At 31.6% G+C, this 120,700-nt stretch overlaps 2 protein-coding genes across 9 annotated transcripts; one reads left to right on the forward strand and one right to left on the reverse strand.

Annotated features, from left to right (window-relative positions):
- Positions 1-1,336: 1,336 nt before the first annotated feature.
- Positions 1,337-67,598, reverse strand: LOC143225759 (catenin beta-like). Of its 6 annotated transcripts, none has more exons than XM_076455714.1 (17): positions 67,374-67,597; positions 57,617-57,710; positions 55,111-55,186; positions 54,600-54,672; positions 49,139-49,326; positions 47,977-48,281; positions 40,433-40,634; positions 36,739-36,883; positions 36,361-36,464; positions 31,644-31,850; positions 26,152-26,283; positions 24,558-24,680; positions 23,593-23,751; positions 14,641-14,791; positions 9,812-9,933; positions 9,518-9,638; positions 1,337-7,224 (listed from the first exon to the last, which is right to left on the reverse strand). In XM_076455714.1, exons 3-17 carry the CDS (start codon positions 55,120-55,122, stop codon positions 7,085-7,087), a joined length of 2,184 nt encoding a protein of 727 aa, XP_076311829.1. In that variant the 5' UTR covers positions 55,123-55,186; positions 57,617-57,710; positions 67,374-67,597; the 3' UTR covers positions 1,337-7,084. The 6 variants fall into 6 exon arrangements, with proteins under 6 accessions (XP_076311829.1, XP_076311828.1, XP_076311830.1 ...); XM_076455718.1 differs by lacking the exon at positions 57,617-57,710 and adding an exon at positions 8,912-8,941 and having other exon boundaries at positions 7,086-7,224; positions 67,374-67,598; XM_076455713.1 differs by lacking the exon at positions 57,617-57,710.
- A 6,480-nt stretch (positions 67,599-74,078) lies between these two features.
- LOC143225760 (uncharacterized) lies at positions 74,079-100,464 on the forward strand. 3 transcript variants are annotated; one of them, XR_013014059.1, is made up of 6 exons: positions 74,079-74,758; positions 75,001-75,037; positions 82,666-82,917; positions 86,536-86,730; positions 88,960-96,433; positions 97,973-100,464. XR_013014059.1 is itself a non-coding variant. In XM_076455720.1 (5 exons), the coding sequence occupies exons 1-5, from the start codon at positions 74,741-74,743 to the stop codon at positions 89,013-89,015; spliced, it is 558 nt and encodes a 185-aa protein (XP_076311835.1). In that variant the 5' UTR covers positions 74,079-74,740; the 3' UTR covers positions 89,016-96,502. The 3 variants fall into 3 exon arrangements, 1 of the variants encoding a protein (XP_076311835.1); XR_013014060.1 differs by lacking the exon at positions 97,973-100,464 and having other exon boundaries at positions 88,960-94,862; positions 96,151-96,502; XM_076455720.1 differs by lacking the exon at positions 97,973-100,464 and having other exon boundaries at positions 88,960-96,502.
- The last annotated feature ends 20,236 nt before the right edge of the window (positions 100,465-120,700 follow it).

Here is a 120,700-nt window from a genome sequence, read left to right on the forward strand (position 1 = left end):
TAGGTATCTGCTGTGTCCACCGAGAGAAATCGAAGCCCTGATTTTAGCAATGTAAATCCGAAGGCTTACCGCTGTCATACCGGAGAAAGGACAAGCACAGAAAAATTATGGTTGGTGTTACGAAATGAGAGATTGTGAGTTTACTTTATACAGAATCATTAAGGTAAATCAGGATCGTGTTCTTTGAAACTTTTATTAATGTGTATCATACACTATAAATTTCCATTCAACTAGAAATTACCAACATCTTTCCACAATAACCGATATTGACAAAAACATAAAATATGAGATAAGCATAATAAACATTATTATGAAATCGTAGCAAACAATCGGTAGTGTTTAAAAAAAAATGTTCAAATTTTGGTTGCTGTTACCAATATTCTCTCAATGCGGTTATGCATAAAAGAATCTGTAGTACGCAGCCGCAAAAAAGTATTTTCTATCATTTAATGTGAAAGTTAACGTTCATCATACAGTCTGGCATCCTGCTAACACTAGTCATTCAATGGGACCATGTTATTCTTTAACTCAATACTGTGTCATTATTTATATCACATGGAAGCAGTTGCAGCATGGTGCTTGTGTACTGCCTCGGAAAATTTGTAGCGCATACTGAGGGATTTACAAATTTTAATAATAAAGATAAACGACTTTTACACTTCAAGCAAATATAATTTAACTGACCTTTCACCTTGGTAGCTCCTTTAGTTTGTTTGTTTTTGAATTTCGCACAAAGCAACTCGAGGGCAGCTCCTTTAGAGCTAGTGCATAAAACTGATAATATTTGTCGAAAGCAAAATGTAAGTTAAAGTTCCCTTATACAAATTATCTCAATTGTAAAGGTTTTTATATTGTTCTAACTTTATTACCAATCCGTACAGCCTTAGTTGTAACGGGGTTTCAATACTTAACATTTTACACCATTTAAATGTGCAATGCCCTTTTTATCAATATTTTAACCCTCCACCTCAAATAAAGATTTGAGTAATAAATAACACTTGCTATGGTTAGATTTCAATCTCGTATACCAAAAAAGTATATATTCATTAAAATAGATTTTTGCTTGTAGTAGTTGTTCTGGAAGAGAAGTTTTGGCAATTTTTGGTTTAAAAGTACTTCCTTTGTTATTTACATCTTTGCTATTAAAATTTTTGGTTTATAATAAAGTATATTTATAAGATATCTGAAGAACATGTCCTTATATAACCTCAATGACATTATCATTACAATTCATTCACTACTGCTAACAATCATCTTCGTTACTCTGCTCGTCTCTGAATTATACATGTCTGTCAATAGTGTTTATTGATGTTTTAATAATTTTCACAAAACAGTCCTATTAATGAATGAGCTTTATTTCTCCTTTTAACACACATCTACAGCTGTACAAAAATACACACACATTAACAATAAATAATTTGAGATCAGTTAAGATTTAAATTATAATACCAGTTTAACTTCTAAAACATCACTATATACCATAAGTTCCAAGTCTTAACACGTTTCTAACAAATCCATAAACTATTGGGTTGAGGAATAATTCGTGAGCGTTTTTTCAAGTTAAAAAAATATATTCATAAATGAAACGCTTTCGCAAAATATTTCATGTCATTTGGTAGATATTTTTTTGCTCTAATAGATGGTGTGTTTGATTTTCATATGTCTTTAATTTTTGATTTCATTTTCAGCTCATTAAATGGAATGTCAAGTGGACAAAATCGAGCATTTTCGACACCATCTGCTTTTCGCATTTAATTTCTTGCAATTTCGTTTAAAACAATGCATACTATATACCTAGGTATTTCATGAAATAAAGTATCATAATAAATGTTTTGGGTGTAATGTGTTCATGCATTGAAGTATTGTATAGTCTTGCATGTAATGCTTGAATGAAATTATTTAAAAACGCTCACGAATTATTCATCAACCTAATACAATCTTGACAACAGCGATATACTTTCCACTTCGTACCAAATCTATTTTAGTTACTTTGTACAGTCTGGTTGTCTTTGGTTTAACTTTGATTGTGGTTTATGGAAGTATATGCTACAGTAAATGAAAATAGTCAATTACTCATTTAATCATTCGTTATCTTTCTTTCAAAAACGTAATCTAACGCTATTCTACTGCATTATCATGAAATTTAGCTATTCAATATTGTGTTAACAACATTCTCTTATAGAACTGCTTTAACTATTACATATCCTCAAAAGCAACAATGTTCACTGCCACACAGAACTTATCAAGTGTTACAGACTCACACCACCACTCAAGAAAATATTACAATTAACTATATATTCCAAACTAGCAACTTTAGGCTAGGATAACATATTAAATCATTCAAATTTTCCTTACATTCAGAGTTAGACATATGCTCTTTCACACATAAACTTTGTAGTGTTAAAAGCTCACTAAAATGTCAGAAAAAATCTAACTTTCAAAAGTTAGTGTTCCAAGATCACCAAGAAGGTGAAACTTGTTAAAAGTTAGAAGTTCACCAACTGATGCATATATCTTACTTTAGCCTCTTACAATCCAAGCTCAAAATCTCAAAAGTTAGTGTTTGCACCCTCACTAAATGTTCTAAGTTATGTTGTTATACTCCAACATTCAGAAGTTTCTAAGTGTTACAGCATCACCACAAGTTCTTAAAGTAGTAACATATCAGTGTTCTGTCAGAACCTGTCTAGCTTTTTTTTTAATAAAGCAACTACATGAATATTACACAGCTGTCAACTTCAATGAGTAGAAAAACCTGTAACTAACAATCTTACAAAACAATTATGCTATTTCTCTTTCTATGTCAAACAACATGGAATAATATAATTCACTTTATATATAATGCAGAGAGCATATACATTTACGGTTAAAGCTCTCAGAGCTTCAACTGTAAAAAAACAACAACAACAAAAACACCACATAAAAGAAATTATTTAAGAATCTAAAAAATGCTGCATTAAAAATAGCAAATAATGTTATACCATATTATGTAGAGAGGAAAAACTTAAAATTATATGAATTTTATATAGATTAATATAGTTTTAACTTTACAAAATTCTGGCTGAGCATGTAGCCTGAAAACAAGTTCTCAAGTGTTTCACCTACTGTTAGTTATCAGAATCATAACATCTTAAAGTATTTAGTGGAATATAAGGTGTGAAACTGGTGTGCAGAGATACTGCAGCTAAAATACATAGACTGAAAGAACCATTTTTAGTGAAATAAAAAACCCACCACACAACCTACTTGAATGCTACTTTCTTCAGATTCAACCTTTTAAATGCTACTAAACAAAATTAAGTAAAGTTACCAAAATAAACATTTCCACAACTACAAAACTGCTACTCTTGAAGTATTTCCACACACAAAACTAAAAATAAAATTTAAAAAGTCATATTTTGTATATTTAGTATTGATTACATATAAAATATTACTCAGCTACCTGTAAAAAAAGTGTTGACTGATGATTGTTCTGGACGTTCACAAAGGTCCAAGTAATAGTTAGCCCTCACTAGTTTTGAACCAATTGACTAGAAGAAAGGCACCTAGCCAACAGCATCCACTGCTAATTCTTGGACTAATTTAATTGAATAGTAAGATCTGATAACCATTGTTCACTATTATATCTCACCCACAGCCTCAACAGAGGATTGTTGTTTTCAGTAACAGAAGGTAAAATATGGATTTTCAGACCCACACTTAAAAACTGTAACTATTAAGACATGCCCAGCTTAGTATTAGAACAAAATAAAAAATACAGTAAATACTGTTTAAAAGCTTGATAAGTTAGGAATGCCTTATCAGTCTCTAAAATAATGCTTCTATCAAGAAGTACAACTGAATATACAAAGCTGTACTTTTACTTTGTTACAAACAAAATATTATCCTAAAGACAAATGACTTGCATGTCAATAAAATTAATTTTCCTCATTTACATTACTAATGCCTGAATGATCTCAAAGAACATGAAGTACAGATTTCCTTGGAATGTAAATACTTATCATCCAAAGAACATGAAGTACAGATTTCCTTGGAATGTAAATACTTATCATCCAAAGAACATGAAGTACAGATTTCCTTGGAATGTAAATACTTATCATCCAAAGAACATGAAGTACAGATTTCCTTGGAATGTAAATACTTATCATCCAAAGAACATGAAGTACAGATTTCCTTGGAATGTAAATACTTATCATCAATCATTCTTCCAAAGTAACTCATCCTTTTTATGCTTATTGTCAAATATTAAAGATACAAACTTAGTCCTTGTCTAAAACCCAAAGGAACATTTAAGAAACTAAAACTCACATTTAGTGTTATGGTTTGTATTTAAATTAATACCATATACAAACATTTGATCTAATGTGTTTTACAATATTCTTCACCATTAATGATAAGGTTGTACTTGTAACCTAATAAAACATCCACAAGTTTAAGGTTTGAACTTTTTTTACCGTGTGGTTCTGTATACAGAAAATAATTAACATAAGCAAATGATAAAGTCCTTGTCAGTAGTTAACATTCTGATTACTGGGAAAAAAAAGCAAATTACTAGTTTACATTTCTTTGGTCACAAGCTACATATGTAAACATATATTCTTAGGCCTAGCTGATTTTGTACATTTCACAACCATTCTCGAGCCCAGTTAACTTAAATATACAGCTTATAAACTGTCATGTTCACATAAAGTTAACTTAAACATATTTTCACAAACCAACATCCTTCAGCCCAGTCAAATATTAACTACCTTTATCTGTAGTCCTACATAATGTAACATATACCAAATTACACCCCAAAGCATGTAAACCTGGATTTCAAGAAACATTTTATTACAAAAATAGGAGCTTGTAAGTAAACTAATTGGAACTTAAGTGGTTTTCAATTTCAAAGATAATCTCTGAGGTTCTATCCCAGGGTTTTGAAACAAAATAAATTTAAAAGTATTCACAGTTCCTAAACAACAACATATATACAAACATGATACTGGATACCAATACTGTAATTATATTGGAATCAGGTTCACAAATTGTTCAACATCTATCTTAAATATAACAGCTGTTTTTTCATTTTTGTTTCATTACGTAGCACATTTTATTGGATAATGTTAAATATATTAAAACTAAGGAAATGTTACATTTTGTATTACTAGTGAAGCAGTATCAATTGCTACATCAAATTTTTAATGCTTAACAAACATTAAACTTGAAAAAGTTTACAACTTTCTGGATATATAATTCATGTGTTCTCCTGCAAGATTCACTCAACATAATGTTCACAATATCAAATTAAACATAACTGGTCCCAAAGGGGAAGAAACACACTGGAATATTTTACAACTTTAAAACAAATACAAGTACAAAAACAGAATAAAATATATTTACTTTTAACAATACATTAACAAAAGCTCTTGAGAAATGTTTTTGTTTGGTAGGGAAAACTAATAAATGGCAAATTTCTTTAAAATAATTCAATATAAGGAGCATTTATATAATTAATACTTGTATACAATAACTTCTTAAAGCTGAATTAATGTATATCTACTTAAGTAAGAGATCTAAAATACTCTACACTGAAAAAGCACATTAAAAATGCTTATCACTGATGAACAACAAGTAATCTGAAGAATGTTAGACCACCACAACTCAATCCAATTTACATAAAACATGTATTACACAAAGTTACATACCATTATACGATTTCACAAGACAACACGCAACACTTTGGTCTATTTTCACAATAACAACATCTACAATAAACTAAGCAAGATATTACAGGCAATTAGTTTGGTCTATTTAAAAGCTTAATACCAATATAGAAATTCATAAATACTTCTTTAAATTCATGCTGTAAATTACAAATTCAAAGAGTAGATACCTACAAGAAACTTGATGATTAAAATACTGACCAATGCATTTCACAGCTTTCATTATGATACAAATAGTTTATATTTAAAAAGCTAAAAACTAACAGTACAATAAGTACCAACAAGAAGTAAACTACTGCATAATTCTATTGTCTACTACATAATACAGCAAAAACTATCAGCCTTATTGATATAATCCAATTTCATATGCAGCTATATTAATAGCTATGTTAAAACATACAAACAAAACTTTGGAAACATTTATCCACTGGTGTTATTATGCTTTCTTTAAAGTTTGTAAGTAATGAAAAAGAATTTGTCATAAGCAAGTTAAAAATTGGATTTGCAGATTTCAGCACAACCATATTTCTCTAAACATTTAATAACTTGTATCCTAAACTAGTAGCCCTTTTACTGAAAATAAACTCTTGACCTCAAAAAATTTAAGAATGCCAAAATAACACCTTTTAACAGTTGTCTTTGATTAACAATTTGTGTACATCAGAAAACCATTATACTGGCAGTAGTTTTAGAAACTTATGATGCTTTCAATTAACAACACATTGCAAAAATACATTTTTTTATGTTTTAACACTTACCTGCTGTAACAAATGCATAAGTAAGCTACAATCTGTATCTTCCATTACATTTACAATGCCTTTAAAAGCACATACTTTGAAAATATTGTTATAATCAATATAAGAATACAGCAGTTTTTATTAATATACTGTAACTAATATTAACAATATTTGGCATGTCTGATAATTAAACCCAACAGTTTGAAACTTCTTAGGCTATCTTTGAATATTAATTTGTACTTCATTCCTACTCCTGTTAATTACTAACACATAAAAAAGAAAAATAAACATCCTTTATCAAGTTCATTTGTCACACTTTTGGAGTCCATTAATTAAAAAAAAATTAATATCTCTTATATGAAATAATCATATTGCTACTTAATCTTGACTTTGACTTATATATAAAACTCTCAATTTCAACTTTACTCTTCCATAACAAAACATTAAAAAAAGTTATACTATTCTACTTTAAAACACCAGCAGTAATCTTAATTTTCAAGGTGACATTGTGTGTGCATATTCTATATATATATATATTTTTTTTTCCAGTAAAAGGGCTCATGTTAATAAAATATCTAATGATTATTCATAAAACTTAGTAACTGTGGTAATGTTAAGAAGGAAGACTAAAGTCCTGGTCAATTATAGATCAGTGTCATACCAAGCTGCCACTTGATCAGGACTTTCATCTGAATTTGCTGATGAAACCATTGGTGTCAATTCCAATATCACTGTTGAATCTACTGCTCCATAGTCATTACATCCTCGTTCATGTCTCGATCCTGTCACGAGAAACCAATGAGAAGTCACAATAAAATGTCAACATTATGACCTAAGTTAAACTTTAGTTCTTGATCTAAGTTGCCTACAATTTCTCACATGGAAATCTAATGTTAACATTATAATACACTAGCTTTCATGGAGTCTGCACCTTACAGTTACACTTTTAACATCTAAATTGTCTTAGAAACTGCAGTGGAGAAAACCTTTTTTTTTTTTATTACTTTGCTCTCTTACAATACATGCATATAGAAATGTGAATCAGCAACTACACCACAGGTCTTAACACATACAAGATGCATAACAGTTTAAGAACTAATTTACAGAAAGTACATTTTCCATTTTGTAAAGAATATATTCAGGCAGTTTCTAACAAGATTTTGCATTAATCTTGTGTCTTCCATCACATTCTAAACAATATCCAACATACTGGTTTCTGCTTTTATCTAGTTGGTAATATTTTTATACAATAAAATATGAACACAATAATGCTACAAAATGACAAGCACTTCAATAATCAAACGTCTGTAGCAATTACATCTTCACATAAGTGAACTTAGTTATAGAATAGAAAAATACTTATGAATTAAGAAATAACTCTTCTAAGTTAATTAGAACATTATCTCAAATAACTATAACTTCACAAAGGTGAACTGTAGGTTATAATATAAAACAAGAATAATTAGTAAGAAATGTCCTTTATTAACTCATTAAGATAATGGCATCATTCACAAATCACAACTTAGTAACTGATAAAGATATGACTAATTATTAGCTCCTGTGTTTATAAGAAAACAAAGTATTAAAATAGTTATCAATTTTGAATCCACTTCTTACATTCAGTTTAGAAGGGCCATCTGTAGTTTATCATGGACGAACTTAAAATGAGTTATCAATTTTGAATCCATTCCTCACACTTCAATGTTCATACAGGTGAGCTGCAGATTATAAGCAGACCCAGAAAGAATACATAATCCCAAATTTTTTTATGAAAAAGTGCAGAATACATTTATTGTCCCAGAATATGCAAAAAGTAGAATTCTCATGGAATTCAAATGATTCATCAGCCCTGTCCTCAATACTATACATTAAAGTGTGATATGTGTTGATTATAAAAAAAGTATTAAACTCTTACATTTTACTAGGTATACAATTAACTTAAAATTTCAACCTCATGGATAAATTTTCATTTTACGTCACAAGGTTTAATTAAAAAAAAAGTACATTCCAGTAAGTTTCATATTACTTTATTCATTAAAAAATGCAGTCTATAAAATAAAATGACATATGTTCTGCAAAATTTACATAAAACATTCTAGAGAATGTCAAAACAAATTCTCAAAACATTTCACCTGGGCCTGTTTATAAAAATCAATTATCCATTTCAAAACCACTCCTCACCAATTTATCTTAATCAGGATGAGATATGTATCATGAAAAATATACTTCTTATATTAATTATTATATTTAAATCAATTAAAATTGGAAGAATTTTTAATCCACTTTTACCTATTTAACCTTAGTGTTAAAGGATGGTCTGTAGATCATTAAGGATAATTACAAATTATTTATTCAATAAAGATAAATCTTAATGAGCCCATAAAGAACTACTAGTACACAGCTGACAATTACAACTTTAAAAAGGTTAATTATTGGTAATAGATAAACAAATTATCAAAAACTGCATACCAGAGATTAAGCATCCTCAGAGATATAGAGCTCAAAAAAGAAGGAAAAAAGGTACTTGTTAGTACATACACATCTTAAGACAAGAAACAGACACAATGCATGTTAATTTCTAGTGGGTTTAATCAGAATACTTTTACAAAAGAATTAGCACAAACATGAAAAGCATTAAGAAAGGGCAACTTCAAAAGAAAGTTAAGTACAAATACAAGCTAATGAGAAGTCAGTAACTGAGGTTCAACCTCACAGTAACATTATTTGTTAAGTTAAAGTTCTGATTAATTAGTAATTGCCAAGCAAAATATTTTATTGTAGTTTACACAAAACCATTACTGTGATAATTTTACAAAATTAAATTACGAATAAACTCCAATGCCAAAAATAAGAAACATTACATTTGAACACTGTAATGTGTGAAACATTACACACATAATATGAAAACTTCAAATGTTAATAATTAGTTGCTTGTAAACTTTCTTCAAATATTTAGTTGATCATGTCTACAAGTATGCTGACAGATGTCTCTGTGTTATTACAGTATACTATCACACAACCATTATACAAAACCAAGTGAATTAGCAATAGAGATCATTTTATTTAGCATCTTACTTTGTTTAGGATAACTGCCATCAGCCCTGTCATCACCATACCTATCTCCCTGGTTTTCCAAATACATTTTGTTCCGATACATTTCATCTGGATTTCGAGGATTTCCTTCTCTTCCATGGTTCTGAAAACAAAATTTTAAAAATGGTATCCTCAGTACAAAATTTTGAGATCAAAATGATTGACCTTTGGCAACATAATTAATTCACAATCTTTCAAAATTAACTTACACAGTTTAAGGTTTTGTTAATGAAGCAGAAAGAGTTCATAAAGCAAATAGAAATATCATCAACTTACTGTTGGCCCCCAAGGTGCAGATTCTCTAAAGAGAGAGTTCGTCAGTTCAGCTGAAAGTCTCTTCTGATACTCTGGTGGCTTGCCTTGGGACATTCTATACAACACAGCAGCTGCATATACAGCTGAAAAAAATAAAAAAAATTGAACAATGTGGAATTGTACACCCGTTCCATGATAACCAATAAAGAATGAATGAAGTTTTCCAGTAAGTTATTTAAACAGATGTTTTCCAGTAAGTTATTGTTATACAGTAACAAATGTTTCTCAATTTCCATAAAATGCTGGGAACATACAAAGACACAGTTGATCCACCTAACTAATAACTTTCAGAATTAACAACAGATGAGCTTTCCATCACTATTTCTGTAAAGCATAGCTGTTGACTAAATGCACTGTTGAAATACACATTGATGATTGTGATATCTATTGCTTTTCTTGACACATTAAAAAAGTACTTATCAATGTTAGCTAAATACACCAAGTTTAATACCTTATCAAATTTTTTCATTATCCTACACTGAAAAAGTATTTTTGATAGATACTTACCCTTACTCACAAAAGGTTTTCATGATAAATGGTTGCCCTCTATATTTTCAAACTTTTTGTTTGCCACTAGCCTCAATATTCCCACCTACCCCTACATGTTTAATGTGATACAGCTGTGCTATAGCATACAAAAGCATGAGACAACCCTCCACCAACAGGAGAGCAACATACTATACTGGCACAACTGTGTCCATTGGATTACAAAGTCTAACTTCATTCCAAGCTTAGGCATCAAGAAAAAAAAAACAACCACCAAAAATGGTAAGGAAGGGTTGAAAGTGTGAGAGGAAGAACATGTCTGTTGGAAATACATTTTCTGCATAAGAAAATTATAATTTCCAATACAATACCTTACCTCTTCTTACATAACTAGAATCACACATTGACAGAGCTGTTACTGTCTAGGGTATGTCAGGACACAATTGGTAGATCATCTAAAACCTGAAGGCATCATCTGACCCACATAAGAAAGGAGGTTCTCTACCATTTACCTTAAAAACTCAGGAACCAGAAAGGAAGGAACACATTCACCCCAAGAACCCAAACTACCATATGTGTATATCCAACATGATCAACACCTTTCCTCCTGGGAACAACATTCAGATGACAGTAGAAAAGTGGAATGCAATAGAGATTAACACAAAACACAAAAACATATGACACTGGGAATGTATCATCCAGTTCATAAAAGGAAGAGGGTCCCAACCCACACATATATAAGGTTTTATGTCAAATGATCCAGTCCAACCCCATACCATCCAAGAATCAATACCCAGGCAGTGGTAGAATAAGGGTGAAATAAACTATGGTGGATCATCTCTAGTCCATGACTAAATGGTTTAAGATATTCCACTTTTGGTCTGCAATGTTAGGAGGATGATGCACCATCAACACTGGCATAACACCATCACTCTACTCTCAAGTGAGTAATATTATGCACATTCATAATGAAGCCTCCATGGTCCACTATCTCAGTGACTAAAAGCTGGTAAGTGGTAAGGACTCCCATATTCCACTGAAAGAAAGATGGGAATGCATTAGACAGTCTGAAAATAAACAGCACCAGAAAAAGTACAATGAGTGACCACGAAACCCTATTTTTAAATGCAGGCTATTCCTGATTCATTCAACCAAAGGAGCAACAAGGAGAGGCAGCAATCCCCTTTTGCTTCATTCATGCTAATCCATGAACATATGGTTTAGGTGGACATGTTTATGATGTAAAACACAAGAAAAAGCCTACAACTTATCTTGAAGAATGCCTCATCTCAACAGTAAGCATTAAGGACTTTATTGGCCATGCAATGCAGATTTAAGAATACACCTGGACAGCCATCACTTGCAACTGAAGGGAAGCCAACCATAAGTATAAAGGACCCTGTAATAAAAATACTGGTGAGTAAAGTAACATTACCAACCTCTAGTTGCACTCTACCATGTAAGACTGTAACAGGAGGCAGACAAAATCCAGTTGATGAGAAGACAGCCAAATGATGTAAATAATGCAAGAAAAAACAAAACAGCTTGTATGATACACTCAAATGGATGACAAAAATCAGGAGGCAGGGACGTGGTGACATGACAGACCTGAAAAATGCAAAGTTCCGAAAAGAATAAGGGGAAATAAGCCAAATGAGTAAGTTGATAAATCTAGCTGACAAAAGTAACTGAAGAAAGGCTCTAGATATAATAGGATACCAGTGGATAAAGAGTTAGAAACCATGGAAGGAAGCTGTACATAACCCATAGCATTATAAAGATCAGACTGGACACAGGAATCAAACAGGATGAGAATAGTAATACAAATAAGAAATAGAGGGTATGAAAATAGGAGTGAATGCAAAATTACCCTCACAAGCTACTGAAGTATTGGAAAGAAAAATCATAACGGTGGAGGATGATATAGGTGCAGTGGTGGAGGATGCCAGATAACCACATGCCAAAAAGATGAGGAAATAGGTTTTCAAGGAAAGGTAGTATAGGGAACAAACCATCATAGGTTCGAATAGGGGAAAGGTCAGGGCTTGTATAACTATATTCAGAAGAATCCAGTGCTGTAAAAGAGAGGATTGGGGAGTGCAAAGGATGTGAAAGGAGCTAAATAAAATGGAAATGACAGGAAAGGAAAAATATAATGGAACTTTGAAAAATTAAAGGTAGAGGACAAGATCATTCGATAGCCTGCAATAGTCAACACAGAAAAAACACTGGCAAACAATCATCTGAAGAAGTTGGAAAGGTTGGGAATAGTGGGGAAAGTAGAAATAAGGCCACAACAGAGCAAACAATGGCACAAAAAAAACCCTGCCATCTGTGCTGATACTTGGATAATGAGAAAGGATGGACCATATGAGAAATAAAGGATGCCACCTATGTGGAAAGACTAGTCATTCCTGCAAGGGACTGGACAAAAGACACACACGAAGCCAGAGTATGAGAAAGTATGGATGAAACGGGGATCCATGGCAAGGTCCCATTGATCATGTACAGCCCACTGAAGAATCCTTATGTGGGCCTGACCCAAGGAAGTAAGGTCTTCCAAGTCTCTAAAAGTGATAGAATCTCCCATGTAGTTAAAGCAGGAAAGAATTGTGCTTTCTGTATTGTCCAGATCCACAGACCACAGTTGAACCAGAGAAGCCTGGGTACAACTGAAGTAGAAATTGAAAAGAACCTTTAGATAAACAAGATATTGTGTTGGTCACATGATAGACTTCTCTGAGTTTATCAACCAACCTACTTGTACACTTCTCTGAGAACAAAATGACGTCAGGGAAAAAGAAACTGCTAATTAGGAATCTAGAAGAAGCCAGTCGTCAATGTAATATAGAAAACAAAATTCTTGTGAGTGAAGTCATTTAGCAAACACCTTGACCACACAAAAAAAATATAAGGGACCAAGGCCACCTTGAATGGAAAAATTCAGAATTGGCAGACCCAATTCTCATGGACAAACTGATGGAACCAACAAGATGCTGTGTGTGTGGGAATGCTGAGACATGCAATGGACTCATAGATCTTCATCATTCGCAAACCTGGAGTAAACACCCATCAAAAGAGATAGAAACAACTTCATGGTGAATCAGGGATGAACTACGTAGCAATTCAGACAGGAATGGTTGATAATCAGCTTCCAGTCCTCTGCCTTTCTGAGTACAACAAACAATTCAGAATAGAACACTTGAAGGAACTGAGCCATAGGTTCTATAACCCCTTTGGAAAGAATGTCCAAAATTGGAAAATGGATATGGGATTCTGAGGAGGAGAGAAAGGAAGTAGGAAAGGAAATAAAGGGAGGAGATGCATAAAAAAGAAGGAAAAGTCCTGATAAGACTTATACCCAAGTTTGTAGTAAATTCTTTCCATTTGTGGAAATAATTTTACAACCTGACAACTAAGTGCCCTGTGTCAACCTAACAGTCACTAATATTATTGGTGAAAAATACTACAACAATTTGCTTCCGAAAAAGGAGCAGAATAGTAGGGATGAAATACAGGTATAGAAGCAGGTTAAGACTGTGACAGGCAAGTGGGCAGAGAGGATAGGGAATAATGAGGATGGATTAATTCTACAAAAGACCCAATGGACTCGGGAATAACTCTAAGAATGGACCAACGAGAAAGGGTACCATGCATAATTCTCTTACTGAAATAAGTCATAAATGCACCTGTTTCAAAAGGGCATCTCTTCCCACAAAATCCCAACAACACAGGAGTCAAACGTGAAGGGAGAGGGCCAAGGAAGACAAATGCACCAACATGCACAACAACAGGAAACAACCATCTTCCAAAAACTCCTCAGAGGAATGATGGACAGCCTTGGACAAAAAATGAAGGATGGAAGTTAAGGTCAAAGAAAGGCAGAAGAACAGTGCCTGGGAGAAATGGACTGAGGTATCAGGATCAAACCCCAAATGAGGACTAAAGAATCCTAAAATGAATTTAAAGTACAATGGTAGGCCAAAGAATGAGCCTCAGAAGAGCAAGGGAGATGCAGTATGCTAATGCCCAAACTGGTTGGCAAAGTACTCAGCATGGATCTTGACATTGGGAGAGGGATGGAAAACAAACAATTACACAGAATAAGTGGAAGTATTAAAGCTAATGGCAAACAAAAAATAGAGCATCAAGAGAACAGCATTACTTGAGAAAAGCTAATATGTTAGAGGAGGAGGTAGGGTTTTGTTTGGTAAAAATATTCTGTTGATTTTAACAAATCTTTCAGTGGACAAATACTTAAGTTATTTTGTGTTTTATCAGAGAAACACAAGTAGTGACCATACCTACAGCTTCATTGCTAGAGTACAACAAGTCACTTAGTGGAGCAGTAGCACCTTCTGCTTCAACTTGTTCTGCTCCTTCCTTGTCAGCAGAAATTTCACAAAGCACACCTGCAGCCACACGTTGAACATTTTCTATATCACTATATAAAAGCTGAAAAAAAATAAAGCTCTGTCACATGCTTCAGCAAACTGTTTCATTTTAAAAAAAACAAATATTCCTACATACCACACACAAAACAAAAGTTTAAAGTTCATTGTAACATTTACTAACTACAGTCATTGTGCCCTCTAAGAAACTATTCATATCAAAGAAGTTAACAAAAGGTCCACCAAGCATTTTGTTTAGGTGGCAAAGAGTAGTTATTAATGCAGACAAAATTGTTTTTAAACTTTCTAGAAGCAAAAAACACAGTTATGCACAGCTAAATCCCAAGAAAGTAATAAACACACTTACCTGTAAAAAAAGAAATTAAAAGAAAGTAGCATTCTCTTTGAACTACTAAGTTTATTTAGTAAACAAATATGTTGAATTAAAATATTTGTTATACAGCATAGATTCAGAAGGAAAAAACAAAAATGGGAAAAACTGTGCTCACCACAATTGTTTAGCTCAAGCTTCACAAACCAAAGTGCAAATAAAATTTAAAAAGGCCTATTTATAATGTCTCCTAAGGTTTTAGATTAGAAAGGCTTCAGCTTGGCAAATTATAAATATTGTGGAGAATTATTAAAATTTATAAAAACTTGTTACAATCTTATCGTATAAATAAATGTACATCTGCCAATACACATACAGAAAGGAATTAAGGTTTTTCAATACTGAAAACGTATAACCATAGTTCTTACACATTAGATTTTCCTAGTTTTGTGCTGTTCTCTATATGATAATTGTTTTTGCTTGCCATTAGCCTTGTGGTTTCCACCTAAACTCACATGTTCTCAAGTGCTACTGCTATGCTGTAACAATGTAACAACAACAGAAATGTAACATACCCTCCTAATGCAGCTAGATCTCTCTATATTGATTGTTCAATCATAACTTTGAGATCAGCTTAAAAAGATGCACTGATGGGTGGGAATTGTGAGAAGAAGTATCTAAGATGGGGGGAAGGGAGATGTATTGGTAAGTTCATCTCTAGCCCAAAACTAGGTAGCACTGAAAATTTGGGAGTGGAATTTGTCATGCTCAGGATTCAGAATCCTCCATGATCTATCATCTTAGTAACTAGAAATTCTACTAGAAGAAAGAGTGAAAGTGCAAAAGAGAGCCAGGAGGAATGCAACACCTCAAAAAAGTGCAATTCAACTAAAATCAGAGGGATTAGCAGCTATCCTGACACTTCTTTACTTATGATGGACCACAAGTAGGTACGAGATCTGTTCAAAAAATACGCGAGACTGTTTGAATTGCATGGCTCCAGTTGGTTCCAGGGAATCCGCTTGGTATCACTAGGTTCGCACAGATTAGCTGATTACGACGCCATTTCCCGATTGCAGATATCTTCATTTGTGTATTAGCTACGCGGTTTTAAATGAAGTGCAATTTTTTCATTTGGCAGATTTCAGAATGAATGACCTGAAGGAGCAACCACTTGCTGTAAAATTTTGTGTTAAACTTGGAAAATCTGCGACTGAAACTTTTGCTATGCTTAACACGGCTTACGATGATGTTACTATGAAGTGTACGGCATGTTTCAAGTGGCATGAACGTTTTAAGGATGGTTGACAGTCCATTGAAGATGATGAGCGTCCTGGACGTCCTTCCACATCAACTGACGACCCACACGTAAACAAAATCAACACCCTGGTGCGAGCAAATCGACGTCTGACTGTCAGGGAGCTTGCTGAAGAGTGTGGGATATCAGTTGGATCTTGTTACGAGTTTTGACCGAAAAATGCACCTTGTTGCTGCGGAATTTGTGCCACGCCTGATGACGGACGAACAAAAAGCCCATCGCGTCCAGGTTTGTCAGGAACTGCTTGATCTTTCAGAAGAAGATGAAAACTTCTTGTCAAGGATCATAACAGGTGATGAATCATGGGTTTATGGTTATGACATTGAAACGAAGGTCCAATTGTCCCAGTGGATGGGTGAAACATCCCCCAGACCCAAAAAAGCTTGCCAAGTTCGATCCAAGGTCAAGGTGATGCTGACAGTTTTCTTCGACGCTAAGGGTGTTGTTCACTACGAGTACCTCCCCAAAGGCTCCACAGTAAACCAGACTTACTACATTGAAGTTCTGAAACGTCTGAGGGATGCCATCCATCGCAAAAGGCCAGAAACGTGGAGGAGTGGCGACTGGTTTTTCCATCACGACAACGCTCCAGCCCATTCAGCCCTCAGAACTCGTGAGTTTTTGGCCAAACACTCGATCACTGTTCTTCCCCAACCCCCCTACTCACCTGACCTTGCTCCTTGCGATTTTTTCTTGTTCCCTAAACTCAAAAGACCCTTGAAAGGAAGAAGATTTGAGACGATTCCCGAGATTAAGGCAAATGCGACGAAGGAGCTGGAGGATATTACAAAAGAAGCGTACCAGGACTGTTTCAACAAGTGGAAACACCGTTGGGATAAGTGTGTTGGGGAGGAGAGTACTTTGAAGGGTCCCAGACCCGTAACTTCTAAATAAAGTACATTTTGTTTTATGACGTCAGTCCGCGTATTTTTTTAACAGACCTCGTACAGTTTGGATCAAACTTTGTTTATTTAGTAAAGAATATACCACAAGGAAACCTATAGTGGTCTTGTGGAACACCTCATCTCAACATTTAGCATTACACACCCAAACAGCAACAAGTATACACTGGCAGGCACCATATACCTTCTCAGCAGGATGTTGTGAAGGTAAAAAAAGAAAGGAAAAGAACTTTCCCAATTCAAAGCCAATAGAGTGTTTGTAAAGTAATAACTGAAGAAAGTTGAAATCCCTAGGTAAAAGAGACAGAAAATATTGTGATAAAGTAATTGAGGCAGTCCCCTTGAACAAACAATGGAATGAGCAACCAGAAAGAAAGATGTTAGAGTTGGTGAAAGTAAAACTGAAAGAATCAACATGAATCTATATCCAAAGAAACAAAGCTAGATAGATGAGCTGCTGTAGCCATCCTGTCACATACAAAACACTCTTTATTGTAGGTGTATTTAATTAATTTATTTTGTGAGTTAATATTTCATGATTGTTTAGTGTGTTTTTTTTTATAACAAGAGAATTAAAGATGATGATTGTTGGAAGTTGTGTTTTCAAGTTATTATTTTGAGGCTATTTAGCATCACATGCAATCCATTGTGTCAGGGATATAGAGATTTGTAGAAGACCTAAGTGATAAGATGTATAAATAATAGCCAGAAGACAGACAGAGAGTTGGAAGAGAGCCAAAAGCAAAAGCAAGTTAAAGAGTTTCAGTAAGAGAAAAGTTATAAAACAAAGTTAACTGTCATGGAAGTCATTAATCTAATGGTTGCTATGTTAAAGTGAGATTAAGTTATTTGACATTTTAGAAGAATAATTTGTCTCATCAAAGGGTGTTCTAAAGCAATTAGACAGGCCTGTGCAAACTCTGACAAAAAGCTAATGATTATTTGGAAGTAGATTTATATGTAAAAAGCACATATTTATTAAAAGCAGGCCTACATACGAAAAAGCAGATGAGTATCAGAAGTTCAAGATACAACTGCTGTAATTCAACAAACACATAAATGAATTATACAAAGGTACTAATTTAATGAAAACAGAAAGAAAAAAAATTCAGCTTATGAACTGAGTTCTAAAGCAATTGAATTAACCTTAATGGGCTTTTGACAAGAAGAGAACTGTATAGTATTTAAGATAAATTTAGCTTGTTTTGAAAAATTATTTTAAAACATGCAAAGTGCATGCTGTTCATTTGTCAGCAAATTTATCACCAAGAAGTCACAGACACTTGCTGTAGATGAATCCTTAGCCCAACACATCCATTTATTTAACTATATATACTATAAAAAAGTAAGTTTCCTGACACATCCCATGAGGGATGGGAGAAATACCTTGAGGAGATAAGGGATTCCAAAAGAATAAATACATGGGAGCATGAAGAGTGAAAAGGGATACTGTAGGTCAAGTAGCAATGAACTACATAAATCAAACTACATGAGAAAATGATCCAGATTAAAACAAGATGAAAAGTTGTCATATGGATGGAAGAGAAATAGGAATGAACGTACTGTTCCTCACATGAACTGTAGACACTGTATGGAGAAAAGCATGGACAAGTTAACAAAGAATAAAAGAACACTGACAAGTAATACAGGAAGCATCTCAATGACATACACTACATACACAACTTTCCTACAGCTACAGGCAAAAAAAAAAGGTCTTAAGTAAAAGATAACAGAAGGCATAAGAGAATAAAAGCTCAAAGACAGGAAGGAAAAAAGGTGTGGAGAACAACATTCATGTTACATTCAGGAAGGAATATAGGATAAGTAAAATAAAAAGAACAAAAGATTATAGAAAATACAGAACAGGAGAAAACCTGACAATAAAGGAAAGACCCAAAAGTATTAGATAAAACTGCCTTTTAGTCAGCAATGTTAGAAAGTGATAAGCCTTGGTCAAATAGCCACATAAAACTTGGAAAGATGTGAGATTGAATTGAAGGATGAAATGGCAAAAAAGCATGATGTAGAAACCAACCATTTTCTTGAGAGCCAAGGATGGAGAAAAAATGAATGGAACAAGAAAGAAGGAAGGCTATACATGAAAAGTGTGTAGAATGTCTCACAAAGGACTTGACAAAATCCATATGTGAAGTTGGACTCTCCCACACTACCAGATGTGGGACAGAGAACTGAGACTGAAGGAGTGGTAAGTTTGACAGAAGTACAGGATGAGGAGAAAGCCAAAGAAAGTTCAATAAAGGAACTGTAATTGAACAGAGCAGTACAGAATAATTAGAAGTATGTGACATGGAATGTCCTAAACAAGTGAAAGCACATGAGAGAGAAAATGCATAGGAGGGTAGTCAGAGAGAAAATGGCTCTGACTAAACATATCCATAGCTAGAGCTGAGTGATGAATAAAAAAAAAGAAAGAAACACAGTGTTGAGTTGAGTAGCACAAGCAAGCATCTAGAAGAAGAGTGCCCACACAAGACCACAACTGATGATACACCAGAGAATGTTGATGGGCCACTCCATGTATAACATTTTGTCAGGCCTTAAGAGATAACCCATGACACGATTCAGGGCATCTAGAATATAACTAGCCATACATGCTAGTTATAACAAGAAATACATGCAAAGAACAGACCTAAACAATAGAAGTCGAGGATATGGAAACAGATAAAGTGAGACTGAGTGTTCTTCTGGCAACTGATATAGGACACAACCACAGAGTTGACTGTATGAATCATCACTAGACTTCCATGAACCATCATAAGAAAATTATCCACAGCTTGATGTACTACCAAATGTTCTAACACATTGATCCAAATGTACAAAAGAAGGAAGAGGAACTCCATCTATTGTACTGGTTGTATAAAGTCACAAAGTGAAATCTCTGACTAAGGTTTGTTTGTTTTTCATATAGCAAAGCCACAAAGAGCTATCTGCTTAGCCCACCGAGGGGAATCGAACCCCTGATTTTAGCGTTGTAAACTCTGACTAAGGAAGGATAGTGGAGGAAGACAAGATCCCAAGAGAAAATCCAGTGATCATGCAGAGTCCATTGTAGATGGGATACTAACTCCTGTGGAAGCTCAAGTCTCCATAAGGAAAATGAATCTCCTGCACAATGAGAGAGAAAGAGGATGAGGCATGGGAAGCTAATTTCTCCTTGTCTCTCAAAAGAAGAGGAGAAGGCTGGACCCTGTGAAGAAGCAAACTGAAAAACAACCAAATGAAAGAGATACTGAATGCAAGATGCAACTTCTTTAAGTTGACCAACTCAAATGCAGTGCCTCCTGAAGGAGGAGAAGAGGACAGCCATAGGAAACTTGTTTGAATGAAGCCAAGAGCTGTGATGAAAAAGTCCCCATGCTAAATAAATGGAGGTTGAGAAACTGACTGAGACATAAAATATCTATTACTGAACACTTGTATACTGGGAACAACTAAAAGATAGGAATAAGATCTCAGAAAAGGATGAAAAACCTGTCTCATAACATTTTTAACCATTTAATCAAATACTACCACATACCGATGCTGGTAAGAAACATGATTAGTACCTCTGCAAACAGAGGTTAAAGAACTATAAACCACATTAAACAGATCCAACTGATGCTGAGCCTATAGAATAGTTATTGCCAAGACTGAAAACACTGGAATCTTCAAGCAGTGTGAGGACAGAGGAGAACAAACAGAAACAGAAAGCAAGAACAGGAAGAGGAAAAGGAGGAGGACAAGAAACAGAAAGAGGCAAACAAATGGTCATGGGGAAGATGGAAAACCACTGAAGAAAACATAAAACATGACATGCAGCCCCAACATGGGACTTCAGAGAAATAAGCATTCCAGTAAAATCATACTGGCATATGAAAGGACCCAGACAAAAGCATATGATATCAAAAAGAATGCAAAGGCACTTGAGTAAGAAGGACATAATGTCCCAGTAACCTCTAGCAATTTATGAACCAAATATAAAATGATAAGATAAAAGAAAAATAAACAGAGAAGAAAAGTGAATGAGAATCTATTGAAAACCACTCATAGGAATGATGGATTACCTCCGAAGGAGGGTGAATGGAGAAAAAATAACACAAAAGGGTAGAGTGTAAGATGGCCTAGTTGAAGAAAGGTAATACAATATGAATGTGATGCTTAACCATGAGGTAACAATAGAAGAACTGCAAGATATGCATACAACAAACGTAGTAAAAGTTATAACATATAGACTAGCTTATCTGGATAGGAAGTAAAAAACATCAAAGTAAGAAACAGGGAATGAAGTATAAAGTGAAGGAAAGAAACATAATTCAGAAACTCAGTTCCACAATTACAAAAAAGGCTTAGGTACATTTAAGAAAGCACAAGTACACAATTAGGCAGTGATAAATGGTGGGAAAAAACAGTAACATGCCTTTCATCAGGAACTAAGAAACATAAGCAGAGGTATATCAGGAACAAAGAAAGTCCAAGCTACATGAAAGACCCCACCACACAAAAGCCACCTCTACCTCAACAATCAAAGATAAACCCAACATCAATTTAGTTATTAGGCTAGTGTGAACAACATCTTATCTCACACCAGACAAAGTGGAAGTTATTGAGACTCATGAAATAATAAAAGGTAAATAAACTGCCAAAAATCTGCAGGTGCATAAGGCATTAGAAAACAAAAATTTAACAATATACAGGGTGTTTGGAAAGTCACTGTTCACTTATATATTTATTAACAGACAAAAATGCACAGTGACTTTTCGAACACCCTGTATTTACACAACAGGCCTTTGTAAATACTTCCACTAAAAAAACAAACAAACCAACTACAACCAGAAAGTTCACAAGCAAAAAAGACAAAAGTAATTAACATGAGTGCTAAATGAAGAAGTGATGATTTAACAATCAGTACATAAAGAAAGTCAGCTGCATTAGCACACTGTACAAAATGGCCCGTAAGTCCCTACCCATCCATATGTTATGTTATATTCAATTACGCATGTATTATAAATGTGTTTCTTTTTTTTTCAGAGAAATATGGCCGATATAAGCCCATTTACACTTGAAGAGCGTATTGTGACAAGTACGTGGGTACATGAACGCAAGAATATTGGTGACACCCTGGATACAATAACTGGCAAATTTAGAGAAAGATTCAATAAGGATCCACCAACATGAAAAACGATGTCAAATTGGGAGAGCAAATTGTTTGAAACTGGCAATATTAAGGATGCACCTCGTTCAGGAAGACCAGTTAAATGTAGAGAGTCATGTGCTGGTGTGGAAGAGTCAGTAATTAACTCACCAGTAAAGTCGACAAAGAAAAGATCAGCTGAACTTGGTACCCCTGCTAGCAACCATACAGACCTTTATGAAAAAGGACATGAGAGTTAAAGCATGGCAACCCACATTTGTGAATGAACTAAGTGATGCTGATAGAGAAAATAGAAAACTGGCGTGTGATGGGTTACTGCGAATCTTCATTACGATCCATTCTCGAGGAAAGGTGATGTTTACTGATGAGTGCGCAATTTAGTGGGAGTCGAGCACAAAATGTTTACTTCTGGGCAAAGGAGAATCCTCATTATTATGAAGAAATTGAATACAACACCCGCATACCATGATGTGAGCAGCACTTAACGCACGTCATGTTATTGGACCATACTTCTTTGACGAGTCAGTAAACCATACCTCATATCTAAACATGTCACAACAATGATTTATACCGAAACTCGATAAACTTGGAATCAGAGAGGAGGTTTGGTATCAACAAGATGGAGCTCTGGCTCATTATGCCCTCACTGTGCGAGATTATCTTAATGACACTTTTCCAGACAAATGGATTGGTTGTGGTTCTGTAACATCCCCGGCACCCACGAAATGGCCCGCAAGAAGTCCGGAATTGACAACGTGTGATAACACTCTTTGGGGATACATAAAGGATATTGTATCTAAACAATGTTATAATGCTAATGATGAGTTGAAGGCAGCTGTTACTGCAGCATTTGGAACAATAACCCCTGCTATGTTGAGGAAAATGTCTCACAGTACACGGCATTGCATAATATTATGCAGCGAGAATGAGGGACAGCACACAGATACACTAGTTACATAAAATATATGGATGGGTAGGGACTTACAGGCCATCCTGTATTGCACTCCTATTGTTAGAAGGTTGTTGTATGCTACAATGCAGTAATAACACGTGGAAACACTAGTTTAGATGAAAGCCTCAAAACATATAAAAGGACAGTACAAAATCAAAAAAAGTCACAATGTGAGACAATATTAAAAAATACAAGTTTACATAAACATACTTGAACAAATATAGGAATAATCTGATGAGCCGTTATAAGAGCTCTGTTATGAGGGTCCCGAGCAAGGATGTGTAAAGCTCCTACTGCATTCTCTACTATCTCATCCATCTGAACACCATCAGGGTTAACATCACTCTCACTTGCAGGACTAGATCGTTCCTGTTTAAAGTAGTCATTTATTTATTAACTTTCACAAAATCATCTCCAGATAAAAGATATCAAACCAATTTGTAGCTTACAAGTAAGAATATTCAGTTAAAAGTGCTGAATATAAAAAGTTTTAATTTTCTTTTGGACTTTTCAAGTTGTAGTTTATGGATTATTATGCATGATTTTTTTAAAGTAGACATTTCACAAGGTGCTTCTAAATATATACATTCTGTTAAAAATTTTAATTTTAATATACCTAGAACTGTAGCAAATTTGTACTAAATAATGCATGCTTAAAATTCATACATTGTACAACTTGTTTTTGTCATGGTGTACCTCAACTAACAATTATACATATCAATACTAAAAAGTAATTAAAGAAACTATTTATTATAACCCTGGCTTCTAAACCTTAAAACGTTCAAACAAAAATTTTTAATAACTGTCACATCTTTAACTTGCACACTTCATAAAATGTATTGGTTAGTACATTTTACTACAATATAACTAAATTACATGATTATTACAATTTAAATACCTCAAAAGTTACTTACATAACTTACCTAGTACACTTTATAATGACTTGATAAATACAAGTTTTTTTTCACACAGATGATAAAATTCTAAAACCAAAAAAAAAAGTTTAACTGCACTTTTACATACTGAAAGCTTAAATGGTTTAATTTAACCACATTCTTATCATACTACCTCTTACGTTTCCTCTAATGAATAAATATTATAAGTATGCTATTAACCAGAAATACTTAACTTTCTTCAGCAGGTTATATTCTGTCTGATACCTATAAATAACCCACCTTCTGAGTGACCATGTAAGACTTCACTAACAACTGGATCAAAGTTGGTATTGTCCCATGCTCACGAAGAGGTATCTGATTTGCTGGGCAGACAGCCAAGTTACGTATCAGCCCAATAACAGCCTAAAAGAAAAAAAAATTAGGCCTATCTTATCACTTTTAACATACTAATAAGTAATTCACAGAATAAAGCATACTATTATAAAGAATTTAACCATTATTCACTTGGGATTTTTTCTCTCATAAAATTTAACTTAGAAAATTAATAATTAAAAAATAGAAAGTACTAGAAGAGAGAAAAAGCAAAATTTTCAATCTTTAAAATTTCAAAGCACATATTAAGTTTATTAAGTAATTGCAACAGTATGTGTATGTCCAAAACTTCAAAACATCAATGTGCATTATTAATATTTATAAAATGTAATTTCATTTAAAACAAAAATCATAAAGTCCTTTAAACAGTCCTTTTATTTACTGTTAAAGTAGTAATAAATATGAAGAGAATAAATATTGGCAAGTCTATGAGGTCTGTTCAAAAAATACGCGGACTGACGTCATAAAACAAAATGTACTTTATTTAGAAGTTACAGGTCTGAGACCCCTTCAAAGTACTCTCCTCCCCAACGCACACACTTATCCCAATGGTGTTTCCACTTGTTGAAACAGTCCTGGTACGCTTCTTTTGTAATGTCCTCCAGCTCCTTCTTCGCATTTGCCTTAATCTCGGGAATCGTCTCAAATCTTCTTCCTTTCAAGGGTCTTTTGAGTTTAGGGAACAAGAAAAAATCGCAAGGAGCAAGGTCAGGTGAGTAGGGGGGTGGGGAAGAACAGTGATCGAGTGTTTGACCAAAAACTCACGAGTTCTGAGGGCTGAATTTCGCAGCAACGTGGTGCACCTTCAATTTTTCGGTCAAACTCTCGTAACAAGATCCAACTGATATCCCACACTCTTCAGCAAGCTCCCTGACAGTCAGACGTCGACTTGCCTGCACTAGGGTGTTGATTTTGTCGACGTGTGGGTCGTCAGTTGACATGGAAGGACGTCCAGGACGCTCATCATCTTCAATGGACTGTCGACCATCCTTAAAACGTCCATGCCACTTGAAACATGCCGTACGCTTCATAGCAACATCACCATAAGCCGTGTTAAGCATAGCAAAAGTTTCAGTCACAGATTTTCCAAGTTTAACACAAAATTTCACAGCAAGTCGTTGCTCCTTCAGGTCATTCATTCTGAAATCCGCCAAACGAAAAAATCGCACTTCACTTAAAACCGCATAGCTAATACACAAATGAAGATATCTGCAATCGGGAAATGGCGTCGTAATCAGCTGATCTGTGCAAACCTAGCGACACCAAGCGGATTCCCCTGGAACCAACTGGAGCCGTGCAATTCAAACAGTCCGCGTATTTTTTGAACAGCCATCGTATATTTTCTTTCAAATGTTTAAGAGGTTTATGAAAAAAATGGATTTATCCTGTAATTATAGTAATTCAGTAACAAATCCTCACTTCTAAAAATATAAATCTATATATAAATACAAGTACTATTGCTCAGTTTAACAGTGAAAAGAAAAACAAAAATTATTTTCACCTTGACTAAAGGCCAACGACTTGGTGGATGAAGCAGTTTTACAATCACTTGAATTCCATTAATCTGTCCTATAGTATTCTGTGCTATCTCTGCTTCTGGATGACGATTTGTAAGGTGTCGAAGAGTGCAAACCTACAAGTTAGTAGTAAAGTGTCGCAATTATTAGAGTTTTGTGGTAGTAATATCAATTTTTTAAGTCATTCTGACTGTTAAATACTGTAGGCAGCAGAAAAAAATGGAGCTAAAGTATCTTTTTTTCTGTGTAAAAAATCAATGAGTTTCCTTATAAAGCTCTCAACTGATAAATCAATAGCAATCCATATTATTACTGAAATTCTCACTATGGGCTTGGTGGTATACACGAACCCTATGACTCCAAAGTGATCATTAGAGTTTCCACACAACAACTTAATATGTTTGCATATTTTCACAATATTTGACAAGCTTTCAGTAAACATAAGCCTTTTGTACACAAAAAAATCAGATTTTTTAATTAACTCTTAATACAGACTTGTTCAACATGACCAACTATGTGACATCTTTGTACTCATACAAAGCTTCTATATATCTCATAATATCAACTTTTAATACAATATATATACATATTTTTACAAAATTTAGCAGTTTCTCAAGTGAACATCACAAAGCTATTTACATACAAAAAATCATTTTTTCTGTGAAGTATTTTAAACCCACTAAAAAGATTTGTCTGCAAATACATCAAGTATTTGTTTTAAATAGTCAATATGCAAAGCAATTTCCATTAAAGATTAAAAATACTTTTCTTCATCTCAGAAACCTAAAATTTCATTTGTATAATCTCTAAAACCTCCTAAATAAATTTCAAATGTGTTTTCAGTAAAACTTCATATTTTATCTGTTATTTTCTCTACTTTAACTCTATAAAATGTTTTTCAATTTTACTGACTTAATAAACACCACACAAAAAAATTTAAATGAATCTAAATTACCCTGTTTTTCTAATTTGTGTGACTTCTACCTAAAATTTTTCTGGCTTTCTCTAATTATGCAAAAAGAACAGTTACAAAAGTATCCAAACTATTCATTATCTTTCCCATAGAAAATGAAGCTTGTATTGAAGGAGAAACTGACAATTATTCATTTAAAAAACAGTGTTATACATCATTTGACAGATGAAAACCTTGGCTTTCTATTAAGAGTGTATATGACACTGTAGACATGTCTTAGACAGTTTTGTGGTCAAAAAAAGATAACAATTGAGCTTTTTGGTCTAAATTCCATGCATTATATCTGGTGCAAGCCCAACATAGCACATCATCCAGTCGGTACTAACCCAACTGTTTAGCATGGTAATGGCAGCATAATTTTATAGGGATGTTTCTCATCAGTATGGACTGGAAAGCTTGTCAGGATTGAGGAGCCAATAAACAGTGCAAAGTACAGAGTAAATCTGCTTGAATCAGCTAAGAATCTAAAACTAGATGAAACATTCACATGACCAAAGCTACATTGGAGTAGTTTCAAAATATCCTGGAGTGAGCAATTCAAAGTCCTGACTTGAATCCAATAAAAAAATTTATGAAGAGACAAAGATTGCAATCCATCAATGATATTCCACAAACTTTTCAGAATTGGAGCAATTTTGCCAGAAAGAATGGGCAAAAGTTAGCATTTTACTATACTGAAAATACACTTCCGATAAATACGTGCCTCTTCTCATAAGATAGCTTTTCTTGATTAGCACAGTACAAATTTTCAATGCATGCCACTAGCCTTTTATTTTTCACCATATGCAAATTATCATGCACCAGCTCTCCACACAATATGAGCACAAACACCACTGCTACTGTAAGCAGCTCTCTCATCATATCTGCACTCCTTAACTATTTTTGAGATTGATCAGAAGACCTACACTATATGTTACCAGAAGTGAGAAGACTAGGTGATAAAGTTGAGGAAGGATAAGTAACTATCAGAAACACATTTGCAGTGTAGAATTGATATATCACCTCTACTTATAAAATAGTTAGAATCCCACACTGAAAAAATGGAGAGTTGATAAAGAAAAATTAACCCAAGCTCAAAGAGAGATCAAGAGGGGTGGAATTGAAAGAGAAAACATTACACCTCAGTGAAAGACAGCACCACACCTGATTCAGGTGTATATTTCTCTTTGCTCCTTAATGACTATGTCAGAAAAACATGAAGAAATCCAAGAATGTCTGTAGTGTGACCAATGAATGGAACTCCTGGGTGTTAAGTGACTAGAGTGCAACCTCATCCAACACAACATGCATAATTTGGAATGGCAGATTAGATCTACAATAGGTAGAGGATCACCTAGCTCATCACCTTGAAACAGGAATTGGTAGAGAAGAAAACCTTCCATACCAAAATCCATCTCCTCTTGCATGCATTTACAACACAACCAACACCTGAAACCAACATCCAACAGAAGGTAAGAAGTTGGAAAGCCTGGCAAGATGAAATCTTCAGTGCAAAACCTGATGGCAGTGGGTATGCTATTTCCAGTCTGGAGTAGGAGGATATCCAGATGTATACAAGTTGGAAAACATGCTGCATCCAGCTACAAATATAAGATCCACTGGAAATTGACAACAAGAAGGTGGTAAGAAGAGAAACAGCAAACTTGGGGTGCATCTACAACCTAAAACCTGGCAGCATTGGGAAAATTTCACCTAGTCCATGGTAAGAGGAAGGGTACTAGTCAATACATATGTGAGGATTTTCTTAGCTGAACCACCTACAAGCAACACCAGACTCCCTGGAAATGTACATCTGGAGTATGGTAGGGAAAATAAGTGTCTTGAGGGGTACACTGCATTAACTGATATATATATATATACATTCATTACATGGCAGTGTGTTTTAACCAAACCCTAGCTACATCTAGAATTGTACATCAGGTATGTGGTAGGAAGAGCATCATGCCATCTACACAGGTTACAGATCATAACCGAGACATCTTTAACCAAAACCTGGCTACATCTAGAAGTGTACATCAGGTGGTAGGAAGAGCATCATGCCATCTACACAAGATACAGATCATGGTAGGAAGAGCATCATGCCATCTACACAAGATACAGATCATGACCAAGCCATATTTAACCAGAACCAGACCCACCAGAAATGTACATTCAGAGGATGAAAGGAAGGCATAATACCATGGCATAAAAAAAGAACTGCTCAGATATATACATAGAAATACAGCCCAGTACTGCAACCAAAACCAGACAACATCTGGAATTATAAGTCAGGTCCACAGTAAGAAGTGTTATACTCTGGCAACACCTGCAAAATGCCACCACCCTACTCTCAAACAGAGTGGAATGATTCATCACTCAAGAGAACATGCTTCTATAGTCCACCACCCCAACTATTTTGCAGTGTGTAGATGGATCTTCACCAAATTAGGTAAGGAGGTTCACTGGGTCCATGGAGAGAAACATAATTTTCATTGCAGCTAGTTATTAATAATACTTATAAAAGTGGATACTTCCTTTGAAACTACAGCACTATGCAAAAGTGTGAGGACAAGAGACTATTTTGTTATTCTTTCCATTTCATGAGGCTAATTCTTCCATACCATTACAGAATATAAATTTCATAACAATTATAATGCTTCAATGATTCCTGTTGAAAATGGAATGAGCCAGGGTGAGAATACCTATCATTCTTTAGAATTCCCACATACTTGAACTTGTACTAAGGGCACATTATAATGCTTCTGTTTGAATGAACATACTGATCAAATTTAGGGTCTGAAATAAGCACCATGGTGTCCCATGAAATGTCTTAATTATATACACAGAAATTAGTAAGGAACTAGCATACATATGATACTAGTATATACTAGGAAAAATCAATTTAACAGCATTTCACAAATAAACATTGATAAAAAACAATGTTTAACACTATATATTAAGTTTTGTTATCATGCCATGGCCCATAAAGCATAGAGAAATGTCAGCAGAGCAAATAGTCTGGATGAAAGCTTTACATGTTGCTGATTGGACTCTCCAACAAATTCTTGCAGAGTTGAAATGCTCCCCAACTGCCATCAAGAACACCCTAGACTGTGAGACCAAGACAGGTAAATATGAAAAGAGGAAAGAAAGAGACAGAACACCTAAACTCAAATGATACTGATGTTAAGTATCTTTGTTTATGCAGCTTTGGGACAAAAGGAAAAAGTCACTGATTTCAAGCATGAGGTAAATGACCATGAACCAAATGACAGAAAAGTATCCAGATCAACATTATCAAGAAGACTCAATAACAATGCAATATGTGGTTGTGTAGCAGTTAAAAAACTTTAATCTCCAAATATTGTCAAGAGACTAAAATTGGCTAAAAAGCACAAGAACTGGATTGCTGATGACTAAAAAAAGTGTGTTATGGATGGAAAAGTCAAATCTGAAATATTTGGTTCAATGCATATGTTGTATGTCTGGTGGAAGAAAGGTGAACAGCAACTACCATAAGGTATGGAAGAAACACTGTGATAGTTAAGAGGTGTTTTTCTGTAGAAATAACATAATTTATTTACAAAATAGATGGAATAATAAACCAGTACAAAAAAACATCAGAAACTGACCTGTCATGGTATACCCAGTGGTATACCAGTGATAAAAAAAAAAGAGAGAGAGAGAACAAAAAGAAATTAAAATGTTTTGCTATAATGTTTATTATATTTTAATTATTAAAATAATTAAATTTTGATATTGTTACAAAATAAAACAATGATAACATTGTAAAGTTCTGATGTCCTATTGAGGAGATATTTAAAATACCATTTCAACTAACAAGGCAGAACTACCACCTGCCTGATTAGAAAAAGAAGAAAGACCTTGAGAACAAATGTCACAATTTTCATACTAGGGAAGAATGAGAATTTTTTTAAACATTTTCTTATAAAATTAAGAAATCCAAACCTTTAATGATATTGAAATTTGATTCATTAACTACATTTTTATCCAAATTTACTTATGAAAATATAGTTTAATTAAGTTTTGAATGTAACTATAAAAAAGTTAAGTATTTTGACCTATTCATAGTTACAGAGTTAACAGACTTTTCTACCTCATAAATAATGAGTTAACATAATTACCAAAACTGTCAATATGTTGATAAGTATTGTTATGACATCTCATAAATTTCAACCTTTTTTTCTCTTCTACTGCTAGTTTTAGGAAATCATTCATAAAAATATTTTGCTCAAGTAACAGTGGTAAATAAATCACAAAACAACAAATCCATACACACACACAACTGTATTTATACACATATTGAACAGATATAAAGTTGGTTAAACACATGGTAATACACAAAAATATATATTTATGATTTAAGACAAAAATAACCACGTACACAAATTTATCTATATGAAATAGATATGTAAGCATGTGATAAATTCTGATAATTCCTACATATATGTGTATTTCTGCACATTGTGAAAACTAAATTTATCTCAGGTAAAATGTACTCACAACAGGTTCTGTGATCTCTTCTCTATCTCCAGCATGAAAAATCACACGAACTAAAGCTTCGATACCTCCAATCTGACAAACTACAACTTTGTTCCGCTGGTTGTTACAAGTCATGTTGGATAGAATTCCAGCAGCACAGGTGACTACGTTTACGTCATTACTCTCCAATAGTTGCACTAAAGACTGCAAAAGCCTATCTGCATTTTCCTATAACATTTTAATGAGAAATTAATAATAAAAAAAATCTCAGATGAAAATCTGTAGCTTTAGAATGCTGCTGAGCAAAACTGTTATCACGTTCTTCACTGATTTATGTACAGATTCAAAGTACATGAAAAAGTTTGAATATACTTGACTACCACTAACATTAATATTGTGCAAAACATTTTTTTTTATGAATTTTAAAATGAAGAATTAGAAACTCTAAGATACTTAAATGACAAAACACTATTTATCTGGAATAATTTTCAAACTATGGGTATATAACTATTCTTTTTTGTGACAACATACAGAATCACTAACAAAATGACTTGAGCAAAAAAAGCATTTATATTTTATAGTAGTCATTTCTGTTCTTGACAACAAAATAATTTGCAACTGAAATGGATCACTGTTGGCAAATTAAAACCTATTCTGAATGACATTTATTAAAAAAAACCTATATAGATTGAAGATATGACTAATCAAATCTTTCTGACACTTCTTATATACATGTAATATATTGATCATTCTGTTTTTCAGAATGCTTAAGTTCTCCATAGTTTTAACAGTAATGCATGTTTTTTATTGAAATTTTTTATAGGTATACCAGGTAAAAATTAAGTTTAAATTAACAACCAAATGGTTACAAACATTTCAACATAATTTAGTGTATTCCTTTCATTAATATTATTCATACAATTATTATTTATAAACATACACCATACATTCATTATAAATGTCATATCTGTGTTTTTAGTACAAATTACCAAAATTCAAATAGATAAAATAATTTTCAAATTAAAAAAATTACATAAAAAATGTAAAGTATTCATTTGTCTATTTCACAGTAATTTGTGAGCGTTGTTTAACAATATAGTAGTAAAATGCAAAAAGCAGACAATGTCCTATAATTATCACAATTTTTCTGGTTTTCTAATAATGCAGCAAAAGCCATTACAAAATCATCCAAGCTGGTAAGCATGTTTCCCATGGGAATAAAGTTTGTACAAATAGAGAAACCAACAATTTTGTGTTCATAAAACAATGTAATATAATTTGTCATTTGACAGCTGAAAACCTTAGTTTTTATTGGTTATAAATAATACAGAATTAACATTAAGAAAGAACAATATTAACAAATCCTGAAAGAGAGGATATGACATACATGGCAAGATGGGTCTGATTTTCTATTTGATGGCTTTATGACCAAACAACACTGAAGACTATAAAAATCATGCTTTGTATGAGCAATAACAATTTGATAGTAATAAATTTCATACTTACTGAGAGGGTGGTGAATAAATTACAGAAGAAGGAATGCCTTGGGAAATAATTTCACATTTCTCACACGAGGAGAAATAGAGAAATACAGGATTTTCTTAGTATTGCCTTACAAACTTAAGAACTTAAAACTTATATACTATTAAAACATGTATTATGAGCTATGATTTTATGCAATATTAAAACATAAAAAACAGGAAGTTTAATTATATTTTAAAGTTAAGTCACTAAAAACCTTGTGACATGACCAGTAAAAGATTCCCAAGAAGAGAAAGTTAAAATGTTTGTTATAAAAATATTAAAGTTTAATTAGTTCACACATCAGACCAAAATAAATATGATCACTTGCCAGAAAAGTACTTTACTATTTGCAAGTATTTTAAAATCATCAACCTTCATTGTACCAAAGCATGGGTGCAGTGCTAACATGTGAAGTGTTTTAACACCTGCACATTAAGCTATTTCTTTGTAAGAGGAAGCTTATTATGTAACAAAGGTAGCAGATGAAATGCCAAACATGATGAACTACATGTTATTACTAGCATGAAAATATGCACATTTCAAATTATGTTTACATGCTTTGTTAGTATTGTTAGAGATCCATACTTTAAGAAATTATTACTCAAAAAAAAAATACTAGTATAATTCACATCAATAAACTGAAAATGCTGTAAAACAGGTTTCAAATTCTATGTTCTAAAAAACAAGATCGTAAAATTTATACAAAAACATTGGGAATTAACATTAATAAATTACCACTGGGTTTTATTTTGAAAAATGAGCATAAAAATATAACTATCCCCTAATAAGATCATTATAACATGGATTTTCTTTTGCCTGATGTAATTTTAAGTTGATTTCCATCATATTTACATTTTATGGGCAGCTTATTTACGAACTTGCTAATCAGTAAACATCTAGTTATCCTATCTGGATATTCTTGAAAGGAAACACTTGAAACTTATAGGGTTGGGACATTTCTTGCAGGGTCAGTAGAGTTTCTGCAAAAAATGTTTTTTTCCCCAGAAATCCTGAAAGCGATACTGTAATTTCAGCCCATTTATGCACAATACATTAGGAACTATGTTTTAAAATATTATTTTATACAATATAAAGTACAATGAAGAAACAAATATAAATATATAGTGTTTTTGTTTTGTTATCTAATATAATGATTAACAAAGCAATAACAATGGCAAATACTAATACCAATCTTGTTACTACTTGCTGAAAACCAAATTACAACTGTAAATGTAGTAACTATCACATGGTTAAAATATTAGCATAACTAAGTAAATAAAGAATATTACATTTATTATTTTATCAGAATGTTGCATGTTCCACACATGCCAGTGCTAGTCACCACTTCCACCAGAAAATACAAGATGTGGTATTACAAACATAACAAATAAACAATGTAGAAGAAGTAAACTGATATTAATTTAACATTAAAGACTAAAATTACATATATTATAAATCAAAATGTAAAATGTAACGCAATGTAAAAAACAGTAAGATTACACTTCATTTCACACTAAAGCAGCCCAAGAGTGCGCAAGGAGTGCTACCAACCAGATACAAAGGGTAAATAACCTTAGCAGCTTTGCTAAAATTTTTTTTAAAAAAACCCTCCCATCAAAAGGAAAAATTCATTGCACCAAAAATTGGATTTCAATACACATGGTAGGCATATCACAAACAGCCATTCAGTAGCTTTCTGTTTAAAGTAAACGAATATTATCCCAATATTTTGATGAAAATTGTAATAATCATAAACATTAATTTTCAATTGGTGACTAGTTTAATGAGTAAAGAAACTGAACTTTTGGCTGAGCAAACCTGAATTAATTGAAAATAGTACAAAAGAAAAATTTGAAAGGTAATATTCTGATTACTATAAAATTCTGTAACTGAAAACAGTAATCATCAGAAAGAGTAGCTGATTACTTTAATGACACAGATTAACTTAATCAGAATTTTCATTAACTCAATGGTTATGAACAGGTCCATTTGAACATAGCTCACGTGGATAGTGATACACAGTTCAACAATACTCACAATAACTCCGAGTTTTCTTAACACATCTTCATAAAAATTGGTAAGATTGAAAGAATTTTGCAAACAAAGAATGAGTGTTTTAATTAAGTATTTTAATTAAAGGTCTGTTATTTTTGTGTTATAGATATTTGCATTCAGACTCAATATTTTGAGTGTTATCGTGAATACATTTGTGCAGTGAAATGTCGGAAATTTTGTAAACTTATCTTGACAATCTTATTAGTTTATATTCTTAATTGTAAATTTTTAATTTTAACAAAAAGTTTATTGTTAATATTTCACTTCCTTTTCATGTCCTTTAGTACTCTTTACTTATTACAACACAGGTCAATGGGTGTTCTCAAGGTGCCATTAGCAGTGGCACTTTAGCCATTGTTAGAATGTTGACATACTTGCCCACTAAACCTGATAAACCAAAGTAGTTATTGCTTTTATTTTAAAAACTTATTAAATCTTTCTAATATACATTTTAAAACATAACTAACAAATAATTAACTAAATATAAAACTAAAACCTAAATGAAATTGAATTGTCCACCTAACATATTATATTTATTATAGGTGAGAAATAATGCTAAAGAGATAGTGAGTTCACAACCAACAACAATGATGAGAGTATTTTACAAGTTCTTTATGGAATTTTTGACACCAATTTTAAAATAACTGTTGTGATATAGTGTTTCAAAATATGACTTTCTATTGGTTACAAATATCAAATTAAACTGAGTATACTTGGCTGAGAAATTGCAGCTGTATGCATAGAGTGAGGATGACATCTGTCAAGATTTCCAAGAAATTTATTTCTGTTTTCTCTTCACATCCCCTAAGGAACTTCAGAGAAGAATTTGTAAACAGAGTAATTAACCTAGATACTTTCTATATATGGAAGGTTTGGTATATTCAAGTCCTTCTAAACTTACAAGGTCCAAACATTTATCATCTTGAAGAAACTAACTGAAGTCCAATAGTTTTCTCATTATCATACATTGATATTAAGACTGCTTAATTAAATTCTAAATGTTGTGTAGTCACACAGGGTTACTCAATTATCCTAAAAGACATCAAATCAATGTAATTGGTAGACTTAAAAGTAATCAATTTTTACCAATTAAATGAGTTAACCACCCAGCTCTAATCATAAGTACTTAATACACAAAGTTTTGACTCTTCTTAAATACCTGTTTTGTTCCAGCATCAGACAAGTTTCGGAGACTCCACAAACAATTTAAAACCAAACGCTGGCTTTGATGTCCAAGATGTATGGCTAAAGCATGTAAACCACCTACAACAACACATGGTCAAATTACTATTTTACTTTCTTTCAGTTTTAAAAAATTAAAATATAAAGACATCAGAAAAACACCATGAAACCTAGTAAAGTATGTATTACACTGAAATTAACTGAGGTTTTATTATTAAAACTCTTATATAATTACTTATTGGCAAAGACTCAAACATAGAAGAAACAAAAAGATTTTACCCTTTTCTTAAAACATTTGTCTGTTTATATAATTGATCTTATTAAACACACATACATACATTCTTAAGACACCCACCTGCTTCCACTAGTGCTGGTTTGGTGCTAGAACATACAGAGAGAACTTTTAATATCCGAGAAGTTGTCCATAAAAGTTTCTCATACGTGTAGGATCTCATAATACGTAGGAGTTCTGCTGGTCCACCGCTAGCTAGAATAATTAACTGTAGGAGAGTACATCAATTAAAAATGTAAATAATACAAGAACCAACCTAAACATGTTTTTACACAAAAAAGTACTTTGTCACAATGGATATTTTGAATCCACCATGATAAATCACTACAGATTAAAATTACTTAAATAAATGATAATATTTTACTTTTTATACATTGTAATAGTTCACTATGTAGTTTCTGCTGAAAAACATTTAGGTAAATCATATGTTTAAATTATTTTTTTGCAACGTATCTATTAAGTACTCTGTCATCAACAAACTCATAAAACTAGAACCAGTATGGTACATGAGTAGTTTAGAAAACTATGTTTTAAAAAACCTATAGGGTCAACAACACCCTCAATAATAGATCTAAAGCTAAGAACTGGATATGCTCCATTTCTAGATTCATGTTCACCATTGAGTGTGGCCTTTTCTTTAAATGAGAGTAAAAATATGGCCCATAGATCCACTCTTTATTTGACTATGTAATGCTACCAACTATGCTATTTGTTCATCACAGAATTGTGTGCCCTCACAGGAAATTAGGCTGAGATCCAATCAGCATGGCAAAGAACAATCACTTATAATAATACTGCATGTCATGAGGAAATGAAAAAAAAATAATTTTAACTTAAATCTTTATTACAAACACTAACAATTCTAAGTTGGAAATACAAACTACATAATTCTTAGTGGGAGATTTCTTCAAGTTCTCACTTTTCATGGTACCACCAAATAAACTTGATTAGTTTTATATTAATTATCTAATTGTCTACTTTATGAAAGATATCAATTTACTCTGCAAAGAGAATTTCATTTTGCATTATTTTTTTGAACTTACTAGTCATTGCTGAAGTTTAAGAACATTTTTTTGGAAAAACAGAGAGCTCAAACACTGACAGCCAGGCACCCAGAGAACCTGACACAACAGAAATGTCACCAAGAAGCTCAACAGAACTAATGCTGGGTAGGAAATAAAGTTGGAAATAAATACAAGAGAGAACTAAGGACAAAAATGCAGTACAATAGAGGAGGTAGGGCAGGAGAAATGTGGAACAAGTTAAGAGAGAGAAAACTGATGATGGGCACCTCATTTGATTAAGTCAAATCAGGAATACCTCCAAACTTCTGGCCAAAGAAAAGGACTAAATAAAAGACTCAAAGAAATGATGAAAAAGTGGAACTATTGGATGGGAGAATACCTACAATCCTAATCCCTACAGAACAATCTCCAGTGACAAGGAGGTGAGAGAGCAGGAAAGAAAGAAGGGGACGACCACAGTGGAGAAGTGAAGAGAATGATAAGCACCCACAAATGCTATGGGATGCCTCAAATGTATAGTGTAGAGAGGAAAGGTACAAAAGTGTGGTAAAAAGGATAAAAAAAACATGAATATTAGGTACTGGAGAGCAAAATCAATGCCAAAAGTCCATCCCACCTCCAAAAGGCAAGAAAAATACCAAATGGAAGAATCATGAAAGTGGATGGAGAAACAATAAAAATTGAGAAATGAAAATCAGACAGTTGGGAAGGGCATACTGTTGCAGAAAGTGGTCTAGGAATGGTAAAAGATATGAATTAATAGTTAGGCATAATAAATAGGGAATAAGCAGAAGGATAAAACACAGGGGAGAGAAACAGAATGGTGCATAACTGATAAATCATGGCTGAAGAATGCATAAATGATGAATGAATACAGAGAGAAGTTCCTATAGTCTAAACAGATGAAGGAACAATCAAATTCATCCTCTTCATTTACTACACAAATAAGGGGAAGGAACAAATGACAAAGAGGCTGGAGCTAAAGTACCTGACAGCATGATGGAATCCATTATCCTATCCATAATGGCTGCTAGGTCATCCCCAGGGTAAGTGACTCCATAAATCATCATTATTACAAAACCTGAGTAAGGAAATTAGTCATACAAGTAGTAGAAGACAGTATATGAACTCTTCTTCATAGTTGAAAAAAGGAAGGAAATTGAGTTCCTTCAGTATCAAAAATCAGTTAAATTGATAAAGAAAAAAACACATCTTAAGTATTCAGTGCCCAAGAATAAAATGAAGGTGAGAAGTACAAAAGCATAGAGGTAGCTAGTATGCAAAGAGTTTATGTCACCCTCCAACTGATGGAAGGCTTTTACTGCATAATAACATCAATATGAAGTAGTACAATTCACAATAAAACTTGTGAGTTTAGGTAAGTGTGCCTGAAAACTAGTAGCATGCAAATTCCTAAGGCAGATGCATTGGAAAAAGAGCTTTATGTGGAAATAACTGTGTACCATCTCAGAATTAGTACTTTTTGTAAACAAATTATATTTATTGGATATGAATTTACTCTAAATATATTGTTGGAAAAATTCTTGAAACAATGACTGACAAAGATAACAATGATGCCATGATGGAAAATAAAGTCCTACATCACAATAAATCCTTGTTCATTTTTTTTTCTACGTTTTGTAAAATTTATGACCAGAAATGATGGCTACTTCAAATGGCACAGTATCAAAAGAAATACATAACTGAATATCAAAACCTGTTGAAACTGTGAGAATATATAAAATAGATCATTTTGATTAATAATGAAAAAAATGAAATTCTAATGTGAAAAAAGCATTTTTACTGTCTGTTGTTTTTTTTTCCAGAACAATTTTTCACAATATGATTTTGAGAATCTCATAACCTAAAAAAAATATAGAAATATTAAATCAAGTTATACAATTTTTTCAAGCACAAACAACAATATTTATAAAATTTTTTGAAGTTTCATGCAGTTTAGTTATGTATTTCATAAAACCAGAAGATATCTATGACACCCTCAACTCAGGGAAGGGTTAAGAATGACACACCAAACTAGGATATTTAACTAAAAATGTTAAGATTAGCACATCATTATGCAATGTTATTACTAAAAACATTAAAGTCAGCATGCCATTCTAAAATGTTTGGACTAGAATTGCATAGTTATAAGTAAAAATATTAAGGTTAGCATACCATCCTGCAGTGTTTAAACTAAGTGTGCGAGGAGCGACATACTTTCCTATATTGTTAAAACTAAACGCATTAAGTATTGCAAACAGCTGTATGGTGTAAGTACTATAAATATGAAGAGTAACTCAGCACCCTATATGTTAGAAATTAATCTAAAAATGAGAAAATAGATAGTAGATGGAAATAGAACCCATGACTTTGCACATAAGGCAAATACTTTAACCAAACTGAAATTAATTTCTATCATCACTGAATAGTTAAATACTTTAATTTGCAGCTTCTTACCAAAATGGCAACAACAACAACAAAAAAAACTCAATTAGTTTAAGACTATGTGCAGACAAGAAAAGTCATACTTTCAAGTCCTGCCCAATCACATTTTGAGTTCAGATTAAGTTTTAAATATAATTAAACAATTAATTAACATCTATCCTTACTTTATACACGTTACTCTTTTCAATACTAGTAACTAAAGTACTTCGCTTGGCTACTTTGAAAGCATTATTTCACGGCAATAAACTTAATAGTGCTTGAAATTAAAACATAAACACTTTTAATACCTTGCTTTCTTGATTTCCATATGCAAGTATCTGAAGACAGTCAGTGACTAATGCTAGAAGTTTGACATTGTTACGTTGGAGCAGCATTACAAATTTTTGGAGGCCTCCAGCTAAACGAACTGCCATTTTGGATCCTTCTTGATGAAGAAGTAAATTGTGTAGAGTTGTAACAGCATAAAATAGGACAGCTTCCACTGGTGAACTAAACCACATACAAAAATAGTACAATGGAAACATATAAAATGTTTTCACTTATTTTTATGATGGAAAAATGTTAGTACTAAACAAGAACAACTCCACAAAAGTTATAAGTTACATAAAACTATTTGAAAAGAATAAACTAAAAGTCCATACCTTTAATAGCTTTTTATGTCATTGATGAATGATCCAAACGACAAAAACTATTGTTCTAGAGTATTATATAAACTTTATTTTCAGTTTTTTTCTAAACTCTTTGCTAATCTTTATAAAACAATAGGAGTATTACCCCAAAACCACCTGTTTTACCATGGTGAAACTACTTTAACCCTAAAGATTTAAACATCTTGAAATTATAAATATTGCATCATCAGTAAACTAGAGGTACAAAATAAACAAACAATATTTGTAATTACAGTAGAAATATGATAAACATACGATGTAAACTATATGAACATACAAGCTGTAAAACGATTACTGATGATGGTAATTTGATGATTCCAAAATGTTTAATAAATTATTTCTATTATTATATTACTGTTGTGCTTTATCATTAAGTTACATTTTCACAAAAAATGAGTTGATTAACACTATAATTATTATATACATGTATATACTGATCTTAGCCATAAATGTGGTTACCAAAATATCACTCTATGATGTCTGACAAAGATAGCTGCTAATTTGAACAATGAAGCCATTGTTCACTGGTAAATCTTTGTTTTCATGCTGTTATGATTTACAGTGAAGAGAAGATTACTGATTCAGCAAAATAGAGTATCAAAAAAAGTATACTGATGAATATCAAACAAATTTAAATTCATTGGTTATACAAAATTAAATTTTATGATAAACAATGGAAAAAATAAAAACCTAAAGTAAAAGGAATGTTTTTTTCATAAAGTTTCAGAAATTTCTCAACCTAAAAAATGATAAAGATTCTAAATCTAAATTCAGGAATTTTTGTACACAATACCAGACAGTCTTTAGAATTAAAGTGTGTTTACTATGATAATGTTACAAAGATTAGCAGATGTTTTCATGCTAATAACCTTAACTGTTTTGTAAGATTTAGCAAAGTGTTTAGAAAGAATTGAAAATAAAATTTATATAATACTCTAGAACAAGTTTCTGTACTCTGAATCATTCATTAATGACTTAAAAAGCTATTAAAATTATGAACCTTTAGTTTATTGTTTTCATATAGAGTACTGTTAAAAAGGAGAAAGAAATCTTTTCTCAAGTGTTCAAAGATAAATATGAAATCAGGTTCAGAAAGCCCAAAGTACAAATTTGTGCTTGAACTCTTGACTAAAGACTCTCTTCTCCTCTTTTTAACAATAATATATACGATCAGGTACATTATGTTGCTATGGATTCTCCCCTGGGTCCCAGAGGCTTGCCAACATTTTTTTCTGTCACCACAAACCTAACTGGATTGAAGACTGTCCTTTTAAGTTTCAAATCTGTTCTCTATAAAAATTATGTTAATGATACTTATTTTCCACCACACTTATCACATCTAATGCTTTCTTGGCTATTGTAATTCACAACACCTTTCTATACACTTCATTCATGAAATTGAGACAAATAACTCTATTTCCTTTCTGGATGTTCTTGTTAACCATAATGCTGATGGTTTTCAACTTCTTTATATCATAAAAACATATTTACTGGCCTTCTCACACAATTTTATAGTCGTATAACCTCCTCTGTCAAATGCAATCTTATTCTATGTCTACTAAATAGAGATTACAAACTAGTCCTATTTAGAAATCACTTTTATGCATAAAATTCTCTTTTGAAACAAGTACTCTAAGCAATTCTTGAAGAAAATAACTTCCTCATTCCTAACTAATTTATTTGTCAAACCAACAAAGGTGCCAACTGTACCCATACTGCCTTTATACACCTGCTTACCATATCTTGGGTGACAACAAAGCTCACTTATCATGAAAGAGTTGAAAGTGATCATGTTACACAATTTCAGATTAAAAATATTTTTCTGCTATAAAGATCCTTTTCCAACTCCCCATTTTTACATATCTTCTCATGCATGGGTGGAACCTAAAAGACCTCCTGTATCGGTAAACACATGGGCATATCTATAAGAACTGGATGGAAGGTTACAAACCCTCCCAACTCCACTACTTGTCAACACACTACAGATAAAGGGCACCAATTTCTCTCTCCAACTTCAAAATTCTCTCAACAACAAACACAATAGTGAATTATTTAAAAACATAACATAATGTTCAGGGATAAAAAGGGAACATTTAATCAATTCTAGCTGTCCTATCCTCTAAGCCAAACTAAAACTATTAAATAAAAAAAATTAAAGTCAGCCTTCTGTTTATTTATCAAGCTCTCTTTTAAGCTCACTCAAATTTACTGCCTCAACAACATCTGAAGACAACTCATTCAATAGGCCAACTAACCTACTACAAAAATAAAATTGTCTCAACTGAAGATGGCTTTTACCTTGCCTAAGTCTATGTTTGTGTATCACAATTCTATAATTCTGAGAGTTAAGTATGAAAATTGTTGGTGCATCAACATTATCAATTACTTTTACAATCTTAACCATTTCAATCAGATCCCCTCTAACTCTTCTTTTCTCTAGAGAAAACAATTTTAAAAATCTTAATCTCTTCTCATATGAAAACCCTTTTATCACAGGTACCATTTTAGTAACCATCCTCTGAACTATTTTCAACAATTAAGTATATTTTCTAAGGTAAGGAGTCCAAGACTGAATACAATAATCCAAATGTGGCCTAACTAGTGACCTATAAACAAAGTTGTAACCTCTTTAGACTTATATTCAATATTTTTCTGTAGATGCAACCTAAACTCCTATTTGCCCTACCACTAACAACAGCACACTACTTGGATGGCTTGAGAGACTAATCAACCATTACACCAAGATCCTTTTTTTCATTACACTCTTAAGGTTATTAGCATTCAAATTATGATAATCCACATGTAATATCTTGAATTTATCATAATTAAAATTCATCTGCCATTTATTTGCCCAACTCACTAAATCCTTATGTAAAGCAGTAACATCCTCTTCACACCCAGCAACACCCAAGACCTTGATAAAAGATACATTATACATAAAACCTCTTCTTCCATCCCTAAATAATACAGTTTTCATTCAATTTAAACTTATTTTTATTATTTCATTTGTGCCACATTTTCTCATGTTATAATTGTATATTCAAATAGTTTACTTCTTTTGTGTACATACATATTTCTGTTGTAATTACAAATACTGTTTGTTTATTATGCACCTATAGATCGCTAATGATGGGATTTAGTTAATTCCAAAACATTTAATAAATTTTTCCTATTATCACATTCATATTGTGCTTCATCATTACTTTTTGTGTTTTCAATAAATAACAAGTTACTATTTGTGTATGTTATTTGAATACTACAATTAAAAAAATTGTGTCATTGTAATAATTTGTCATCACAAGACTGAGTAAGCCATAGTTGTTAACAACTTAATATAATAACCTTAAGTCTTGTGATAGAATGAATTCCCACAGCTTTCAAACATCATAAGTTATATAAGATAATCACAGGCCTCTAATTAATTACCAAGTATTTGAAAACTGTTTTGAGGTTGCTTAGTTACTTTCATCTATAATAAACTTCACTTTCAACAGTACAACTACTCACACATGGCATTGTTTTGTTCTTGTTTATAAAGTATCAAAACTTAAAACTCCCCCGTACATCAAAGATATTAGCTTTAAATTGTATCCTTTTTTCAAAGCTGAGTAAAACCAATAAATTTGCAGTTTGACAAACTGAATTCATAGAAATATGAAAAAAATAAATCTGACTAAGAATGTTGAAATATGCTTTGAAGAATTAAACTTAAAAGCCATAAAAAAATATTATAAAACTGGAAGTAGAATGCTAATAAAAATGACACCAAGATATTCCAAGATATGAAAGCTTTGATGTCTTTTAACTTTTTATAATGAAATAAGTTAAATTAGCATTACATATAATACTAAAGTTATAATTTTCCTACACTGCAAATGTGTTTCCAACAGGTGCTTATTTCCACTCGCATACATAGCTATTCATGTTCAATTCCACCATTTATTTGTAAAAAGACATTTTTGCATGCATCCCTTGATTCACATGCTTTAACTGATTTTTACATGCAAATTATCATGCAACAAACCTCCATCAACAATAGTGGCAACATACCCATGTGACTCCCTATATGCTATTCTACCAAATTATCATTTCAAGTTTAGGCAGAAATGTAAACACCAATTGACAGTGCAGAGAAAGAGTAAGTGGAAATAGCATATTTTGGAAATACATTTTCAGTGAAGGAAAATTATAACTTCTGACAAGGTCCCTTACATCTGCTCACACATACTGCTAGAATCCCACATGGAATAAGTGGAGGGAGCAAGTGCAAGGGAGAAAGTAGAAGCATCCTTCAAAAGCATCTGAAGGGCACTTAATAATGGAACCCTCCAATGAGAAAATTATTCATTGGAGACCACATCACTTCTGTACTGTGTATACTCTTCACCAACATGTGACAGATCCTTGGGGAAAATTGTAAAGAGCACATTCCAATGGAAGAGAAAACAGTTGGAAAGTGGTCCTAACCACATTATAATTTTAATCTTACTGATGAATAAAATGTGGGTAAAATAAGGGATGTGCCCCAAGGTGTAGAATGGATAGGGTGTGACAAACTGTACACAACAAGTCAACTACATCCAAAACTCGAAAGATGGGAAATGGCATCTATGCTGGGATAGGAAAAAGGATCATACAATCTTCAGCTCAAGTTCAGCCGACTGAAGGGAGAAACCCACCAGTGATCTGTGAACAAGACACATCTGAGCAGAATGAAATGATATATATATATATATATATATATGTATCCCACTCAAACCAAACAGACTGGAACCACCTCAAATTCAGTAACATCCTCAGCATAAAGACACCAAGGGGTAGCACAACAGGAGAAAGTAGAGTAACCAACAGTGCAAACACCATAACTCACAACAATGGGTTAATACACCTGAAACAAAATTGAGTAAGGGACCAGAGACACACTGAACACATATATGAGAACTTATGTTGATTGGTTCAGCTCTAAATTCAAACCTAAGCCACTGAAAACTTACTTCTATGCAGTGGCTAGATGAGGGATCCCAATCATTATGACAGCACACTACAAAGCTACAACAGGACAAACCTATGGAGACATGAAGTGCCCATTTGGAGGATATTTCATCACCTACACCAGCAAAACACCACTGCTCTATTATCAGCCAAACAGAATCTTTATATCTCTCATTCAGGAGAATAACTCCAAGGTCCACAACCCCAGCTTGAAACTGGAAAGTGGTAAGCACTCTCTTACTCCACTGGAAGAAATGGAGAGGAGGCAAACACAGAGTCCAGAGAAATGTTCACACCAAAGACAGTGTAATGGATGATCATGAAACCCTACTTTAAAAACCAAACCTAATTTATTCAATCTAAGAAATGGCAAAGATAGGCAGCATTCCCTTTTGTTTTACACCCATGAAGTGCATGGGTTAGTGCAGTCCAGAATGGGCATATTTATCAATGATCAATTTTATAGAAGACATCATCTCTACTACATGTGACTGTTATGAAAAGTGTGCATTTTGTGGTCATGGAAACTATGAAACTGAAATCAGCATAGCCTTACAGTGCAAGTTTTAGTACAATTTTAAGTGACAGGCACCACTTGCTACAGAGAAGAATCCTACCCAAAACATGGAAAAGGCCACTGAAGAAAATAATATATATCACAAAAGAAACAAAATTTGCCCAATGAGCCTCATCTAAATGTGCAGGATGACAACAGGTGAATGACAGTACCCCAACAAAGCCGACATAGCTACCCATGGGAGATGATCATATAAAGTGTAGTTCCAGTGCTCGACAGACAAAGCATCTCCAACAGATGATAGCTTTGATATGCAGGTAAAAGGTAAGGTGCCTGAATAGAGTGAAGACACCGAGAATTGATTATTGGAAGGAGACATGAAATAAAAGGCCAATTAATTCACAAGCCTAACCCAGTGGGTAAGAAAAGAAAGTGAAAAAATTATGAACAGAGGAATGGTGTAAGGGAAAAAAACCTGTGGAAAATGGAGTCAATGCAAAGAAATTTTGAAAGCAATGAAGCAACATACAGCATGTACAGGACAAAGAAGGTCATTTGGACTGGATCGAGAATAAATATGGAAGATGTCAAACAACAGAAATGATAGAAAGAATATTCTACATGAACCATTAAAGTATAGGTTTGTAAAATCGATCAAGAACAAAAAAAAGACGTGCTAATCAGGAAGGATGATATAGAGAGACCTGATTTGGAATGACATAGATGATCAAAATCTCTTTGGAAGAAAACGAGAGACAGAATGGGAAAAATTAAAGTTATAAACTGAATCTAATCTGTTCTGAATGTATTGACAGTCAGGGTAAGTGGATGATGACCCAGAATCCTAAAACAAAGGAGGTTAGTTGGAATCAGGAAAGGGGTCACAGTGCTTCCCATGGAGGAGAACCCAACATGAGACAGAGCCACCAAAAATAGGAAAATTGAGAGTTCACTCCTTGGGAGAAAGTGTGTTGGAACTAGAATGGTGATCCTCAATGAGGACAAAAACGCATGAAAAATAACATGCAAGGAATGTCAAATGAGTGGTTTGAAGAGGGAGATCCACTGTCTACCAAAAAAAAAAAGAATGAATTCCCCATTAACAAATGATATAAGCCACTATCATCATATAGAGGGTAGTACTAAACCAGCTAAATGAGAATACCTATGTATGTGAGAAAAAGTAAGGTACCTTAACAGAAATACTTTTGAACCAAACAATTTTAAAAACAGACTTAGAATTATATTTGTAAAGATCAATTAATAGTGTTGGTTCTTTGGTTTTTAATGGCTCAAAATATAATGTTTCCAATTTTGAAAATGTCTCAGAAGATTAATAGTATATCAATTAATTTTCTAGATTAATAATTCTTGTCTCTTTAAATTAACAAGCCTTAAGAAATTACTTTGCTTTCATTAAAGAAAACTATAAATACAACTACTACAGAAATACTTAACATTAACTGATGCATAAGGGAGATTATGAGATCTGTGTCAAACATTACAAACAGAAGCACATCATGGAATTCAATGTCATTTATCTTGCAGCTTTTAATACAAAATGCAAATAGATAAAAGATTTTCTAAATTAAAATAGTTTTTATTTTTATTTTACAAACAGTGAAGATTGCAACAATGCACATAAGGAACTAACCTCAACAGTTTTACTAGTGTTGGAATACCACCAGATTTGAAAATTGCCAGAAGACCCTGACGATGGTTTGAGATGTTATGAAGGGCTGCTGCTGCTGACCGTGTGGTTTCAACATCACTAGAAGATGACATAGCTCTAACTAATGCAGCCACAATCTGTGGAGAATTCATGATAGCATGTCGAGAAGCTTCTTTTTTAGATAACTGATGAACCATTACTGCAGCCTGACTAACAACTACCTGATCCTCATCATTCAGTAACTTAACCAGCTCAGGTACTGCTCTGGTGGCAAGATCAGCATCATCCTGAAAAACAGTAATACAATTCATGCAAGGACCTTCAACTATTGTAAATACATAGTTTTGAAAACCTTTTAAGATTGAATAAACAGCATTATAACAACAAACACTTACCTAGAATTAATTAAGACTATAAGTAGTGTTAAAATACGATGGAATAAAAATATTGATTTTTGATATTAGAAAATACACATGAAAATAAAACCTTTATACCTTACTTAAAAATAGGATAACAGCTACAAGCATTAAAAGTATCATAAATACTGATAAGTAAATTTATACATAATTCAAACAGTATGTTTTCATTACACAATTGAAAAATAAAGAAACTACTTGTTTGCTACTATATCAAATTATTAACAATACAACTTGAATATTATTAAAAGCACATATTCCTTCAATTAATTAGAAAATTTCTGGTAAGAATGTCAGAAGTATGTCAGCAGCAAATTTTACATACAAAATAGTACCCATCTTAATATTAATCCAAAAACTATAATTATCTTAAGCTGTTAGTGATAACTTGCACCATTCACATACTACAATTTCTGTATATACATTAAGTTATATTTTTTATAACCCATGTTTCACATTTATTATTAATTGTCATCATTGTGATGTTAAAAAATCATTTAATATCTTCACATGCTAAAACATTTTATTTATAAAAGGAACATGATGAAATATACAATATTTAAGCAAATAAACATATATGCAGAGAGAAGAAAATAACAGCAATTCCTCACCAAGTTCAACAAATATTAAAACAATGTATTTGATAATCAAAATTATGATTTTCAAATACATGTGTATATAATTCATTATCAGTTGTGCATTTCAGTACATCAAACAATCAATAGTACCTGATAGTTTATTAGGTTTACAATGGCATGTTTCAACATTTGAGAAGGCTCAGCTAATCTCTGAACAGCAGTTGGTGCCTCAGGATCAAACTGTGTGGATGGGATTTCAATGCCTTCTTCCAATGTCTCTGGAAACATAGATGCTCTGACACGCTGTGAACGGGTCTGTATCAACTGCTGCGTGATTTCTTCAAAGAAAAATTAAGTTTACTACGTAATAGTCCAATATTAAATTCCTGACACACACTTAAATAACTATAGTTATCTTTAAGTTACATAGCAGGTTCTGTATTAATGTTATCCACTACTATACAGTAACTGTGGTCCTCTTCTATAAATACATAAGCACTAAAGCAAATGAGAGGGATCAAGTTCATGACTACAGATAAAGGACAACCTAACAGAAAAGACTGATTAACATTTCAAGCACACAAAAGACGAAAGAGAAATAAATATATTTAATATGGTAAGTTACAGAAATGCAGTAAGGAATTTGAAATAGATTAGAGACAAGTTTGTTTGTTTGTTTTCTTATAGCAAAGCCACATCAGGCTATCTGCTGAGCCCACCGAAGGGAATCAAACCCCCTGAGTTTAGCAAAGTAAATCTGTAGACTTACCACTGGACAATTGGGAGGCAATTAGAGACAAAAGAATAAGAAAATACTGAACTTTTAATGGATTTTGAAAACCAATAAAATATCAATATCCAACAAGATACAAAAATAATGTAAAACCATTAATTCTTGCAGAAGAGAAAAGGGAATTGAAACATCTGAATCAGACAGAAGACAAATAACAGTGAAATATATGAAATCAGGAAAACACAACTGACAGAAAAAAGAAAACAGCCTGAATATGGCAAAATAAGGAAAAATTAAATGTAAGAAATTTTGTCCAAAACAAAAAACAGTAACACTTCTGAATCTGGAGAAACGTAAAGAAAGGCAAAATAGCTGAGTATGACAGAAATGTCATTAAAGCTTCTGAACCTAACAGAAGATGATATACAGTATCAAAAAGTAAGTAGACTATATCTGGAGAGGCCAAGGTACTCACATGGGAGTAACACAAATATGGATGCTAAAATAATCAACAACAAAGAGCTTTACTTTAAAAGACAATTGCCACTCATGTTTATTTGTTTTTCTATCCAACAAGTCCAAAGCAATGCAAGAAACTGCCACTAAGATACAAAAACAGAAAGTAACCAACCTACTAAAACATTCTTTTTTACTTTTTAATTTAGTCAAGATAACTCAACAACTACTTTATCACTAAAATAAGTTTAAACCTAAATCCACTCTATGTGTTTCTGGACAGTGCACATTGCTTAGTCATAATAATTAGTTGTAATTTAAGAAAACAAATTATAAATCTAATGCAAACAATGTCATCATTACCCATTGAAATTAGCTTTCTTAGAGAAATATGGTGTTACTTTAGAAAAACTTAAGTACACGGTGAAACAGGAATTACTAGTCAATAACAGATGAACATTAGATAACTGCAATGAGTAAAATACTTAGTGCTTTATACACTGTACAATCAGTTTTCAGGAATGCAAACCTTTTATTATGTATAAAAAAAAGGAGTAAAAAACAAGAATACATATAATATTAAATTTGTTTACATGTGTCTCGAGAACACACTAACTTTCAAACTGTGGAAAAAACATCACAAACCAGGTAGTAATAAACACTTTGTAAATATAAAATGATGTAAGGATGACAGTGCTAATAAGAATGCAAAAAAGAATACAGAGATGATACAGCTATATACAGATCATCTCTACATGACTTTTAATATTAAAATTTAATGCTACACTGTAAACTGCAGATTTGACTTTAATAATACTGCAGTTGGAAATCAAATATTTCTAACACTGTTTGCAGTTTGTTTATCATAATGTCATAATCATGTCAGGGTAGGTATCAATGTAGTGTAGTCAACATGGTTTCACAAACAAATCTTTTGACACTCTTTGAGAAGGTTACTACTTATATAAATGAGGGTAAGGGTATGGATATAATGCATCTGGATTTTCATAAAGGTCATGAACATAATTAACTAGTGCTTACAATTATTAATGTTGTCAATTATTTCAACAATCAAGTCATTAAAATATAGCCATCGTTCTTCCTTATTATTTTCAATTACTTCAAATGTATTTAGCTTAGATGATAAGTGTAATGATTCATGAAGATAATAAAAATTAGGGTTTCCAACTGATACCATTTTTTAAAATTTGAACTATCCAAGTAATTAAAATATTGGCATTATGTTCCTTGTTAAGCAACAAGCTGCACAAAGGGCTATTTGTCCTTTGCCCACTGCTGGTATTGAAACCTAACTTGTCACATTTTAAATTGTTGCTTTTCTCAGTAATTCATATGAGAATTAGCAATGTTCTTTTTTCTACTATCTTTTGAGAGTAAGAAAATAGTTAGAATATATTTAATGACTATGATGATTAATCACAGATCTGAATGCTAACATTTTCCTATAACAAAAATGTACTTCACATAATGTTTACCTTCTTCCACACTTCAACTTTAATCTAATAATCACTTTTCTTCTCTACCTATCTTAGCATTTTTATGAATCATACTTTGCTTTATACTCAAATAGTAATGGCTGAAGGTGAAAATCATGAAGAAAAGAATTTTGCCAGGGGATAAAAAGTTAGGAATGAGAACTATGGAAGGAAGCCATACAGGCAATATAACAAAGAAGAGCCCTTTCCAGACACAAAAGCTTGTTCAGATCTGGTCAACAGTAACAATCAGAAATGGAGAAAAGGGAAATAGGCAAAGAATAGAACTACATTACTGATCCACCTATCTTCTGAATAAAGAAGATAGGTAGAATGATAAAGGGTATGTGAAATGTCAGTAGCAAACAAATCCAACTATGGTGTGTGGAAGAAGAGAAAGAAATATGTTGTGAAGAAAAGTTGAAACATGAAACAAGAGAAAAGTGGTTCAAATGGAGGTAAAGTGAGGAAATAAAGTACCCCATTAACATTCCAATCTGGAAGGTTAGGTCACCTGAAAAAGTAACACAACCAGAAGGAACACAGTAGCATAGCAAGGACAGATGAACTAAAACCTCTACAGTAACAGGAAAAACTAAAGATATAGAATAATGTTGCCAGATAACAAAAGAGCAAGGACACCATAGAACCCCTTTCAAATAGGGAAGTGGTTCAAGAAAAGAGACCAGATGTCCAAATCAAGGACCACGTAAAAGCCAGAGGTGAAAATGCAGGACCTGAGGTGTGAGATATATGACGGCTGACCAAGGTTAAGAAACAAAGTAGGAAGATGATGGAAGAGGTAAAGGTGGGGAGAGTAGCAGGTGTTGTAACAGCAGAAACCACAGCTAAGCTGGCCAATAAGGAGCAATTAGAAGAACCCGACAAGGAGTTATATAGATGAGAGAGATAACCCAATGAAGCAATAAGAAAGGAGAAAAAACTTAAAGATACATGGGGACCAATCTTAGCTCAAGGCATTGACTGCCAGACCCTGAAAATTAGGGACCAGTGACCAAAAGAGAGGTAACTTGTGAGTGAGGCTTGTAGCAAATGAATCCATGTGGTAAGAGCTCCACCAACTACAAAGCTCCCAAAAACAAAGGAATGTAAGGATCATACTGTCTGATATATCCAGGATATTCAATATCCATGTACCCCAGCCCTGCAGGGATGCATCTATAAAAAAGATGTGGATCCAGACACAGGGGAAGAAGTTCGTGTCCTATCTAACCACCAATGCAGATCATCTTGTAGGATAAGAAAAAGATAATAAGAATAGAAAGAGGATCCCATGCAAGGTTTCACTAATCGTAAAGAGCCAATTGAAGGAATCTCATATGGACACAAGCAAAATGAACCAGTGATGTCATTGTAATCCCTTCCCAAAAGCAACAGAACCTTACAAACACTAAGTGTTGGAACAAGAAGTGTGTGTTTTCTTAGAGCAAAGCCACATCAGGCTATCTGCTGAGCCCACCGAGGGAATCGAACTGCTGATATTAGCATTGTATATCCGGAGACATACCGCTGTACTATCGCTAGCGTTGGAACAAGAGGGAAAGGCAAACTAATAATTCTATAGAATGAAGTCTTAAAGGAGAAGACTGGGCCCAACTAATACATGTGTTGAAAAAGACCTCCAAGTAGATGAGATACTGAGTCAGTATGAAAAAGGATTAACAAGCCCACTCAAGCAGCCACTGAAAGGAACTGCTGAGTATGGTTTGGAATGATCCAGAAGAAACTAGTCATCCATAGTGAATACTCAACTTCAAAGCATGAAGATGTCAAGCAAATGCTCAGAGTACCCAACAGAAAATATAAGGGACTGTCGCAAGCCAAATAGTGGAACTAGAAATAAATTGATAAACCATCCTGAAATAGACAAACTGAAGATAAGGATGACACTGAGTTGATTATTTGTATATGGAGATAAGCACTGGCAACATCCATTTTGGTCATCAGTAAACCTGGAGAAAACACCCATCTTAGGGTGAAAAAAATGCCATAATGAAGCAGGTAAACAAAGAAAATGAGGTGAGATAAATCCATGATTGGCCTCCAGTCCTCAGTTTTCTTGGGAACAACATAAAGTTAGGAATAAAACCTGCTGAAAAATGGAGAAAAAGTTTGATGGCCTGCTAAGACAGCAATTCCTGAATCACTTCCAACAGATGCTGAGTGGTCATGGGATCTCAAGGAGGAGGGAGAAAAATAAGAAAAGGAGAAATGAAAAGTGGAGAAAAAAGGGGAACACAAATCCTCCTGACAAAACCTGAAGAACCCACCGATCTTTGATGAAAGAATTACAGTGATAAAGAAATTTGGCAAGAGGAGCACCCAACAGACTAGAAACCACTAGTCATTGATACTGGTGACAACAAGGTGTGTCATCTAAACAAATGAGGAGGCACCTCAAGAGGATGTAAGAGGTTGGGAAGGGGTAGGACGTGAAACAGTAATAGGTGGCATGTGAGGCTCTGACTGAGGCAAATATGCAACAATATTGGTAAGGGTAGATTGTTTGTTGGACTGATACCACCAGTGACTCCAGTGTTTCTGGGTAGTGTCAAAATGTATCACTGCAGAAATGATACCACACTTAAATCTTAAAGATAAGTCAATGGTGAATGGACTCAAGTCAAAATTGCATCACATCCTAGAAAGTCCCAACAATAGAAAAACAATATATGCAAAGCTGAAGCTGAAGATGAAAAATAAGTTAACTTTCAAGAAAGAAGAGAAAAAATATAAAACAACAAAATAATACATTTTCCATATTGTATAATTTTGTTAATTTCAATATTTACAATACAAACAACAAAAGAAAACATATATATATAGTACACAGAATAAATTTCAAAAATACATTATTTTACTAATGCATTAAAAATAAAATATTTTAATTACAAGATGTACTCACCTTCCATCTGATCTTGTGTAAAGCCACCCTGACTAGATTCAAAAACCACTTGATCTCTGTCCCTTTTGTCACCCTATACACATCAATAAGAGAGTCAATTGCAAAAGGATAGGTCGCAATCACATATTACATATTCGTATAATTTTACTGTATACAGCTCTCAATACAGGGATAGTTACATACAAAATCTAATCTTGATAAGAAATCCAATTATTCACTTCTGTGATAAAATAACGACTTTTCTCACTCTATTTAGACTTCCTACTTATTTTAAATTGGCATTTTACAATTCAACACTTTTGATATGTGCAACAAAAATATCAAATTACCTCTTGGGCTTACAGTAATATAAAAATTATACCATATGACTGTTTCTATTCTTTATAGAAAAATTAAATCCATACAACACATTAGTTATCAAAAAAATCAAGCTAAACTAATGTACAGAAGTGCTTCTAGGCACACCACATACTGATAATATTGAGTAAAGTGCTCTATTATATATCCTTACCTGATGCCACATTTTAGTTCTCGAAGTAAAACAGGTCAGTATGTTTACTTGGTACCAAAAATATTCCTGGAACACACTGTAAACAACCAGGAAATAAATATTATATGTACAAACATAATAGCTGACATTTTCTTCCCTATAAAAAAAAATATTTGCTTTATTACTCATTTGCAAAACAATCCTAGAGATTAGTAACTCTTAAATTAATTAACTTTACTTAACTGAAAAAAATTTCAAAAATTACTGTACTCATACTTCATATTCAACAATCTGTCCAATCTCATGACTACCTCAAATTCTACTAGCTTAATATTTTTTCACTTAATGGTAAATTTACCTTCAACAAAATGAATCTCAATTTGTTTCTAAAATTTATCACACTTAAATCATTTTCATAAAACTTTTGTGACATCCTTTTTAATTAGTAAAAATCAGTACAATTATAACATCCAAGCAACAGAAGAATGCATTAAAATAAAATAAAACTTTGTCACCTTACAAGAAATAATAAATATTATCATGGCACTGCTAAATCTTTAAAAACATAGCATCAACAAATTTATACTATAATATCAGTATTCTAAATAATACCACCTAATGTTATAGGGATGTAATAAAAAATCCCCAGTGATTGTAAGCCTATTAGTCTGACAAAAGGTGATTTGCAAAGTTATTCTAAAGAGTTTAGAATTTTACTGGATAGTCAACACGGTTACAAAAACAATTGACACTCTTTGAGAAGGTTATTAATATAAATGAGGGTAAGGGTGTGGATTATCTTTACAGGTGAGAGAGAAATGTTAGCTAATTAAATAGATGAGTGGGTATATTGAAAAAAGCAGAGGATTGTTATAAACAGCATTCAGTAAAAGTAGATTAATATCACACATCTGAATTCCCTAGGGCCCAGTCTTAGGGCCTTCACTCTTATCTACAATAGAACAGATAAATAGTCAATAAATTACTTAACCTTTTTCCAATGGGTAATGGGTCAAAGACCATATCATTGTGTTTGTTGACTTGCATTCAAAATTTTATTGAACTATTTTATGAATTTATGCAAATACATTTGAACTCAAACTGTATATTAAAATTCACACTTTGATATTATATATCAGTTAATTTCTTAATTTAAATGTAAATATCAAAAGTACACACCTAAATATACATTTTAGTGAGTCACATGGTATACTGAATGCAGCACTGGATAAAATTAGATATTTATGATGTCAGAATACTACGTATATAGTTTCGTACAAATTAGGAACTCATATTACAAGTATTGACAAGCTAGAATATAAAATAAGAACCTCATATCTTCTTATTTTGCTTATATATGGCTTATGTACTGAATGGAACACCGTAGCCCCTTCACCTCTTTTATTTTTTGAAATGATTCCTTATATACACTTTCTTTAATATGTGAGATATGAATAACCAATCAATAGCTTATAATGTCCCCTAGTATTTTTTCAGACATTTTAATCTGTAAAAAGGCTACCACATTTTTTCAAACCAAGATTTCAAAGAAATAGGTTGTGTTTTAGTCTGCTAGTTTCATATTTTTTCTAGACCTAATTTATTAAGCTTAGTAACTAGCTGTGTTTATGGTGCAATTCTATAGTATCAGCATAATTATTTACTTAGTATAGTTATTTTTAGGTTATTCAACTCAATACATTAAACCTAAAAAAAAAAAAAAATTAATATATTCCACATGCAAAATTTTAAATGGCTTAGCAATCTATGTCCAGCAGCAACCAAGTTCATAAGTAGAAGAAATAATTGCTTTACTTCTTTATTTATTGTTCTGTCTTTTAAGAAAAATACATTTCATAACTTATTACAAAATAGTAATAATCTATATACATATAAAATGTATAATAATTGAAAGGTGACTGTGTTTTACAAAATACTAGTCTACTAAAACACAGGGAAAAATTAAATGCCAGTTTTACATTACTGGACATGTAACACGAGTGCACATACACCACATCAATACAAATTATGTAACGTTAGTTAGAAATGACTGGAAGAATAATATAACAAAAAATAGACTTGAGCAACTTGGACTAAACAATTGTATTTTTATGTTACAAACATAATCATTCTAGCATAAAAAGTACAATTTGTATTTCCTAATTTTTTATGATGGTTACAAGGGCAGTCAATTAACAGACCCCATATAAGGTATATAAAATAATATAAAACATAAAGTATTATTAAAATTAATTTTTAGAGTGTATTTAAAAGAGTTCAGACATTACACAAATAATATTTGAGAATTTTGCAATGAAAAATAGTTTTTAATCACAAAATGAAATCAATTTTCACTCAGACTAGTAATAAAACAGACTTGATAGTTTTACATATAAATCTTTAGTAAAACCATTTTATTAAAGAATCTATTTTTTTGTTTACAAAATATTATTAATCTTTACTAAGAGTTTATTAAATTTTGTGAAAATAAACATACTGTATAAAAAGTTACATTGTAAATACTTACATTGTATAAATATGTATGCAAACTTGTGTGTATTATACCAAGCCCATCACAAAAGAGTTAAATATGCAGATATTAAGGTCTTGGATGTTGCTAGCTGTGAAAAGAATGGAGTTGCTTTACAAAATGATTTAGATCATTTAGTGATTGGGCAAATAAATGGTAGATTTATTGTAAATACAAAATAATGGATGCAGGTTACCATAATTTGAATTATAAGTGTAATTTGGATGGGAATAACTTTAACAGTGTCTTGAAAGAAAAAGATATTGATGTAATGGTTTATCAGTTTCTTAAACCACCCAAGCAGTGTACTGTTGCTAGTTGTAAGGCAAATAGGATTTTAGATTGTATGTACAGAAATACTGAATACAAGTCTAAAGAGGTTATACCAGGTCACCAGTTAGAACACACTTGGAATACTGTGTTCAGTCTTGGGCTCATTACCTCAGGAACAACATTAAATTGTCGGAAAGAGTTAGGAATAGGGCTAATAATGGTACTTGGGATGGAAGAACTGCCATAACAGGAGGGGCTCAGATCTCTAAAATTATTTTCTCTTGAGAAATTAAGTTCATACTTAATAGCAAGAATAGCATGACTAGTGAATAAGATAGGAGTTACCTTCAGCTAAGATAATCTTTTCTATCAAGGTGGTGGGCCTTTGGAATTGGCTAACTTTAGATGCTGTGGAGGCAGTAAATTTGAGTGATCTTAAGAGAAAGCTTGATAAATATTTGAATCATAAAAGCTGGTTTTAAGAATTTTTAAAGTTATTTATTTAATAGTTTTAGTATAGTTTAGAGGATAGGACAACCAAGATGGGCCAACAGGTCTCCTGTGGTCCCAAAACATTATGTTGGTTTAAACTAGGATCAATAATTATTGAATCTTTCACTGAAAAATGTTGCATATAAATGTCTGTGACAACTTAGAAAGTCAAGTGTACTGAAAAAAACCTATAGTGATAACATGAAAAATGCTTTAGAAGAACAGAAAATTAAAAAATGGAATTTTCTGTTTTCAGTATTTCTCTTAATTTATTCATTTTATATTCAAAATCAGAATCACATTAAAGTTATAATTTTCTTTTACTGAAAATGTGCTTCCAATCAGTACTTACCTCTTCTCACATAAATAGTTTTTGTTTCAGTGCTGCCCTCTATATGTAATAAATTTGTGTGCATGCCACAAACCTTGAAACTCCCACCCATATGGACTTCCAATGTATATCATATACAAATCACCATGTGACAACCCTCCACCAAAATGAGTACAACATACTCTTTTGACACATGTATCTCCCTCTGTTCAATTCTACTGAGTTTAGCCAAAAAATGGAAGCACCAGTTTTTACTGGGGAGAAACAATGGGATGTGTGAATAAGGATAAATAACATGGGAATACAATTTCAATATAGGAAAATATCTTCTGATACAGTACATTACCCTTTCTCATATAAATAGCTAGAATCCCACACTGAACATGTAGAAAGAGCAGTTCAAGGGAAAGAAAGAAGCATCCTTCAAAAGCATCTGAAATACACCCCCAAAAAAAACTTTGAAGTTGAAGATCATATATGAGACTGCATCACTTCTGTAACAGGTATACTCTTCACCCAGTGTAGAAAAATATCTCACAGAATAGGGCAAAAATAGAGAGTAGCCTCACATAATAAATGGAAGTAAAATGACATGCCTCCGGGCAAAGAATGGTTAGGGTTTGACAAAATGTGCATGGCAAGTCAACTACATCCAAAACCCAGGACACTAGGAAATAAGTTCCATGCAGTTGTAGAATGAGGATTATACCATAGGTAAGTCAACTACAATCCAAAACCCTGCCACCAGGAACCAACATCAACAAAGAGGCAGGAAAGTCAACTACATCCAAAACCCAGCCATCTGGCAGAAGGAAAGGCCATGAGTGAGTACAGTTCAAGATGAGCATATTAATGAAACAAATATATAGCAAGGATAAACCTACAAGTAATCTTGTGGAATATCCCATCTCAGAAACATGCATGTAGTGCCTATGGAATTATAATTATTAATTCATTATGATGTGACAATGTAGCTTTCATTAGAGCAAGCACCACTCACCAAAGAGTGAGATTCATAAAGAAGAAAAAAAAAACAGTAATATGCCCCTGAAAAATAAGAGGTATAGATACTGAAAGGTAACTTACCAGTCACAGTCTCATAAAAAATGAAGGGTAGCAACAGGTGGGTGACAGTACCCAGACAAGGAAGATACAGCTATCTAATAGGAGAGAATGGGAGATAAAACATACAAAGTGACAAGTCTGATATACAGAGAAAAGGGAAGGTGCATGATCAGAGAGAAAGCACCAAGAATCAATGACAGGAAAAAGGATACAAGGAAAAAAAAGTCAATCAAATCACAGTCTAAGCACAATGGATCTGGGAGGAAGGGAAATAAAAATCATAGCCAAAGCACTGGTGTAAGTGTAGGAAATTGTGGGAAGTGAATTTAACAAAAGAAAAAAACTTGAAAAGAATGAAACAACCCAAACTAAGTAATAGACTGACAAGACCATTTGGATCTGAACAAGAATGTGAAAGATGGTGAGAAATGGAAAAGTCAAAATGAACATACAATATGATCCATGAAAATATAGGTTAAAAACTGGTCCAGAACACATGAAACAAGCTGAAACAGCAGAAAATCCTACACCTGAACCAGCTAGAAAAAGTTAATCAGAAAAACCTGATCCAGAGAAACATGGATAAATGAGCATTCTGGAAAAATAACTGAAGAAAGGAGAAAAAGTTCAAAAACCTCATATGAAGGCATACCCCACAGGATATAGAGCAAAAAAAACTTGGGGGATCAAGAGGTCACTCCTTGGGAGAAAGTGTGACAGGACTGGTAAATAAATCAGCAATGAGTACAAAAATACCCAGAACACAACCCTCCAGAAGACATTTGTTATATGCATGGACTGTGGTAGATCCACTGTCTACCACAAAACACCCCCTTAGAGAGAGTAGAAGCCACCACCATCAAATAGTCAAAATGAAACATGATTAGTCAAATCCAAACAAAGTGGAGAGAATGAATGAAAACACACTGAACTGGCAGAATTTCCAGGGTGTTAAGGGAATGAAACCTTTCAGCTGGATACCATCATCCTGAAACCTTCTACTGATTTCCAACAACTGGAAATGAGCATCATGTAAGAGAATTAATACAGAAGAGGGGAGGAAGTGGAAAATCCTATGATGTAGGAAATATGATCAACACATATAGATGAAGATGGAAGGAAAAAATTAAGAGGAAAATCAAATGTACAGTTTTAAAATATGGGTGTTAAAAATACACACCCCAAAGAAAGAAGAATGTGAGGTATGGAGAGGAAAAACATATCCAACTGGAAAATCCAACTATCTAAGCTGATTGTGGAAGAAGCATACGAATATATTCAGACTATTGACATCCAAAAGGAGTGAACCAAAGCTAGATATCCAATGAATAATGTAAGAAAACCCTTCAAAATCTGAATGTCGAGAAAATTGCAGACCTCCCTATAAAAGACGTAGAGTACCAAAACAAGTCCAAATGGCAAGACACAAAGCTGGGACTGAATCACATGGTAAAATAACCTTAGATAGTGTCTCAAGAAATGGAAAATAAAAATATATACTGTGGGCATTCCCAGACATTCAAAAATAGCAAACCCAAATGTGACCAAAGACTACATATGAAAACAGAGAAGACCCAAGAAGTGATTGAGGCAGGACCAACTGATCCAAAACCCCAAACAACAATGAGCATACAAGATGAATGAAGAAAAAGAATATGTATGTAGGACAGGTAAATGACAGGAAATTGCCAGACATGTAAAAGAATAAAGATGACAATAGCTGAAAATGAAATAAAAGAGCAACAAAAAAATTGAATATACAGTAGATCCTGGTTTGGACGACCCCGCTGTCGCTGACTACCCGGTGTTTCCGACCATATTTCTGCCAATGGACGGCTTTCAATGTTATTTTCCTGTAGTGACCGACCACCCACTGGACGCGACCAGAGACCGCCCGTGTGTGATCAAAAACCGGTCGTTTGGTCGCTTAAATGCTGGTCTTAACGGTCATTTCATAATACCTCACGTCTGATAATTGACAGTTTTGTCCAATGTACTGATGTAAAATATTGCTTAGCAAACAAAACCACACCACACGCCAGCTTTTCATTGATAATTGCTGAACAAACATGTCGCATCCAATTAGTAGATTAGTAGACCAAATCATACCAAAAATGATCAGTTCGGTTAAGGTATAAATAGGAGGCATATATTTATTAAAAATCAGTTTCAATGCTGTACACATATTCAAAACGTCTTTATCTTCATTCTGAAGTCATGGCTGATTGTCGAAAACGCAAAGTGCTTTCACTAGAAGATCATGTGAAAGTTGTAAAGTTGTTTGAAGGCGGCAAAAGCTGCAGAAAAATTGCAGAATCCATGAACGTTGGAAAGACACAAATACAGAGCATAGTAAATGACAAAGAAAAAATAATGTCACTGTGGCAAAATGGTGCTAACACTGGCCAAAAATATCAGAAAGCACGAAAAACAGTCTACACCAGGGGTTCTTAACCAGGGGTGCCCACACCCCTAGGAGGTGCGACGATGATTCCCAAGGGGTGCGAGGATGCCCATGAATAATTAAAGTAAATCTATATTTTTACATAAGAGTATGCTTTATATTTTTAGCTTTTTTTATATTTAAGTTTCCAGGGGGTGCAAGAAATGATTACTGATTTGAAAGGGGTGCAAACACTGAAAAGGTTAAGAACCACTGGTCTACACGGAGCTGAACGAAAGAGTGTGGGACTGGTTTTGTGCCGCACGTGCCAAAAACCACCCTGTTACTGGCGTAGCCTTGAAGGAATATGCATTGATGAAAGCCACAGAAATGAATCTGGATGACTTCACTGCCTCCAATGGTAATTATTTAGGCCTATAAATTTCCAGCTTGATAACCCAAAATGTTTTAATATGCATTCACTTTTGTTTTACTTGACTTGAATAAGTTTAAGTTACTTTCACAAATTTTAACGCATGTTTTGTTTTCTATATTACAGGCTGGCTAGAGGCTTTCCAAAAATGCAACAATCTGTCCATGAAAGTGTTGAATGGAGAAGCAGCAGACGTGAATGCTGCAGCAGTCGATGACTGGAACAAGCGCCTGGCAGCTATTACCAAGGGCTATGAGTTGAAGGATATCTTCAACGCAGATGAGACGGGGCTGTTCTATAGAGCCCTACTCACCCATTCACTTGTCAAGAAGGGGGACACTTGCAGTGGGGCAAAATTTCAAGGAGCTGCTCACCATTTTACTGCTGCAGTGCCTCGGCAGAAACTGACCCCATTAGTGATCGGAAATCTGCCAAGCCCGCTGTTTTGGCAGCCTGTCAACATCATCGCTTCCGTAATATATAAACACAATAAGAAGGCGTGGATGACCAGCACTATCTTCAGAGATTGGCTCACAACTATCAACAATAAAATGAAGCTGCAGAAGAGGAAAATCCTTATGTTTGTGGACAACTGCCCGCCACCCCGCCATCACCCTGTCAAATATCAAGCTGCATTTCCTGCCTCGAACATGACATCAAAGCTACAGCCATGCGATACAGGAATCATCCGTGCTTTCAAGGCGTATTACAGGAAGCGGCTTGTGAGGCATGTGCTGTTCCAAATGAATGAAACAGACCTTGCAACAGACATCGCGATCTGTGAACTGTGAACATGGTGTACTGGTGTAAACAAGCATGGGATTGTGTTACCGCTGAGACAGTGATCAACTGTTTTCGGAAGTGTGGTTTTGTAGCTTTTGCTCCAGCCACAGAGGACACACCACAACTGGAGCTACCCACAGCAGATCCAGACTTTGAGCGTGTCCTGGGTGGTACATCCTGGGAGGATTTCACCGACTGCAACAGTGACGTAGTCAGCACCGTCCAGTTTGGAGACAACTGGCAGAAGGAGCTCGATGAAGCAGCTGCTGGTGAGCACCAGGAGCCAGAGGAGGAGCAACAAGACCAGGAAACTGGAGACGACTTTGTTCCAGACAACAAGGAGATGGCTAGATGCCTGGAGTATCTTCGAAAGTGCGCAGTGGCCCAAAACAACGCAGAACTTTGAATATTGTTCAGAGTGGACAGAAGTCGGTGACCGTGTTGGCTCAGCAGACCAGAAAAAAACAGTTGTGCATTCAGGACTTTTTCAAACTGTAACTAAAGTTAATAGAGTCTACATGTATTGTAAAATTGTTTTTGTACATATTGCTGTTAGTTTGTTTTGTTTGTTTTTTTTTTTTACTAAAAAAAAAAATATAAGAAGAAACAAATGAAAAGCCTTTCTTTGTTTTCTTTGTTAACTTCAAAATATGTACAAATAAAAAAAAAACATGCAAAAAATGGGCTCCTGCAATAACAGACCACCTGCTGTTTAAGACCACTATTGCTCTGCAGAAGGGGTGGTCTTAAATACCAGGATCTACTGTAGTAAAGCAGATACCCCAAATGATGTTAAGCATGCAGGAAGAGCTCCAAAAACTAGACAAGTAGAGAAAAATATCTGACCATAAGTCTCTATTAGCAGTAGATGATAAACAAGCAGTGTCAACCTTGGAAAATCCCAAAAGGAAAGAGGCCACATGTTGAGGGAAGAACAGGAAATGAAAAGTCTCCCAATATGGAAGGAAGGAAGGAGGAGGTATCCCAAGAAAATCTCTATACATAGATGGAACACCTAAAAAGGAAGTGGAAGGTAAACATTACCTATAAGAAAGAAGACGGCATGATATGAAGGTGAAAACTTTGCAGGGAAGAAAATGGATAGAACATAAAACCAAAAAAAGAACCTGCCTGATGGTACGCTAAGGCAAAAAGAGTTAAAACCAGTATATAAAGAAGCTTGCAAGTACTCACTCTCAGAAGAGAGAGAAAAAAAATAATTAAGAAACACTGTCAAGAGAAGGAAGATATACGGTGGAACATTTCTAAAAACAAAAATACTGTGATAGACTCAACAGATTCTGCAGTAGATGTCTGGAATGCACTCCATGATAAGGTGGAATCTGACAAAATATGAACTTTTGGAAATGGATTTGGCCATTATATAAGGAGGAAAAGTAATATTAGAAGCAGATAAGATAGACCCAATAAATGAATAAAGTATAAGTTATAAAATAAACAAAATTAATGGTAAGAAATTTGGTAGTGGAAGAAACATATGTAATACAAGTGATCTATTGAAAGACAACAAAATAGTAAACAAAGCAAATGATTAATCCAGAGTATAACCACAGGTAAATCAAAACTAACAGACTTGTTAAGCCTAAGCTAACAAAATATTTAACTTAATTGGCAATTAATCTGCCAGTAGAACTACAGGTAAATTGAAAACAATAAACACATGTCAAGCCTCATCAAACAGTACAAGACAAAGAATATCATTAAGCTCTCAAATAAAACCCTTAGACGAACAATATGTATAATAATAATGAAAATAAAATAAATTATAATTTATAAAATAAGTGTGTATTAACAATAACCTTTGTATGAGACATGATGAATGGAAGAAAAACAAAATAATTAAACAAATGACAGTTATACCAGTAAGATGAATGACAGAAATCCAAAAATAACAAAGACCCCTCCTATCAGTGGTATAAGAGAAAGGATACAACTAAGCCTAATTACTATCTTAAACTGTACTAAGATTATCAACCAATCTAATGAAACTTATATTATGGAACACAAATAATGGACAGATAATAATATGAAAAATAAAATTATTCAAAAATCATTACAATATAACATCTTTCGAAAATCAGCAAACTGTATGTCGAAATGTGTTGGCCTCATACTCAAGACAAGACCTAATGAAGATCAACTCACTGGACAATCAATTTCCCAAAAAAGTAAAGCCAAAAATCTTTCCATGGAGTACTTCAACCTGAAGTCTATGTAAATGTGCTAATAGAACATAAAACCTTCCAAGTTGTACCGTACAAGTCATAATACAAAATGAAAAACCAAACACAATTTGTTGGCAGAAACAAAAAATGTTTGTAAAGAAATAATAAATTACATAACTGGGCAGAAATATAAAATAATTCCACTTCAGAATAACTTTACATGTTACAATTATCACTATTATGTAATAAAGAGTAAACTTCTGGAGAGAAATTAATATAAAAATACAGAAGAAAAAAATTAAACACTTGACAAAGAGAACAAACTAAATGTTACAATTACAACATATGAATGTAGTCTTTCCAATAAAAAGAAACATTGGTTAAGGGCCCAAAACATTTCTAACAGCAAGAGCATACAACTGATGACAGAAGGCAGAATGGTCACAGAAGCGTTCTGTAGCTTACCTGTTAAACATAATTAACACTATTTATCATTAATTGTAATTATTACTGTAACATTTTAGCAACTATTCCAGTAAATGTTATGACACAATTAATATAAAAATGACTCATTTTGTATCTTAATTAGATAGAAACCAGGTGAAATAGCTTTGTTAAGGCAAATAAAAATATAGTTGAACTAACAGATGGAAAAATACATAAATAGTAAACCTATAACTTACATGAAAATCTGTATATTTGGGTCAAGTTAAAAAAATGTTTAAAATATGGAATTTTCAAACAAAGTAAAGAAGGTTCTTTTGGTTACTTGTTTTCAAAAGGCCCATGTCAAACAAAAGTCTTCTTTGTTTTATTTTTTCATCAAAACAGTACAGAATTTATGACAAATGAAGAAACTTTAAAGAAGGGAAATGAATCAGTTGTGTTCATCTGATTTCTGACTCAGGTGTCTTCTTTGTATAATTAAAAAAATGATAATTCAAAACAGGAAATAAAAACACCCAAAAAAAATAGAAGGAAGTTGCTGCACACAAAAAATGTGGATACTAAAGATGTTTTTTTTATTTTGTCTTACAACTTTCAAATAAAAGCCAATCAAATAATCCAATAATAACTTTATTTCTCATTTTTCCTCTTAAAAATAATAATAGTAATACATGGTAACATAATATATTCAGAATACAACTACCAGTTGGGACGTGTTACAGTTTATAGTAGTGTAATAATTAAGATTCACACATCTCTTACAAACTTTGAACTTTGATCTATATAAAGATCATTCGTCTACATTAACAACTTCAGAAAAAAAAAATGGTAATAAAAACAGTTCCACACTTATGTTTAAAAGGAAATAATATATATTATTTCTTTAAAAACCCGACGCAGCATAAAACTAACAGTAACAGCCTATCGTAATTAATAATATAGATACCACTGTTTGTAACATTCACGATATATTACCGGTGTACTTTGTAGTGTATACTGTAAAAAGTTCTCCGAGTGTTTAAACTGCTTACCATTTATTTAATATTCCGCCCTAAGAAACAATATTTTATGCTACTGCTTCTTGTTAAGACTTGAAAATGCAATATAAAACTGTTTTGGTCTGCTCATTCTTAAGCCTAGCCGAACTTTCCTGTCAAAACTTGGATGTTCATAAGCCTAAACTGTAATTCAGAAGTCTCAACTATAGTTAAAACTTATTCCTTAAAATTGTACGTATTGCTTTTAACTACGCTTTATTAAATCATATTACGTCAATATAATTAGTTAACGGAATAATTTACAGAAATACAATTGTTCTGTCAAATTTTGTTACTGAGTTGAGAATTTACGAAGTGCCTTACCTGTGGAGTTGAACCTACTTCGGTTTTATCATCATCCCACAACAATCTAATAAAAACATATCCTCAATTATAATTTTGTTTACACAAGACTTCAAGAACCCCAATATGGCCACCGAAAGGGAGAGCTTTTATGTTTACTTTTAATTAGTTAGTAAACTACTTAGAGAAATTAAATAAAATAAATCTTAGATATGTTATGTAATAAACTCGACTGTCGCAAGAATTTTCTTATGAAGTTAGTTTACTTCGTTACTGGATCATGAACTTGTTCCTTCTTTAAATTTTCGTCATAAAAAGTGGTTTTCAAATAAATATCCATGTAAGTTTACAAAATAAACTGGATGCTTTATTACTTAATTGAAATACGTATATATATGTGTATGAATGAGTTACAATTAAATGTATGTAAATTAGTTTTGATAACTATTTTTGCACTTATTATGTATAATATGATAGACCTTTTGTAATTTAAATCTTTCAGCATCGTATTATACTATATTGAACATGCTATGAATATATAGATTTCAAGAAACTGTCATAACCTTCTAAAGCGTACTTATGAAAGACACTGTCAATAAAGTTGTTTTACAGTATTATGTATGTGCCTGGATTATTCTGTGTAAAACAGTACATACTTGCCATTCACTCTGTACTAACGAAGGGAATTAATAGCCGTTCAATGCTTTTAATAAATATGTTATAATTGTCCTAAGAATATTTATTTTACTGTTTACGACTAGGTATTTACAGTGGATCATACATTGGATTAATATTTATTTACGGTGCGAAAAAAATTGTTTGACAATTCGGAATACCTTAATAATTGAAGTAACAGGCTTTATGAGCTGTGAACTGAGCAAAACGCATTGGACTTTAAAAAATAAAACTTAAAAGACTGGATAAAAAATGTGCTGTTGAAAATATATAACAAGCCTAACTTTAATGTTTTGTGAGAAGTGTAATGTTGTAAGCACTGAATGTATATAACTGGAAGGATTATTATATCAACCTAGAAATGGGCATAGCTGAGGAAAATGCATCATTACCATAGTGGAGACTAGCCGAATTTGATCCCATTATAGTGTTTTTATTTGTTTATTACAAAGTGCTAAACTCACAATGAGACATTTGTCCTTTGTCTTCCACAGGTATCGAAAAACATTATAATTAACCTACACATATATTTAAAAACGACTAGTATGGTTTGAGAAAATATTTTATGCAGAGAAGCGAACAACGTTTCGATCTTTTTCGGTCATCGTCAGGTTCACAAAGAAAGAAAGAGGTAACTAACTGATAGCTGACTACATGTTTGAAAGGGGTTTTGTAATTGAGTGTAAGAATGTAGAGGGCGTGCTTAAATGTTTGATTATATTTACTAATATAGGTATAAAGGTGTTCCCTTGTATCGGATTATTTTGGGCTTCAGTTGTTATATAAGTAAGGCTTCTCAACCCATACCAGGCGTTTTTATATATATATTTTTCTCTACAAGTGGATTTTCGTGTTATCACGAATTAGTCCACATAGTTTGGCATTTAGTATGTAAAATGTTAACGAGCTATTATTTGGATAAATGTTAATTGCAGTTTGGAGTAGAACATGAAAGTTCAATAACATATATTAATTTGTCTATAAGACCGTTAGAACTGATAAAGTAATTTTTCACCTAAAGATGATATTATGTAGATTTATTTAAGTTATCAATAAATTGTCATTTAGTCAAGCAAATAACTTATAATTTAGTTAACTTATAAACAGTAAAACTATATTTAGGTTTGTTTTGAATTTCACGCAAAACTACACGATGGTTATCTGCACTAGCCGTCCATAATTCAGCAGTAAAATTTTTATTAATGCAAGTTTAGCTACCAGTTTGGCCGCCAATTTTGATTTCATTCCTTTAAGTTGTACGCTCAATCCTTTTTTGGCTGCACCTTTTTTAAACATGTTTTTTAATAAATTTGATTAATAAATAAAAGTGTAGTAAACATAAGTGTCAAGTTAGCTGGGTCAAGGGGTATTTGACCAGGAAATATTAATCCCAACCTAAAATACATATATACATATATATATACAATATATTTATATAGTATGCTACTGTACTGACCTTATAGCTGTTGTATCATAAAATATAAACAGCCTCCGCACATTAACGTAATTGAACTAAATAAGACGGTCAAATTATTCGACCGTGGTATTATCGTTAAGGAAAATATAAACATTAAATGGAATAAACTGTCAGAAATCTTAATATGAGAGTAACTAGTCTCGGGACATTCCTGGAATTTCAAATTCTCTTAAGAATAAGTGAGATCAGAAAACTGTTTAGTTTAAAATGACCGTGGGAGGTATTAAAAGTAAACAAAATTTTGATATAGCAACCATCTTTATATTCAGTTATCTATTTAGTATAAAACTGTTGTTGATTTCCAATTAATTTTGCGTTTGTTTATGTTTGTTTTTTCATTTAGTATTTGGATGTTTTCTATGGTTATGTTGTGTTTATTTGATTTGCAGTGTTCGAAAACGTGTAAAGGTGACTTTTTGTGTTCTTTGAATCTGGTTTCCATTTTTCTACTTGTTTCTCCAGTATAGAAGTCGTGGCAGTTATCACATTGTATTTTTATAAATAATGGGAGCGGTGTTTGTCAGTGTAGTTTTTACACAGTATAGACCTTAGTTTTGTGCCTGGTTTTGAATAAATTTGGTATTAACCGGAATGCCAAATTTTCTTACTAGGTTTTGCCAAATGTTGGTTATTTTTCTGCTGATGTCGGGAAAATATGGTATGCACACATTAAACGCACACACCTAGACAAAAAGCGAACTCAACTAACAAAAGTAAATATATCCCACTGATTAAAAAATCACAAAGTCATATATTGCTGCATATAATATATATTATTCTACAAGATCTCTTCTTTTCTCTTTGTCATATTCTGGAACATTGTTTTAGATGCTTCTTTCTGGTGTGTCTCTCTAAACCTGTCAGATGAAACAGCAACTAGTGCTTGATAGTTGCAACTCTGAACTAGGCTTCTTAATATTGTTAAAGCTATTCCTTTTAATTTTTTACAATTCCATTTGTTTGCTTTAAAAATAATTTCAAACTGTTCTTGACATGCTCTCATGGCACTTTCACATTATAATCCATTGATTTTCTTAATTGGGTAATGTTGTTGAATTGTTCAGCTACTTTCCGGAACTAGATTTGGTAGTATTATGGTTTGAGTTGTCTGGGAAGGTCTTGCTGCAACAGATGATATTACAGTAATGGAACAGATCTGGACCAAATAGGTTATCCCATTTTTATAGAACAGTGGACAGTATTTTAGTTTGAATTTATTGGATGAATGCAGAAACAGATGTTGCTGAGTTTTCTTTCAATATTTTTATTCTGTCATTGATGTTCTTTCCTATCTCATTCATCTTGCTGTTATACTCTTTCTGCACTTCACAGTTGTCTTTTCATGCGTATTCAATCTTGTTGTTATAAGCAGTTTCCAAATCTCCAAACGTTTCATCAATCTTGTTTGCAATTATATTTATTTTTGTTCCTAATTCTTCATTAAATGTCACGTCTATATCTTTTAGCTATTCTTTTAAGTCACGTTTCTTCATTTGAAGCCTTCTTTTAATTTTCGGTCTTTTTTTTTTTTAATTCTTCCACTTCACTCAGTTATATGATCGTCTTTTGATTGTTTCAACACCTCGAGCAAGGTTTCTCTCCTGGTTCGTGTTTTTCTCAATCTTGAACCTTCGTTAAAGTTCTATTTTATTTCCACCAAAATAATCCCATTTCTGATATTCATATTATAGTGAGTTCAACTTGGACTATTTGGAAAAAATAATGCTAGATCTAGCCAACATAACGATAGCGATTTTTTTTCAACAACGTTTGCTATTTTAGAACAGGCTATCTTCTCTGGAGGCCTAGCTTCACAAATAACATTTCTATAGATTTAAAGACTAATTGTGTGCGAGCTTGATTTTTATCAACTTGTATAATTTTCTCGCTAATCAACTGATAAAAACACTCACTTAGTAATTGAATCACAGACAAATAGACGCAGTATCTTTCATTGTCTAACTCGCTAACTGATATTAAACTAATTGTTTCGATATCACTCAATATTTGATTCTGATAACCATATAATTCTCATTTTCTACTTACTATACGAAATTTCATTACATCATAATTATGATTAGCTTCATCTTGCAAATAAACAAATAAAATACTAAAAATAAAGATTAGATGTTTTTCTCTTAAAACAATACTTATGTTGAAAAGTCACCATTCTGTATTGCATTTGAATTTCTTAACTCATCTTAAAGAAGTTTCATTCTAATCTGTACTGATGTTCATAGCAAAAATAAATAAGTATCAGAGATCTCTAAACAGATTTTTTTTTCAAATCAGACATATAAAAACGCTTTTTTTATTAATTAGTAAAAGGTTTGATTTTCTTTAGTTAGATGCCTTGTGAAATTTTTATTTAAGGTTGGGTTTCCATTCCTGATAAAGACTCTTTGTTTTTTCTGAATGAAGTCACTTTGAGCTATCCGCTGTGTTCACCGTGGAGAATCGAACCTCAGATTTTAGCATTGTAAGCCCATAAATTTACTGCTGTCTCACTGGGTGATGTAGACAAATGTATTATAAGCCAGTTCCCCAATGGCATAACAGTATGTCTATGGACTCACACCGGTAAAAGCCGGGTTTATATAACCGTGATGAGCAGAGCACAGATAGCCCAGTATGTAACTTTGTGCTTAATTCCAAATAAACTATATTTCAAATTAACAAATTCATTTTTTTTAAATTATTTCTGTAGTAAAAGGAATATTAGAGATAATTTCACCACAGTGATGTAGTATTTTCAGATTAACTAATTTCTTCAGAGAGTATTAAGTATGTCGGTTTTATAAAAGGAATATTCATACAGTATAATTACAAAATAAATCTGAAAGTGACTAAACAACTGAATTTAAACTGAGGGAATAAACAGACTGAATGAAGGATGTAAAATGTAAAACAATCTATATTTATGTCACAAAGAAGAAAACATGAAAATAAAATAGTGTTTGTACGTGTGTAGAACATATAATCATCAACATGAAGCAAATGAACAGTTTTAGCCTTGAAAGATGTCTTTCTATCAACCTTTTCTAGTTGAAAATGAATAAGCACTGTCCGAGTCCAACACTACTTAGTTAATATGAAATTTTAGATTTACCTATATTGACTAACACTACTCATGCGACTGGTACTTTTCATACAACATATTTAGGGATATAACCTCTAAATATCATCTACTTGACCAGTGAAGGGCACAAAGTTGTAGCAATATATTCGTGAGCAGAGCAGTTAATTCCTCAAAGAGAACAACGAAGGAACAAAAGCAGATAGAATTAAAGTAACACAAAAGTTTTCTATAAAAATATCATAAGATAAGATTAAATGGTAAAAAATTGAAACACGTGGTATACCTGCATATCACAGTGTGAACTGAAAGGTTGATAAAAATCTTTGATTTTGTTTTTCATTTCTGATGTGTTACATGAATTCCCCCCCCCGTACAATTATATCCGTTTTTCCGATGTACACTGGTGTACATAATAGACAACAAACAATGTTCATTTAAAGTGCATTTACTCTCCAGTCCTGAAGTGCAAATAAAACAGTTTTTAACCTGACAAGGGCAGGATGAAATGCTGCTTTTACGAGAATGGTTTTAAGTATAGCACCTGACTTTTTTGCAAACCGCGCATCATAACTTTATAACTCGACGATTTAGGGCATCATTGGCACTGTAATGACCAATTGAAATCAAAATTTTGTAGCAGATATTTCTTTGTGTGTTTATTTTTCGCTTGTTAATTGCATAAGCTGTGAATTCAGTTTGCTTAAGCTGTTATTTAAGTTTTTATATATTCTTGCATTTGGTACTATTAGTAAAGACATTGCAATGAGCTTGTAAACAATTCAGAGCGAAAAATAAACTTTTTGTTGAGGTGAGATGTGTAGAATCCCAGTTTTGCCATATCAAAGCCGCAACGTTAGGAATCGAATGGTTGTAAATCCGAAGACTTACTACTGACCCACTGGAGTACTACGTGTAAAATCACTTTTACAGTAAAAGTTAATGACTCTATTTTTGGGCCCGGCATGGCCAAGCATGTTAAGGCGTGCGACTCGTAATCTGAGGGTCGCAGGTTCGCATCCCGTTCGCGCCAAACATGCTCGCCCTTTCAGCCGTGGGGGCGTTATAATGTGACGGTCAATCCCACTATTCGTTGGTAAAAAGAAGCCCAAGAGTTGGCGGTGGGTGGTGATGACTAGCTGTCTTTCCTCTAGTCTTACACTGCTAAATTAGGGACAGCTAGCACAGATAGCCCTCGAGTAGCTTTGTGCGAAATTCAAAAACAAACAAATAGCCTGTATTTTTTTATACTTTGATATTTTTGTTTGTTTATGCTGCTTTGTAATCACATATATATAATGTTGTTTTATTTTCCTTTATTAATAAACAATTTTTTATTGAAACTTTTTTGTGTGGAAAACAAAACAAACTTTTCTGCATATATGTTCACATCAAATGAGTAAAAATAGTTCACAACAATGTTTGAGACTTAACTAGTTATTGTGTGTATGCTATTTTATATTTTTTTATTTTCTAACGTGTGATATAACTGAGTTTTGGTATTAGTAAAACGGAGAACAAATTCAAATCTTATATGAAAAGTGTTTTGAATAAACTACAGTAGCTTTAGAACTTATTTTAAGAGTACTAATTAATTTTCTTCACACGTGTATACACAGAATCACGATTTCGAAACAACAATAAAAAAACAATTTTGGGCTAGCGGTAAATTAACGGAATAGCATAGCTGAAGGTTTTTCTAATGCTTGAGATGGAGAGAGCGCAGATAGCATAATGGTTTATCATTGTGCTAAAAATAACAATAATATGAGACACTCATATTATACTATTGTATTATCGATGGATTTTGCCACATAGATTTTAATGGCGTATCGTGTTCTGTAACTATCACAGTGTACTGTCGTGAATCATTGTGTGAGTGCTATTTCTAGAAGGTGCAGATGGCTTGGCGTTGTTGCACTTCGCACGTTCTATGTTTCGAAGAATTCTAACCACTGTTGATACTGTAATAACACAGCAATAATTATGGATTGCCCACCCCCAATTTGTGACAGATGTGTTGATTCTGTGGATGGATGCCTGCAATTCCTCCTCAAATTTAGTCAGAATGAGCTATATTTTTGGTGGCACAGCTCTACCAACGTTGTTTCGTAGTTAACATTGTATTGTGCTCTTTCAATGTTATTGACAGAATAACAAATGTATCTGAGTTATTGTGTACGTTTGTGAATTGATTCTGTGTTTATAAGTTATATTACTACAATCATTAGTTATAACTTAGAAGTTATAATGTAAGTATAATCACTTATCTGTATCGGCCTAATTTGTATATAACCATCTGTATTCCTACTACTGGTGCCGTTTTTCCTTCTACTTTTAGTTCTAGAAACTAAGAATGTCAAATGTAATAGATATCGTACCTCATGCATGTATGCAAATATATTTCGTCCTTGTTTTAGATGATTCATCTTTGTTGTTATGACTTGGGCCTGTATGGTAAGTTATATCCGTATGCCGAAATTTAATTTTCTGCTTTTCCACATGCATTTTTATTTACTTTATACTTTTATAATTCCCTTCCATAGTCCAATAAAATTACACGTAACATAACGTTGACTTTTTGAACAAGTGAAAGTGGCATTGGCAAGTCATATGAAAAACAGAAAAAAACTCAAGCTCCCTGAACATTAACTTATGCATGAAATTGAAATGATGAGAAATTTTACACTGCAGTATAACCCTTGTGCTTTCAAAAGGAACAAAATGTCTACTTTTTAAAAGTGCACACGTTATGGAATTTCTTTTTTCTGTCTTTCATGTTGTTGTTTTTTTAATGAATGTATTTTCTTAGTATTTGGCATGCACAAGAGAAGAGCGTGCTTTTCCCACCAAGTAGTACTATACAACCTCTACAACAGCTTAAGTTATAGTGGATAGCTAGAAAATATTTTTATTTTAGAATAAACACAAGATTTTTACCAAAAGAGTGGTGATTTTATTTTGAAGAACAAACATAGAACAAATTGGAATATTGCTATAATACTTATACTGTAGGAAGACAGAGGTGAATGTGGGTGAAATTAATAATAGTGAAAAGCATGGTGTAGTTAAATGGTTTGTAAAATGTATACTAAAATGATAATAATCTCAATACAAGAAGTATAGTTATTTGCATATTAAGTAGTTAGTGTTATGGGTTAACATAAAGAAGTAATAAAAAAGTCAAGAACCTGAATGTTTATCATCTTGGGATTATGTGTTTTGATTAGCAAGCTCTCTGCTATTTTTCTTTTGATTATATTTGATTTGTATATTAATAGATATTGTGTTCTGAAAATGTGTGGTGATTGGAATTGGATTGCATATGATAATTTATGTGTGAAGTGAAGATTAATGTTCTTCTATTTGTGTTTCACCTACATAGAAATCAGAAGTATATGTGTGTGTCTGTGTCTGGTTAAAACTAAAATTAAGTAAAAGAAGAAATTGTGATTTACTATAGTAGGAATACATTTTCACCATCGAAATTAGTTAGTACTAGGCTGCAACTATCAGGCTGGGGGGCTGAGTGTATGTATCATTGGAAAGCTTGGGTAGGTAAAAACTTTAATAGGTTTGTTAAATGCATGTTATGATTGGAAAGTTAATCTTTAATGTCTTCCTAAACCTAGACAAATTATAAAGTATATACAGTTTACTGTTTTTTGTTTTATTTTGGAGTTTATTACTTATGTTAATACTCTTTTATTATTCACAGTAAACATTAATTATGAAATGTTGCTAAGCCTAAATAATTACATTTGTATATTCATTATTTAAGTAATTTAACTGTTAAACAATGGGAATGTTGTAGGTCGTAGCTGCTGATGATGGCTGCTGCTTAAGGGTTAAGTACAAATACGACTAGCATTGAATAAGCCTAAGTGGAGGTGTAATATTACATTTTTTTTAGAAAACTTGGTTCCATTTTTTTTATGTAGAACAGTTTTAAGCCTTTCCATGAAATCAGTTTGTTCAATTTCTATTCTGTCATCATTATTGGCAGTAATTTGAGATGCTACTGATTATACAGGTGGTATTTTTGAACTAGAAAATTGGGAACATTACTTATCTTGGTCTAGTCAACGTGAAAGCGTGCCTCCTAATTAAAAAACAAACAAACAAATTCTTACCATATTCAGCCAGATGTACAGTTTTATTCAAGTCTTCTTTAATTGTATTTAACAACATTGCAAATACAGTTTTGTCATTTTTTTCTCACATTAGAATATGGAAAACATGTTATACCTGCAGGGTGCCACCACGTTGGAACAGTTTGGAAGTTGTGTAGGTCAACTGTTTAACTGAATAAGCTGAATACATTTCAGGGGAGCAAACTGGAATGTTTTTGTGAAAATGATTTTTCAGGTCTGTTTGTTCTCACAAAATTACATCTTTAATACTATCTGCTAACCCTAGTACATTTATAACAACCATTCACATTGAATGCATTACATAAACATTGGATAAGAGTAAAGCTTATTTTATGATGCAAAGAAAACAAGAAAAAACAAAACAGAATCCTGTGAAAATGCTTGAGCTCATTCACATACATAAAAACATACCCCATGATTTCAACATTGTAGACTAGTTCAGTATTTTGACTTTTTTTTTTTTATAAATTTTTCTCCATTTATCTAAGGAAAAGGGAAAGGGTTAAAGCAAGTCTAATATTAGAGCCTTTATTTCTTGTGCTGTTAGTATTGTGTAGTATAATGATTATGGATTATTTTTATTATGATTATTGTAGTGATTCTGACATGCGAGAATATTCAACCATAGTTAGGGTAAGTGCTATATTTTTTGTCAGTCCACTAAATCAATATTGCATTGATCTCTTATCATTTATTGAAAGTATTGAAAGATTTTAAAATGAAACATCTGAAACAGATCATTGTTGCTTAAGTATGAGAACAGTAATGCAGGTTTGAAAATTTAATTTTAACTCCCAGACCTTGTTATTTTTTGTCAATACTACAGTGCCATCCTAATAAATGTGAAATGGCCACTCTTAAAAGTTGTTTCTGCACCATATGTGAATGTAAATGTGATAGTCATAGCAGTTTGTTTTCTCTATACTCTGATAAAATTGCACAGTAATAAAACATATCTCTTGCATTGCATATGAAATTTGAATAAGTAAAAGAACCATTAAGTTATTAATGTTATTAAGAAGTTGGTCAAGAAATTTATATGCTTCCAAAAAAGTGATTTCTTTATGGTATACATTAGCTTTGCAAAAAAACATTATTTGTTTCAATATATATAAAAGGTGAAATACAATCCCTCATTAAAAAATTAGAAATCTTGAGTCCAGTATTGTATGTTGCATTAAAATAGACTTATTTATGAAGAAAAGATTATGATCAGATATATATTTCTTTAGCTGATTTAGTAATGAATGGTCAGTTTAGTATTTTCATTTCACTTTTATGCTCTAATTCATGCTGATTTGAAAAGATCATGTATATTCTTGTGTGTAAAATTTAAATTTATCTGCATTAATTTGATGTTTGAATTACATATACAGTGGAACCCCTCTAAAGCAACCACCTTCGGGAGTGAGACAAACTGGCCTGATTAGAGGGGTTCCACTGTACACATAATTAAGGATTATGTAAACAAAAAAAGGGACTGTGATTGAATGACTGCTTTCAAGAGGTGACCGAATCTAAGGGGTGGCCACTTAGAGGGGTTCCACTGTATTGAGAGTTGTAACCTAAATGTGACATCTTCATAGTGTTCTAGTTGAAATTGTGAACATCACAAGTAAAATCAAAATATAAAAAGTGTGTGTATATGTTATGTATCTTTGATACACAGAACACCAATAGTTACCTGTATTAGCATAAAAATTCAAAAAGTTGTAGTTTAACAAGAAACAAATTTATATAAGTGGTTACATCTGAATATTTTCAAGTGAATGAACAGTTGCCTTTTTTTTCTAAACTTTCAAGAGAATACTATTCTGTCTTGTTACTGTGTATGTAAACTTAGCATGCATCTAGTTCATATTGGCATTTATCAGTTTCCACCATTTTAAATAAAGTTTTAGAACAAAATGGTAAAAGTATTTGGTGAAAAAAATCGTGCATTTATAATTTTAGAACATTAGCTTTGAGGTTCTGTATGTGAAACATTTGTAATAAAGGACCAAAAAATAAATGGTTTACAGAAAGCAAGGATAAATTCATAATTGCAGCTCCCTTTCACTATAAAGACTTGATAGATAGTAAGTGTGAGCCATCAGATATTGCAGTATAGGTTAAAGGGGAGGTAAGTGAAATTAATATTTAAGTATCAAGACTTGCAGTTGAGATGGAATTATGAAGTGAAAATACTGCATTCACATTTGAAAAAAACTATACATTTTTTATTAATATTGCCAACACATTTAAAACATTCATTCACACCTTTCCAATTTACACCTTTTTGAAATCTTATCTAGCTTATAATGTTTAAATGAGTTTGTTGATAGTGAGATCTTTTACAGTCTATTCTCTGTGATTTGTGCAAGCCCTAAAACTTTGATAACAGAGGTGTTAAGTATTGCACAAAACTGAGGTTCCACCATCTTTGTAGTTATGTCTTGTTTCAAAGCAGTAGTGAGTCCTGGACTTGTTTTCTTCAAAGTGCAGCATAATTAAACAGGACTTGATTCAGTCTAATTTTTTGTGGGTCATCTCTTTGAGTGAAGGAGAAAAAAATTGGAAAATGCAAACTTGAAAATTCTCTGCTAAAGCTGGGAGATCTATCAGTTATCACGAATGACAATTAAATTTATTAGCATCATATAAACTAGTTGATGGATCAAAATTAATGTTTCCTGTTATTGTTTTTGATTATTCCAACCATCATTTAACTGAAATTATCTTTAAATTAACTGTTGTAAAAATAATCAACTAAGTGAAATTGGTGTTAATTATTTCTCTTTTAAATATTTCCAACTGTTCAAGTCATCAAAATATTGCTATCATGTTTATTTGTTGTTAAGCACAAACTTGTTGCCAACATTTTTTTTTAAATTGAACTGCTGACTAGAAGAAAGGCAACTAGCTGGAACATCACTTTTTTTTTTTTGGCTAATTTAAAACATAATTTGGAAAAACACTACATTAATCATATGTAATCAGTTAAATGGAGCTGTCAGTTAGTAAATACCACAATTCACCCAGCTCTATTCTGTACAATAAGTTTAAGTTTTGAAAGTCTAGATGCTTACTTTTGTAAAACAACAATAACAACAAACTATCAGTTTGAGTTGTGAATTTATGGAATGTTTTGCGAGAAGATGTGATCTGTGATGTTTGTTGTATTCACAAAAATGTTTGAATGGTTATATTTATGTTGCATTAAATTGGAAAAAAACAAAACTGTGTGTGTGTGTGTGTGTGTGTGGATGATGGGTAATTTCCGTAAGTACAATACATTTTCTTTGCTTGCTAAAACAAAAAAAAATTGTTACTTCTTCTATCTCTGAAATGTATGATCCCTGGTTATGTGGTTATTGAATTTTGACTATAATCATGTTATGCAGAAATACATATTAATGGAATTATTGTTTTTGAACAATCTTAAGTTTTGAAAAATTATTTTTATATATTTGCCAACCATAGCATCCATCTGGCTTGATGACTGATTATAGAATGTGAAACAAATCTGAGATTGTAATACATAATGGTTGCAGCAACAAATGTATAGGAAAAAGTAAAGCTTAGAACTGAAACTATAAAATGTATTTATATTCACATGTTAAGGAAACAGTAATAGTGATGGTGTGTATTTTAAATTAATTAGATGGCAGGTTAACAAAACACTTAATGTTGAGATACAAGACCTGTCATTTCAAATTTAACAAATGAATATGTCATATACTTTTGTTTAATAAAACCAGTAGAAACTCCCCAAATATTTGTAGTCATGTTTCAAAAATCTTGATATTAGTAAAATATTGTATTTTAAGTTTAATTTTAAATTGATTTTGCATGTATTTGTCCATTGTGTACATCTGGAATAGGATGTACAGTTTTGAAAAGAAAAAGTGGAAATAATTTTGGAGAGCTTGACATCACTAAGATTTGGAGATGAAAGAAAGTAGGCTATGAAACTTCCATATCTGTGCCCACAAAGTTCTAGTTAACAGACTTAATGGTTTGTTAGAATCTAAATACAGATATTTTAGTACAATTTTGAAGGGGATGTTGGTAAGTATAATCTATTTTTTTTATGAAGAATTGAAAGGATTTCTAAAGTTTGAAAAATATTTCAAATTTATATAATTATTTGAGATATGTGTGTGCTTAAACAGTTTTGAAGGTTAATAGAAATGAATAATGAAAACAAATACTTTGCAGATCATTTTTTAGAGTTTTCTTCAAAAATTATAAACAAGATAGTACAGTTATATAAATAAGAAAATGGGTTAAAGATATTTACAAATTGTTGTGTGATGTTACAATTTACTGGCATAAAATGGATAAAAACAAATCTAGGTGCCTTTTTAGTAAAAATTCAAAACCACACTATACTTCAAAACTGAAGCCTGTTGTTCAGAATATACTGTGACATCAGGTTTCTTATGCATTAAGACTCAAAAGTGGCACCCTTAAAGTTAATAGAACATGAACATAAATCGAAGTTAAAAGTTAATTATCAAAAGTTTGGTACAGGAATGACAAGTTTATTTTACTTTTGAACAATTATACATATTATTATAATCTCTAGCTACATTTTCTAGTGTTCTCTATTTTTAAACAAAAATAATTTGTTTAACTTTTTATGCTATTAATAAATGAAAACTTTGAACAACAGTCTTTTGCATTTAGTTACCCTCAATTTTGTTTGAAATATCAAGAAGTTTATAGGTATTGATACAGTTGTAGCTGATCAGTTCCGAATCCTGGTAGAAATGTATTTGTTTTCATGTTTTTTCAGCTTCTGATCCAGATATACCTGTATCAGCAAGCATCTTAAACTGTATAGTGTGCTATAATTTAGCCTATATGTGTAGTCTAACAATATGTGAAAACAATCTGACTTTGTAATTTTTTCAAATGTGTGGGTTACTATTGAACATACCTGTGGTTGAAAAATTTTTATTTTAGTTGCCTATTTAGCTAAAATAGTAAGAGAGAGTAGTTGTTCTTTCAATAACTGTAAAATAGATAAATTGTTGGTACTAATTCAAACAGTTGTTACCCAACATTTCATTTCTGAGATCTTGTCTGCACATTAATAAACATGGGACCTGTTACAGATGTAACCTAGTGAGGTGGGAAAATAAGATTCAAAATAACTAAAATAAATAGTATGTATTTTTGGAATCCATTGGTGTATAAAGACACTTGGCCCAATAAAAAATATATTTTTTAAAACTGTTGTTTGTTTGGATTATTTTTCTCAAATTTGTTATTCATGTAATTTTGAAGTTAATGAATCAAAATTTACAGTTTGTAATTTGTGTATTTTTTCATGCTTTATCAACTTAGAATTTAAATATTGTGGTCAAATGTATTTCAGTTTTATAGATTAAAGATATGATAATTAAACTTCCGTATTTATTGAAATACTAAATTTGTCTAGTAACATAAAAAGTAAGACATTGTCTGACAATAATCTTTAAACACATGAGAAAGAACGTAAAGCTTGAAGTACACTGTTAGTTTGCAAGTATTTGGCTTTGTTTTTCCCCTTTTGTAGTAACGAGCTTTTATCTAAGTATTGTGACTTCTTGACACATATTGAAGGTGATATGTTAGTTTTATGTGTACATTGGTGTTAATTTCATCACATCTGTAAATCTTGTTTGATTTACTTGTTTTAGATTAAACTTATATCAATTGTATAATTAAACTTTGTGCATGTTTGGGTGACTGTTTTATTTATACTGACATTAATTTCATATTTTTTTAGTTTTCTTTTGAAATCAGTTTTATTATCTGTATATTTTTGTGTTCAGTTTTATTTTTATTTTCAAATTTTTTATTTGGTTTATCTTCATCATGAAGGATTAACATCATTTGTAAATTATTTTTGTAATAAACTGATATGTTGACCTGTAAATATTTTTTTTTACAATTAATTAGATTCATCTCTGACAAGTTCTTTGGAAAGTGAAGATTCAGATGTACAGTGCCATATTTGTAATGTTATTCTGAAGAAAAGTGAAAGCTATAGAAAGCACATGTCTGTACATCGCAAGAAGTCATTGCAGAGAAAAAAAGAGGAATTTACTGAATATTTTAATTTTCCACTCTACTGTGATCCATATGAAAGTGACTTGGAACTTTGGTGTGAAGATGAGGATCATAGAAATTCTTTCAGTGAACTCAAATTAGGTATATACATATATATAATCACAATTTAGTCATTTAATACTCTAAGGTTTAAAGTGTTAACTGATGTTTGTGCATCAATCTTGTTCTTATTTTTAGCATGTTTCATGTAATGTAAGTATTAAAAATTTACTTTTTAAGGATGATAATAAATATTAAGCATTCACATTTGCAATAGATGCAAGACACATGATCATTAAAGATTGGAAAATAATCTGTAGTATTAGGGTACATTTATATCCAAAAGATAGCTAAAATTTGCTGCAAAAACATGGATTCATGAAATCTTGTGTAGGGAATATATTGAACAAAGACAACGAAAGAAAATAAGCACATATAATGTGTTATTTGTAAGGTTTATTGGTAAAGCTGGCTGGTTTCTTACTTTTCTGTTGTAACTTGATGCTGGGTGTATCTCATGCTTTAGTCTTTATTTTACGTTATCATACTGTAATGGAAATTTTGCTTATATAATACTGGAGAAAACTTTTTTGTTGTGTGATATGCAGCTCCCAACTTCACAAAATTTTTATCCTGCATGTAGATTTGCAATAGAGGTCATGACTCTCCTGTTTTGCCTCCATTTTCAGGGTGCAGATATAATGCTCTGGTGCCATCTATATAAATATAGTACTGTCTGTTGTATGTCCATGTAAATACTTTGCATGGATTTTCACCAAAACTGGTATGGTGGTTCATTAGGTCTATAGGGAAATACACAAACATTTTCAATTTTGCATTTTATGGTTTTTATGAGTATTTTTGTAGGGTTTTTACCAGTGCTTCACCCCTGTTGATGGATTTTTACCAAATTTGACATAAAGGTTTGTTAGGTTCATAAGGGGATACATGCAAATTTACAGTTACACAGTTAGTGTTTTGCTGTTTTTGTGGGTGTTTTGAAGATTTTTTTTAAATTATATATAAAGGAAACAACTTTTTATATCCTTAGATAACCATGTGTTAATTTTGAATTTACATAACTTCCATCTGGGGTGTGGTTTCTCCAGTAGGTTTAGGCTAATGATGTTGATGGGGTATAATTGGTAAGTTAGTAAGGTTTTCTGATGTCATTAAACACTTGGGTTTTTGTTAGCTGTATTGAGAATGTTGAGATATCGCATAATGGGCTGGATCAATTGGTAAACTGAATGTATGTTTCACAAATGACTTAATTGTAGTACGTTCAAGGTAATGCATTTGGATGTCTTAGCCTAGATCACATATTTAATATAGATGGGGATCAACTCGGTAGCATAACTGAAGAAAAGGATCTTGGCATATTGATGGATAAGTCACATAATGTTCTGTTGTTAGTAGTGAAGGTAATAGAATTTTACAATGGATTTATACATACATTGATTACAAGTCAAAAGAGATAATTTTCTACACAAATCATTAGTTAGGTAGGCCTCACTTGGTATACTGTCTACAATTTTGTTCTCTTTATTTAAGGAAAGGTATTGACATATTTCATGCTAAAATCAGACGTAGAAACTTTTCTACACTACATTTTTTTTTCCACTCTTGTTTAGAACTCGCACAGGAAATATCTTGCACAACTCTTGCCATTAAAATATACATAAAAGATGACCATCTGACAACTAGTATACATTATAAAGAAACATTCACACACATACCTACATCCTGAATCTTCTCACCCATACAGCAACAAGAGGTAAATACCATATTTACAGTTTCTCTGACTGTGCAAATTATGTTATGATAATGATACAAATCAGAATTCAAAGACATAAATTTTCTTTTCTAAAAAGCATTACTCTGTTTCCCTCATCCACGTTGCAGCCATCAGAGCTTATTTATATGCCCAGGAAAAAAGAATCAATCCTACCAAGAAATAACTAAGTATGTTCCAACTGTGCTAACATATTGTTAGATGAACAAGAAAATAAAAGATATTAGACTAAACAATTACACTATTTACTGAAGACTATCATTCAGTCTCCTTTTAAGATCTCACCTCTTATTTCTTACAGACATGACAAAAACCTAAAAGAAATCCTGGTGCACAGTAACATTAAACAAAAATAAAATTTACACTATGTCCTCAAAAATTTTATTGAAACATTTATGTCACCTGTCTGCACATATACAGCACCAGATGTGTATGAGGAAAAAAAAAAGCTTTTAATATGACAATGATTTACATGTACCACTGAATGTATTTTTACTGTATAACTTGGATAGATAGGCTGTCAACTTGGTGTTTAAACATGAGAACATCTAAACCATATTAAACTGAGGAACCAAGATACATCTATAATCATATGGTTGAGGACTTATCGATCCTGGAACTTATTAGTGCTGTAACAGATAAAAACAAGAACAACAATGATTGGGAAGGAGATTAACCTACAGTCTGAGAACTTTAAAACCACCTGGCTCAAACCAATGTTTTTCTCTCCTGTAGGTCCTTAGTTTTTGACATGTTTTGTTCAGAGTTTAATTTCAGTCTGTTTTATCTTTCCATGATGACTTGTAATATTTATGTAAAAGATGTAATTTTACAGAGAAAGTTAATGTTAAGTGTTCAAAATGCTGTATATGCAGTTTTTAAATTTTGTGTGTATTCTGTTCTTTTCTTGTAAGCTATACAATTCTAAAAAGAATGCTAGCTCAAATGTTATCCTCTCAAAATAAGTATATTAAAAAAAATTGGCAATTGCTTAATCTGTCATTTAACTTTGTTTTCATTGATGTAATGTAATAAATTACCTGTGAACAGCAATTACATTGAGCATCTTCTACTTAATCAATTAATCAAAATTATGATTAATATGTTAAATTTATGAAGATAATTCATTAATTAATATTCCTGATTATTCCAGTTATCCAAGTAATATAAATATTGCTATTATTATATTTGTTACCTGGAAACATTAAAGAGATATCAATAATTGCAGTGTAGATACCTCAGTAGTTGCTGATATAGTAACTACTAGAGGAACTTGAACAATACAAAAATACTTGACAAAAAAGGAAACATCAAAAGGAGAGAAACAAAACAGCTATTGATACAGATACTCAGAACAATGAACTTCCAGTTGGTATTAGCTAAAGAATAATAAATAACAACTTAACACAGTATGGACACCTAAATAAATAGAGAAACTGTTAATTGGTAATCTATCCATATTCTTAAAAGTTATAACAAGCCAACTCATTTTAGGTTTGAAAATAAAATTGTCTATAGGTAACATCAAAGCTAGGTCTTACATTTGAAAGAAAATTTTAACATTTTGGTTTTCTTGAAACAAATATGAAAATGTTCACAGATGGAATGAAAACATTAATAGACCTTTGAAAAGTCTTTTTGAAATGTTTCTTTCTGTACATATTGCACTTGTTTATAAAACTAACAGATGATCCATAAATTTCAACTGAAGATATATTTTTACAATGATGTAAATATGTTTCATATAGTTTTGTTTTTACAACAGACTTGTATCATTCAAGGTATTGGCTTGGATCAAAACATGAAATTGTTTCTAACTTATAAGCTTTGTGATAAAAATATTTGACAATAAAATTCTAAGAAATACTTTGTACTGAAGATGCACCTTAATCCAAATGTGATTGTTAAGAGTTTTTGTGTTTTAGATAGTAGAGCCAAAAAACAAGTTAACAAAACATCCAAAAGAAAAACCTTGAAGGAACTACCAGCACCATTTTTTAGTAGAGAAAATTGTCCTGAGTGCAAAGAGCCTTTCTACTATCGCAAATCCTTCCTTGCTCACCTTAGACTGATTCACAAGGTCACTGATGAATCTGTCCTACTAGCCATCAAGTGTAAAGGTAGTTCATCCATTGTATTTTTTCCTGGTTAAATTATTATAAAGAAAAATAATTTCAAAAATTGAATTATTAGGCATAACCTTCAAAGGTTCTGAGTTATATTCCTCTGTAATATCAAAAGGAACAGTTATCCATATCATTATCTCTGTAGGAGGCATCAGATAGCTGTTTTACGATATTTTGTTTAATATGCTGAAATTTCTGTGGTTTATATTTTTTTTATCAACATTTTTCTGTAGAAATGTACTTGATTCCGAGTTAGGTAATCAGTTCTTCTGATTGACAATTGGTATATTACAACTGTTGTAATTTTTTTTTTTTAATTACTGTACTCTTATACATAAATATAATATAAACCTTTACTAATTGCACATGCAAGAGGAAGTCTTGTTTCCATTATTTCTAATTTTGTTTTACTGTGCCTTTAAAATATTTTGTAAAGAAACTTTTAATTTCTTAATCTGGTATTGTGTAGAAGAATACACCATTCCTAACATTTGCCAGAAGTTTTAAAAGTTTCTTAATGAATTAGAATTGCAACACAATTAAATGTGCTTCACTATAGGATGTAGACATAATACTTTAAGTACAGACCCACCTCTTAGATCACTCACATTAGATTTTGCATGCAGTTCATTTTTCTACAGCTGAATTCAAAATTTAAAATGTTTCATAGCTCCTTTTATGTATACAAATACGCTGTTTTCTTTAGTGCATTTGTAATCTGTGATGTCAACTGAATTCTTGTTGTTAAGCCTGTGTTGGATAGTGTGTTTTTCAGTCTTTTTGGTAGCTTTTGTTATTGCACATCGTGGATTTTTTTTTTTTTTTGCTATCTAGAAAAGTATTTTTGGTTTGGTATGAAGGCAACTAAATGACTAGTGTAGAAATTAAGTTTAAGTGATGTGCCCCTTTTTCTTAAAATTTGAAGTAGCCATGCCTCGTGTGCTGTGGTTTATCATATAATTTTTCATAAACATTTGGATAAGCGTAAACTGGTTGAAAATAGCACCTCCTGATATCTTCACGTTATGCCTCCTTTTGCACTTTCATCTTCTTGGGTTGTTTCTAGAGATGGCCTGCATTCTTTTTAATGATAAAGCTGTTTTTGGTGGGGTAGTTTGTGGTTGTACAGTGATTAGGTAACATAACTTGAAGCCTGGATATCCATAATATAAAAGGTGAATCTACAGTTATGTGTAAATAGTACTACCTTCTTGCATCACAGTTTTTCTTGCTTCCCACATTTACCACTAGTACTGATTTATTCACCTAATAAGACATTTTGGGAATTGAACTGTTAAGGTGAGACTTGTGAGTTATCAGTAGGTTAAGTTTTTGGAAATATTTTGATTTTGTGATGTTTGGCACTGTGTAAAGATGGCATCATATGAAGTGCAGAAAAGCCAGATAATAGTTGGAAACTTACCTTGATACTCATGTGTTGTTGTGTGAGATAATTTATGAAAAATTGATATAGATTAAGTTGTTGGACAAGTTATAGAATGTTTTCAGTATTGATATAGATCAAGTCATAGAGACAAGTGATGGAATATTTCCACTGCTGATATAGACCAAGATTTGAGTGAGAGGTGTTATGGAAAGTTTGCAGCACTGATGTGGACCGAGTTGTAAGAAGAATTATGGAAAATTTCCTGTATTGATATGGATTGAGTTGTTGGAAGATTTATGAAAAGTCTGCAGCATTGATATGAACTAAGTTGTTGGAACAATTATGGAAAATTTCCTGTATTGATATGGACTGAGTTGTTGGGAGGATTTACGGAATGTTTTTAATACTGAAATGGATGAAAATATGTTTAAGGAATTAAAGATGTTGCCAGAATCAATATGAACTAAGGAGTGAAAGGTTATAAAATTTTTCCAGTACTGAAACTGACTGATGACCATTTGAAACTGTGTTTGCAAAGAATGTGAAGCATTGCTGTTACAAGAACTAAGTACTTAACTCACATGACTATTGTTAAAAATACAACTATTTAGACTTGGTGGGCTGATGACAATGATAGGATTTTGTTTGTATGGAAGGTAGATATAACAAATGATAAGTTGCAATTTTAACATAAGGCTTACTTATGAGTCATTTTGTTAATCAAAACATTAGTTTAATATTTAATTGAGGTCCATACAAGTTCTACATTTTACAGATTAAACAGTGGTACACTTATATCATACAAGTAAAATATATTGTGTGTATTTTCTTTTTAGATCATGAAGACCCAGCTTGTAACAGGAAACAGAGGAACTTAGAAGACATCATTTAACATTAATAGTGTATTGTGCTCTTTCTAACACATACTTACCATATATTGCATTATATCTATTCTTTGACATGGGGTTTGTCTCTCCACACATTGGTCTCGCATCTTATTCCTCACTTAAATCCTCTTAGCAATATGTAATTTGCAAATCTCTCCACCCACATCAGTACACCCTCTATCCTGGCACTGTCCATAAGTACCTCACTCTGATAATGTTATCACTTTTTCTTGACAAAGAGTTGTTGTTTTCTTTGATGAAGTACTACACCTAGTTCTGTTATGTATTGTGATTTTTGCATCACATTGTGGATTTTCATGTAATTATAATTTTCTTATTGAAAATAGATATAGAGGTGATATTTGCAGGTATAAATTTCCATATTACCATTGTCAGCATGGTAGGTAATCTGACCTCCTTTATTCGTATTTGAGGCTGTCTGAGTTTGGATCAGTTAGGAGATGGAGATATACATTAAGCCTGGGAGTGCTTTCTCCTGGGACTTCTGAAGTTGTGCTTTGTTAATTCAGGTTATTCTGGGGAGAATTTGGACTTTTTTTTTTCTTTTCTTTCTGACACCTTTCTTTACTTATTTGGCTTCTCATGGATTCAATTTGGATCAAACTCATTTTCTTCAGTTAGTCATGTGGATTTGTGAGAATTTTTTAGTGTTGGTTGTACAGTATCTATACAGTAATTCTTGTTAGTGGAAATGGCAGGAAGTGAACTGTGTAGTTTTTCTCCTTCACCTGATATTCCTGGTTCATGCTGCAAGGTTTACTGTTTTATTATGGGATTAGACAGATAGACCTTGTACCCTCACTTGTTTGTTTGCAGGTTTTGGCTCTCCATTTCCTAGTATACATATATTTGGATTCTAAAGATTAAAACAGTATTTTTTGGATACGTGTGGTCCCAAAATGATTCATGTGATCACTTTGATCCAGTAACATTTCCTTATATTTGTTTGATCCTCACTTTTGCTCTGTGATGCTTCTTTCCCCAAAATTGTTGGCAGCCTATCAATCATAACCACTTCAGTTTGTGTATCTTTTACTAATTTCTATCTTGGTTAGATTGATTGCTTTTGTTTTTTCTGTAGAGATATATTGTTCAAGGGAGTTTGTCTACCTGCTGTAGCCTCTGTATGTTACATAAGTTTTTTCATCATTTGATGTTCTGGGTGTCCCAGTGGCATTTGTATTACAAACTGATGTTACTCATTTGCCTTTTGTTGTTGTTGACCTCTAGACCATCTTTGGTACTAATAGCTGGCTAAATTCAGACCTTAGTTTCAGGGTTCCTCCATTTGGGCTGACTGACACTCAGTCATGTCCATATCTGCCTAGGTGGGGGTGAGTTACAATTGTTGAAAGACACCTGGTATTCCTTCACTGAAGATCTTTGGTTTGGAAAACACTTTCCCACCCTTCCTCCCCACTAAGAGCTGCTGTTAGTGACTGGGATGATGTAAGTCTCAAAGGTGATTACATTATTTGAGTGAGGTACTTATATGCAGGGTCAGGATAGAGTGTGAATTGACATGGATGGAGAGATTTGCAAATTAGATATTGCTAAGGCATTTTAGTGGGGTATACAAGATTGGAGCATAGGAGACCAATGTTTAGGTAGGCAAAGTTAACGTCGAGGAGTAGCCATAGTGTTAGCAGAGGTAAGTATTATTGGAAATAGATTTTCAATTTAGAAAACTGTTAACTTTCAGGCCTCTTTCACTGGTGTGTATTCAGTTTAATATCTTGCAATATAGTTATATTAGACAAAGTGTAATAATGGAGTGTTTATGTAATTGTATTTATTTTATGTGTGTAAGGATACAAAAGTATTTATATTTTTGTATACAATAATGACATTGTTATAAATAAGACTCAAAAATATTTTTGTTTATATATACTCAGAATCAGATTCTTCATTAATTGGAAATATTTGCTCTGGAGAAATATGCAATGAACACTGGCCTTGTATGTTTCTGCTTTTGTTTTGAAGCTGTTTTTGTATCTTAATTGGTAATATGTACTCCAGACAAATTGTAATGAATACTGTCTTTTCATGTTGTGTAATGAATACTTTGCTTTCATGTTTCTACTTTTGTTTTTACAGTTATTTTTATATCTTGTTGAAATACATACATGTTTTTGAAACTAAATAGTGAAATTATTAAAATTAGATACCTTTGTAAGTATCTTTGAAATTTGAAAAATTATGGCTTATTTTATCAAAGGACATGCTTCATTCTGTTCAGTTAACAATGGTTGGATATTTACTGTATGATGTAACATTTGTAATTCAGTTAAAAGCATCAGTGTTCCAGAATTACAATGTAATATAAAAATATATTTATCCTGAATTTTTTGTAAGGTTTATACTGTTTGTGTATACTAATTGATTCTTATCTGCAGACATTTGAGGGGTTAAAGATAATTTACATTTTGAAAATGTAGTCTGCAGTTGGAGATAATTCAAAACATTTGTGTGACATAATATAAATAGTGGGATCCATGTATATTGGAAATAATCTTGAATTGTTTATAAAGGCTCACATGTTCTTAAAGGGGTCATGTATACTAAGTTCAACTTGATGCAATACTTATTTATTGGATCGTTTGTGAAGAGATTGTGTTGTTTTCTGTTTATTCCTATTCAACTTCATTGACTAAAAAAACATACACATAGAGAAATAACTGCTTTTAATTTTACTGTTTGTATGAAATGATGCATATATTGAATTATATTGCATTTTGTACAAGTAAAGTTGTAACTCATAATAAGGTAAACTAAGTACAAACCTGAGCAACTGTTTGGATGTTTTAATGTGCAAGTCTTTTACAAAGAGTTTGTAGTTTTTGTTTTGTTGTGAGTTTAATGCTTGAGAAATTTATTTTACAATTAAAAGTATAAAATGTGCTGTTAACATTATTACTAACATCAGAATGTTAAGTTCAGTGAAACATCTCAAAAATCAAACATTAAATTCTCATCAATACTTTGAATGTACTGTTTTCTAAAGTTTTGATCTCAACTTTTGTAGCTTTATTTATGTAAACAAGCTGCATTTTGCTTCAAACTGGAAAGTACCTACTTTTTCCATTAAAAAAAATAAATAAATAAAACTTCAAGAGTTTGCAATGATTGAAAACACTCACACCAATATGTATACGATTTTACATACAAATTTTATAGTTATAATTGTAGTAGTTTTGTTTTGAAAAATAATTATATATTGATAAACTTTGGAATATAAATAAAAAAAACTATTTTTATACCATGTATTTATTTTCATGGTTACAGTTATTGAAAGTCAAATTTACAAAAGGTACCAACCATTTGTATTAGATATACTTTCAAATAGGGACAATCTGTAGTAGTTTCACTTTATGTAGTTAGAGTAATAATTGCATCAAATATTAAAGTTTTAACTTTATACAGTTAATAACACACTCACATATATATACTCATTTGTATGCATATTATATAGAAATTAGTTTTAAATTTTAAAAAACCTGGTTTATTTTCAGTATTCAGTTGTAGAGAGTTACTCATATGACTAAAAAATGTGTACTGAAATTTGCATTGATAATAACACTGGGAAACAAAAAAAGAAAAACCTTTCTCTGTATTTTTATGAAAATTGCTATTTTGAGTAATTTTGGGTTACATTATGAAAATTATAATGTTTTTTTCATATCAGATAAGGTTTTGAGATATTGTTCCCCTCACTTGAGGCTCTTATAACACATAGTTTGCCATCACTGACAGCTTGTAACATAAAAAAATATTAAGAATTGAAGTCTACTTTATTCCATGAATAAAACTGTTACCAAGCAGGATATAAAAGCTATTAAATGTTTTTTTTGTGATTTTAGTGTGAATACTTAGTTATTTTCACACTTGAGCATCCAGCACTAATCCCCCACTGTAGCTAGGTCCCACTTACTGTGGTAGTTCTTTTCCATTATTGTAATATCTTGGTGAAAATGTTCATCGTGTTCATTTGAGATATCACCAAGATTTTCAGGGAAAACCTTTAAATGATTGTGCAAAAATGTTCTTTTTAATGACATCCATCCACCAAGATCTTTACAGGCTGCCAATGTTTTTTTAACGAAGGACTGATAGTCACTTGTTGTTGCTTTAAAAAATGTTTACATGAACTTTTAAAAGACTTTCAAGCACAAAGTTTGTTTTTGTTTAAGCATGTAGAAATCTGATTATCTCTGGTAGTTCATCTGAAGATGAGGATACCATGTTTTTGTCAGTTGGTGGTGTTGGAACTGAAGTTTTTCATTGTGAGGAACTGGGTTAATAGCTGAATTCACATCTGGATACTGAACTTTGTGTCTGTATTTTGTTGTGATTCCAACTGTAATGGACTGGCAGAAATAACAGTCATTTATGTGGCTCCTGGGTTTATGCCAAATCATAGTTATTGCAAATGGTCTATTCTTACTTTTATCATTTACCTATACCTTTAGACTTATTGTACAGTAATTGAAGCAAGTATGTGGTTTCCAACTTTGATCCATGAGATGACATCTGAAGTAACAGACATAAGCAGTCTTGACATCAGGTGTAATGTTTTTACATAGTGAACTTGGTGTAAAAATACCACATACGTAACAAAATGGATTGGGGTGATATAAGCAACCTGTTGAAGAATTCATTTTAGTCTTATTAGATCTGAAGAAAAAAAAGGTTAAAATAGCATATGGTATTATAAAATGTATTTATGAATAAGACAAATATCTTGCCATGAATCATCAGTTTATACCCCTGCCCCATATTTCCTCATTACCCATATTATTTTGATAATCTAAACCTGATATCCAAAAATTAGGCTTAATTATGTAAATAGCTTTATTATTTCAGTAAAAAACAACAACAGTGATTTTAGAAAAAAATAAGAAGGTATTATGATCAATCACTGTCACTGACCTACCAACCCTAACGTGCTATCCCTTATACTGAAAAAACTGGACCCATTGTGAAAAACATAAGTTCATTTTCATAATCATTACCCTCAAATTAGTAAAGAATGATACTTATTTAGTAAGATTAGGCATCAAGTAGTTAAAAACTTCAAAAAACATCACTAGTTTATAACACTGCCAAACACTTCCATCCAAGATTAAGTAGTCTTTTTATATATTTTAATTTGATGTTTTAACCTTAGCTATTTTTATACAAACAGCAACTTGTTTTGTAGAATTACTGAGTGTTGAACTGTATTGAAATGTATTATTTCATTTGTGTCAATAAATCAATAACATGCATTGCATGTTATCAATATGTCTGTTTTGACGTATATGATTATTTCTTTCATTATATACGTGTTTTAATGAATTCGATTATAAGATGAGTATTTACTAACATGCAGATGAAGCTGTTAAATGTAAAATAAGCATTATTGTTTTGTTTATGTTTTAAAGAACATTAATTTTTATAGTATAATGTTTACAGGAATATTTCTTTATTTTTTAAGTGCTGTTAATTGAATGAATTCTTGTTTTATTACTTTTTATAAGTTGTATATTGCAAGTCAAAACTTAAGATTTAAGTGTTACAAAAACATCATTTACTAGATAATGCAAGTATTCTGATATTTGTCTTTCTTGATTGGTAGGATTTTTTGAATATGGAAGAGGTTATGAAGAAATGGCAAAATCAAACAATATCTATTGTGATGTTTGTGGAAAACGGTATTCATCAAAACCATCTTTGTGGTCACATAGACATCACCAGCACAAGAGTCACCGACATTTCTCCTGCCAGTATTGTGGAAAAGTTTTCACACGGAGGACAACATTACAGTACCATATGATGAATCATAATTAATTGTATAAATTGATTTTGTTATCAATACCAAATAAACATTTTGACCAAGAGAACAACAATGTGACATAATAAATTATATTTCATGTTAATAAAATTCCCTTCATCACAGGGCTATAAAAACATTTTCACTAGCATACCATTACCACAAGACTAATCATACTTACATGTTAATAGAATTCACCTCTTTATTACATAGCTAGTCATCTTCACGTGTTAGTAGAAGTCACTCCATTACCAGTAATATAAAGGTTTCCACTATTAGTATCACATTTTTAAAGGACTTGTTACTGCTATGCTAAAGATATTGTTGTTCGAATGCTTTGGCATTAGAATAGTGGGAGTACAATAAAATTAGTTCAGGAAGATTTATTTCTTCATGATTTACAAGAACATCTCAAGCACTATCACCATTGTTCACATTTATCTCAGTTTTCTTACTTTTCTCTCTGTCACAGTATCATAATGCATTTTATATTGTTGACGTGATTATTTCTTTGTTGTCATAATATAAATTGTTTATTGTATTGCTGTTTTTAGCTTTTTATTATCAAATTTCTTCAGCACTTTGATGTTATTACTCACAACTAAGAATTGCATTATTAACAGGGTATTTAAAATAATGCTGTAAGAAAGATGTATATTATGTTGTTGTATAGTTATCATTTACTAGGGCCAACAATATGGTTTAACAAAGCTGTAGATTTACACTGGTTATTAACAGTGAACATTTATCAAAACCTTAGTTTCATTTTAGTGACCATCATTATACTGTAGATTTTATTCAGTTTGATTGGTAATTTTGGGTTTTGTCGAATAGCCAAAAAATCAAATGTATAATCATTTGTGAGTTTATGGATGGCATTTACTCAGTATAGGAAAGTTAATGGATTCATATGTAATTTAATCTTTAACTTTTATATTTTGTGAAATATTTGAGAGATTAGTAATTTGTTGAGAAGTTTTAAATAAAAAATAAAACTAGATGTCAGTTACATTTTAATATATATGGAAAAATTTTCAAGTAAACAAATTGTAAACATTTCTTATTAAGTGAATTTTTATGTGTTACTAAGAAATCTTTGAAAATTTATTTTTAAGTGCATATCTACATCATTTTGAACAAATATTTTTAAAAAGATACCCATATGTTAATCAACATATGCATACATTTGTATTTTGAGATGAAATAAATTACACCAGTATGAAGGAGCATTGAAATTAATCATTTTTAGCATCCTGAAGTGTATAATGAAAACTCACACATTGTTTTATAATTATCTTAATTTTCAGGACGAGAAAATTGGACTGTACTCAAATTTGCAGATCAATCGTCTGTGTTATCAGATTCAGATCGATTTTGTACAATTTGTCAACAGCTGTTTGCAAACAAATACAGCTTCAGACGACACCAGTTGATGCACCAACCCTGTCGAAAAAAATTTAAGTGTTCTTTCTGTTCTAAACAATTCAGTTGGCCAGGAGACATGAAAGCTCATATTAAGATGTATCACAAAAAATTCATTACCTGTTAAAATTCAGGAAGCTTGACTCTTATAAACATGCTTTAAATCTGGTAATATTGAAAACTTTCACTATTATGTAGTGCAAATCATTTTTAAAGAAATAAAGTTCATCATCAACATTTTGTGTTTTGTTTTAATTTTTGACATGCAGTATTTGTAGTTTTAATCTTGATTTATTAAACAAAAATACAAGAAATTGTAAAAAAAATCTTAAAAGTATGGAAAAGTTCATTACACTTGCATAAAACACAAAACAAGACACAAGTATCATTTAAAAGTTTTGAATGGAAATTAAAAATGGAATTGTGTGTCAATTCATAATGTCACAAAATTAACTTTGTCTCTACTTTAAAACATTTTGGTGATAAAGATTAATTTTTATAAAAGTAAATTGAAGTATTATATAACAGTAAGTCACATGATTCCAAAAGGAGTAATAATACATTTGTGATAAACTCATCTTGAAATTGTATCATACTGAAAGTAATTATAATAGCATTCTAATTGATTTAGAAATGGTAAGTTTTCGAAAGGAATTATGACATCAGTTCCAAAGTTGCATTTTTTTAAAGGCAAAAATAATATTGACTGATCCTAAAAATTATTGGTATTTTTTTCTTTATTTTTTGTTTTGTTAGTTTGTTTATACATAAATATAAATAATTGTAATTATTATTTGTAAATACAGTTTTATTTTTAAAGAAATTGTTGGATTTACTGTCATTAACTTGTATATAAACATGCTGGTTGAAATGTTTGAGGTTATATTGAGTGTTAGAAGTGATGTTATTGTTGCAGTGGAATTATTAACTCCTGAAGATAGGACAAAATATGGAGGACTTTAAGTTTGTGATTTGATTATGTATGTATGTGTGTATATATACACACACACACACACACTTTTTTAACAACAAACAGAATATTTAAAGGAAGTTATTTTGAATACTTCTTAGAAAATAGCTAAACATTAAAAAGTTAAAGTGTGAGCATAAAGTTCAATGGTAAGAGTATTATGTGACTATGTGAAACTGAGAGAACAAATGGATGTAAAAAGTAGAACTGAATCACGTGCAGTTTGGTGTCTTAATGTTTGATAACACTTTATTACTTGTAATATCTTACGAATTGAAAATAGTGGAATGAAGAAATTCATAATGATGCCATTTCAATTTTATTTTTATTTTTGAAGAAGTGTCTGTGAATAATCATTGTTTTATTATTCTCTTATGAAAAAATTAATGATTATTGTGATAACTTGTAGAAGCTTAATCGTTCTTCAAAGAAGATAGAAGTAACAACTGTTATGCTTGAGATATGAATAATCTTCTAAAAATGAAAACAAAACAAAATAATTTACAAATTTTTATATCCTGAGCATGAACTAGGCCTTTTCTGCTGTCTCCCATCATATTTAAATATTATTCTGAGCCATATTCTTTTGTAAAACAATAGAAAAAATTCTAAAGTATAGTTTCTTTAGTAATGTTTTTGCACTCTCTTAATCTAGAATAGCTGTGGTACAAATTTATAAGTAAGTTTAAAAATGGGTAATATTGTTCCTAAATAATTTTTTTTTCTGTCTATTTTAGGACAGAAGTATAAATGCAGCATATGTCATGCCAGATTTGCATTCACATCAGGATTGAGTAGACATAAGAAGTTTATACATGGAAAGACTGGAATAAACATCTGCTCACTGTGTGGAAAGGGTTATCAGAGACCTGACACTTTAGTTTCTCATATGAAGACTGTTCACCAGGAGTCAGAAATGTGGAAGAAGTCATTCTCTGTGAAGTTAGCATAAATAAGACTTGCTTGCTGTGGTGGTAGATGATTTATTTAAACACCAACATTTATCCAAGTTCCAGTATTCAAAGGAAAGTTAGAAAAGCCAGAAGGTGGTCCACGATAGATAACATTGTATAGTTTACAAACAACAAAACTTGTTAAAATGTTATCAGATGTGACAACGAGATACCTGTTCAGTGTCTTATTTTACCTTTGTATCTAGGATTCCAAAGCTATCAGAAAACTCTTGCTTTATTACTATATTCTAATTTTCTCTGCCACAAATTGTGACTTTGTATTAGTGATTTCCCTATACTTTTCATGTGGCCCCTTTTCTTCAAATATTACATATATTCTCAGTGATATTTGACAGATTTATTTTGGTTCTTTATTACTTAAAAGATAATTTTACCAACCAAAAACTTAGTTCAGTGAAATAGCAAGGGAGGAGCAAGGGGGTACATCTGTCCCCGGGTGCAGCATCGGAGGGGCGTCAAATTGATGTTACATAATTAGGAATTATGGCTTACATTTTGTCATGAGGGGGGCCAAAACTCACTTTGTCCATGGGTGCTGAAAACCATAGCTACACCACTGACTTAGTTAATAGCTGATTATTTAAGTATTTCATGAATATTTTCTTTTGAGACCTGGTTAGGAACAGACTGACAGATATGAAGAATTTTCAAACAGCTGTGTAGTAAAATTCTGTTTTTGTAACAATATTTTTATGTTTTCATAAATATATGGCACAAAATGCCAGTTAGTAAAAAACCAGTGATAACAATATGATTGTTTGTAGTTTTCACTTTTGTTCTTTTAGGTAATATAATGTAAAAAATATTATGAATGAAGAATTAGGCTTGATGTAAATTAGTTGCACATGTTATCTCTCTCTCAGACATCAAGTTTGTAATCAGGAATGATGACTGAATGTAAGATTGTTTCTTTTCATTTTCTTGTTAACTTTGACTGTTTTCGTGACCTTTATAGGGTACATAATTACAATTTATAGTAAAAACTAAAGTAATTAAAAACAGTTGCAAACTTTAATGGTATGAATTTCCTTTTGTCCAGTTATTTTAATTAAAAAAATATATTTTTAGCATTTATGAAAATTCCTGAATAAGCACTGAAATTATGTAACATTATAAAAAATAATAGTATTTTAATCTTAATAGAAAGCAATAAAACTTCACTTGGAAAAATCCTTTGTTTCCATAATAAGTGAAATTATTTTTCTGCCTTAGTCAAACAGTTTAAATGAGTTTACAATAATGTACAGAAATTGGAAGCAAAAATATGTTTTGAAGTTAGTTAAATACAAATCTAATACACTTTGATGAATCACAAATTACCTCTGCTACTCGAATTTTGTTTTTTTATTATCATATCTCATGTTCTTTTAAAACTTTTCTCCATTAAATAAAGCTTTATGATTTTATTTTTTTTCTTGTGTTTTTATTTCTTTAAAAAGAAGTGTTGTAAGTATAAAAACAAATAACTGCTAATTTGCCATTTCAAGCATTGCAGTGTCTAAAAGCATCATTTTATTAGAACTTTATATTGTGAAATATAAGAAGTAGAATTGTGAGATGTCCAAATCCTTTTTTTGACCATTTTGTATGTGTATTACTTATTTTATAACTTGTTTTTTTTAATAAGTCATTTTTCACAGAGCAAGTTTCTAGAGTTTTGTACATTTTCTGATTTGTGCTGTACATTTGTTTGCAGGATTTATGAAAAAAGGACTCATGGCTGATGCTAAGTACCAGATTGTAAGGCAACCTTACCTGGAAAGACTGTGTACACTTTGTAACCGTGTGTTTTTCAACAAGAACAGTCTCAAACGGCATCAGTTGATGCACCAGCCTGTGCGGAAGAAATTTGCTTGTCCTTTTTGTTCTAAGCTTTTTAGTTGGCCTGGATATTTAAAATTGCACCAAAAAAATTGTCATGGAGTTCACTAATCATTCAACTAAATGTAAAAAAACAAACAGTTGTCACATTAACATTTGTTATTCTGTTGACAAATTGATGTAGTAGTAAAAATACAAAAAACGTGTATAAACTAACCTCTTTGTTGATTTAGGCCTGGGCCAAGTAGTGAAAAGCAGGCAATAAGAGCAAATAGTTTATCCAGATTTATTCCTTAACTACACATCAACATTTGATTTTGTTCTGTTAATTTCAGATCAGAGGTTGTTTTCTTGTCAGTGATTTTAGTTTTGTTTATATCATGTGTTTTTATGACTTAGAAAAATTTCAACTAATAAAACATTTTTACTGTGATTACTTTTTTATAAGAATGCTGAGAGGACATGTCTTTACACTATAGGAATGATGAAGAAAAACTTTAGCAGTGAAAAGTATTATGAAATAACCAATTTTAAGATAAAATACAGCTTCTCTTTGTTTTCAAAGTTAGAGTACATTTGATTGATATTATGGTCTTTGTGGATCAGCTACCAAGAAATAAGGCAGAAGATGTTTATTAGTGGGTCACCTACTAAGAAATATCCCTGTGTTCTTTCATAAGACACAAAATGTTTATTAGTGGATCACCTACCAAGAAATATTTTTCTGTTCTTTAATAAGATAAAAGCTTATTTATGTATCATAAGCCAATAAATTAACTTTGTTCTTTTTATTTAGTAAGATACTGATTATCAATTGAAAATATAACAGTTTACACATTATAAAAGGTAAAACAAATGGTTAATAAAGGAAAAATGTTACAATACTATAATTTAAGCAGTTTTATCATCAGTTTAAGTATGGATAACCATATTGCTGTTGTTATTCTGTACAAGAATGTTTTTATGTAGTCTATTCTTTCTCAGTGGAAAATATTACACAGTTTTCTTCAAGTAATTGATTCCAGTATATTAATGATATTTTGTAAAATGTGGAGGCAGTATCAAAGCTTTATTTGAATTCCATGCTTTCTTAATCTTGGTTCATTAATGTATAAAACATTCACTTGAACAGCATTCAATCTTATTTAAATTTATTTTTGTCAGTTACAGTTTAACAAAAAAAAAATATCAGCCAACCTGTATGATAGAGCTAATCTTAAAATCATCACTTCTGTATTTTTCTTTATTTTGTCCTCTCACAAGAAGCAAGGCACAATTATTAGCTATTTGCACAAAATTTGCCATGTGAACACTGAACACAATGTTTATTAGTAATTCAATGTTATGAGTAACCTATCAAAGTGAATCTTTTCCTTGTGGTTAGTAGGTGTGCTTTACTTTGTAATATTGAAAACTCCAGTTCTTATCTTTAGTTGCTGACTTTCACTGATATCTTGTGTGCCATAATTTTACAAGTATGGGTATATGGCATTGCTGCATATGTACCTTTTTAAAAAAAAGATATGCAAGTTCAAGAGAGCTGTGAGAACAGCCAGGTATAATGTGGTATTCATGGTGAGTCCATATCACATTAGGTAATGGCTATGCTTCATGATTTTGGAAAATAATTTAAAATCATAGAAAAATATTAAACTGGTTCTCTGCACTTTTTCAGAGTAAGGACTTTTTTACAATTATGATAAGGAAAGGAGGAGTCATTGCTTTTCACTTTGGGTGAAGAAAACCAAATAATAAATATCACAACATAAGAACCTGACTTACTCTAACAAATTAAAAAAAAAAATGAACTTAAATAATTAGATAAATATTAATAAATGCCTTATGCTACTCTTACGTCATTTAAGGTAAGTCATCTTGGTCTTAACAGAGTTGAATTTTTAATGCTTCCATTTTGATATTTTTTGAGTTTCAGGTTTCTGTGTTACGAATTTCAGTTAATAAGAACTAGAAAAGTTTGATATGGTTAAACAGAAATAATAATTTTAATAATAATGGCACTATGGTGCATGAAAGTGTAACTACAGAAGTTATTAGATTATATAACTACAACAGAAAGCATTGTATGGATGTGTACATAACACACAGGTTCAGTCTGATAGACAAGATAGTTATGGGCAAACTTTATCTAACCTTATGACAGCAAGAAAGGAAATTTGTATATTTAGAAATATTGTGAAGATATATTATGAAAATTTACAGAAGTATCTAGTAATCTTTGACTAATGCATATTCATCTTTTATTAAATGCCACATTAAAACATAATGTTCATTCGTACAAAGTTATTTACTTATTTTTTTACCTTGATTCAAAATTTTCACTTGCATTAAGTAAAGCTTCATTAATTGTAGTGAAAGATGAACATTTAATTCACCAGATTGAATTAGTTAAATACTTGTCTTTCTTTTCTGATCTTTAGACATTTTACGTTTATCCTTATTGTCTAAAGCATTTTGTCTATTTTTATTTGCTTAACCACTTGAATTCTACTAAACAAACAATAGTATTGGTTCATTAATTAAGGCATTTGCAAAATCAGACTTGTGCATGGAAGAAATCTGATTTTCACATGTTTCAACCCAAAATTGTTATGTATACCTGTCTTGTGAGGTTTCCAGTTGAATTCCTAATGTGTGCATCATTTATTCTTATGTATCTAGAAACATCTGAGAAAGTTAACAGCTACATTCAATATTCTTTTATGTATTCATTTCCTTTTTTGTGATCATACAGGATGTTTGTACTACTTTGATTCCTTTTCCCAACATGTTCTAAGTCTGGTCAAATGTGATGCATTCTATACTGTTTTCTTCTCAATGTTTGAATATCTGACTTGAATAACCTACTTTCAATCAACATTTATAGAACATTTAAATTTATAAAAGAATTCACAGTTTCTTTCAAATATTCACTCAAAATTCACCAGTGATCCTGAGGATTTATAATGCTAAAGTTCAGGTTTCAATACCCAGAGAAGGAAAACAGCCAGATAGTTCGTGGTGTTGCTTTGTACGTAACAAAAACAATTGTTTATTAACATGTGAACCATTAACTATTAAGAAAGTATTCAGCCTCTTATCTGTCAGAATTCTTAACAACCATAGTATGTAAAGAGCATTAAAGGTTTAATATATGTAACTATTGTAATAACCAGTGAAAGATGTTTGTCTTCTGTTTGTAATTAAGTATAAGTATTGTTAGTTATACAGAATGTTTGGTGACAAGAAATACTTTAACAATTTTTAGATAGAGGTGAACAATTTTCATAAGCATAATAAAAATATATTAATTCTTAGAGGTATTATCAACTTTAAGTTGCTGGGACTTATCTAGTATGTCAGGGAGTTCTTCATAAGCAGAAGAAAATGTTTGAAGGGAATGCCATACTGTTCATACATCAGCTGAAACAAATAAGAATAGGTGTGACACACAAAAACAACTTTGTGACTTTGATATATTTATAGCAAACAGAGAGAGGCAATGCTTTTTCAAATGGCATCTTTAAGTCTTCAAAATTTACAGAGGAATTACATAGGATTTTGAAATTGTGATACATCTTTAAGATATTAGACAGGACTTCAGAATTATGATGCTGTCCAAGCACTCTACAAGAGTACTTGGAATCAAAATGTAAAAATATGTGTTATTGGAAATGATAAAATAATACTGAAAAGATGTCTTTGCCTTAGAGAAAAGGTGAACTAGGCAGAACATTGAATGGTGAAAGAAAAGTTTTTTTTTATGACTCCAGTGCATTTAATGCTTGTAGTTATCATAAAAGAATACTTGTGGTTTGACCATCAGGTGTAATTTCAGTATTATAAACTTGCCATAACATTTCTTTCTATTGAGCTTTGAAATTTTCCTCCTTTGCCAGTATGATGAAAAAATAAAAAAAAATACTTCAAACTTTGATTCCTTTTTTGGAACTACAATTACTAGAGACTTTGGAAATGAGATACAAAAACCATATGTTTTTTGGGCTCAAAAAGAAAGATTGTTTTCAACACAAAGTAGAAAACATACAATTTTTTTATTGACATAACTTCTGGACATCTTTATATGGTGAAGGTATTTCTGATAGATACACAACTGAAAACTTTAAAAGAATGGAGAAATTAAATCCTGGTAATACTATTACTGCAGATATGTTTTGATTTGAAATGTTCTTTCAAAAATATAACTTTTAACATTCCTGCTTCTTCCTACATGAAATTTAAACAAATGTCACCTTCACACTTACTCAAAATACAGCTGATTGGGTATATAAAATGAACAAACAGAAGAACAAAACAGTTCATGATTCTGAGTCTTACCCTAAAATTAAATATGATGGCACTTGCAAGTCATATTTTAATTGTATGGACCCATATAGAGAATTTTTCATGCAGTATCATAATGTATATTGCCATTATTTAAAAATTGGTAGAGATAAATTTATCTCTTGTGAATATTTGCATAATATGTTTTTTGGTGTTTCTTTATTGATGTTCCTAAAATGTACATTGTGATTTGCAAATGTAAATTACTTCAGGAAAGTGTGTAGTGAAATAAAGAGAAAGGAGGTGCATCTCCTATAACTGTGAAAGGTTAATGAAACACAACTAATTAAAATTAATGTTCATGCTAATATCAGGAACACAAGATTATCAAAACCCATCTCATATTTTAAACAATTCTGATGTATTAATGAAATTATATTCTGCACATGATACTTGAACCAAATGATTTTTGTTAATGTAGGAGATGATACAAGCATATCATTCAGTTATTCAGCATTTTTTTTGCTAAAGGTGTTGTTTGGTCCAAAAAAGATTTGGGTTTTGAGCCAATAGGCTCAATAATTTGAAACATTTCAGTATCATATTGATCGGTTTCCATTCTGTTTTTTAAGATACCAACTGGAGATCTGTAAACAGTAAATACTTAATTTCAATTCATTTTATACAAAGAACTACAGATTACATAAACAGTTTGCTGAAAATGTTTCAGATATAGAAAGTTTGTGGAGATTCAAACATTTCTTTGTACTTTATTTAAGTTTAGAAGAAATGTATGCAACAAATTTATTACTTGTACAGAATGTTTTATTCATAAAAGTATTTATTTCTCAGAGTCAATGATATATAAACATATCTGTGAATCTAACTTCCAAAATATTTACTTAATCCATCAAATTCAGTTATGCTATCCATTGTTTACTGAAACAAATAAAAATGCTATAACCCAAGCACTTTTGAAAGGTGTAACTTTATTTTTTAAGATCAAACTAGGAATCTGAAATATTTTAATTGTAAAATGTGTTATTTTTCAACATTAAATGAATTCAGTGGTTACGACTCTTTTAAAAAAAAGTAAAATATCTTGAGTGCATGTCATTCTGCATGCAGATATTTAGGATTAGTTTTTCTTTTCATACAACAAATACTATTTTTTGCATTCTATCATTTGTATTACTAATAACAAAGAGTGCATTTGCTGCTGATGTTGCTTGTAAAAGCTTCTACAATTGTTAGACCACTTTGACTGCTAGAACAGTTACATTTTATAAATAAGTTAAACATTTTCTATCTGTTCACTCCTTTACTAAACTGACAATGCTAGTTAGTAAGGAAGAGTTTTTCTTTTTATATATAGAAATCTCAATTTTGAGCAATAATATACTCCACGTACCCTTTATAAGTTAATGAAACAATTTAAACATGAGTTTCCATATTTTTTCTTACAGATGACACTTTTAAAGAATTTCTGTAAAATAGTCCTTTAGATGTCAGGATTTGAGGAATATTTTAAAACAATAAATTCAAAAGAATTCGTGATTCTGCCTCTTCTTTTTTTTAAACAAGTTCAACATTCCACATTAGTGTTCTTATGTATTTCAACCAGTTCTTTATCTGATAGTGGCAGCTATTTCATCTGGAAGTATTCATAACATATTGGCTGAATGGTACAGCTATTAGCGGAAATATTTATGATATGGAAATTACAAGTTGGTTTAGCATATTTTTTGCTGCAACTATTCTGAACTACATTAGCATTGTATATTGCATTTTCATCATTTTGTGCTAGTTTAAAGTGAGAGATAAGATACAGGCCTTGTTGCTGAATTGTAATTTGTGAAAAAGAAGTTATGATGAACGTATTGGATTGCATTTAATTCATCTTGGGCTGTGGCATTACCTGATGATGTTTTCTTCAGTTATTTGTTTCTTTATAGCTTAAAAATTACATTGCCCCTAAAGGATTCTATCTTCATTTTCCTATTCCCAGGAACAGTCCAGTGGCATGAATTATTGATTTATCATCAAGAGTTTCTTCATTCTTTCCTGCAACTGGGTCAATTATGTTAGGCAGAACTGCGGCATTGTAGCATTATCCGATGTTCTAAACAAAAATAAGAATAAATATTTAACCAAAACTAATGTTTAATGATGTGTATACTAACCTTTAGATAGAATGTCTTGTATTTAATTATTTATGTTTTTTTTGTTCAGTAAAACAGGAATGTTATTAAAGTAATAGAACAAATTAAGTAAAATTTAGTGAAAAGGACATTAGGAATTGTGTAATGAAAATACAAAAAAAACATTAACCTATCACAGTTAATAAAAATCAATGAAAATAATTTTGATGTGTGATATATTTACCATATGCTATTTCATGTTTTAAGATACAATTTCAATTTTTGTAAAATAATATATATGAAGAATTTCTGTAGGAAAAGTAGGTAGTCTAAAATTAATGTATACTAAATAGTATTCTTAAAATAAGAAATCAAAACAAAAATTATAGTTAATTTTAGACTTCATTTTAAATTGTAGAATTATAAAATTTTAATATGGATTTATCCAACAAAGCATGAACACATAGCCTGTGATTTTATTTATAAGAAAACATGAACATCACTCATTACTTTTTGTCATATCTCTTTGTCTTTGCACTAAATAGTTTTATATACATAACTCTGAAAATTATTCATGATGTTAAAAAAAAAACAGGTTCAAGAATGATGTAGATAAAATGAAAATCGTATAATCCAAGCACTTTCAAATGGTGGATCTTTATTCTTCAGGGCAGGCAATTTGCCCTAAAAAAGAAAAGTCCACCTTTTGAAAGTGCTATGGAAATTATTCATATTCCTTAGGTCGGTCTTCATCTCACGAAGTTACCAGCCCTTTGTGTGTAAAATTTAATGCCTTTTTAGAGCTTTAATCCATTTTTATTTCTCTTATATCTCTCTCAGATGCTGATACTTATTTTCATTGTATCAGAAGCAAAAGAGTTTGTAGTTCGAATGTTTGTTACTAGAGTTTTTTTCTCAGTGTTCCTAGAGTTATGTTAGATGGTGATAAAGTGGATTGATTATGTAAGCAGCAGTGAGTCTAATAACAGCTATGCTAGAGAAGAATATAACTTTTATACATAAAAATGGGTGTCAGTGTCTTTATTTTGTTTGTTTTTTTTTGTCCAGAGTTATTTCTTACTTTGACAAAAATAAAGAAAGCTGTCATTAGAAACTGAGACAATCTGCAATAACCTAAATTACTTGTGTATTATAGCAGTGAAAATTTTAATAAAGATATTTGTAATGCCATATATACATCTAAACTGCTACTTTATTAGGCACATAAATCGAGGAAAAACCTAAACCAACTTTTCATCTTATCTTCTAGAAACCAACCAGAGAAATTTATCCAGTTTGGGAAAAAAAAAAAAGTATATTGGCGACTATTTGATTCAAAATATGTGAACTTCAGTACAGTATATATTATAAAATGAATTAGAAGTACTGGACTTCCTTTACATAACATTTCTGAGAGTTAGGATAATGTGAAATACCATATATAAACAAAATAATAGAAAGAGACATTTACATTTTATTTTCAGTAAATATTTTGTTAAAATATTATTTACAAAAAAAACATGTAGATGACTTCTACTTCTAAACATGCAGAATCAACAGCACAACAAAGGTAGAGGCTAACTAATTTACTTTATGAATTGGTTATTTCCTATTATCATTTTTTGTGAAATGAAAATTCTGATATATTTAACTTTGTTCTGTTAAAATGTACTTACCTTAACTGCTTTTTTTGTTGGTTGAGCAATAATCATACATGACCAGATGTTTATTTTACAAATTGTTGTAAATTATACTTTAAACGTCTTTATAAATTAACCATTTTTCCTAGATAGTAATAGATGTGTTGAAGTAAAACATGATATCCAGAAGAAGGGACAAACCGAAATGTTGCTATAGTTTTTCTGAATCTCAAGGCATTTTTGCTTATGAAATGAACCTTTTTTTACCTCAGTATTCATTATGTTAAACAAAACTAATGATAATTTTCTCTAATAAGCACAAATTATATATATTTACAGACTGTCTACCAAAAATGTATGGGTTACTACATCATTGTCATGTCAAAAAAATAATAGAATGCACCACTAATTTCCATTATTTCTTATGCATCCATGCAAAGTATTTTTTCACTTTTTATATGGTTCACTCTCTGCTTATTACCAGGGAAGCGTTTAAACCAGTGGAAATTTACTTATTTAACCTGTTCAGTGCCATAGATGAGATAACTCATCCAAGCCGATCGGTAATACATTGCCACAGACGAGTTAATTCGTTCTCAATAATACCTACCTTTAACGCTAGATGTCAGTACCATACATTCATTTGACCTACTTACATATTGTTTTACTTTCGATCCAAAATGGCGTCACGAAAAAGGTTACAAAATGAAGAAGCATTAGAGTTGTATTTTCAACTTGGTTTGGAGTTGCCGTAGCAGCTGAAATAATTGGCAGTCAACAGGTTGAGGGTAGCATGTAGCATTAATCATTCATAATTCCCCAATAAATGTTAATTTAGTTTTTCTTTAGATGTTTTAAAACTTCAGTTTCTTGGTGTAATATAACTTTAACTGACTGTTAAAACGTCACCACTATTTTATACAATATGTTACTTTCCATTTTTTTTTATATTTTGTGAATGAAAAGACTAAGCATTGATACATTTTATTGTTTTTTTTTTTAAAAGGGAAGAATTTCTGATGCAGGCTATACTACGTTGGATATACATTTTACTTTGGTCTCAGTAGACATATGAAATACAAACATAAACAGTTTCAGCCACTTTTTTGCTATATTTGTGGCAAGAAGTACTGTCATAATGATCATTTAAAGGACACATGGCTGTTCGTGGGCTCTCCATAAATGCTGATTGTCATGGAAGAAAAAATATTTTTAATTCAGTGAAGCATTCCTGAGATTTTAAAAAACAAACATTATATTAATAGTTCTTTATTTTGATAAACTTGTGTTTGTAAACATGGTGTGATTATAGTTAGTGTTTAATAATCATAGGCATAAAACCCAGTAAATTTTTCTCTGAAACATAGTTTTGCTCTTCAAACTAAATGGTAAGCGGTATTATGAAAACATACTTCAGTTTAAGACTGATAGTGTTATTTTTATGAACTGAAGGAGACCTTAGTGTTTTTATTTAAAAATAACTTTAAAAATCAGAGATTGGTACTACTTGACTGTTTTTTTTTTTAAACAGGGTGATCAATCTGTAGGTTCTAAAGTGTCTGTTGGCTATGTCAGATTTTAGTCCAACTTGTACTCATGCACTAGAAATTACAATGACTTGTTATAGTATTTGTTGATGAAAATTGAATTTTCTAAAATCTGTACAAAATAAAACACTAAAATTACTATTTTCTGGCAGTAACTGCATGGCATAGATATTCGTGTGGGTGTGTTGTACATATATGGAGGAAGGAATTGGCCACTTGCATCTGCAAATGAAATATTGAGCCAATAATATTGGAAGCATTATTTAAGTTTTAGTTTATTCTGTGAAGTATCTTCTAATGAGTAAAAGCACTAGTCAGATTTTACTATGCTGCATTTTTAGGAATAAGCTCAATGTTTTTTTTTAAAGAAACCTATGCAACTTTTGTGGGGGATATAGCATTTTTTTTTACTATATTTTATATTTCGTATGGAATATATAAAAATTGATTCATGAAACAAAAACAACTTTGATACAGTGCTGCATTCTCAACAGAATGAAGTATTATATGTGTTAGTTTGTTCTGTTTAATATACTTACATTTATTGTTTGTATAGATTGATTCTACTAATCTGCATTCTTGAAATTTACAGGGGCTAACTTGTTCTGTATAATGTGTATTTAAGTTACTTAAGTTTTAAATGTAAATCATGATATTTCAGATTTCATTATGAATTCACTCTTGCTATTCATTTGATTAAAATAAAATATATTCTTATTAGTAAGCAAAATAATTTTTGCTCATTAATTCTGAATTATCAAAAATAAAAATATAGTTAAAAGTACAAGTTAATTTCAGAAAATTTACATATTGTATGGTATCCAGATCATTAAGTAGAGCTTAACTGGCAAGGACTAAAGTTTATTTTTTAACTTGTTTGTAGTAAAGTATTAAGATATTACTGTTACTAGATGGTTGGTACAAAATATGTTAAAGCTTAATGTAACAATTTCATTTGAGGATGAAATTAAATATCAAGTGTTCTTAACCAGTCAACGTAGTTTAATAACATTCATTGTTAGAATAATATTTTGAGGTTTTATTCATGTTTCTCACTTTAATTACTAGTAGCTAGTACCTGAATCAAAACCCAAACTTAATGACAAAATATATTTATTTAAATCTGGATCAGCAAATCTTAAGCATTTGCTAATATTATGAAGCAAAAGCTTGTATCTTTAATATTGATTTATTCTAGAATACATATTTAATGAAGAAATGTGTTCTGACATTATTGCAAATATTTACAGCATGTATATTTAGACATTTGCCTTAGTTATGTCGGAGTATTTACTAGATACATGCAGGGTACGGATATGGTTAGTAAATAAACTTCTACTGTGTAGGTGATTCATATGGCCAGAATCAGTCGGTAGAAATGATTGAAAAAAATTATATTATACACTTATAGAAACATTTTGTTTCTGATATCTTATTTTTCTTCTTCATTATTGCACTAATTACAAATATCAAAATAAGAACTTTGGTAATTTAGAGCTAAATTATTATTGGAATTTGCTAGTTGACTATTCTTATATTGGGCATAGTTAATTGGAATAATCAAACATAATAGTGATAAATCATAATAGCAGTAATCAGATCTTTTTGGATAGCTGGAATAATTAGAAACTTTGGTTATTTTATGACCAGTCGTATTTTCACTTAATCATATATTTTATCTGACACTCACTGATGTAATTGATACACATAAGTAATCAAATAATTGAGTCAATCATCAGGTTTCAATGGTCATTACATCTAAGGCTACATTGTATGAAGGTCATTAGGAGTAAAACAATATTTCATCAGTTGCCTAAATAAATATAACATTCAATCTGAATAGCTTTTCTTTTAGTGTATATGAATAATCATCAATTTTCCTCAGAGTGTGAGAATCAACTGTATTTATACATTTATTATTAATGCTGTAAATAATTTTGTCATGTAGATAGCCTACATGGTGTTTTAAAGTGTTATGTTATGCAATATAGGGTATTAAACAGTTTTGTTTATAACACTTGGACACTTATACAATTTAATAATGTCATTCTACATGTACCCAAATTAGCTTCGTGGTACTTATCTTGTAGTATAAAATTCATGTTATATGCTGTATGAATGAAAAAGCTTTTTTCTCTTTCAATTTGGATTTTGGTCAACATTTGAATAAAAAAATGTCAGTATATTTAGTCATTCTCCTTAAATGTACACTGTACATATCTACAAGTTGTAACTTATATCAAGTCAGTCTGTTTTTCCATGTGTACTGAAGTTAATTTGTAGTAGGGTATTTCTTTTAACATGTATAGGTTATATCTTGTGTCAAAATATTTTTTCGTTTATCATGATTGTAACTTGTGATAAGATATTCTATTTCAGTGCATAGGTTGTACTTTGTATTATGAGATATCTTGTTTCAGCATGTATAACTTACAGCGTGAGTTAGGATATTCTGCTTTATGCAGAGGTGAAATTCTGTTTAAAGTGTACATTTTATTGTTTATATTTTGATATTATTTTTCATTGTGTTTTCATTGTAGCTTGTGTTAGGATATTCAAGTTTCAGAGATCATAATTTGTATTTGGATACTCTGTTATGGCATGATTTGAAACCTTTAGTACTGTCCCTTGGTTATGATTTGCATACTGTTTGTACATTATATTAAGATATACTATTTCACAATGCACAAAATATAGATTTTAATATGCACTATTTCAGTTGGTATAGGTTATTTTCATGTTTATGAGTTTGATTTACCATAGTCCACCATTTTCTAAAAGATGCACTTTTCTGTTTTTATTTTATTACTTTCTGTCATGCACACTAAGTAGCAAGTGTTGCCAATGTGAAATAATTACAACAATATTTTTTTGTCCATTTAAGATGTTTACTATTTTCAACCTTTCATTGAAGTTGGAAATAAAATCTACAAATTTTCTCAGCTCTGGCACTTGTGTTTTAATTTGTAAAAAAGTATCTAATTTTTACTCTCTGTATTACATCAACACCTTAATAAAGTTTTCAGTACTATACAATTCCTTGGATATTTTGGAAGAACTGTGGTATTCAGTTTTCTGTTCTAATAGAACATTTTATTTCTTATGACTTTTCATTTGTTTCCTTTTTAATTTTAATGTATGAAGTAACTCGTCTCTTCATATTCTTGGTCATCCTTTTCTGGTACCACATTCTGTTTTTCTTTTTAATTGGTAAGTTTTATTTTTATTTGTTTTTTTAAGTATTTCCTTCCATTGTTATATCTGAAAAAATGACTGTGGGTCAATTTCTTTTATGTTACAGTGTTTGCATTATTTCCTCTGCTTACCTATCATGTTTATGTGTTTATTTTTCCTTATTGTCTATCCATTGTGGTTTAAGCAGTTTCTTTAACATTATAGTTTAGTGCTTTGAAAATAATACTGATGTATTTAAACCAGTCATTTAGCAGTAGCAGTCATTTGTCACAGGTCATTTCCTATATACTCTTCTTAAAGCACATAGAATCGGTTATTTTATTAATTTTGGTGTCATTATGTTCATAAATGACTAGAGTATGCTCACTACCCTTTTCACTGTGGTCATATCTTTTTTACCTTGACTGCCTTCCCATTGGCTAGCTGTGTGACCTCATGAAAATACAATTAATTCTAAGAATCATTCTTTTAACAGCCTGACTGTTTGTAATTTGTGGAACTGTATTTATATGGCAGAATTATTTACACGACATCTGAGGAGTGTGTGTTTAGTCACTGGTAGTCATGTATGCATACTTGTGAAGATTTTCCATTGTAAGTGCAGTTGAGCAAATATTTCTTGTGTTTCCAACACAACATTTTATTACATACTCTACTTTCTCCTTATATGTATCCAACTCACTTTTTACTGGATGCTTTCAAATGTTTACTGATCATCAAACAAATAAGATATTTTCTGATGAACTGTATTTCAATCCATATTTTACTGTTGTTTTTTTTTAAGAAAGCTGTTAAATTAATTATTTGCTCATGTGTTGAGTACGAATGTCTTTCGATAAATAATCTTACTGAGAAAATTTACTAGATTTCTGTTTTTTCTCTAAGTATGTTTGGAATTCACTATAGTCTCAGTTTTCATATTCATTTGATTTATTTCCATCTTAAGTGCAATATACTTCATTACTCAGACTTCCCATTTTTCCCACATAAGTTTTACTGTTTAGTTTTGTAGTTTTGTTCCTTTGAAACTCTGTTTAACAGTATTATGAACACACCATGGATGCTAACTTATTCCACATGGTAGTCTCAAAAATTGGTATATTCTAAAAAGAGTATCAAAGTACATAATTTCAGAACTCATCTCATTAGAAATGAAAAACAAACAGCATTAACTAGTGAACTAACAACTTTCTCCCACTATCAGACATTAAAATGTTTTCTTTATATTACTGTAGTTAAATCTTGAAGATCACACAAGAAGCATATGGTTCCATCAAATTAAGTTGACCCAATCTGTACATTTAATAAGCTTAAGCTTTATCATCTGGTTTAGTTCACCCTTTTGGATTCTTTTTCAACTCATTTTAAACCTTGCATATTAATTGCTTTATACTTGGAACAGAAGAATCAATTTTAATAGAATGTTGTTCATGCTAATATCAAACTTGTTTGGTTACAAGATATGATGTTTCAACTTTCCTCAGCATACTTTGTGACTTATAAGACTTACTCTGTATGTTCTATTTCTTATTCCTCTGTTGTAACTAATAAGTATTTTAATAGCTTCTACTGAAATAGGGAATTTGTATGTACATCTTATTTCAACCTCCAGCCTATTTCCTGAATAAATTATTAGTGTAATATTTGGTTTCTTGATTTATGGCTCTTTTTTCAATTTGAAAGAAATTTTTAAATGTTATCTACATAGTCTTAACCATATATCTAGCTTAAGATGAACTTTTCCCCATTTTAGTCTTAACTCCACATCTCAAGCAAGGTTTGTATAAGATCCTATTGAGTTAAAGAATTCCAACAAAGAATTCTTGCTGAGAACCACTTACTTTTGTCTTTATCATGTGAACCTTAGTTTTACATATTTTAGTAAAATGATTCATTTTAAAACAACTATTAAATTTATTATTTTGTCAAAATATTGAGCATTTAATTTGATAGTAGTGTGAAATGTAAGTTTTTTTTTTGGAAACTGTATTTTACTTCTTTTTTTGTTTTGATAGTTCTAATGTTAGCTTTGTTATTAAGCACAAAGCTGTATAATAGGTTGTCTATGCTGTGCCCACTATGAATATTGAAACCTAATTTTTAGCAGTATGGACTCTCAGACATAGCACTGAAAGACAGTTATTATTCATCAGGTTCACTTTATCTAGGTTTGATTACTACTTAATAAAATAGTTTTATTTTTATCTGATCTTCTCCAGAAAAAAACATTTTGTTATTTCTGCTACCAAACAGACATACAGACATGTAGCAATTAATAAATGATATTTATTCCCTCTCAGAACTATTGGTAACACCACAACTAATGTGTTTTTACTGAGTGAATTTTCAGATTCATCAAGCCCATACAGTTTTGTTTAAAAAAAACCCAAAAAAAATAGTTGTATTACATATTTCTTGTAGCTTGTATTAAGATGTTTTGTTTCATATATGTACACATCATAACTTCTAGTAAGATACTGGTTTCCCCTGTGCACAACTTATTACCATTTATAATTGAGAATATTTTTTTATTTTCCTTGTATTATTTCCTACAACTTTCACCATGCAGTAGTAATTGCTTTAAGAGCAAGGATAACCAACTAATAAAACAATGTGTTATAATCTTTATAAGTAGAAACTGCATATTTAATTAGCTATACTCATTTCCAAGGTGATTTCTTTTTTGATCTGAGAAGGTAGTTTGTTGTGATTGGAAGTTAATATGAATATAATTTATTTCACTGTATACTGGTTATAATTTGTATCAAGATATTATGCTTCAGTGTGCAGTGTTGCCTTATGTTTGGATGTTCTGCTTCAGTATACAGTTTGCGACTTATATTATGATGTGCTGTTTCAGGTACAGTTTTGTATCTTGTGTTAGGATATTCTGATTCAGAACACAATTTGTATCTTGTGTAGGATGTCTTGCTTCAGTGTGCCATTTTTATATTGTTTTAAGTATTTTGCTTCAGGGTAATTTGTATGTTTTTTTTAGGATGTTCTTCAGTGCACTGTTTGTATTTGGTAATAGGAAGTTGATTCCTCTTCAGTGTATAGTTTGCATGCTATGTTATGGTGTGTTGCTTCAGAATACAGTTTGCATGTTGTTTTAGATGTATTGTTTAAAGAGGTGCAAGATTTAGTGTACACAGATATGAGCATATCTTAAGAATTTTTGGTTTTAGTAAATGTTGGTTGTCACACTTAGTAACAACTCTGTAAATGTTTTTCCTTGATACAGTTTATATAGTCATAAGTAAAAAGAGTTTGTTGAAGTAATGTAACTATAATACATAGTAACGTGACTTGGTTTACTGTTTGAGTTTTGAAATAAACATTGTTGGTGTTTGTAATTGTTAAAAATATCAAATAGTTGCAGTTTTTACATGTTTTATGATTTCAAGTAAATATGTTTGCATATTTACTTTTAAAGACACTCTTCTTTTCTTTTTTTAATTTTTGCCTTTAAAATATGTTCTCTAGTGTCAAGTTTTCAGACTACCAGAAGACATCATTCCTTTCAATATGTAGATGTTGCTCATTCTATAAGTGATATCTGTGGCAGAGGCCACATCCTAATAAGTTAGAGCACATAGACTTGATGTTCCTAGGCCTAATGTTCCTCTGCCAAGTGAGTATATGTAAATAGCTGAGAAATTTGTTACTTTAGAGTTACTGGACACTTTGTTTTCTGAAAGTAATAGTAATGTCAGATAATTGGAGGAAAAGTAAGAAATGCATTGCAGATTTAAAAATGAATCTGACTGAGTTTAGAAATAGATAGTGAACTTAATGCGATACACAGTAAAACCAATCTTTTTTTCCATACAACAATAATCCAAAAGCCAAATGCACAAAATGGACAGCATTCCTAGGAAATATTAATAAATATGTTTATTAAAAAAATATGATCCTTACAGAATTGTTAAGCATATATTTATTCATAATGTATGCCAAAAGTTAACTTTATTTTGTAAATGGTATGGTCTAATAATACCACTGAGTCTTAAGCTCTGTTGTTTTAAACTGTTCAAACACATTGTTCCAATATCTAGTTAACCCTGGACATAGCATGTTTTCCATTATGCTTAGCAATATCTTGTGTCAGTCAGTTACCATGGAAAATATTAGAACTGGGCAATTAGTAGAATTTTCTGATTGGTTTATCATCAAATCTCTTAGCTTATTGTACTCAATTGATCAGTTATCCTCATATAAGACTTGGATATAAATATTTAGAAACACTAATTTTGATGAGTTGTGACACTAATCAATTAAATTTAACAACCTTGAGTTAATGAAAAGTGATACTGTTATATCATAATGGCAATATTTTGATTAATTGGAAACTTGAAAAGAGTAATAATCTGAAACACTAATTTTGATTAATCAGTTTTTTTTATATGACACTAATCATTGTAATTGATGATCATAGGTATTTGATCATATTAACTAATGGCCAAGTTTCAATTACTGTGCATTTGTTTCTTATTTTGCTTTTAGTCGAGCCTTTCCAGTGTATTGAACATGAAGCTAGGTTTACCTCTGTTCCTACTGTAAATGGACACTAACATTCTAGTCATTTGGAGAAGAAAGCATGGAACTGTTGTTTTTACTGCAAGATCTAAACCCACCCAGAGAATCTGTCAGATCCTATGAATAGATAATAAGATATTTCTTTGGAATATAGTAAACTAACATTAAGAAAAATGCTCCATTAGCAGTGTGATGTCAGATGTCAATTACTAATTTTTTTCAAAGAGGAAGAATTATCAAGTATAATGGGAGATTTTGAAAATTATAGATCAAGAAGGTTAGTTAAACAGGAAATTAAGATGTCAAAAAGGTTGGCTGAAGATATAAAAATTAACAATAAGCATATTTTTTAAACACATTAAGAGAGAGTAAATAAAGTGTTAGGATTGGTAGAACCTTTCTAGACGATAAAGGAAAGCTTACATCTGATGATTGTGAGATGGATGAATTTATTAAATTCTGCTTTTTTTCAATTTTTACATACAAAAATTTAAGCAGTATTCATCATCTTGAACAGTTGATAGATGGAAATAACTTTGAACAATATAATCACATGTTAGCTTGTTAAGAAAAAAAAAAGTGGAAATTGAAAGAACAGCAAGTCTCCTGGACCAGATTATTTCTTTATAGGTTCTGAAGAAGGTCAAGGATTGGAAGTTAGTTAATGCCACTCCTCTTTTTAATGGAGGTGATAAAAATTCATAGTAACTATAGGCCTGTTAGTCTTAAGTAAGTTGTGAGAAAAGTTTTGGATAGTTTTATATAAAAAAAAATTACTGCAGAGCTTTGCAGAGTCATTTAACAAAGTTTAGAATTTTATTGAATGATCAAATGGTTTCACTAAGGGAAAAATCTTACCTTATAAAAATTTTGGCATTCTTTGAAAAAGTTAGTGCTTGTGTAGATGAGGGTAAGGTATAGATTTGGTGTAATTAGAATTTCAGGAAACCTTTGTAAGGTGCCACATAAAAGGCTTGTAAATAAAAATATAGGTGTGAGGAATACATAAGCTAACTAGATAGAATGGTTGGATGGAAGATAGGTGAGGGTTGTTATAAATAAAGTTCAGTCAAAGTGTATTAATGTCACAAGTGAGCTACTTCAGGGTTCAGTCTTAGGATTGCTCCTTTTTGGTTAGCATCAGTGACATAGATGAATGAATGGTCGATAAATTATTTAAATTTGCTGATGATATTAAGAAGGTTTTGCTTAGGTGTTGCTGGCTGTGAGTTGGATGCTACAGCTTTAGCAAGCTGAGTGAATAAATAGCAAATAGGTTTGAATTGTAATAAATGCAAGATAATGCATGTGGGTTATCATAATTTGAATTATAAGTATAATTTGGATGGGAATAACCTCAATGGTATTATGAAATAAAGGGATTTTGGTGGAATGGTTGATCAGTTTCATAAGCCATTTAAGCAGTATCCTGTCGCTGCTGGTATGACAAAGAGGATTTTAGATTGTGTCTACAGAAATATTGAATACAAATCTTAAAAGGTTATAAATTCATTGTTTAAGTCACTGGTGTTAGGCCACATATGGAAATTGTGTTCATTCTTGGACTCCTTACCTTAGGAAGAACATTAAAATTTTGGAAAGGATTCAGAGCAGGTCTACTAGAATGATGCCTTGGATGGAGGAATTGTCATATTGGGAGAGGTTATGATTTCTGAACTTTTCTCATGAGATGTTTAAGATTGATAGGGGAATTTACAATGTTAATGTGTCATCTTTTTTTTTTTTGTTGTTGTTGTTTTAGAATTAAGCATAAAGCTACATAATGGACTATCTGTACTCTGCCCACCATGGGTATTGAAACCTGGTTTTTAGCATTGTAAGTCTGCAGACATATCGCTGAGCCCCTAGGGAGCAATTTTTGTACTTAACAGTGAGAATGGTTGAACCAGGAGGACACGGATATTTTGGCCGGAAAGGAGTCATCTTCAGCTAAAATCGTTTTATCTTTCATTTGTAATAGAGTGGTTGGCCTTTGAATGTTATGTAAGCAGTAAATTTGGGAGTTTAAGAGAAATATTGATAACTTTTTGAATGATAAGGGCCAACTTTACGTTGTTGTTTTTCATAATTTTAATTTAACTAAATAGGCTAGCTAATTGGTTCCTTGTTGTCTCTCAACATTGTTTATACTCTGTCCAGGATTGCTTCAGTTGAGTAATTAATATTCTCTGAAATGCACTTATAATTAATATTTTATTTTATATTAATGTTGCTTAATTTGGAAGTTTAATTCTTATATTAATAAAGCTACATTTTATGAAAACTGACTCTGTTGTTATCTATTTCTAATTTCAGAAGTTGATTTCTTAAATAGAATGATATATGATTGAAGTATGATTTGATTTTTCTCCTGTTCAGATTTCTAGGTCATTTTTATCAAAACATTGTATTATTTCTCAACATTTTAATCTTGTGATTAAAGAACAAAGAGTTTGAGCTTTTTTGGAGGAGTCTAAACCATATTTTTAGTAGTGGTATTAACTATAGACAGAAGAAAGGATCAATAACCCACATTGGATGTGATTTTTATTTTGAATGTAGCTGAATTATTTTGCTTAATAATTGAAATCTTTATCATTTTTTTGTTAATTTTAACTATTTCATAAACTAAAAATCAGTTCACAGTTATTTAATATGTTAGCATTTGTGTATCTGGGAGTTCTGGTGTAATAAGGTTGATACATTACTAAAGTCAAATCTTGGGAAATAAACATTTTACAAGTAGCAGCCAGATTCACTATTTGACTTAAGCAAGATATCCTGTTTAAAAACTACAAATATGTGTGGAATAAGTAAAAAGAGACAATTGAATAGTGCAATAGTTCTAGCTGTTATGTGTTACAAATATCTGTGAAGGTACCACTATCTCATATTTTTCTAAATAAAAAAAAATTTCAATGAAATTTATAACAGATGGTTTGTTATTTAGTATCATGAAAATATATTTGTGTTGTAATTAAAAGATGCTCTTCTCCGTCATTTATGCCAGGTATATAATGTATATTTAAAGCTTTTATTTTACTCCATAGGGCACAGGTTTATGTATAGTAAGATTAAGAATATTTCTGTTAAAGACATGCATTTAAGATTTACTTGTAATCCATTTCTTGAGGTGTTCTCCAAGAGAAGAGTTTGTCTTAATTTAGGCCTAATAAGATTTTGATCGCAGCTATTACGGACAAGTTGTTAAGCCTTAAAATATTCATGTGTATATGTACTGTTCAAGAGTTAGATTTATTTCAGTTTTGATAAAACAAGACTATAATTATTAATAATATCACTTCCAAGGATTCATTTCTGTTTTAC

Source organism: Tachypleus tridentatus, chromosome 9, assembly GCF_004210375.1.
Source record: "Tachypleus tridentatus isolate NWPU-2018 chromosome 9, ASM421037v1, whole genome shotgun sequence".
NCBI classification, from domain to species: domain Eukaryota; kingdom Metazoa; phylum Arthropoda; class Merostomata; order Xiphosura; family Limulidae; genus Tachypleus; species Tachypleus tridentatus.

What these genes read in the sequence shown, in the direction of transcription:
- LOC143225759 (XM_076455713.1), bottom strand. An exon ending in TAAACCTAATAAACTATCAG is followed by an intron (nt 48,282 to 49,138) that starts GTACTATTGATT and finishes ACTGTTTTTCAG; the next exon opens with GATGATGCTGATCTTGCCAC. An exon ending in ATGGAAATCAAGAAAGCAAG is followed by an intron (nt 36,884 to 40,432) that starts GTATTAAAAGTG and finishes ACTCTCCTACAG; the next exon opens with TTAATTATTCTAGCTAGCGG.
- LOC143225760 (XM_076455720.1), top strand. An exon ending in TTATGACTTGGGCCTGTATG is followed by an intron (nt 75,038 to 82,665) that starts GTAAGTTATATC and finishes ACAATTAATTAG; the next exon opens with ATTCATCTCTGACAAGTTCT. An exon ending in ACTAGCCATCAAGTGTAAAG is followed by an intron (nt 86,731 to 88,959) that starts GTAGTTCATCCA and finishes TTTTCTTTTTAG; the next exon opens with ATCATGAAGACCCAGCTTGT.